The sequence below is a fragment of the Mus caroli genome, unplaced genomic scaffold (genome assembly GCF_978045245.1).
Source record: "Mus caroli unplaced genomic scaffold, Mus_caroli_1 scaffold_15, whole genome shotgun sequence".
In the NCBI taxonomy this organism is placed as follows: domain Eukaryota; kingdom Metazoa; phylum Chordata; class Mammalia; order Rodentia; family Muridae; genus Mus; species Mus caroli.
Window position 1 is genome coordinate 94,592,510 of NW_028227270.1, and position 144,179 is coordinate 94,736,688.

The window sequence follows — 144,179 nt, forward strand, 5'->3', positions numbered from 1 at the left end:
TATACAAATATAAAAGTAATCTAAGTGAAATTGCCAAAAAAAAAATGGGGAAGATAGAACCCCAGCTGGACATTTCTCATCAGCAAATGAAGTTTACAGGATTGTGATTTGATTAGGTCTAATCAGGCTAAAAGGATCCTATGGAGAACATAAACACTTCAATGAATGTTGGTCTATTGCTGAAGTTATTGTTTGCTCTCCCCAAACTGATGATAATGTCTTAGTGCTGAAGACAACATGTATACAACTCATTGAACATTTGAGCTGCTTCCTACCAATAGACTGCATCCATGTGGATTAATGTTCAGGGTGCTGGTAGATGCTCAGCAGGTTCTACTAAAGGAGAAAAGTAGACACAAACCAGCTACAAAACCATTGATCTACAATGGTTACCTGGATACATGATAGCTGGTACAAAAGGAAAATTTTCTAAAGATAGCTGAGCAAGGCAAATGATACAAAGCTTAAGGGAATAAACAACTAAAGCTAATTTGATTAAAGGCCCAATTCATAAGGTAGAACCCATACCCAAAGCTAATTCTGTGGCCCAGAACATAAGAGCAGATTGGCCAGGAACTTAAGAGAAAGCTAAATACTATTGTTCTGCTAAGAAATACAGTAAAAAAATGACTCTTAACAACATTCTGCTATACTCATAGATCAGTGATTTGCTTAGCTATCTTTAGAAAAATTTCCCACTGCAGTAGATAGGTACAAGAATAGAGACCCACAGCCTATCAATGGGTATACAAGAGAAATATTGAAAGAATCAGCCCTACATAGGCAGGCTGTATAAAATTCTCTACACAGGATTCAGTGAGACCTGTAAAAAGAGTTTAAGTCCTCTATCTGATTTAGGATAGGTAAAGATCCTTTCCCAATCTGTTGGTGGTATTTTTGTCTTATTGACAGGGTCTTTTGCCTTGCAGAAGCTTTGCAGTTTCATGAGGTCCCATTTGTCAATTCTCAATCTTACAGCAAAAGCTATTGCTGTATTTCTATTCAGGAATCTTTTCTCTGTGCCCATATCTTCAAGGCTTTTCCCCACTTTCTCCTCTATAAGTTTCAGTGTCTCTGGTTTTATGTGAAGTTCCTTGATCCACTTAGATTTGACCTTAGTACAAGGAGATAGGAATGGATCGATTCGCATTCTTCTACATGATAACAACCAGTTGTGCCAGCACCATTTGTTGAAAATGCTGTCTTTCTTCCACTGGATGTTTTTAGCTCCCTTGTCGAAGATCAAGTGACAGTAGCTGTGTGGGTTCATTTCTGGGTCTTCAATTCTATTCCATTAGTCTACTTGTCTGTCACTATACCAGTACCATGCAGTTTTTATCAGAATTGTGCTGTAGTAAAGCTTTAGGTCAGGCATGGTGATTCCACCAGAGGTTCTTTTATCCTTGAGAAGAGTTTTTGCTATCCTAGGATTTTTGTTATTCCAGATGGATTTGCAGATTGCTCTTTCTAATTCGTTGAAGAATTGAGTTGGAATTTTGATGGAGAAGGTGGACTCCAGAAAATCAAATAACCCCATTAAAAATGGGGCTCAGAACTGAACAAAGAATTCTCACCTGAGGAATACCAAATGGCAGGGAAGCACCTGAAAAAATGTTCAACATCCTTAATCATCAGGGAAATGCAAATCAAAACAACCCTGAGATTCCACTTCACACCAGTCAGAATGGCTAAGATCAAAAATTCAGGTGACAGCAGATGCTGGCGAGGATGTGGAGAAAGAGGAACACTCCTCCATTGTTGGTGGGATTGCAAACTTGTACAACCACTCTGGAAATCAGTCTGGCGGTTCCTTAGAACATTGGACATAGTACTACCGGAGGATCCAGCAATACCTCTCCTGGGCATATATCCAGAAGATTTCCCAACCAGTAAGAAGGAAACATGCTCCACTATGTTCATAGCAGCCTTATTTATAATAGCCAGAAGCTGGAAAGAACCCAGATGCCCCTCAACATAGGAATGGATACAGAAAATGTGGTACATTTACACAATGGAGTACTACTCAGCTATTAAAAAGAATGAATTTATGAAATTCCTAGGCAAATGGATGGACCTGGAGGGCATCATCCTGAGTGAGGTAACACAATCACAAACGAACTCACACAATATGTACTCACTGATAAGTGGATATTAGCACAAAACTTAAGATACCCAAGATATAAGATACAGTTTGCTAAACACATGAAACTCAAGAACAATGAAGACTGAAGTGTGGACACTATGCCCCTCCTTATAATTGGGAACAGAACACCCATGGAAGGAGTTACAGAGACAAAGTTTGGAGCAGTGAAGAAAGGATGGACCATCTAGAGACTGCCATATCCAGAGATCCATCCCATGATCAGCATCCAAACGCTGACACCATTGCATTCACTAGCAAGATTTTGCTGAAAGGACCCAGATATAGCTGTCTCTTGTGAGACTATGCCGGGGCCTGGCAAACAAAGAAGTGGATGCTCACAGTCAGCTAGTGAATGGATCACAGGGCCCCCAATGGAGGAGGTGGAGAAAGTACCGAAGGAGCTGAAGGGATCTGCAACCCTATGGGTGGAACAACATTATGAACTAACCAGTACCCTGGAGCTCTTGACTCTAGCTGCATATGTATCAAAAGATGGCCTAGTCAGCCATCACTGGAAAGAGAGGCCCATTGGACATGCAAACTTTATATGGGAAAGGGTGGGTAGGGAAGTAGGGTATGGGGGACTTTTGGGATAGCATTGGAAATGTAATTGTGAAAAAGATGTAATAAAAAAATAGTTTTATATGAAAAAAAAAGAAAATAAAAGAAAAAAAAAAGACTTTAAGTGCCAGGGTGTATACAGGACAACAAAAAAATGTGGTCTTCTGAAAACAGGGCAACTTAAGTATACATGAACATATACAGACTGTGAGAACACGCATGCACTGGGCCTGCTTGTGCTTGAGTCAGATGCAAATCACAGTGCTTAGAAGGGAAGTGAACACCTGCCCTTACTACTGATCCAGATGCTAGGTACCATTGGTAACCACTTCCAAATGAAAGCTAGTTTCTCCAAGGGTGTCACATTGTGGAAAAATAAATCAATCTTAAAGATGGTTGTGTGCCCATCATTTGACCAACAAAATGCAATCTTACTGAAGTTTTGGAGAATTTTTATCTCATAATGTTGTGGTCAGGCATTTGAAACCTTACAGGCCACTTCCATACGCATTATGCCTTCTGGTTTTGTGTTTTCATGAGTTTTCTATGTGTTTGGGAATGTCTGTGTTTCTATGTCTACATGTGTTTCTTCTGCTTTTTTTTTGGTTCCCTCTGTTTAGTCCTATTCAAATTCTTTCTGTTTTATTTTACTTTGTTTTATTATTCTTCCTGTTTTCTAAAGAGATAGAGAACGGGGGTAGGCCCAGAAGGAAGAGTGGGGAAGATTTAGGAAGAGTTGAGGGAGGGAAAACAATAAACAAAATACACTTTATGTTTAAAGTATCTATTTTTTATTTCAAGAAGAGAAAACATTAAACAGCATACTGAGTTTGGGTGTCCTCTTGCTTTGGAATGGTTTCCAGCTGAGTTCTCCTTTTAAGTGACATGGATATGAGGAAATGCTAGATTTCTGGAATATACTCATTTCTGATAGTTTGGAGCTTCTGTCCACCGTGTATAACTTCATTAGAGTGCTATCTTCTCCTGATTCAAAGGAAGAATTTGTATCCTTGTTTTCCACTTACAACTCAGGTGAGAGGCCCTTAGTTCTTATGTTTTGTTTTCTTCAAACAAGAATGTGTCTCTTCCATGTCAATAGTGTACTCTCTCCTCTACAAAATTAGCCCTATGGTGATTCCCTTACAAATTAGAGAACTCTGCCAGATAAAGCACTGACTATAAATTTAAATATTTGTATGATTTATCCTATTTTTATGAGAACTTAGGATACTTTATTAGTTTTTATGTAGTTGCATCAACACTTGATTATGTAACCACCATAATAAAGAATGAGTACAATTGTAAATATCAATGCCTGCATCAGAATCTGATATCTAGCAAATCTTTTCTTTTAATTTCTTCATATGTACCTTTAACCACTGTCATTGATATTTTACAGTTTTCACTGAATAATTTTTAATTTTCCTAAAGTAATATGTTTATTTTATGTTATAACAAATGGAATTTTCCTAATTTAAGTCTCTAATAGTATTTTTTTTAGTTAGATATTTTTTTATTTACATTTCAAGGGTTATTCCCCTTCCTGATTTCCCTTCCAAAAACCCACTATCCTATCTCCTCTCCCCTGCTTCTATGAGGGTGCTCCCCTACCCACACACACACCCACCCACTCTTGCTTCACTGCCCTTGTATTCCCCTATACTGGGGCATCGAGCCTTTAAAGAACCAAGGGTCTCTCCTCTCATTGATGTCCGACAAGGCCATTCTCTGCTACATATGCGACTGGAGCCATGGGTTCCTCCATGTGTATGCTTTGGTTGGTAGTTTAGTCGCCAGGAGCTCTGGGAGGATCTGGTTGGTTGATATTGTTGTTCCTCCTACAAGGATGCTATCCCCTTTATCTCCTTTAGTCCTTTCTCTAACTCCTTTATTGGGAACCTCATGCTCAGTCCAATGGATGGCTGTGAGCATCCTCCTCTGTATTTGTCAGGCTCTGGCAGAACCTCTCACGAGACAGCTATATCAGGCTACTGTCAGCATGCATTTCTTGGCATCCACAATGTTGTCTGGGTTTGGTAACTGTATATAGGATGGGTCCCCAGGTGTGACAATTTCTGGATGGCCTTTGATTCAGCAAATCATGGAGCTCACCATTCATCAGCAAGTTGTAGGCTGTAGTTATATCACCCTTGTTAAATTATGGATGTTTAGCCAGACAGTGATGACACACACCTTTAATCCCAGCACTTGGAAGGCAGAGGCAGTTGGATTTCTGAGTTCTAGGCCAGTCTGGTCTACAGAGTGAGTTCCAGGACAGGAAGGGTTACACAGAGAGACTCTGCCTCAAAAAACCCATATATATTTAATGTTGTTACTGGCTAGAAAGTTTTCTCCCTTAGATTTAAAGCATGATGGCACATCCAGATGCTTTCCAAAGTCCAAATTCACATGACATTTCAGAAACAAACAAGCAAACAAAGAAACCTGACTTCTCACCATTATTGTATTTTTAATTTTTTTTTATTTTTAAATTTTTTGATTGGTGTGTGTGTGTGTGTGTGTTTGTGTGTGTGTGTCTGTGAGTGTGCATGCATGTGCATGTATGTGCCATTGTGTAGATTTAGACTTCAAAAGAAAAATCTGAATTGCTTTAGTCTCATTTTTTCCATGTGGGTTTCAGGGATGGAATTCAGGTTGTCTGTATTGCAACAATTACCTTTCCCACTGAGGCATGATTTAAAATCCCATTTCCATTCTTAAGTCTATAATATGTACTAATATTACATCAAACATAGCTAATCTTTACTATCAACTTGACAGGATTTTGGATAATGTAGGAGACCAACCTTATTAGGCCATTTTCAGAGAGGCTTAATTGAGAAAGGAATATTCACCCCAGATTCACCCCAGTACTATTTGATAGGATGGGATTTTCAACTAAATGAAGTACCAAAACAAAAACAAACAAACAAAAACAAAATAAAATACTTTTAAAAAAGAAGGAGGCCAGGTGAGTGGCAATATTCACCTTCCTATTTTCCCTGACACCATATGAAATGTGACAAGCCACCCTAAGATCCTGAGACTATGTCTTCTCCACCATCATAAACCATGTCCTCTCACACCATGAGCCAACACATGTGGCCTCTGTTAGGCACACTGTCATACAGTTATAAAACTCTCCCTGAATGAATGCACTCTCTCAGTCAAAGGTCACTCTACTAGTGGTGCCTTCCTCAACAAAATGACAAGAAGAGCAGAGCCCTCATGAGTCAGAAGCACTGTTATATGAACATATTTCATTGTTATGCCACATTCCAAACATGAGCCATAAGTTCTACGTGTTTCTGTGATCTCTTGGCGAATTGTAGCTCTGTTATCAGGGCATGAGCTTCTCACATGGCTAGGATAAGTCATCCTGGCTTCTCATGCCATCAATGATGAATGAAAATATGTATGTGAAGGCAACAGGATATCTGCCTGGTGAAATTAGGACTTTGTTAAGTAGGTATAAGATTTACTACACAAGGGGGAAGGTCCATAGAGAAGGAGCGTATGGCACTTTATACAACAGCTTATAACGGGAGCTGCATCTTAACTTGTTACAGCCATTTTAAACTAGCTTCAACAGAAAATTCCAAAACTCAATTATGTCAGGACTAGATGGACAGACCCGAGGTTTCACTCATGGAAACCTAGGTCTTTCATTCTTTGTTAGCTCTAGTCTTCCTTGCTTAGCTACTGCTTTGCCTGGCTAAATAAGTTTTGTTTAGATTTTATCTCCCATTGTACTTTATTATCCTCACAGGACATTTCAGACCATTTGCCATCAGCAAACACTTCCTGTAATTTTCAGTGTTTCTTAGTCTTTGGTTATCAGCACCTTTAAACCCCCTTCTTCAACATCCTAGACATCACTGTTCCTATGGCTTAGGCAGTGTTCTACCATTCATGGATACAGTCTGCACCTATCACTCACCCATATACCTCAATGTGCAAACATAGGGGAGGGGGTGAGTGGCTAAATGTAAGCACAGCTCAACAGATTGTAAATGTCAGCTGATTGGCAATGGCATGTGCATATTATAGGGACTATATACCACATCAGCTGCCTCTCCACTCCTGGTGAGAAATTCGGGACATTATTCTTGAGTTCTTACATAAAATCAATGAAAGTGTTGGGTCATCAGCCTGTCTGTGCACTTTAAATGAAATATTTGGCACTGAGAAAAAAAATCTGCACTGACTCTGACATCTGTGGTTTTGAAAAACACTTAGGTGTACTATTTCATGGAACAGTTTGACCTTCACAAGAGCAAAAGACTCTATTTTTCTTCTACTTTTATGTTTTATTTTGATGGTAACATTCTTTTGATTCATAATGTGTCATTTGGATACAGTCTAATCAGTGAATCAAAGAGGAAGAGTAGAGCTGGAGAATCAAAAACTCTCTCTATTTCTCTCTCTCCCTCTGTGTGTGTGTGTGTGTGTCTGTGTCTATGTGCATGATGGGAGAGGAAAATGTTTCCATGCATTAATTTGTGCATGGTTTAAAAATGAAGCAGAAAGTATTTATTTTTAAGGTGGTTTGGGTTTGACATTTCTACTTCCTTCCACAAGTAATATCACATTTGTAACCATCATGATTTGTTGATTGAAAGGAATATGATCTACTCATGAGCCTCAGGATATTTTGTAGGGCACCATATGCTGTGATATTGAGCATTAACATAGCATGAAAGCTAAGTCTTCAGCAAGTCCTTGAGATTTTTGACATGTGGAGCAGATGAAAATAGGGTGTCTCCAAACAAGTAGAATGGTTATATGTAAATACATATACACATATCTATACACATGTATATATTATATATTATAACAATTGGGAAGGCATGGAAAAGAAAGTAATCAATTTCATTTTCATTCCAATCAAAGAATATAAATATCTTCTTGTTGCCATGACAAAATATTTGACAAAATCATTAAAGGAAGGAAGGATTCAGGCTGGATCTCTTTTTAATATGAGATACTGTCCATTATTTTGGGGATAGCATGTTGATATGACTTTAAGCTGTGGTGACAAACATGGGAAGTAGGTGACTGCATACACTGCCACAAAACAGAGAAACGTAAGTTCCATAGGTGATTATGAATCACATATTGACAATGAACAGTAGCTATTACATAGTCATAGAACAATGAGATTAATGTAGGAAAATATGGGAAAGTAAATTTTGCCATAAGTAAGATCTGGAGCCTCAAATCTGCAGTTTAAACTGCAGAGGCCCCATCTTAGTCCAGTGAGATTCAGAGAAACAAGGATTATCAGTTATGGCGGACAGGCATTAAAGGTCATGGACCAGTGGTCAGAACTCCTTAAGAAATTGAGACAAGAGGGATTATCATCTAAGCTAAAGATAGCAGATGAAACAGAAAGCCTGCAAGAAGTCTTCAATAAGTAGTTCTTTTTTCTTTGTGAAGAAACTCCTGGCACCAAGCAAGTAATAAGAATAATGAAGTTACATTTGGAAGACAATTCAATACATATTTAGTGGCTAGAGCTTAGTGGTATGGATAAAGACCATTGCTTTGGCCATTGCAAGAGGCCCATGATGGTGGCCCTACAGCAGAGGTCAAGACAAGGCATTGGAGTCAGGCCTGCAGATGAATTTTGACTTCTCTACTTTTAGCTAAGACAATTGACTAGCAAAGATATAAACGGTGGCTGATTCTTGATGTTAGTATATAAATGGACAAAATATCCAGAAAGCATTCGGAAATTTTTCTGACATATAATAGTCAGCTCAACAGGTAAGAATTACAGTGATCAAATAAAAGGTACTACTGTAATAAGAAATCAAAGGATTGACAATTTTGAGTGGTTTGTCCAACATATCAAGACACAACAGATTTGATGCTGTTCAACTTACAATGGGGCCACAACTCTCTCATGAACTCAAAATATTACAGACTCATAAATGGTGTTCTGAAAATGTAAAGCAGATAATTTGTTATGGGTGTGCTTTCTTACTGAGGAGTGTCACAAAACTTTCTTGTAAGTGTTAGACACAGTAAGTTAAGGACCTTTGTGCATTGATTCATAATCAGGTTTGTCTAACTCCAAAATTCCTAAACTTTGACACAATCCTCAATTTGGGCATCAGTTCATCCAAAGTGACAGGCTGTGGAAGACAGAAACAGCAAGTATCAGTCATTTCTGCTTTGTGAGGGTGAGTCAACATCCTGTCTCAGTTTACTTTCTGTGGCTGTGATAAAACACACCAACCCAAAACATTAGGGAGGAAAAGGTCTCATTCTTCCATTTGGGAGTTTTATTTGTTTTAAATTGTGTGTATGAGTATTTTGCCTGCAACTATGTTTGTGCCTCTCATGTGTTCCTGGTGCCCTCTGGTGATTGAAACATTCCACCCTGTGGAAAGGTTCCTTAGGCAGGAAAGTACACCATTCAAAATAGTTTCTGGAAGTCCCTGAAACTGACCAGAATCACTGACAGATACCCTTCCTGCCAGTAAGAAATAGAAACAGAGCTGTCAAGAATATTCTCAGACTATCTTCACTACAAAAGAATAATTTCTCAGAGGAGAAAAGCTGTAATCCTGACTTCTTGACTTCCAGAACAAACTGAAAACAGGAGATGCATCCAAACTGCCTGGAAGAAGTTTAGACCAACTGAGGCTCCTGGAAGGAACACTCTCCAACTCGATGAGCTGTTAACAGGCTGTGGTGTGTGCTCCATGCTCTCAGATGTCACCCATGCTGGGGTAGACTTTAGTGGTGTGTCTGTCTTTGAGTCATTGCTACTCCAGCAAGTAGTACTCCAGCACCCGTATTCCTATCGGTAACCCCAATAGAATTCATTGGTTGACCAAGGTGGACTTTGGTAGTATCACTATTTTTTGTCTGTTATGGGCTCTCTATCTGGGGTGAGTAGATGTGTGTGCTGCATTTTCCCAGGAAAAGTTTTGTCACACAGCACCACAGAAGCCATAACACATCACTGAATCTCCTGAAACTGGAATTAAAGATAGTTGTAAGCCATTGTGTGAATTGTAGAAATTGAACCTGGGTTCCATGCAAGAGCAACAAATGCTCCTTAAACATGGAGATATCTCTCCTATCTAGAAAGTGTTTATTTCCTTTTATACTTCCAGGTAACAGTGTCTCACTGAGGTAAGTTAAATCAGGAACTCAAGGCAAGGACTCAGGGGCAGGAAGTAAAGTAGAGATCAGGAAAGACGGTTACTGACAGCCTTATCCTTAGGGTCACCCTTAGCCTTTCTTATACATCCCAGTCCCACATGCACAGGTTTAGTAAAGCTCACAATGGGCCAGGCACTTATACATCACTTGTCAATCAGGAAATTCCCCCCACATACATGCCCACAGACCAATCTGACGGAGACAATTCCTCAGTTAAAGTTCCCTTTCCCTAGGTGTGGTAGTTTGAATGAAAGTGGACCCCATAGGCTCAAATATTTGAATTCTGTCATGTTACTAGATTGTTTGAGAAGGACTAGGGAGTGAGCTTTGTTGGAGTAGGTGTGTCACTCGGAGTGGGCTTTGTAGTTTCAGAAACCCATATCTCAGCCCCCTTCTCCCTACTACCCATGCATCATGATGTAAATATTTCAGCCACTGATCCAGCATGATGCCAGTCTAATTCCGGTTATGATGAACCTCTAAAACTGTAAGCAAGTCTCTAATTGAATGAGTTCTTTTATGGGAGTTTCCTTCATCATGTTGTCTCTTTAAAATAATAGAACAGTAATGAAGACACTAGATGTGTCAAACTGATAACCAAGATTAGTCACCACACTCCCAAACAAGGTCTGCTGGCTATGTCTGCCAAGACTGGTGACAGAAACCTCAGAAACTTTCCAGAGTCATTTGCTTTGTATATTTGAGTAGTGATTTTACTTTGGTTTCTTTATTTTATTTTATTTTATTTTATTTTATTTTACATATTTTGATATAGGGTCTTGTGGGGAATTGCAGGCTAGTCTCCAGTCGAACTGAGGTCTGAACCCTGATGGTCATAATTCACCTACGTTCATGGTTGGCGTTCCCTCATGCTCCTCATGTTTGTTTTGTTTTTATTGTTGTTTTATGAAAATAATATATATAGTTTGGGCCTATGACCATGACAAAAGATATAAATATTGAAATAAGTTGGCCGAATGATTTCATCTCTTTAAACCACATGCACAGGAGACAAGCCTAGAGCAATTACTGGAATTCAGAAATATTTTGTATATGCTTTTCCCTTTGTTCTGCCCCTTTCTCTCTCTCTCTCTCTCTCTCTCTCTCTCTCTCTCTTTTGTGCTACTTTCTCTTTTTCAGATACTGAGTTAATATGGATTACAAAGTTACAAAGAGATGGGTTACTGATACATATATCAAAGTCTGCTGGAGACCCTTTGTTTTTCATTTGTCTGGAGGGCACAAGGAATTAACACCTTTCATCTAGTTTAACATTTGCCTCTTACTCATGTACAAGTATCATCCATGGCCACCGAAGGAGTTGGCTGTGTCAAGCAGCAACAGTGCAGCAGGTCCTATCACTCTTAGGAATCTCTCTTTGATTTATGAACAGAAGGAAATAAGACAATACAAAAAGTGCTATGCTAGCCAGAAAGCAGTGAAGTGGAATCAAGAATAACACTTTGTTCTGCTGGGCGGAAGGTCACCACTAACCCCTCTCTCCCCCCTCGTTTAGGGAGCACCAGAGTGCAATTTTGTAGGCAATGATAAATAGGGAGTTGTCTTAGCTTGCAAGGTGCTGGAGATCTCATTTGTTTTATTTTACAAGTAAGTCGTTTGGCATAATGGGCATAACGACAATGGAATTGGATTCTTGTGACTTTAAAAAGGCCATCTACTCTGTGCATAAATACATTGGCCCATGCATTTCACTGTCAGGAGAACCCATTAGCTAGTTACCACCTCCAGTTGTAGTAAATTTAATTTAGTAATTCAGTGCTACAGTCAGACCTCAGCAGCATAGGGCAATGCCTGTCCAACCCTTTCTACAAGTTTAATAATTATCTCTGCCACATAATCTCCTTTACAACATATATGAGAAAGAAGCCCACACATTAAAGAGACATTTCTTTCTTTTTATTAATATCTGTATTTATTCTTGGATAATTTCATGAATATATACAATGTATCTCGATATTTTAACATTCAGTTTCCTAACTGTAAGGTATGATTGCACATACCTATAATTCTGTCACTTTGGGAAACTGAGGCAGGAGGGATGCTATAACTTTGGGGCCTGTCTGGTCAACATAGTTGATACAAAACCTACCAGAGGTACTATGCAGATCAGTTTTTGTCAACTGAAACAAATATAGACATATCTGGGGATAGAGAGTCTTAACTGAGAAAATGTCTCCATAAGATCCCAGGGAGTATACAGCAGCTGATATGAGGTAGCAGAGGACATATACAGTGGAGGACTGCCAGGTCTGGACTCAGTCAGAGAATAAGCACCTAACCCTCGAGAGAACAGGGGACCCAGAGGAGGCCAGGTGGGATGGGGGCATCCTCTTGGAGACAGGGGCAGGGGAGGGGGTATGGGACATGGAAGAGTCAGAGGGTGAACTGGCAGAGAGATTAAAGTCTGGACTGTAAAAAAATATTAGATAATAGATAAAAAATAAAAGCAAAACAAATAAAAGATCCATAAGATCACGTGTAAGTATGTTTGTGGGACACTTTCTTGATTGTAGGTGGGGCATAGTTCACTGTGGGCAGTAGGACTTTTGGGCAGGTGTCCTTAGGCTATATAAGAAACAGGCTGAACAAGCCATGGAGAGCAAGGTAGTGAGTAACACTCTCTGTGGCCTCTGCTTCTGTGCCTACCTTGAGCTGTTACCCCTACTTCTCAGGATGATGGACTACAAGCTATAAAACAAAATGAAACCTTTCCCCCAAGTTGCTATGGGTCATGGTGTTTATCACACCAATAAACCTAACTATGGCAGGTACAGAATGAGTCTGTCTCACTAAACAAACAAACATAAAAACAAATCCTATGTCATATGTACCTTTTACCAGCAAATATTCTACCAACTGAATGAAAGATAAGCAATAAATATATGCTGGGCTTACAGTGAAAAGGACTATCACAAAGAGGGAAACTAAAGAGGGAAGGAAATATGGAACAAAGACAAAAAAAATTCAAGAATAAATTCACAGTTCTGCCTTACACTGATCAAAACAGAAAAGTATATAAAACTATGCCAACAAAGCTTTGCTTCACCATCATATCCAATTTGGTAGTTTCATAAACTTGCCTTTCACCTCTAACTTCATCCCATGGATTCATCTATTTGGCTTGTTTTTAGAAATGCCCTTCTCTATTTCATGATGGAAATATGCTACACACATTCTCTCCTCCCGAGGTAAATGTGTTTTTTACTGGTCCGTTAAATCATCAGGTTTTAAGCAGAGTTCAACTGCACCCTAATGAATACCTTAGACATAAGCATCATTAAACCTATTGTTCCTCTTGAATATTCCACAATTGGAATGTCACATGTGTTTGAAATAACATGTTTGGCTCTATGCGTCTGCTCAGTGACACATAGTAAAAGAGATTCTTAGTCTTGAACTTATTTAACAATATGTGATGTATTTTAGTTTGTTTTTTGAGTTTGTTTCTTTATTTCTTTTTATTTTTCTGTCCTTGTTTTTGGCTTTGTTTTGAGACAGGGTCTCATATGGCCCATGGTAGCCTAGGACTCATTTATGATGTACTTGAACTTGTGATCTTTCTTCCTCACCTTCAAGAGTGCAGTGAATAGAGGCATGCACAGTGACCATGATGGCTGTTTGGTTTTATGCAGTGTATGGGCTTTAATCCAGGGCTTTGAGCATATGATGTAAGCTCTAGCAGCTGAGCTACATCCCATCCATTTGAAATGTGTTAAAATGTAACTTTTAATTCACACACACACACACACACACACACACACACACACGCACATGTACACATGCACTTCAGCACACAAGCACACCCTGGACAAACAGAATTTAAAATTCTCAAATACCACATATGTCCACTAAAGACTGAACATGCTCAAAATGACTATTTTTACTCTCCTTGGCCATTCAAAAAGTAAGATATTTTCCTTGAAAGAGTTGCAATCCTGATAGCTGCAGAATTGTGGTATTTCAACCTCCTGCTCAGTAGCCTGAACTAGCTGAAAAGATTCCTAAAAACCTTCAGATACATGCAAATCACATGAGGCCATGGCACTGCAAAGCAGGCACTTCATTTGAGTATTTTGGAAAGAGTATGTCTTCAGGTAAAGATGTTTTTAGTGGTCAGAAGCAGCAGATGCAACCTATATACCTATAGAATTTAAACTTTATTTTCTTTCCTTCAAGAATGAACTCACCATACATATATAGTAGGGTGTGTGTATGTGTGTGTGTGTGTGTGTGTGTGTGAGAGAGAGAGAGAGAGAGAGAGAGAGAGAGAGAGAGAGAGAAGGAAAGAGAGTATTTGTGTGTGTACCTTCATTTATACATTCAAGCATATATGTATTAGATATGTATGTTCTATGTTGCAGTATTCTTGATGGTGAAACACTTACAAAGTCTTCATGCCATGAGACCTTACATTCTCCTACAAGAAAGTAGACAGCCATGAATTGGGCCAATCCATCCATAACATGATTTTAAAGTGTAATGTTGCCAGAAAAAAATATGTAGGCATGCCAAGATAGACAGCTGGTGGAAATGGTAAGAAAAGGTAGCATTTGAGTGGCACCATAACTAGGGGAAGAAAAAAGCTTTTAATATCTCAGAGAATAAAGTGGCCATGGAAGTAACAAGCTGCCACTGTCAAGGAATGCAGAAGACCAATATGACAGGAGTGAAGTGGAAAGAAAAGGAAATAGACAGGCAAAAATAGATAGATGAGAGACAGGCATGGGGAAAACTGTGGGATCATGCTCGCAAGAGTTTGGATTTATTCTAGTGATATCATTAGATTTTCAAATCAGCGTGCTCATTGCCATTGGAGAATGACTTAAAGAGACCCAAGAATAAAAATGGGTAATACTGGTTGACATGCTAAATTTTACAGTCTGAAGAATTGCTTCTGGATTCTTCTTTCAGACATGAGCTCATTATTGTACACATGAAAGATCTCTTGTTGTTTTATACTCTATGTAAGGAAAGGTACCCATGTTTCCAGTTGTTACCAGTTTTATAACAGGAAGGTAGGGAAGAGGAAAAGGATCAATTCCTAGGTCCTTTTTACACCAGCTTTGTCTATGGCTTACAGACACTATCACAGGGTTTTCTTTTTTTTTTTTTTTTTTTTATTTCTCTTTCCCTAAATGCAGAGATAATATAAAACTACAATTCAATTCAAGTCTGATCATCACTGTTTTCTACTTGTACTGTTTTGAGAAAGCCATACAACTTATCTGACTGTTGGTTTCCACCTCCATGAAGTAAAGAGACTAGTCCTGGTGTGGAAGAGCAAATGAACCAATGTACTTAACAACACTTTATTCTGAGTGAGGTAACATATTCACAAAGGAACTCACACAATATGTACTCACTGATAAGTGGATATTAGCCCAAAAACTTAGGATACCCAAGATATAAGATACAATTTGTTAAACGCATGAAACTCAAGAAGAACGAAGACCAAAGTGTGGACACTGTGCCCCTTCTTGGAATTGGGAACAAAACACCCATGGAAAGAGTTACAGAGATAAAGTTTGGAGCTGTGAAGAAAGGATGGACCATCTAAAGACTGCCATATCCAGGGATCCATCCCATAATCAGCTTCCAAACGCTGACACCATTGCATACACTAGCAAGATTTTGCTGAAAGGACCCAGATATAGCTGTCTCTTGTGAGACAATGCCGGGGCCTAGCAAACACAGAAGTGGATGCTCACAGTCAGCTATTGGATGGATCACAGGGCCCTCAATGGAGGAGCTAGAGAAAGTACCCAAGGAGCTAAAGGGAACTGCAACCCCATAGGTGGATCATTATTATGAACTAACCAGTACCCCAGAGCTCTTGTCTCTAGCTGCATTTGTATCAAAAGATGGCCTAGTAGGCCATCACTGGAAAGAGAGGCCCATTGGACTTGCCAACTTTATATGCCCCAGTACAGGGGAATGCCAGGGCCAAGGGGTGGGGGTGGGTGGGTGGGGGACTGGGGGGGAGTGTATTGGGGACTTTTTGGATAGCATTGGAAATGTAATTGAGGAAATTACCTAATTAAAAAAAAACAAAAAAACAAAACAACAACAACAAAAAAAACCCAATACTTTATATACCTTTAACCATTGTATAACTGTTGGCATTCTGCATAAGGATTACTGTCCAGATTCAGCATTTTATAATATAGGGATAAAAATCCAGAGAGTGCATTGTCAGACATTCAGTTGAAGTCTCAACACTATCCTGGAATACCTCCCAAACCTTAATGACTTCGTGAGGAGTGATCAGGAGGCATGTGGAGAGTAAGAAAAATAGTCCCATTAAAATAAAATTGGAAAGGGAATTTGGTGAAGAGTTGGCTAGAAACCTTTTCTACAATGAAGTAGAGAGTAGGACCAGTCTTTGCTGATCTTACCACCTGCTTGCAAATGTTCTGCTCTACTATTTTGGCAGAAGGCAGAGCTAGAACATACATTATTCTGTTTCTCAATACAATTATTTTTGGACCTTGAGAATTTAAATTCTCCGAGTCGCATGATTGTTTTGTATTTTGCAGGGCCTATTCATTTTAATCTCAATGGCACACAGAAATGTCACTGAGGTCTATTTATTCAAGAATGTGCCTCCATTTTAGTCCTTTCTTCGCTTTCCTGTGTTAATGAGAAATGAAACCCCAAACTACTACGGGATAATTGCCCAGTATACTTAAGAAAATGGGGTTATTAGAATTCTGCAGTAAGATGATATCTTTCAAAAAATCCAAAGTAAAAACTGTTTATATAGAGATATTTTAAGGGACTTTATGTAAATAAAGATAGTGATTTATAGTTTACCATATAAAATGAATGCATACATGCAACTCTCCCAATGAGAGTACCCAGCCAGAGGAAGAAGTTTGCCAGTTGACACTTGTAAAATTATAAATCATGACTATAGTTCCATCTGTGGAACACATAGGCTCTGTTGTTACGTTCTGACAGACCGAGTTCACTGCTGCTAAGAGCCCTGTCAGATTAAATCAACCTGTGAATGCAGAACTGTGACATCTTGTTCTCTTTGGTACAGTTTGTACCACTGTAGTCATTATCTCAAAGTCCTTTCACTCCAAGGAGCACCAGTGTTTAATTATCTTCTTTTATGAGGCCTCATTTGTAGACATCATCCTCTTTCAGAATTGGCTTTGCTGAGAGAAAGTAGGTCATTATTTTCAAGTCTGTCCCTCGTTGTGCTGAACATTAAGACTCTCTGCAGTGCCCTATTAAATAGAGCATCTTGTGGAACCAAAACTCTGTGTTTTTGCTTCAAATTATTTAGCTATCAGTTGACAGATGAACTAATTTTCCAATTCCTACAGGTCCTGGGTGCCCACAACAAAGCTCAGGAGGACATGGCAGTAACAGTGTCCAGTAGGTGAGAGCTGCCCTTCATAACAAAGGTCTTATTATTTCATATTCATATTTTGGGCAGAGATGCAATTCTGAATCCATTGAAAGTAGATTCTCAGAATCCTAGTGATGAGAGCTGCTATCTTCCAGGATTTATCAAGCTGGGAGCCATGGACCAAATCCAACCTGACACTTGTGTTAGTGTGTGTCAGGAGCTTTCTGGAACACCCTATGCTCCTTCACTTAAGCATTCACCCCAGCTCTTTTCCAGCAACAGAGAAAGATTTAAGAAACATAATGAAGAATGGCAGCTTGCAGTGCTGTAGAAAACCTTTGTCTACCCTGCTAGAGACTGTCCAAGTTACAAAGTAAAAAAAAAAAAAATTGCCCTTGAGCTAAGATTTTCAGACAGAACTAGAATTATTCAGTTAAATCCTAACATGCTATTTTCCAGCTAAAATGAGACATATCCCTGTACAGTGTTTGTGCTTCCTTGTTCATTTAAACAAGCACTCTCAAACATAGCAGCCAAACCCTGTTCTTCCTGTGTGGTTGCACATATACATATGAAGGTGTGTAGTTATGTATGTTTCAGAGAAACAAGATTTCTTAGCTTTTTTGTAAATGGAAATGGGACATTGACACTTGTGCAAGGAACACAGCACTCCAGCCTATGCTCACCTCACAATTTATTAATGAGGATCAAAGTTTCAAGGTGATCACGTTTCAAATGTGAGAAACTTCTTAGATGTTTAATAAAGAAGGAACCAGTTGTTCTTAGCTGAGATCTCAAAGCTCCTGAGTCACATGGTATATAAAAAAGCAATGTTGATTCAGAAAAGAGATGCTATGAACACTACTAAAGCTAACAGGTGAGTGGTCCTGCTTTGTTCTATTTCAGAGAAGGTCAACATATGCAAACCTCCATTGAGAGAAAATAATGCACTAGCTAAATAGCACTCTGCATTGAGCAAGGACACAGCTGATTGTCTTTATCTTAATGGAGAAGTAATTGTTTTCTTTCATCTTCTTGAAACCATGTTTATATCCAGACGTTTAAGAAAATGTACCACCTGGCCTTGAGAGATTGTTCAGTGGCTAAAATGCTTGCTCTGAAAGTAGAGGACAGGACTTAAAGCCCAAAGCACCTTTACAAACCAGGTAGGCATGATAGCATACATATACTTTGTACTTCACACATGCTGATCTCTATACAAACAAGCACATCACACACATGCATGTACAAAAATAATAAAAATAAATCAATAAATTATACCCCTCCTTTCTCTTCTGGTCAAAAACAGGTAGGAGTGGTACTTTCATCTAGTCATACTAAAGGCTTAGTTTTGAGCCTACATATATGTGAATTCTGTATGCTATGTGAGTGGCTGTATTTCTAAAAAGGCACTTTTCCTACCTAGAATCAATTTACCAATTTACCACTGTAGCCATTTATAATGAAAAGAAATAACATGATACACAAGTGTCTCTTCTAGGAATTCTCATGTTTTCATGACTCTTTCACTCAAAAATTCAGAAGTGAGCTAAATGCCCACTGCTCCACACCAGGGAACTTATCCATGACCATAATTTGTTCATAAAGGTCTTCTGTTAAATGAAAAAGCAGGCAGTAAGAGGAATGGCAGCTTGAGGTTTCTTCTTTTGACATCTGTTAAAAATAAGGAATATCATGATCCATCGCTTTAACCCTGTGGTTGCTCCACTGTTCCTTGCTCCTTGATGTGATCAGATGAAGTTTGATAATGCCTTCTGTGATTTAAACTATAAAAGACTGTGGTGAGAGGTACATTTATAAGTCTAGGGCACCGGGCTTGACCATAAATATGTATTTTTTGTATTCTTTATTTCTGTTGTAAACAAATGAATTCTTCACCATAATTTTCTGCAAATGTAAACAAGCAGAACCACAAGCTAAGTATTTTAACAAATATAAAGTAATCAATTATCCAGGACAATTTGGTGAATATTTAGAATGTATTTAACATTATGAAACAGAAATGTAGCCAAAAGATGAGAACAAAATGCCTGGAGATTCGATCATTTTATTTTCAACAATGAGATGTTTTAATGAAATTTACCAATTTATTAAACTAATATAAAACTCAATTTTCAGAAGCATCAAATTTATACCAATAATAACCATGAATAAGCTAGTTTTGTTTAAAATATGATCTTTGGTTAGAAAATTGTAGGGTGTTTCATCAGACCATTTTTTTCTTTCCTTCCATTGGTGCTTCATTATTTGTTTTTTTTTTTTCTTTTTCCATTTTTTGCTAGATATTTTCTTTATTTACATTTCAAATGCTATCTCCAAAATCCCCTATACCCTCCCCCTCCCTGCTCCCCTATCCACCCACTCCCACTTCTTGGCCCTGGTGTTCCCCTGTACTGAGGCATATAAAGTTTGAAAGACCAAGGGGCATCTCTTCCCAATGATGGCCGACTAGGCCATCTTCTGCTACATATGCACCAGGTTGGGCTATGTAGCCCTGGCTGGAATGGAACTACCTAAGTTGTCCAGCTTGGCATGAAATTTGCCATAATATTACTGCCTAATGTTTCTGAGTGCTAGCATAATAGCCATAGAGCCTAGCTCCTCAAGTCATTTCTATTGCTCGCTCTCTCTCTCTCTCTCTCTCTCTCTCTCTCTCTCTTTCCCCGTGTGTGTGTATCTCATCTCATAAATCTCCAAACAACCTCAAAAATTAGAAAAGAATTCTCACATGACTATTCAACATGTGTTTGTGTGTGTGTGTGTATTAAGAATTTTAGAATACTTAATGCTTAATGTAATATAAATAATAAAATAGCATTTATACAAGGGATTTACCAAGTGCTTTTTAAAAGTGCATTTATAAAATAAATACACAATTTATTGTTATTGTTATCAACTGGTATACTGAGCTAATGGATTCTTACTTTCCATTTGTCATCCCCAAGTGCTACCACTTGATTGCAGTTCTATGAATGCCATCTATCATCCCATTGAATGTGTGTGGTTGAAAGTGATTTACACTAACTCCTGTTCTGATCTACTTCCCTACACGTAATTCTCTGTGCTATCCTCCCTCTTATATGTGAACCCTAGAAAGTTCATGTGGAACTTGATTAACATCCTCAGCACTGTCAGAACTTTCAGAGAGTAGAGTATCCTCCATTCAGAAATACCCAGGTAACATTTTAATGATCAAGCAACATACAGACAACTCAGAGATGGGGATTTATTGGAGTTTCTTAAATACAAGTTTGGGCTGTGTGTGTGTGTGTGTGTGTGTGTGTGTGTGTGTGTATCTCAAAACTGCTCCTCATAAATTTTGTAATTCAAGCTAATCAAACACAAGGTTTTCCATAACTTTCGAGTTTAAGAGTGAAAATAGTGAAAAATCATCATATGACTCAACATTCTACCCCACAGATATTTGCTCAGGTATCTTCATTGCTGCAGAATTCACAGTAGCTAGGAAATGGAAACAAGCTAAATGTGCTTAGACTACTGCATGGATAATGGAATATGGTACATAGACACTATGAAATCATATTCAAATGTAAAGAGAAATGAATTGCAGAATTACGAGAAAATGGGTACACCTAGAAAAGAACAGACTGATTGAAATAATCCAGACTAAGAAAGACAAATGCAACATGTTCTTTCTCATTTGAGATTGCTAGATCTATCTTTTCAGAAGTGACTATACAACATAGATTAATTACAGAAGACTAGTTAAGAATAGCTACCACTGATCATCAAATACTCCTCTTTACAGCAAATAGAGACTGTCACAGAAAACTACAACTGGACTCAATACTGACATCAATTGATGGTGGGGAGCTCAGATCCAGTGGATGCATCTACATCTCACCATCCACATCTATGCCTCAGAACATCATAAAAGAGGATACAGAAAGACAGTAAGAGCTGGGATAGCAGACAGTGTCCTATGAAACAGTCATTCCTCGAAATGGCTATGTAAACAAATCTAAGAAGATGGTAATGTCAACGGAAAAGTTAATATTACAAAGGGGGAAATTTTGCAGAGTTCCACTGCTATACAAAGATCTATAGACAACTAATGATTTTGTAGAGAAATAAAAATTTCCCTCTCCTAGGGTTGACCCCTGCTACTGATTATTGAAATCTGATTGGTCAGATCAGAAACCATGTACACAGAAACTACAAAAACAACACTCAGAATTCATATATATATATATATATATATATATATATATATATATATGTGTGTGTGTGTGTGTGTGTGTGTGTGTGTATGTAATACACATGTGTATATATATATATGTGTGTGGAACAATAATAAGAAGGAGTCTATGAACTTAAGTGTGGAGGGATATGGAAGGGACTGGATGGGAAAGGAATAAGTAAAGTAATAGAATTCAATTTTAATTAAAAACAGGTTTTAAAAATTGGTGAAAATATTGATGATGTGGAATAGTATTCAGTATTGCATAGCACTAGACTATCACCTTTCTAGAAATGTGTCTGGATAAACCACCAGTACTTACAGGTCCTTCAAATCTGCATCACTTATGAATCTCTAGTCTCAGGGAAGGTTCCTGAACTGATCATGAGAAGACATGGACTTCCAGAATAATGGATTCCATTATCATGCACATATTTGACGTGATGACATTTTCATACCTATTTGTAGTCAGTGACTTTGGAGGGACTAAACCAAAAGCCAGATACTCACACTGAATTATCTTCTACATCCCAGCTCTTGTTCTCTGTTTGAGGAGAAATGCATCTTTCTGGAAACCTGGACAAAAAAAAATTCTACATAAATACCCAAATGAATAATTATAAACAAACAAACAAACAAAACAAACAAATGGAAAAACCTCATCCAAGTTAGTTTGGAATTGTGCAAAAGCTGACAGTGCCATGCTAGTTCCTGCAGTTCTTTCCCATGCATCAGCATGGGATTATTATATACAGCTGGAAACTTTTGAAACAAAACAGAAGCCATAGCTTATGTAGCCTGAGAATGCCCTTTCCCAGAATTTGAGGTTTATTTTCAGGATTCAATTCCACTTCTGACTTCATTTCAGACAGCGCATGAAATCAGGTGGGCAAATGGGAATTTCCCTCTAGGGTACTGGGATTCAGATAGCGCCATCTGAGTAAGTCCAAGTCTGGGGTGTTGTCGACAATGGTGGCTTATAAACAGTAGTTTAAGTGGAAAGTGATTCTTCTCCTGAGAACTCTAGCCATCAGAATGCAGAGCAAAAGAGGGAGATAGAGTCAGAGAGACAGAGACAGAGAATGAATGGATGAGTGAGTGTGACAAAGAATGTAGTACTTTTCTTCTTCCTGCTTATAAGTCTTCTCCCATGTGTATTAGCATTGGGATTGGACCAGAAGAAAAGTTCAAATGGATTGTACATTCTAGTCTCTGGAGCACAGGCCAGAGCTGGCAGACATTAAACACCACCTTTAAAGGAAACTTTTCTTTCAACCTTACCTTCCTAACCTTCAAAATAACTTGAGACAGACCTGGTGGTGCATGCCAGAGGCACTAGGACTGGAAGTTCATGGTCATTCTCATCAGTAGAGTGAGTTTGAGACCATTCTGAGCTACATAAGATTCTATCTCAAAAACAAATAAATAAGTAAACTTTAAATATCATCTCTAGATCAGGGCTAACACTGAGACATAGCCAGCTTTACTGACTGTATTAACCAGATATATCTCCCACATAGGAAGCAGCATACTGAGTTGAAGAGAAGTGTGAGCATGAGGCTTTTCAGATGAACCGAGGCTTATAATAACAACTGGGTATTGAGGAACTTATATATCCTACATGGTAATGCTAGCTCCTTGTCACACTGAGATCTAGACTTCCAGTCTATCTGCTCTGAATGGAGAGGGAAGATATCCCAGTGTAGTGTGTACAAGTGCAAAGCTGCAAACCACTTTTGTTTTCAAGGAAGTAATGAGCTCTTGTTAACATACCACTCTTTAAAAATTATCTACAGAAAAATACAGAAAGTGACAAAGGGAGAGAACAGAAGCATTATTCTTTTATGCATCTCCCCCCCACCCGCCCCCCCGTCTTCCACATCTGTAAAATTAGGGCATGTTATGGCATGCATGGATATACCAACAAAAACATGTGTGCTTGTGGAACACATTCATGCATATACCAATATACCAAGCCTGAGGTACTTCTCTGATGTCTGTCCTCCAATTTCTCCTAAGGTGAAGTTTCATCAAAACACAACACACCTAATGACTTTCCAGGATTCTGACATTACAGGTCTGACTCATAGTCTGGGAATTTTAAACAGGAGAGTTAATACTTAAACAACACACACACACACACACACACACACACACACACACACACGAGGTTGGGGGCAGGGGCAGAGGTGTTGCAGTGGAAAAAGCACACCAATGAAAGTTCTGCTTGGGATTAACGGGAGGTCACCCTCTTGCCAGTCAATATTTTATACTTCATTCCCAGGTAGAACCACCTTCAGGGTAAAGGTGGTGGCTTCTGTCTGAAGGTAGGGCAATAAATCTAGGGTTTAAATTGCTAAATCAGCTGGTTGGATTAAGGATTTAAACGGCCTGGCCTTCAAGTTGTTGACCCATGGTTCCCCTCTATGATTGGAAGTTTTCCTCAAGACCAAAGGGTATGTGTGCCCACTAGTGGTCAGTTGGCTGAGTGGGCAACAGGACTTGGAGGGCTTAATGCCCAGCTCTAGCTGGCCATTGAGGATATGACAGGTGTTCTCATTTCTAAGCCCTCATGATTGATCCATGCACTGCCCTTTATCAGAGGAGTGAGAAAAAACAACAGACTTGGTTACTTCAGGAAAATGTTTCTGCTTGTAAAGTTTAGCTCAAATTTACCAAAAAGCTTGGAAGATTTAGTTTCATATTAAAAAATGGATATTCTTAATCTGCCAACACACTCCAGTAACACCAATAAACTGAACAATTAAATTTGTTTGTCTTCCATAAAATTCTCTAACATAAGTATTTTTCTATTTTCGAGCCTGGACAGTGTTCCATTACTAACTGTGGTGACTGCAAACCTTTGAGATTGGATTTAAATATCTCTCTAGTTGTTCTCAGAAGATCGTTTAGGTACATGCTTCAAACTTTACTCATGACTGTCTACTTGAACTTCCTATAATATTTTAATATCTACCTCTGTGAATCTACCCTTGTTCAAAGCAGAACCTTCCATCAACATTTCTTGCACATTCAATGCCGGCAGTGTAATTTTATGGTTGTTCCTTAGTCTCATTGCTCTGTCATATTTGTATGTTAAGCAATTGCTTAAATAAATGCCTTTTTAGTTTACTCTATCTTGAGACCTGAAAAACTATGTAGTGTTGGCTGCCTTGGAACCAACTATATAAAACTGGCCTAGAACTTAGAGAGATCTGCCTGCTTTTGCCTCCCATGTGCTGGGATTTTATTGTACCACAATACGCAGAGCTATATAATTTTTCTATAAGAGTTATGTTATGTTATACATTTCTTCTTACCCTCATAAAATTCAGGAAGTTGTTTTGTTTGAAATTGCAGGTATATGACTATTTTGTAAAAGTAAAATCCTGAAACAGATCATGTTTAATTTCTAAATGTAGCTTGAAATAAAGCACCATTTTCTTGTGTCCTAAGGTAGTACAAAGCTGCCTTTCCATTGAGTTAGTTCTAACTTCTAAGAGACTTCATGTTGCAAAATGAGAAGGCCCCAGGATGATGAATTGTCCACCTTGTAAAGTGTAATTTTTCTTTGACCTTCATTTGAGTATTAGAGTTTATGATATGCAAATTGTGTCAAATTTAATACATTTTTCTAATGAAAATTTGACCTCATGAATACCATTGGAAAACATAAACATGGTCTGAGGGAATTAAAATCCCCGGGCTCATCTTTTTCTTTTACCAATTTATCTAGTGATGTTATGAGCATCCAGCTGACCTTTTTATAATTGGTTTTTCAAAAATATTCTGAAGCATACAAATCCACTGATCTCTGTGATTCCTGTAAATGATAAAGAATATCCACATCTGACGTTTTCCTATCACTATTACCAGTTCACATTATGGATAGACCATGCTACGCTAGTTAGAATTTAAGTCATTAGCATCCATGAGCATAATTATATTGAGGAAGAGGAAGAGGCAGAAGGAGAAGGAGAAGGAGGAGGAGGAGGAGGAGGAGGAGGAGGAGGAGGAGGAGAAAGAGAAGGAGAAGGAGAAGGAGAAGGAGAAGGAGAAGGAGAAGGAGAAGGAGAAGGAGAAGGAGAAGGAGAAGGAGAAGGAGAAGGAGAAGGAGAAGGAGAAGGAGAAGGAGAAGGAGAAGGAGAAGGAGAAGGAGAAGGAGAAGGAGAAGGAGAAGAAGAAGAAGAAGAAGAAGAAGAAGAAGAAGAAGAAGAAGAAGAAGAAGAAGAAGAAGAAGGAAGAAGAAGAAGAAGAAGAAGAAGAAGAAGAAGAAGAAGAAGAAGAAGAAGAAGAAGAAGAAGAAGAAGAAGAAGAAAAGTCCAGAAACAGAGGTTTGAAGAGTGGTGTGTGGGAAAAATGGAGGAAGGGAGGAATAGTAGAAGGGAGGGAGGGAGAAGAGAAAAGAATAGCAATTATCTCCCTGGATTACATAGTCTAAGAAAGCCAATGGACTTGAGGGTAAGGATTCAGGAAACCCATTGTTTCAGTCTCAGGCTGAAGTCCTGAAATCCTGAGAAATGTCTCGAAATTTGAATCTTAGGTCAAGGTGAAAAAAAAACAGATGAAGCTGTTTAAGCAGAGTGGCAGAGACAAGATCCGCCTTCTAACCCTTTGTTGTATTAGGCTGGATTAGGATCATCCGCATGGAGTCCTTTCAGGCATAACTCATAAATATAGGGATTCAAATGCTAGATTCACCCAGAAAAGCCCTTTTAGATGTACCCAAAAATCAAATTAAGCCAAATAGCTAGATATTAAGTGATTCAGTGTATTAGTTATTTTCCAAATGTTTAATTAAATTAACTGATTACATAGCTAATTAATTTATGTGTGGCCAATTTCTTAGCCCACATGAGGGAGGATTTACTTTGCTTTATTGTTGGTGGAGTTCTTCCTAGCAAGAGGTCCTCTGGTAGTCAGGGCATGAGGATACTGTTTACATTGTGTTGGTGCTCAGGAACTATAGAGAGAATGCGGTTAGAAGTGGAAATAGGTTTTTGTAGTAGGATCTAATGTTTTTAAGGATTTCCTCAATTTCTATTGTTATGTCTTCCTTTTCATTTCTGATTTTCTTAATTAGGATACTGTCTCTGTGCCCTCTAGTTAGTCTGACTAAGGGTTTATCTATCTTGTTGATTTTCTCAAAGAACAGGCTCCTGGTTTAGTTGATTCTTCAAAGTTCTTTTTGTTTCCACTTGGTTGATTTCATCCTCAAGTTTGTTTATTTCCTGCCATCTACTCTTCTTGGGTGAATTTGCTTCCTTTTATTCTAGAGCTTTCAGGTGTGCTGTCAAGCTGGTAGTTTATGCTCTCTCCAGTTTCTTTTTGATGGAACTCTAGAGCTATAAATTTTCCTCTTAGGACTGCTTTCATTGTGGCCCATAAGGTTGGGTGTGTTGTGATTTCATTTTCATTAAACTCTAAAAAGTCTTTAATTTCTTTCTTTATTTCTTCCTTTATTGAGTAGAGTGTTGCTCAGCTTCCACATGTATGTGGATTTATGTGGGCTTTCTATTGTTTATGTTGTTATTGAAGATCAGCCTTGGTCTGTGGTGATCTGATAGGATGCATGGGATTATGTCAATCTTCTTGCATCTGTTGAGGCATGTTTTGTTACTGATTATATAGTCTATTTTATAGAAGGTACCATGAGGTGTTAAGAAGAAGGTATATACTTTTATTTTAGGCAAAAATGTACTATAGATATCTGTTAAATCCATTTGTTTCATAACTTCTGTTAGTTTCACTGTGTCTCTGTTTAGTTTCTGTTTCCATGATCTGTCCATTGCTGAGAGTGGGATGTTGAAGTCTCCCACTATAATAATTTTATAGTAATTATAATAACAATATGTGTATGGTAAAATGTGTACTTTGAGCTTTAGTAAAGATTTTTTTTTGTTTGTTTGTTTCTTTTTTAATGAATGTGGATGCCCTTGCATTTGGAGCATAGATGTTCAGAATTGAGAGTTCATCTTGGTAGATTTTACCTTTGATAAGTATGAACTGTCCCTCCTTATCTTTTTGATAACTTTAGGTTGAAAGTTGATTTTATTTGATATTAGAATGGCTATTTCCAGCTTGTTTCTTTAGACCAATTTTTTGGAAAATTGTTTTCCAGCTTTTACTCTGAAGTAGTGTCTGTCTTTGTCACTGAAGTGAATTTCCTGTATGCAGCAAAATGTTGGGTCCTGTTTACATTGCCAGTCTGTTAGTCTATGTCTATTTATTGGGGAATTGAGTTCACTGATATTAAAAGACATTAGGGAAAAGTAATTGTTGTTTTTTTATTTTTGTTGTTAGAGTTGGAATTCTGTTCATGTGGCTATCTTCTTTTAGGTTTGTTGAAGGATTACTTTCTTGCTTTTTCTAGGGCACAATTTCCCTCCTTGTGTTAGAGTTTTCCCTTTATTATCCTTTGAAGGGCTGGATTTGTGGAAAGATATTGTGTAAAATTGGTTTTGTCATGGAATACCTTGGTTTTTCCATTTATGGTAATTGAGAGTTTTGCCTGGGCTGGCATTTGTGTTCTCTTAAGGTCTGTATGACACCTGCCTAGGATCTTCTGGCTTTCATAGTCCCTGGTGAGAAGTCTGGTGTAATTCTTATAGGTCTGCCTTTATATGTTACTTGACCTTTTCTCCTTACTGCTATTAATATTCATTCTTTGTTTTGGGCATTTGGTATTTGATTATAATGGCTAAGATCAAAAACTCAGGTGACAGAAGATGCTGGCGAGGATGAGTAAAAAGAGGAACACTCCTCCAGTACTGGTGGGATTGCAAGCTGGTACAACCACTCTGGAAATCTGTTTGGTAATTCCTCAGAAAATTAGACATAGTACTACCTGAGGACTCAGCAATACCACTCCTGGACATATATCCAGAAGATGCTCCAACATGTAATAAGGACACATGCTCCACTATGTTCATAGCAGCCTTATTTATAATAGCCAGAAGCTGTAAAAAGCCCAGAAGTTCATCAACAGAGAAATGGATACAGAAAATGTGGTACATATACATAATGGAGTACTACTCAGCTATTAAAAACAATGAATTTATAAAATTCATTGGTTTAGGCAAATGGATGGAGCTGGAGGATATCGTCATGAGTGAGGTAACCCAATCACAAAAAAAAAAAAAAATGCACATGATATGCACTCACTGATATTAGCCCAGATGCTCAGAATACCCAAAATACAATTCATAAACCACATGAAACTCAAGAAGAAAGAAGACCAAAGTGTGGATACTTCAATCTTTTTTAGAAGGAGGAGCAAACACCCATGGAAGGAGTTATAGTGACAAAGTGTGGAGCAGAGACTGAAGGAATGACTGACCATCCAGAGACTGCCCACCTAGGGATCCAGCCCATATACCATCACGAAACCCAGACACTATTGTGGATACCAACAAGTGCTTGCTGACAGGAGCCAGATATAGCTGTCTCCTGAGAGGCTCTGCCAGCGCCTGACAAACACAGAAGTAGATGCTCACAGCCAACCATTGGACTGAGCACAGGGTCCCCAATGAAGGAGCTAGAGAAAGGATCCCAAAAGTTGAAGGGTTTTGCAGCCCCATAGGAGGAACAACAATATGAACTAGCTAGTACCCCTAGAGCTCCCATGGACTCATGGGAACCAGGGACTCGTGGTTCTAGCTGAATATGTAGCAGAGGGTGCCTTAGTCTGTCATCATTGGTAGGAGAGACCTTTGGTCCTGTAAAGGCTCTCTGCCCCCATGTAGGGGAATACCAGGGCCAGGAAGTGGGAGTGAGTGGGTTGGTGAGCAGGGGAAGGGGAGAAGGGATAGGGGGAGGGGGATTCCAGGTGGAAAACCAGAAAAGGGGGTAACATTTGAAATGTAAATAAAGAAGTAATCTAATAATAATAAAAAAATAAGTATGAGTAGGTTGTGACCCTTAGGCCTGTCCTTACTGGCCTCCTTCCTCCAGCTGTGCTACACTTCCTGAAAGCCCCACAACCTCTCTAAGCAGCAACACCAAGTTCCAGTAAGTGTTCAAAACATAAGCAGGTGAGCATGTGGAAGGGCTTTCCCATTTTAGCATTCAGCAAAACCAATCAATAAAAATGGCATGTCTGTTATGTTGATGAATTTCATTCTTTCCTTCTAGTTCACAACACTTGATATTTTTAGTTTCATTCATTTGCCTGCAAAATTCATGATCTCCTTGTTTTTAAAGGTGAGTAGTATTCCATTGTGTAAATGAACCATTTATGTACCCATTCTTTGGTTGAGGGACATCAGAGTTGCTTCAGTTTCTGGCTATCATTAATACGGCTGCTATAAACATATTGGAGCAAGTGCCATTGTTGTATGGTGGGACATCTTTTGTGCATATACCCAGGAGCAGAGTAGCTGGGTCTTCAGGTATTTTTATTTCCAATTTCCTAAGGAACCACCAGATTGATTTCCAGAGTGCTGTAAAACATTGCAATTACACCAGCAACTGAGAAGTATTTCCCTTTCTCCAGATCTTTGCCCACATGTGCTCTTGCTTGAGGAGGGTTTTGTCTTAGCAATTCTGACTGATACAAGGTGGAATCTCGGGGTTGATTTTGCATTTGCCTGAAGACTAAGGATGCTGAACTGTTCTTTAAGTGCTTCAAGATTCCTCTGTTCAGAATTCTCTATTTAGCTCTGTATCTCATTTTAAAATTAGATTATTTGGTTTTGTGGAATCTAACTTCCTGAAGTCTTTATATATTTTGGATATTCTTTTGAATGTAGGGTTAGTCTTTTCATAACCTGTAGCCTGCTATTTTGTCCTATAGACAGTATCCGTGACTTACAGAAGGCTTTTCCGTTTCATGAGGTTATATTTGTCAATTGTTGATCTTAGAACCTGAGCCAGTGGTATTGTGTTCAGGAAAATTTCCCCTTTACCAATGTGTTTGAGGCTATTTCCCACTTTCTCTTCTACTAGATTCAGTGTATTAGTTTTATGTGAAGACCCTTTGATCCACTTGGACTTGAGATTTGTACAAGTTGATAAATTGATCAATTTTTATTCTTCGACATGTAGACTGCCAGGTAGACCACTACCATTTATTGAATACGCTTGCTTTTTTCTCTTTGTGTACTTTTGGCTTCTTTGTCCAAGATCTAGTATCCATAGGTGTGTGGGCTTATTTCTAAATCTTTAATTCTATTCCATTAATCAACCTGTCTGACTATTGCTCTGTAGTACAGCTTAAGGTCAGGGATGGTGATTCCCCCAGAAGTTTCATTTTTTTGTGTGTGGATGGGTCAGGATGGTGGGTATGGCATTTGGTGTGAAAAATTTTAGGTACTATTTACTGACAACAAGCTGTTTACAAGTCACACTAAAACATATTCATGGCATGTATTTTCAGAAATATAAGTTAGTGATGTGGGATAAAGGAATGGGATACAGGATAGTACCTGTATTAGTCAACATGTTCAGGTATAGAACTTAAGCATAGACAGGACCAGGCAGATGGGTCAGCAGATAAAGTTGCTTTCCATCAAATATCACAATATGAATTTGATCTCTGGAATCAAATTGTTTTCTCACCTTCACACAGCAGAGGTACATGCTCTACCCACCATCCTGACCCATCCACACACAAAATAAATGTAAAACTCATCACCATAGGCTGTGTGGCTTAGACAACAAATACTTACTCTCTACAGCTCTAGAGGGGAGTTCAAGTCTGCTCACTTGGGTTTAGGACCCACATTCTTGCCCATAGACATTGCATTCTTGCAAAAAAAATTTTTTGAGACAAAGCTTAATCATGTAGCCACAACAATCCACCTGCTCCAGCTTCCTACGTGTTAAGATTATGGGCATTCATCCCACAACATGTTAAATATGGCAAAAATAATGTACACCTCCAAATGCTCTCAGGATTAGGATTTTAGTGTACCAACTATTTTAAGAGTGGAAAATGGGATCCAAGTGGACCATATTTTGCCCACAGAAGACATCTTTGGCATATTTCAAACTATGTTGCAGAGTAGATATAGAAATAATATATCACTCATAAAATGTTAGAAGTACTTCTTCCCCAATACTGAGCACAGATGTCCATAGACTCAGAAAGGAAATATATCTCTTTTTCCACTGGTTAAATATTTGAACTAAAAATTCTATAAGGAGTTTCTCTTGTTATTGTCATAAATAATTAATAAAAATAACAATAATAAAAATTACTGTTTACCTTTTTTTCTGAGTATGTGGTTAAGAAGTAATCTGTGAAAATGAGCTGAGTGGGGAGAGGGTGAAGCGAGGGGAGGGAGAAAAGAAGAAAGAGAAGAAAGAGGAAAAGATAAGAGTGGGACAGAAGGACAGAAGGAGAGATGGTGAAGGAAGAGAAATTGGAGGAGTAGAGAGGAAAGAAGAAGAAGAGGAGAGGGGGAAAGAAAGACAACAAGAGAAGAAAAGAGAAATGAAGAAAATGAGAGAGGGTAATTGCTATGGATGCAGTGCACAGAAGACCTGTACTTTTAGAGAAGCACAAAGAGAACCAAAAATGTTAATCACCCAGGGGTCTCTCCTCAGTGGAGGGGATAAAACCATTTTAATCCAAAAAGTTGAGAGTGAGTTTTTTAACAACTTGGTGATTCTCTTGCTATCTGTGGAGACAGACTTCACCCTAATTCCCCAGAATGATTATTCCAGACTCTTTCCTCTCTAGATCAATTGTTACAGTAGATGTCATATGTACTTTATGGAGTGCTGACCTCTATGCTGTTGGTCAGAGACCACATTAGATTCTAGACCTTTTCTCTACAGAACCAACCCTCTTGATCACATGTGCTTTGTAAAAGAGTCTCTACATAGTCACACCTTAACCTTTATAGTACACCTAGAATTGGACTGATTGTTGCCTGGAAACATTTCCCAAATTCTACTGTGTTTGAATAAGCTAAGAATGAACTATCAGACTCCCTTGAGTATCATCCAAGTTGATGACATCACTCTGCACTGGGTTTTCATTCTCATCTCTTTGTTGTCTAATTCCCTATATGAGACTTGCAAAGACCGGCCTCAGAAGATGACACAGATATGGATAGATGGATAGATAGATAGATGGATAGATAGATAGATAGATAGATAGATAGATAGATAGATAGATGATAGATAGAAAGACAGATAGAAAGAAGATAGCTATATAGATTTTATACTCGGCAAAATATTATCTTTTCAGAATATAATGTGCTGTAGATGTACAAATATGACATCTTGGAAAAGAATACAACCCAACTGAAGTGGTCTTGAATGACTTTATTCTTGGCAACCTTCATTAAAATATCTATTTTTTCACACACCTGGTTTTATCCATTTTCAAGTTAGCTAAAGATTTCAAGTCTGAAGTAAATTACATCATTCATTTTTCAATACTCTGGATAATTTGGATGGTCAATTTAGCTTTAAAAATTCATAGTTAAAATGTAAAAATGAAGTAAAAATTGTTAAATAATATATTTGAACTGACAATAAGGGAGAATGAAGGCTAGAATGAGTAGTTCTAAATATTAAGACACGCAGAATTTTTTAAACATGAAAAGAATGTTTTTCTTCTAAAGATGGCTTCTTCTACATATAAATTTAAAAGCTATTAATGTAGGATGTTTATATATTTCTTTACACAGTGAGGAAGTGTGAAACTAATACAAGCTATTAATGTTTATTCTTTGTACTCCAGTACCATGAGAATGTAGATCACAGTAGTGCATTATGTATCTCCCAACCAGGGCCCATTAGCAATCTTCATAACTTGCAGAGTTCTTTTTATTTTTCTAAATATTTTCAACTTGACATCATCGATTCACATCATTTCTCAGTTATTCTTCAGAGAGGCAATCCTTTCTGTCTTACAAGCTCACTTCTTACAGCCCATTTCCTTAAAAGGTTTAATCATTCTCTATATTGATCTTATGCTACACAAGTAACACATGAATAAATCATCACTCTGAAACTTTAAATCACAGGAAGCCATACTGAGTTAACTCTAAAAGACTATCTTGCACTATCCAGTCAGTTGTCTTAGCAGAGTCAACTCCTTGTTAGATATTCAGGGTGAAACTTTTCTTATTAAACATTTATTCATGAACACATACTATTCTACCCCAAAGGAAACAAATGTGTTTTCTGATATACTGGTTTGTTGAAGTATCAGTTCAAAACTTTCCTCAGATTCCATGTTGTCTGATGTCAACTTCTCAAATACCATTTTGTGAGATTGAATACTTGACAGTTTAAAAACTTCCTTCTTGAGTGAGTATATTTAGTTCTTTTCTGAATTTGAATATTGCACTGTGAACACCTGTGCACATAAATTTTCTTTACATTTATTTCTTTGAGATTAATTAGGGAGAATAAAATTCTGAATCAAAGGAAGCATTTAAATTCTGGTAAGAGTTAACATGTTGCTGTCAATTATTACACCATATATTTTGTAGGCAATTAACCAGTTTTAAATGTCATTTCCACTGCTGAAGATTGACACTTGATCAGTGCATTGGTTAGTTGTTGTTTGGTTGGTTGGTTGGTTGGTTGGTTGGTTCGGTTTTGGTTTTTGCCAGTCCACAGTCATCTGAGAAGGGAGAACTTCAACTGAAGAAATAATACCATCATATTGACCTGTAGGCAAGCCCAAGGAATCATTTTCTTGATTATTTGTTGATGTGGGAAAGCATAGCCAATTATGCATGATGCCACACCTGGGTCGTAAGATCTAGTAGTTTAATCAAATGTGAGAAGAAAAATGATAATAAGGGGCAAAGATGACCAAGATCAGAGATGGCCCAACAGGATAGGTGCTCCCACAGGCTTTGCCAACCAGCCAGTATCTGTTAATCTTCACAACTACGTGATTGCTACATGAAAAATTCCAAGGAAAGAGATCCACAACATGCTCTGGCTGCATTTCAAGGAGATATTTACACAAAAAATTGTTTGGCAAATAAGATTGTCTCTATCTGCTTAATGTGTTCAGAGAGACAGTTCTCTGAAGTGTAAAGATAGGAATTTGCTTCATTTCAAAGCATAAAAGCAAATTTTATATACTGAAGCTAAATTTCTTTTGGCATATTACTGCCACCCAAAAGTCTCAGAAAGTAATTTATTTTTATGTAGAAAGAAAGGGTATGGTGAGATGGCATAATGGTTAAGAGTTCTTTCTGCTCTTTCAGAGGATCTAGGTATAGTTCCTCCCACCTACATGACCAATAATTTAATAGTGTTCTTTAACTCCAGATCCAGGAAATTCAAACCTAAAGGACAGTATTTTATATATATATATATATATATATATATATATATATATATATATATTTGTGTGTGTGTGTGTGTGTGTGCGTGTGTGTGTTAGAACATTTCATAGGAGATATTGAACAGATTTACCACTTGTGTCCAAGACCTCAGGACAAAAGAAAGATGACTTTCTTTGCTCTGTAATATTGCTGTTATCTCCAAGCCTTGAGTAAGAACAGATAATCACTATCCATACTACTGATGATGGACCTTGTTCACTCAGTCTGGAAACTCATAGACATACCCCAAGGTAGTGTTTTACCTGCTATGCCAATTTCATAGAATCCTAGTCTGACTTTCTATAGGCATGTCATGGAGACATCAATCAAGACACCAGTGGTCCTTCAAAACCTATCTGACTTTAGAGTAGCCCATAGAAAAACAGAAGGCTTAGAACCAACAAACAAAGTATAAAACTGATGTTTTAATTATTTTATTTGTTTTTAACTTCAGGCACTGGCACTTCCTTCATAAAGATTAGAGTTGTGAGTGTAAGGAATGGATATGAGAAGACTCTAAAGAGATGTTTGGGTGACACAAGTGAACACTACCCTAAAATGGTTTAAAGAGAACTTGAAGGGTCCCTAAAATAAATTGAAGAAATCCTCAAATCTTCTGGTGACTTGGATGGACAGCAAAGGAATCAAATCCCTCAAATAATTTATTTGACTTAATTTTTAAAAATAAATAATTATATACAGTAAAAAGAAAAAAAACAGAGCATTTTAAAAATAAGATATAACTAGAATAATCGTTGAATTTTTGCCAGCAACAGGAGATACCCATAATCATAGATTACCTTCTACAGATGAATAATAATAAGCAGTCAACTAAGAACATCTTAGTGTTTCCATAATATATTGTATCATAGTGAATATTTAATAACATCTTTATAACTGTTTGGGAGATGGGAATGTGGTTCAGTTCATAGAGCAAGCATCCAGCATGCAGGAAACAAGTTCAAACCCCAACCCACATCAAACCAGTGTGGTGGTGCAAACCGGTAATTCTAGTCCTCAGGAGGTGCAAGCAGGAGGACTAAAATCTTAAGATTACCCTTGGCTACATAGCCAGTTCAAGGCCAGTCTGAGATACATGAGACCCTGTCTCAAAGAAAGTGAAAATTAAAAAAAAATATTTCATGTGTTGTCTAATTCATAAAGGTAAGTTTTAAAAACTGAAGCTTCCAAGTTCTTAGTGATGGGTTCAACCTCCCCACAAGCTTGCAGTAGTATTGTCAGAGATACATTTTTCTTTATTAGTCTGGTGAATTATTAGTAGTTATAAGCTTTTAAAAAACTTACAAGACCCTCCCGCAAAGATCTTGACGTGTCCTATATTGTTGAAGATATGTGGAGGAAGAAAACAATTCTCTTTTGCTTTGAAAGTTAAACCTTCATTTAAACCAAAATCCAAACGATGGAATCTTGGCTGCTTTGCTTTCATGATATGCCTCATCTCCCTCTTTTCTACAAAAATGGGCTGGCATTCTTTTGTATCCCACAGTATTAGAGGCTCTGTCACAATGGTGCTTTCAGAGCACATTTTCATGGTTCCTAAAGTGAGAAAATACAGAAGTCTTAGCTTGTGATAGGCTAAGTCAGCCCATAGCATGAGGTGGGGAGAGCGGACAATGCGAGGGGGAGTTCAGAAGCTCTGAATGTAAATGAACGTTAATCATGAAAAACACTGATTAAAGTGTAATGATGTAAAAGTTAATCTAGCTACTGTGCAATTAACTCAAAATTACAACCATACATTGTATGTATAATCACATCCTAAGAAACATATTACATTTTAAAAAAATGAAACTGCTTTAACAGGGTGCTTGTGTGAGGCTCCTGACAGATAGCTCTACCAATTTGATAATTAACTTTTTAAGGCTACTTCACATTTTGTGTTCCTAATTAATGCCTACTTAATTTTTGATACATTCTATATTAGGTTAAGTGCCAATTAAGTGCTGTGCAAGCTCTAGGAGTGGAAAAAAATCTCTAAACCTCAAAAGCCATGTGATTTTATCATTCGATGGTTCAGTAGAGACTGACTCAGGATAGTGTAATTCCTACAAACAACCTAATACATTCACCCTTAAAAAGATTGCTCAGCAATGCAAAGCTATAGGCTGGAGTCCTATCCAAGAGGTCATGATGTCCGCTGGGGTGATACCTTCTTTCTCTTTACATTGCCAGGAGCACAAGTCTCTTCCCAGAGATCTCTGCAAGGCTCCTTCAGATATACTTAGCATTCTTTAGTGCAAAGGGTAGAGCTTAGATCTGAAACCATATCTTAGATATAATGCCAATCCACAGCAAGAGACTTGGTGGAAACAATTAGGAAATAATTTCCTAATCCACACACTCAGTGTCCATTTTAATATAATAGGGATTTGGGTTACAGAGATGGCTCAGTGGTTGCAAAGACTTGCTGTGTTTGCAGAGGACAAAAGCTGAGTTCCCTGTCCAGCAGCTCACAAGCATCTTTAACTCCAGAACTGAGTAATCTAATGGGAATGGCAATGGTTCTTTCCAAGACTAGGTAGTAGGATTAACTACATATAGCAGATACAGCAGACAATACCACAAATAATAGCTGAAATATACAAGGAACACACCAACTCATGTAATTCTCACAGTCTTGCTTTCATTAACCATTTAAAAATTCATATTTATCAAATATAAATCTGTGACACAGAGAGATAAACACCACACAGTTAGTAACTGGTACTCAGAAAGTACCCAGGTATCCTGACTCTGAAACATGGGCAGTTTTCCAAGGCATCATGTCCTTTAGTGAATGTTAATCAGATATGCATCAAACATCATAGTGTTCTCTGCTTGTGCTTCTTGAAACAGTATACATTATCCCACAGGACAATAGATATTGTATTTTCTGTGCTTTTATTCAACTCACAAAGAATGCCACAAATTTTCATAGGTATGAAATTAGAAGTACTTTACAGGAAAGATGTGAGCATTATTGACATAAATAAATTTTGATTTCTGTAAATCATATGTGCTGTAATGTTTCCTTATCTAGAAAGATACATTCTCAGTTCTTATCTACTCCATATCCATGAGTACCTGTAGGAGAATGTAGTTTAAAATGCTATACATATATTTTTCCTATACACATGTACCATGATAAAAACAATTCATTTTTAGGCATAGGAAGATAGTAACAATAGTTTTTTAAAAAGGTAGCAGATCAATTATAACAACATGTTGAAATAAAAATTAGGTAAATGTAGTGTCTTTCTCTAGATTCTTCATTATATTACACTTACCATTTTTCATATGATGTAGAATAATGAAATTACTATGTGCTAAGATGAAAAATATGGAATAATCTAGACTTTGTGGCATAGCATTATACCCATAAGTAACATTTATTATTGAACACTGACAGAGCATTGGGAATCCACAAAAGGGATATTTGAAGTCAAGTTATATCATCTTATGATAGTTGATCAGATAACCAAGGTGAATATTTTGAAATTTGAATAGTCTACTCAACACGGGTAAACTGACCCAGGGATGACTGGCATCCAAAGAATGAACAGCGTGGAGCAGCTTGAGGTTTCATTGTTCTACTAGGAACTGTGTGCCACTTAGAGATCATGGGTTACTTATCTCTATTTTTTAAAAGTATTACCAGTCTGAGAATGGCCTTATCTGGTTGTCCTCATGGAAAGTAAAACTGCTGACTAAAGGATGAAAAGACATTGGTAGTTTCTAGGACATCTTTACTTGAAGCATCAAATATATTAAAATGGAACATCAAGAAGAGGGATAGAAAGGCTTTAAAAGCCAGAGAACAAGGATGTCTACTAGAAGAAAATGTCTTCCAGACATGAAAATGCTGTACCCAAGAAATCAACAATACAGTCTATGCAATAAAATAGCAGTCAACATGCCAAAGTAAACAAAGAAATGCTTCTCAAAGCCACACCTGTGGATAAAAAGTCACAGACAGTCAATAGCTACTAAGAGAGAGAATTGATTTTCTCTAATTGGTAATACCAAGATAAACCTCCGTTAAGTTACCCAGTACTAAATAGTCAGCCGTAAACACACATATGTATGAGTAACACTAATTGGATGCAGTGGGATATATATTACATATATACATTATATATACCAAATATATGTGTGTACATATAATATATACAGACATATAATATAAAATTATATACTGTATATACTATATAATATATAATTCTGTCATTATAATATATATGGACTAAAACACGCATAAATTATATAAATATGCATAGTACTATATATTATATATAAAATATAGACATTATGCATAGTATATATTATAGAGAATTATATATATTTAGCAAATTATAGTTCTATTATATATAATAGAATATATATATTATATATAATTACATAATATATATGTGTGTGTATATATATATACACACACACACACACACATATATATATATATATATGAAGAAATAAGGAATTCAAGAATACGCTATGAAAAAATGTGGAAAAGGAGACAGAGGAGAAAAAATATGTAAATACAATATACTTAGGTTAAAAATGTCAAAAAATCTTTAATAATGAAGAAATTAAGAGTGTATGTTTGATGAATTTTAAGAATGTCTTAGGGTTCACATGGAAGGTAGATTATCATTCACATCTGAAGCCACTGGATCCTGGCAACCCATTAATTCCTCCTAAGGTTAATCATTGTTCTAATTGGTAATACCAGGTATTATTTTTTACTTATGACCTGTACAATTGGAATTTTACTTAATGTATTATTCGGACCCTTTCCATCTATTCACTTCATGTGTTTAATGATACCATCCCTTTTTTGGTATCCCATTTCAGCTCCTTTATATTCTTGTTGCTGTATAACATTGTATTTTAGGAACATCTTAGAAATTACTAATGCATGTGATTGACAGTGAAGGTGTTCACTGCTGTGCCTCAAAGTTGTTACATATGGTAACATGCTAAGCATTCATTGTTTGTAAATATGGATGCAAATCTTTGAGTGCATCCTGAGAATGGAATTGTGAGGTGGCAGACTGGGTAAGGTGACTGGTTGTCCTACTATGTTCAAGAATGTCCCAGCTCCCTAACAGGAAGAACAGTTTATATTCCCAATTTTGTATATTTCCACTACCATTCCACTACTAATTGAAATTAAATTTTAGTTGTATTTTCTTTTTAAATGTGTAAAGACATTTTCCTATGGCTCAAAGAGCAATCTGAGTATTTTCTATATCTTTGTGGGTAGTTTTCCTTTCTTGATGAAGTTTCCATTTAAAAATTTCAAGACTCAATACTCCACTGTAGGGGAATGCCAGGACAAGGAGGTGGGAGTAAGTAGGTGGGAGGAAGAGCACCCTCATAGAAGCAGGGAAAGGGGGGGGATAGAGTAGGGAGTTCCCCGGAGGGCTGGGAAAGGAGATAACACTTGAAATGTAAATAAAAAATATATCCAATAAAAAAGTTCAACAGTCTTGTGTATAGTTTATTATTTTTACATAGAAACTCATTGTGAAATCTGGGGAAAACAGAGTTGTTCCTTTTTAATATGTTGATGTATGTTCTTGACAGTGTGGTCTTCTTTGATCCTGGTGACAACAGACAGCCATTTAAGTGGAGGTACAAAATGATTGACCCAAGAATGCCTTGATCCAACCCCATCTTTCCTAATTGAGGCACTGCTCAACATATTTCAGTTTAAATGTAGCAACTTCTCTTTTCTCTCTGTTTCAAATACAGTCAGTTTTTGACATTTAAATATTCTTTATGATTTCTGCATTTTTGAAATTGGGTATCTTTTCTTCAACAGGCAATGTTGGTTGATTCCTTCAAAGACAGCTCAATTTACCCTTCTGAAATCCTTCTAGGTATTTCATATAACTTTGTTACTATATTTCCACAAGCAGCATTGTGGGAAGCTTGGTAACAGTTTCCAGAGCACATTAAATTTGGTCTTTAAGGGTCAAAGAGAAAGCAAGCAGGTGAAAGAACTCACCATAAAAGTCCAGTAACCTGAGTTTTATACCTTGAACCCAAGGTAGTACAAGAAAACCTTCTGACCTCACGTAAACAATCTGTGAGTTCGGGTTTCTGTTGCTATGAAGTGACACCATGGCCATGGTAATTCCTGAAATTAGCTGCTCAAACTTCAATCTCTGCATCTCCTGTCTGACACCAAAACAGTCTTTAGACCTCCGACTCCTTTCAGCTTTATTGAGCAAAACATGTGCTCTCTCCACTCCCTGTTAGCAGCCGTTCTCTGCAGGCATCTCATGGTTCTGGCATCTTCAGCATTTTCATTCAAACCACCACAAGAACCAGGGTCCATATATGAGCCTACATCTTCCCACCACAGTGATATCAATCAATAAACTTTTAAAACAGTTCTAAATTGCTCAAAGGTGTCCTGTTATTTGTTATCTTTGTACGGCTCAGAAAAGTGAAAGACTCATACGAGACAGCTATAACAGGGTCCCTTCAACAAAATCTTTCTGACACATGCAATAGTGTCTGGGTTTGGTGGCTGATTATGGGATGGATCGCCGGATTGTGTAGTCTCTGGATAGTCCTGCCTGGCAAATACAGAAGTGGGTGCTCACAGTCATCTATAAGATGGAACACAGGGCCCCCAATGGAAAAGCTAAAGAAAGCACCCATGGAGCTGAAGGAGTCTGCAACCCTATAGGTGGAACAACAATATGAACTAACCAGTACCCCCAGAGCTCGTGTCTCTAACTGCATATGTATCAGAAGATGGCCTAGTTGGCCATCACTGGGAAGTATGCAAACTTTATATGCCCCAGTACAGGGGAATGCCAAGGCCAAGAAGAGAGAGTGGGTGAGTAGGGGGGCAGGGTGGGGGGGTATAGGGAACTTTAGGGATAGCATTTGAAATGTATATAAAGAAAATATCTAATAAAAAAGAAAGAAAGAAAAAAAGAGAAAAAAGTGAAAGGCTTGTGGTATATTTATGGTCAAAGAGTACTTCAAAAGGGGTGACTTCTATGGCTGGGTAGCTTGGAGCCTGATTTCAAAAGCCACTTTCAAAAAAGCAAGTGCTTTGTAAAAACCTCACAGATTATTCGTTTGAAGGGATTTTAGCTTAACTTAACCAAATGGTTCTCTGTGTTTCCTAAAATAAGACCATAACTAATGATAACCAAACATCACACAAACAAGCACATCAGCGGTAGAAATGGATTATTTTACTGCATCATTTCAAACTCAGACTAAATTATGCCTTAGAAATAGAATTTACCATGACTTGGAAAATCATTAAACAGTCATTTAATACAGAATTCTGAAAGGATGGGTGTTTGTTTCTGTTTTGGCTCAAGTTGAATCACTTTCCACTTACTGTTCCTTTAAATTTTCTTTATGTACCAATGTGCTGAAATCATCCATGATATAAATTGATATCTCTATGTTAATAATTTAAATTAATTAATTTTATCATGGTAAGTTCTATAGAATGTCAGTTTTAGAAAGTTCTGTTTTTCTTCCTCAGTCACCTTTGTGTGTACAATAAAAGGCATTAATAAAGTGCTCAGGACTTCAACTTCAACTCTGTAGCCCTGTATCATGCCAACCAAGGTATGTCAGTTTAATATGTATACATTCACTCATAGTTTCACTAGTAATTTTGTTTAAATTTCTTAGGACATTCACTCTTGAATGTATAATGGGCTGGGATGGAGATAGTTTTGTGTTTGTTTGTTTGTTTGTTTGTTTGTTTGACTTAGCTGTCTCTTGTGAGACTATGCTGGGGCCTAGCAAACACAGAAGTGGATGCTCACAGTCAGCTATTGGATGGATCACAGGGCCCCCAATAGAGGAGCTAGAGAAAGTATCCAAGGAGCTAAAGGGATCTGCAACCCTATAGGTGCAACAACATTATGAACTAACCAGTACCCCGGAGCTCTTAACTCTAGCTGCATATGTATCAAAAGATGGCCTAGTCGGCCATCACTGGAAAGAGAGGCCCATTGGACTTGAAAACTTTATAGGCCCCAGTACAGGGGAACGCCAGGGCCAAAAAGTGGGAGTGGGTGGGTAGGGGAGTGGGGAGGGGGGGCTTTTGGGATAGCATTGGAAATGTAAATGAGGAAAATACCTAATTAAAAAAAAAGATAGGGCCTCATGAGGCTCTAATTCACTGTTAGGGAAATGACCTTGAACTTCTGGTCCTCATTTTCTACTTCTGGAGTGTGGGGTTACAGACATATGGCAAGACTTAGTGTATGCACTGAAAGAGCCTGAATCCAGGCCTTTGTGTATGCTAGGGCATCAGTCTTCAAACTGACCTACATGTTCAGGTTTTTGAACATATTTATAGTCATCCTGTGGTTTTTGGGAGCTTATTTTCTTTGTTAGATTTCCTGGTATAAATAGCATCTGATAATGTCTACATTTACCATTCTACCTAAGTCTATCTAGCTTTGAGTCTTCTTGGAGTTCAGGCCTTCTGATACCTTTTTTTTTTTTTTTCATTTTTTTTTAATTAGGTATTTTCCTAATTTACATTTCCAATGCTATCCCAAAAGTCCCTCATACCCACCCCCCTACTCCCCTACCCACCCACACCCCCTTTTTGGTCCTGGCCTTCCACTGTACTGGGGCATATAAAGTTTGCAAGTCCAATGGGCCTCTATTTTCAGTGATGGCCTACTAGGCCATCTTTTGATACATATGCAGCTAGAGACAAGAGCTCCGGGGTACTGGTTAGTTCATATTGTTGTTCCACCTATAGGGTTGCAGTTCCCTTTAGTTCCTTGGGTGCTTTCTCTAGCTCCTCCATTGAGGGCCCTGTGATCCATTCAATAGCAGACTGTGAGCATCCACTTCTCTGTTTGCTAGGCCCTGGCATAGTCTCAAAAGAGACAGGTCTATCTGGGTCCTTACAACAAAGTTTTGCTAGTGTATGCAATGGTGTCAACGTTTGGAAGCTGATTATGGGATGGATCCCTGGATATGGCAATCACTAGATGGTCCATCCTTTTGACACAGCTCCAAATTTTGTCTCTGTATCTCCTTCCATGGGTGTTTTTTCCCAATTCTAAGAAGGGGCAAAGTGTCCACACTTTGGTCTTTGTTCTTCTTGAGTTTCATGCGTTTAGCAAATTGTATCTTATATCTTGGGTATCCTAAGTTTCTGGGCTAATATCCACTTATCAGTGAGTACATATTGTGTGAATTCCTTTGTGATTGGGTTACCTCACTCAGGATGATGCCCTCCAGGTGCATCCATTTGCCTAGGAATTTCATAAATTTATTCTTTTTAATAGTTGAGTAGTACTCCATTGTGTAAATGTACCACATTTTCTGTATCCGTTCCTCTGTTGAGGGGCATCTGGGTTCTTTCCAGTTCTGTCTATTATAAATATGGCTGCTATGAACATAGTGGAGCATGTGTCCTTCTTACCGGTTGGGACATCTTCTGGATATATGCCCAGGAGAGGTCAATCGGCAGATTCATCTGGAATATCAAAAAACCTAGGATAGCAAAAACTCTTCTCAAGGATAAAAGAACCTCTGGTGGAATCACCATGCTGGACCTAAAGCTGTACTACAGAGCAATTGTGATAAAAACTGCATGGTACTGGTATAGTGACAGACAAGTAGACCAAAGGAACAGAATTGAAGACCCAGAGATGAACCCACACACCTATGGTCACTTGATCTTTGACAAGGGAGCTAAAACCATCCAGTGGAAAAAAGACAGCATTTTCAACAAACGGTGCTGGCACAACTGGCTGTTATCATGTAGAAGATTGCAAATTAATCCATTTCTATCTCCTTGTAGTAAGGTCAAATCTAAGTGGATTAAGGAACTCCACATAAAACCAGAGACACTGAAACTAATAGAGGAGAAAGTAGGGAAAAGCCTTGAAGATATGGGTACAGGGGAAAAATTCCTGAATAGAACAGCAATGGCTTGTGCTGTAAGATCGAGAATTAACAAGTGGGACCTCATGAAACTGCAAAGCTTCTGCAAGGCAAAAGACACCCCGTCAATAAGACAAAAAGATCACCAACAGATTGGGAAAGGATCTTTACCTATCCCAAATCGGATAGGGGACTAATATCCAATATATATAAAGAACTCAAGAAGGTGGACTCCATAAAATCAAATAACCCCTTAAAATTGGGGCTCAGAACTGAACAAAGAATTCTCACCTGAGGAATACCGAATGGCAGAGAGGCACCTGAAAAAATGTTCGACATCTTTAATCATCAGGGAAATGCAAATCAAAACAACCCTGAGATTCCACCTCACACCAGTCAGAATAGCTAAGATTAAAATTTCAGGTGACAGCAGATGCCGGCGAGGATGTGGAGAAAGAGGAACACTCCTCCATTGTTGGTGGGATTGCAAGCTTGTACAACCACTCTGGAAATCAGTCTGGCGGTTTTCAGAAAATTGGACATAGTACTTCTGATACCTTTTTATCTGGGCTTTGCAAACTAATATTTTTATCCTATAACATTTTTTTCAGTGTGCCTAAATGTCTTTGCTTTGGTGTATTCTACTCCTCTCAAGTTGTCATGTCATCTATAGATTAAGAGTACATATATCTGATAGCCCCAGGGGTGTCAGTTTTACATACAGAATCATTGTTTACTTTATTGGATTGTATGTGGGTCTATAGAGCAAATACATGTAAGTGTAACTTCATTTCAAGGAAAATACATTTTCTCATTTTAAACCTTGACATGATATTTCAGAGAGTGAAAATTTTTATGTAACTTTTGTTCCACAATCATTTGGAATAAAATTGTCTTACCAGAGCTGTGATGGGTGCTGTGGGAAATATTAAAAATGGAACTGGCTTGTTCCTGCACTACATGCAGCTACTCTCTCTCCTGGCAGTCTTGTCAGCCATGCACTGGCAGGCAAAGGCGAACCTGTTTTTATCTCATTGACCCAGACTCCTGAAACATCTCCACCCAGCTCATTAAGTTCCCACTGATGGGTTGCTACCACACACGATCCGCCTTTGTAGTGCACATCTGGCAAACCCATGCTTTGCCTCCAGTACCTTTCTCTCTTGAACCCAAACGAGCCACAGGGTGAAGGAAATTGCAACACAAACTTAGTTCAGAAACAATGGTAACTCAATTGCTCAGAGAAACAACTAAAGTCCTACATTGTAAACCTTATTAAATCTAAATCCTTCTGTGGTGAATCCTGACAGATCCACCATTGAAACCAGGAAACTTGTTCTCCCAATATTCCTGTCCAAAAAGATCTCTCTCTTCCTCCTTCTTTTCCTCTGTTCAACCCTGAAGTCCTATCTATTCAGTCAATGATTGACTAGTTCATTCATTAGGGGATTGGTTCACATGAAGCCACCTGAGTATAACTCAGATCTTGTCCGCAGTCCCTCCCAGGAAAGTAGAATTAGCATCAACATACAAACAGCACCAAGTCCATCCACAACAGATAGGACATTAGCTTAAATGAAAATTGTGTTTTCTGTTGCATTGGAAAACCTGATTGGCTTTTAATCCAAAAATCCTATACTCCAGGCGTATTTTTATTCATATAAATTAGCTATATGGGACTTTTGTTTGATACATATTTTCAACTAGAAATATGGAAATCCTCATATTAATAATATGCCTTATAGCATATTCACAGTGATAACGAAAATGTCACCATCATACTCGCACATAAACATAGGCTACCATCCCTTTTGCATCCCTTATAACTTGAGTGAGATTAGCAAATTTTCAAAACCTTTCAACATATCTGCTAAAAAGCATTTGGATAAACACAACTATCCTCAGATGATCTGAAACTGATAGAACAAAAGTATGAGGATATGTCAACTTATCTCAGTGTTGTGCATTTTGTTTAATAGATGTTTGCAGTCATATTTGTAATTGGAAATTCTCTTCTTGAACTTCACTGCAGTATTCCCCAAGGCACAGTCATTATGGATATGTATAAGTTCCATGCCAGAGCATGACACCAGGAGTTGTCTACGTCTACATATTACACAGATACTCACACAGAACAGTCTTTAACTTTCTGCCTTTCATATAAAACAAGCTAGTCCTACCTAATTCTTCTACTAAATTTGGGTCACATATTTTTGTTTTTTGTTAGTGGAAGACAAAAAAAAAATATTTAATTTGCCCATTAAGAGAATTTATAATAATGAAGCTTCTATAGAATTATTATTCAAGAAAATTATTCCAAATTAATTTTTAGAAAAACCTGAAATGAGTACCCGTGAGAAAATGAGATGAGAGACTGTATTGTCCAAAAATCATCTCGTGTTTTCCCAGTGCTAGTGTGAAGTAGCCACTGTATAACTCAGCTTTCTTTTTTTGCACAAAGAGTCAAAAACATTATCAACCCTATTCTATTGTTTTACGGGTCACTCTATATACTGATCTAGTGGACCATGTACTAGTGGGCACTATTCCCATCAGAAATGTCGAAATAACATCATTGATTATGTTAAAACTGTGCTTTGAAACATTAGCCTTTGTCTTAGAAAAATTATGGGCCATGGTGGGAAAAAAATCGCTAAGAAGCAAAGTGAGCCCTTCTTATTAACACATAGGACTTTAATCTCTAGGACCCATCTACCCTGCAGTCAATTCACTTAGAAAAATAAAATGTCACTTAATTGGCAGGAAAATTGCTTAAATTCTGTGTGACAAACTCAAAGAAATACATTCCATAGATGAAAAGAAAAAAAAGGAAGAAATAAAAAGGATACAAATTAAATGTTAATTATAAAGATGATTAAAATGTAATAATACACAAGATTCATCCAGCTCCTGAGTAATTGACACAAAATTATATAAATTTGGGGTATATAATCACAATCAAACTAATATTATAAACTTAAAAAATAAATTGCTTAAAATTGATGCTTAGGTTCCACTGTGGTGACAGCTATCTACTAAATCTGTAGAGAATGCTAATTTGATAGCAATGACTTGCATTTCAAAGTCAGTTCAGATTTTTAGGTTAATTGGCATCCACTTAACTTGTGAAGTCTACCTTGTTAAATATAAAAATTTTAAGACTTAATGCCAATTGATGTGAGAAAACCATCTGACACACCGTAGCAATTAGCTACATAAAACTCAAATTTAAAAGCTCCTAGAAGTTGATGATAGATGCCAACTCCTGAGCTTGCTCTTGCCTTTACAGATCAATCATGTGTCACAATGAAGGGCAGACAAACAACCTGCCATATCATATAGGAGTAAATACAAAAACGATAATGCAAACATTGTAATAGTGGAGAACAAAATGCATGATGGAAAAATAATAGATACTTTCAAAATTGTCTCATACCCTCTTCTCATTTTACCACATATTTGAATTTGGTTTTGTTTTACATTCTGTAAGACTTCTTCACTTTTTGTGCAATATCCTCTCTTTAGTATTAAGTTATTCACATAGAAATATTTTGAGTTGGAGGATGATATATATGAAAAGTTTCAGTTCTAATTACCACTACCACCAACACCACCAACAACAACACCACCACCAGCAGCAGCAGCAGCAACAGCAGCAGCATTAGCAGCCACAACAAACAACAATCTTTTTTTTTTTTCCTGAGAAATGGTTTTAGGTAAGTCCAGCTGATTTTGAATTTGCTAGCTTATAATGATCCTTTCTGTAGAGGGCTAGGATTATAGAAAGGTATAAGTGACCCTGGTTTATGTGGTTCTGAGGATGGAGTTCAGGCCACCATACACATTAGGCAGTATAAGCAGGCATTTGATTAATAAGTGATATCCTATATCACTTGTTGATGTATTTTCATGAATAAATAAAGGCAATTACAAGTAAGACATTCAACATATGAATTTTTATAAATCTAATTTTATGTGTATGTGTATGTGAGTGTATGTTTGTTTTTGAAATACACATGTATGTGAAAGCCAACCTTAAGTATTATTCCCAGAAATGTCATTTACTTCATTTGAGAAGGAATCTCTTACAGGGCTAGAACTCATTGGTTAGGCTCTAAAGGCTGGGCATCAAATCTAAAGGATGCTGTTGTTTCTACCTCTTCAGCATTGAGAATGCAGGTATGTGCCAGCACACCCACTATTTTTGTGTGGGTCCCCAAGTGGGAATTCAGGATATTGAACTCATAAGACAAGTATGAGGCCAACTGAGCCATTCTCTTAGCTTATATGAATTAAGTGACTTACGGGCATACATTCTAAATTTACTAACTAAAGTGCAATGAGATTGAAAACTGATAAACCACTTAAATATTAACTTTCTCTGGAGAAGTTAAACATTCTCCTTTAGACAACTCTTAAATAAAAAAACAAAATTTTACCTAATGAAGAATATTAACAAAATACGACTAATGAAAATAGTAACTCATTATGGCTCATGTTATATAAACTTTTGTTATATAATGTACTTATTTATGAATATACAAGTCAGAGGGTCACCTCTGAGAGTTGGTTCTTTCCTTCCACTGTATGGTTCCTAGAGATTGAACTCAAATTATGAAGCTTGGTGTCAGGTGCCTTTACCTACTAAACCATCCTGAAGGTCCTGCAATGATTCATCTTTATTGTCAACTTGACAACCTTTAACTATCTATGCAACCACCCTTAATGTGTCTGTTAGAAAGTGTGCATAGTCTGAAACTGGGAGGAAACCCCTGCCTATGGAGTGGGTATCATCTTCTAAGAGGTCTAAAGAGAAATCTGACTGCCTCACTTCTTTTTCAGTGAATGTGACTTTTGTTGCTGCTGTGATCCCCTGCAGCTGTCAGACTCTGACATCTTTACATTTCAATGTGGACATCAGTAGTTGTCCAGGAACTTCCAGGCCTTCAGTGCTGTGTTGGAAATCATAAAGCGTCCAACTTTATCATTTGTGGCTCCTGGCTCTGTCATCATGTTAACCATTGTTAGACAACCCTGAGGACCAGATAGTTGTAAGCTTGTGCAATACATTTTCTTTTCACAGTGTGTACATAGTGTATCTTCCATTCTCCAGTTGAAGACCACACATCCAAGAATATTTAGGAAGCACACATTGGTCTTTAAGGACTATTAAAAATTCGACCCAAATTTGGGTAGGCAGTGGGTAAATTCGTGAAGAGTTATGGAAGGTGAATATGATCAAAATATGGTGAATTAAACTCTCAAAGAACTAATAAAAATAAAACATAATAGCAAATAGAAACAAGTACATAAAATTCCTTCATCAAAAATATATAAAGAAGTTACGATCTATATATGTCATTTCGGGTCTGAGTTACATCATGCATGATGATATTTTCTAGTTTCATCCATTTGCCTGCAAAATGTATAACATCCTCATTTTTAATAGCTGAGTAGTATTCCATTGTGTAAATGTATCACATTTTCTGTTTCCATTTTGCCGTTGAAGGACATGTGGGTTCTTTCCAGCTTCTGACTATTATAAATAAGGCTACTATGAACATAGTACATCATGTGTCCTGGTAGTAGGGTAAAGTGTCTTTTGGGTATATGCCCACAAGTGGTATAGCTGGATCTTCAGGAAGGACAATTTTCATATTCCCAAGGAATTGTCAGATTGATTTTCAGAGTGGTTGTACCAGATTTCAATCCCACAAACAGTGGAGGAGTGTTTCTCTTTCTCCACATCCTTGTCAGCATCTGCTGTTACCTGAGTTTTTTTATCTTAGCCATTATGATTGGTGCAAGGTGGAATCTCAGGGTTGTTTTGACTTGCATTTCCCTGATCACTAAGGATGCTGAACCTTTCCTTAGGTACTTCTTGGTCATTCATGACTCTTCTGGTTAGAATTCTCTGGAATTCTCTGTTTAGCTTTGTACCCTATATTTAATTGGGTTATTTGGTTCTGGAGTCTAACTTCTTGAGTTCTTGGCATACTTTGGATTTTAGTTCTTTATAAGATGTAGAGTTAGTAAAGATTTTTTCCCCAATCTATCGGTTGCCTTTTTTTCTCCTATTGACAGTGTTCTTTGCCTTAAAGAAGCTTTTAAGTTTTATGAGGTCCCATTTGTCAATTGTTTATCTTAGAGCCTAAGCCACTGTTATTCTACTCAGGAAATAGAATACTTCTTTCTGTGAAAGTCACAGAAAAGAAAAAAACAATAGAATACCTATTCTATTTCCTGAAAATTTTCCACTGCTTATGTGTTCAAGGCTATTTGCCACTTTCTCTTCTATTAATTCATCATATCTGGTTTTATGTTGAGGTCCTTGATTCACTTAGTCTTGAGCTTTGTACAAGGAGATAAATATGGATCAGTTTGCATTCTTCTACATGCAGAATGCAGTTAGACCAGCACCATTTTTTTGAAGATGCTTTCATTTTTCAACTGTATGGTTTTGGCTTCTTCATCAAAGATCAAGTCTATAGGCATGTGGGTTTATTTCTGACTATTCAGTTCTATTCCATTGATGGACCTGTCTATGGAATGTACTCACTGATAAGTGGATATTAGTCAAAAAGTTCAGAATACCCATGATACAACTCATAGACCATATAAAGCTTAACAAGGAAGGGGAACCAAGTGTAGATTCTTCAATCCCACTTAGGAAGGAGAGCAAAATAATCATGGAGGCAGAGGAAGGGATGGACCTTGATGGAAATGAGGAAGAGGAGGGAAAAAAGGTAACATAATCAGGTATGGGGGAGACAGGATAGAAGCCCAGATGGCCAGGAATCTGGGTAGAAATATGCAACAATATGGTGTGGGGAACTGGGAGAGTGAACCACTAGAAAGTTCCAGACAACAGAGATTTGAGAGGCTCCAAAGGCCCAGTGGGGATGGGATTAGCCAAAATGACAAACAGTGGAGAGATGGAACCTGAAGAGACCACCTCCAGGAGATAGACATGGTCCCCAGTTGATGGATGAGGCCAAAGATCCATCTCAAATATTTTGACCCAGAATTGTTCCTGTCTAAAGGAAATGCAGAGACAAAATGGAGCAGAGACTGAAGGAAAGCAGATCAAGAGACTGTCCCTATTTGGGATCCATTCCATGCACAGTCACCAAATCCCAGACACTATTGCTGATGGCAAGATGAGCTTGCAGACAGGAGCCTGGCATGGCTGTCCTCTAAGCGGCTCTACCACCTCCTGACTGAGACAAATGCAGATACTTATAGCCAACCATTGGACCGAACCCCTATGGAAAAAGAAGAACTGAAGGAGATGAAGAGAATTGCAACCCCATAGCAAGAACAGCAATTTCAATAACAGGACCCCTCAGAGCTCCCAGGGACTAAGCCACCAACCAAAAATCATACATGTTTTAGTCTGTGGCCCCTGCTACACATGTAGCAGAGGACTGTCTTATCTGGCCTCAGTGGCAGGGGATGTGTTTGGTCTTGGGGAGGTTTGATGCCCCAGAAAAATGGAATGCTAGAGGGTTGAGGTAGAAGTGGGTGGGTGGGTAGTCAGGCACTCTTTTAGAGGTGAAGGAGGGAAGAGATGAGGTGCTCATGGAAGAGGGACCAGGAAGGGGGACAACATTTGAAATGTAAATAAATAAAATAATGATTAAGAAAGTAGTTATAATCCAAATGCAAAAGTGAAAGTCACAGAAAAGAAAAAAACAATGAATTCATCTACATTAAAAAACAGAAAATTAATATAATAAAAAAGTTAATGATGCTGTTTTATTAAGTAGAGCATCAGCTAATCTAATTAAAAGATTAGCAGATGGTGATGGAGAGAGGGTGAGAAAGAAGTGGAAAAACTGCCAATCAAGTAAGTATAAATTTTTATGGAATGACAACCATGGGATTTAAAGACACTTTAGGAAACAAGCAAGAGCCAATTTTTTGAATTGTTTACAAATATGTGAAAACTATGTTAAGATGGACACATGTCCCTGGAATTATAACCAGAGAATTTCTGCTGAACATCTCTGTGGAGGGAAAGAAATTTGTCAAAAGTTAGCTTCTTAGTCATCTGAGCCAAAATGACTTCATTCTAAAGTCAATCTCCAAAACTATTAGGCATAAATAACTCTGGCTCATTTAAGCTCTTTCAGAAATCAAGAAGTAAAACTGTATAACGTTTTTATTGAAGCTGAATGTGTGAGCTCTGGCTTCACATGAAGACATTGTTTCTAAGTATAAGGTGAGTAGTGGTTGGAAAAGACATCTAATATCAATTTCTGGCCACCTCACATATATGGGTGTATACCCCCACATACCCACACATTAAGTTCAATGTTTATTTCCACCAAATTTATTTTCTTATTGTGTGACTATGAGAAGTGTGTGTGTGTCTGTGAATTTGACTATATGAACTCCTTATTAGAAAATGTGCTTCTCCTCCTAAGTCTATGGTACATTTAAACTGAACAATCTTTTGCTGCAGGTCCCCTTATGGGTGAGGGTCAAAGCTTTGATGAACCATGAAGTCTGGTCTAAGTCATAGAATCATCTTTAAATTCTTCACTGCCTTCAACTCATACATGAAGCACACCAAAGTTGTCGTTGTTGTTAATTAGATATTTTCTTTATTTAGATTTCAAATGTTATCCCCTTTCCTAGCTTCCCCTCCAAAAACTCCCTATCCCATCCCCCCTCCCTCTGCTCACTGACCCACCCACTCCCACTTACCTGCCCTGGCATTCTCCTACACTAGTGCATCAAGCCTTCACAGGACCAAGAGCATCTCCTCTCATTGATCTCCCACAAGGCTATTCTCTGATACATATGCAGCTGGAGCCATGGGTCCCTTCATGTGTACAATTTGGTTGGTGGTTTAGTCCCTGGGAACTCTGGGGATACTGGTTAGTTCATATTGTGTTTTCTCCTATGGGGCTGCAAACCCCACAGCTCCTTGGGTCCTTTCTATAGATCCTCCATTGGGGATCCTGTGCTCAGTCCAATGGATGGCTGAGAGGATCCACTTCTGTATTTGTCAGGCACTGGCAGAGCCTCTCAGGAAACAGCTATATCAGATTCCTGTCAGCAGGCACTTGTTGGTATCCACAATTATGTCTGGGTTTGGTAACTGATTATGGGATGGATCCCCAGGTGGGGCCATCTCTGGATGGCCTTTCCTTCAGTCTCCTTTCCACACTTTTTCTCTGTATCTCCTTCCATGGGTATTTTGTTCCCCCTTCTAAGGAGGACAAAAGTATCCACACTTTGGTCTTCCTTCTTCTTGAGCTTCATGTGGTCTATGAATTGTATCTTGGGTGTTCTGAATTTCTGAGCTAATATCCACTCAGTGAGTATATGCCATGTGTGGACCAAAGCCTTTTGTGATGCCTCTCTGCTCTGCCCCACCGTCTGCACTGCGGAATGATTCCCCCTTCCCTCTATGATGCCAATAGCTCCCATCCAGAAGTTCCACTATTCTCCTCCAGATTCATAATTTCCTGATACATGTCCTTAATTGACTTTTTCCACCTTCCTATGCGATGCTACCATGGGAAATTAAGAGTGATTACCCCCTAAGCTGCAAAATTTTCTGAGACATCCAGTCACTTACCGAAACATCTTCAAAAGCCTTTCCTCCCTGTATGAGACTGCTAAATAATAATGCCTATTATTATATCTTACATGCAAGCCCATTGGTTCAAAACACTACAATTCAAGAAAGAATAAACCTCTATTAAATACTACTCATAAAGAATACTTTTCCAAACAAATTAATAGTATCATCCAAACTGCCTGGGTAATTTCTGAGCTGTTTAGGAGAACAAATTGTTTTCAAGCCTTGGTAGACCGTGCAGAAGAATCTATTTACATTTAAATTATTTGCTAATTACAAATCATTATTAGCTATTAACTAAGAAAGGGCACTTGAAGACAACCACTGAGCAACAGTTTGTTTGACTGGTTCCAATTATTAGTACCGGAAAATAAAGCTGAGGTTAAAAATAGTTCAGAATTCATATTTTGTTTCAGTTTAATGTACCTCTCATTATTTGCACAGGGTCAAATACTTGTGGTTTCCTTGGACCTGCAAAATATCTCAGCATAAATATTGTGATAAATCATTTAATTTAAGAAACCAGGTGGTAAATGGAGTTTTTATGTTATTAGCCTGGCTTCAGCAGCCTTACCAGGCTAGACTCTGTCACCCTTACCAAGGAACCAGTTAATGAGATGAGTAATGGTGAAAATTAGAGACAGAATTTACTCAGTGTGGTCACATTGGGAAGAGGAACAATGAAAATGTCGTGACCTCAGGACTGATTTTGGAACACTGACTTGTGTCTTAGTTTTCAATACAGGAAGGATGGGGACATAATGAAGCTTTCCTGGTCTATTTGTGGACAGTCTCATTGGTGTCTCAGCTCCTCCGAAGATGCTTCACTGCTAGACAGGACAAGATGGTTCTAAAGTGGCAACATTTACTCCATAGTTCAGCTTCCTCAGCTTATGACTAGGTTCCCACCTACTGGAGAAGCCTTGGTATGCCTTGCAAAATTCTCCTATTTCTGGAATCCAAAGTAGCTACAGGTTTAAGGCAATGACTTGCCTTACTAATGCCTTCAGCCTTGAAGACAAATGAGGCAGGTCAGCCAGGCACTCCTTTGCTGATTAATATGCCAACTCATAGAGGTAAGTACTTGAGCCAAAGTAAATGAGACAAAATGCCATTTAGGTATGGATGCCAGATTTTTACCTTGTGGTCCCAAGTAAGAACTCAATGCTTTCTTTTAAAAGTGGCATCTGAGTACCGGTTTCCTGAATCCTAAAAATGACTCTATAGCTGAACTCTTTCCTTGGAATTTATTGAAGCCCCAGATCAAGGGAAACAAAACTCTAGAAAAGGCAGCTGTCAGGTAGCCAAGGAAATTTTGGTTTTCACTTTGATCACATGAGTCCTCTGCCAACATGTTTTGGGCTCCCATACAAGTCTTTCCAGCATGACATAATAACTTCAAAATAGATGAAAATCCATGGCCACTGTGGTGTTTCCTTTAGCATATAGTGTCTCAAATCTGGCTATTATGGCGTTAGGGCCAAAGCCTTGGCCATGACCATGCCTCAAAAAGCCAGGATGGATCATCATAAAGTCTAACCAGAGACTCAGTTACTAATGGATAGCGGAAAAGGGAAACAGTCAACCATTCAGTGTGGCTATATTGCAAGGAGGAACAAAGAGGACCAATGCCCGCCCTCATTCCCAACACTGTTCAGAGTCTTCACAGGAGCCCTAGACCTTAGTATATGATCAGAGGGATGAACATGGTCTCATCAACGTGTCATCCCATAGATCCCCTTGTCTCAGTTCCAGGATCTCCTGGAAAGTGGTCTCAGGACTTGCAAATTGTTTTGTTTTTTGTTTGTTTGGGTTGGTGTGTTTCATTTTTGTTTTTGCTTTTGCTTTTGTTTTTGTTTTCAGAGTTTTCTTTTCTTTTCTTTTCTTTTCTTTCTTTCTTTCTTTCATTCTTTCTTTCTCTCTCTCTTTCTCGCTCTCTTTCTTTCTCTCTCTCTCTCTCTCTCTCTCTCTCTCTCTCTCTCTCTCTCTCTCTCTCTTTCTTTCTTTCTTTCTTTCTTCCTTTTAGGCAATGTCCTCTTCTGATTTGCAACTAGCTCACAGCTTTTCTCTTCTTCCAGAATGATATGTTCAGAAAGATTCTAATTTAGGATTCTCATTATGTCAATAGCTCTTGAAAGTCTCTTTAGGTTAACTTGGTTCCTTATAGGCTGCTTATATAGACCAACAAAAATCATAGTAGATCACCTACTACATGAAGATCAAGTTCATGTGAGAGTTGATTTAAAAAAAAAATTGAATGACCACATTAAAACCAGGCAAACCTAGTCAATAAATTGTTATTTAGCCCACTGAAATTATTGGCCAAGTTCCAATGATCCCAGGAATCCAGCATTTCTATAATGGGAACTATAGGTTCATTGGTAAAAGGAGAGATGAAGAAAGTCTTTTCTACTCCCTGCATTTTCCTGATCTTTTTGCATATATCCTCCTTTGCCCTCTCTTAAGGAAACATCTTCAGAACCTGCTTGTGAATCTACATCCTCCTCTTTGAAACACTTGGACTATCATCAAGATCATGATCTCAAGATAGGTAGGAATCTAGCCCTTATCAGGAGTCAAAGATGCCATTCTAGTCCATTCTGTGAACTATGATTTCACTTTCTCAGACTAGTACAATGTGTATTGTTATTCTCCTGTCATTATAGGACATGGCTCTAAGGAAATGTCATGATATAGTCATCAGGAGTAAGAAGATAAAGTGGAACACTACAAATCACACAAACATGCTTATTGGGTTCTTTGCTATCATCAGCAAGAAGGAAATGAATCCATCCAGGCCTAGAGGCAAGGCTGCTGGTAGGTTATGTAACTGAAATTCAAGGTCCATGACAAGTTGGCCTCAGATGAAGATATGCTCTGCCAAAGGCTTTCTGAAGAAATTTATAAAAGAATATTTTATGATAACTCTTTCTTCAAGTTCTCTAATTACAAAGCTGGCAAAAGAAAACAAAACAAAACAAAACAAAACAAAATAAAACAAAACTCACTAAGAAATCCTACCTTAAGAAACCTACTATTAATTGGAAAAAGCCACACCAGTATTAGTGATTCCCCAAGGCTGACTGAGTAATGAAAACAGTGTTAGTGGAAAGCTGGAATTCTGAAGGCCCAAAGCCAAAAGCTCTTGTGTTATTTTTAAGTCCCTTAGTAAGTCACTCACTCATTGTCCACCTGTTTGAGACCATTGGTCCTCTTGCCTGTCTGGTTAAACATCAAAATATATGAACTTATCAGACTACTATCCCCATCAACCTAAACATTATGAATGTCATCAGACAGCATTTGAGACCTAAAGCAAAGATTTCCCCACTGTGCTGAAACCTGCCAGCCAGATGTTGCCACCTCTATACTTGACAAGTGCCTTGATTTCAGGATTTCATTCAATCTATAACTAGAAATTTTCATGAAACCATTCGCACATTGGAGTATGCTATTTGGGTCAGCCTGGACTTTTGTTCACTGGCAAAGGTCACTCATATCTAGCTGAATAAGAAACTCTCTCTTATTCCCTTTGAGGCAAGGGCTATGTGTTGCATTGATACAGTAAATTCTATTTAATCTGGAATGTATCAAAAATACTTTTACAACAGAATGCCAGTTTTAGAACACTGATGGAATTTCCATGGAAAAATGTTTTTTTGGAAAGTGCTTTGGTAAATGTTTGTTTACATACAAAATTTTATTCTTGTTAGTAACGGTGATAACAAAGTGTGAGGAAAAATGCACAACATGGGAGGGTGTAGAAAGACAAACTAATTTTTAAGTGTGACTGGTAAGAGAAACAATAAGTGAGCTAGGATGAAAGAGAACATAATTGTTTAAGTTCCCAGGAATTGGTGTATGACTAAATGCATATGACAATTTCATACGTGTTTAAGAAATGGATTAGTCTAGAAATAATGCTGATGTTTTGAAAATATGAAACACTGGGCTTGTGAGAGGGGCTTGTGTCAAGGGCCTTGAGGCCATGTCTAAAGACGTGCATTTGATCAGTAAGAATGACTCCTGAAAGTTGTCCTCTGACTGCCCTACTCACATACTCTTACACAAAAGACATGCTTACAAAAATGAAAGGCTCATCTTTATTTTTACAGAAAGTGTTATCTAAGAATTATTTTGGAAGAGTAATTCAGAAAGACACTCCTGTCTTATAATTCTCCTTCTTTCTATAGGAGCTGGGGAGATGGCTCAGTCCCTAAGCTATTTGCCACATATACATTGGTCTTATAGTTAATACCCTGCCAGCACTCATGAAAGGTCTGGGGAAGAAGATTTGCCTATAAACATAGTGCAGAGGAGGCAAAACTGGAAGAGCTCACTGGACAGCCAATCTAGGGGAATGTTCATGTCAGTTCAGTAAGAGAGTCTGAAAAACTAATGCTGAACAAAACACCTGGTATCAACCCCTGACTTCACATACATGTCTATAGATAACTACCAGTACTCACATGTTCAAACACACACACACACACACACACACACACACACACACACACAATCACATATATCTGCACACTTATACACATTATTTCTTGAACCATATTATGCCCCCATATTTACATTTCTGCTACGAGACCCATCAAAGCCACGTCAATAGCATCAAGGGCAGCAAAAGGCATCCCTCAGCATTATCTTCTGCATGCTACCACAGGTCACAATAACAGCAGTATGAAGCCAGAGTGCCTTAGAAGCTTAGGTCTGGCCTCAGAATGACTGCTGGAAATCCTGGGAGCCAAATGCTAAGACCCTCATTGCATCCTCTCACTGTGGGCCTTGCAAATTTATTTAAAGATACCAAATAAAATAAAGTTAAGAGGGTTGATTATTACCATAATTTTTGAATGTCTGTGTGCCTCCAAAGCAGAAACTTAAAAGGCAATGTTCTTTATGTCTGGGAAGAAAGTAAATAAACAACCAAAATGAATGCAGAACTTGTCATGTGAAGTCTATGTGTATTTGACATTATAAGTATATTTTATTGCTTATTTTTAAATCTTTTGCCAAAGATTTATTTTTCTGAGGTGTGATAAAAAGTAGAGGGATGTGGGGGGGGGGGCAGAGTGAACAGGCACATTTTTGTCTGTACAGTAACACTTTCCATGATAAAAGCTTTCAAGTCAGAACAGGGAGAACTGGGCAGCCTACCCTTCCTGGAAGCCAGACTTTGATGGACTTAATCACAAAGCTTCTTCACCTGCTACGAAGCTCAAAAAGAACTGCAATCCTTGGAGTGCAGTCTAGGTGATCTTTGTGACACTGAACTTCCTTCAATCTGAATGACAAATTTAAAATGAGCAGAAAATTAAATTTGTCACATATGTGTGCTATAGGCTTTCATAAAATAATGTAATGATGACTAAGGATGTTGAACATTCCTTTAGGTGATTTTCAGCCATTCATTATTCCTCAGTTGAAAACAACCCTGAGATTCTACCTCACACCAGTCAGAATGACTAAAATCGAAAACTCAGGTGACATCAGATGCTGTCAAGGATGTGGAGAAAGAGGAACACTCCTCCATTGCTGGTAGGATTGCAAGCTGATACAACCACTCTGGAAATCTTCCTCAGAAAATTGGACATAGTACTACCTGATGACCCAGCTATACCACTCCTGAACATATATGCAGAAGATGCTCCAACATGTAATAAATACACATGCTCCACTAATTCATAGCTGTCTTATTTATAATAGCCAGAAGCTGGAAAGAACCCAGATGTCCCTCTACAGAGGAATGGATACAGAAAATGTGGTACATTTATACGATGGAGTGCTACTCAGCTATTAAAAACAATGAATTTTTGAAATTCCTAGGCAAATGAATGGACCTGGAGGGCATCATCCTGAGTGAGGTGACCCAATCACAAAAGAACACACAGGATATGCACTCACTGATAAGTGGATATTAGCCCAGAAACTTAGAATACCCAATATACAATTTGCAAAACACATGAAACTCAAGAAGAAGGAAGACCAAAGTGTGGATACTTCATTCCTTTTTAGAATGGGGAACAAAATAACCATGGAAGAAGTTACAGAGACAAAGTTTGGAGCTGAGAAGGGAGGAAGGACCATCCAGAGACTACCCCACCTGGGGATCCATCCCATATACAACCACCAAACCCAGACACTATTGCATATGCCAGAAATATTTTGCTGACAGGACCCTGATATAGCTATCTCTTATGAGGCTATGTCAGTGCCTGGCAAATACAGAAGTGGATGCTCACAGTCACCTATTGGATGGAACACAGGACCCCTAATGAAGGACCTAGAGAAAGTACCCAAGGAGCTAAATGAATCTGCAACCCTATAGGAAGAACAACAATATGAACTAACCAGTATCCCACAGAGCTGTGTCTCTACTTGCATATGTAGCAAAGGTTGGCCTAGTAGGCCATCAATGGGAGGTGAGGCCCTTAGTCTTGCAAAGATCATATGCCCCAGTACTGGGAATGCCAGGGCCAGGAAGCAGGAGTGGGTGGGTTGGGGAGCAGGGTGTGGGGAGGGTATAGGGGACTTTCAGGATAGCATTTGAAATGTAAATGAAGAAAATATCTAAGAAAAAAAAGAAAGAAAAAAAATGAAAAAAGAAAGTCAGTTGAGTCAAAAGTAGGTGAGGTTTCAATTTCCTCTCTCTCTCTCTCTCTCTCTCTCTCTCTCTCTCTCTCTCTTGTCTTTTCGAAACAGGATTTCTCTATGTTGCCCTGGCTGTCCTGGAACTCACTCTGTAGACCAGGCTGGCCTCGAACTCAGAAATCCACCTGCCTCTGCCTCCCAAGTGCTGGAATTGCAGGCATGTGCAACCACTGCCCAGCTCAATTTCCTGTCTTTATGCAATGTGTTTGCTTGCTGAGCTGGGTAAGACTATTTTAAATTTACACTGGAAAGCTTTGCTCTATGAAGTACATTGATTTTACACAATCATAGAATGTACTAGGGTCATCAATAGGACTTACACAATGAACCAGACATGTCCATATAGAATCCATTCCATAGTCTGACATCAGTCCCTGATTAAGAGCCCAAGAGTGGAGAAGAGAATCTATGGAGCCATGTAAGTACTGATAAGTAGTTGAAAGCTGAGAGTGGTGGCTACTAAGTTGCAGTCTGTCTATACCTATCACGTATTTGGCAATATTTGATTTTTTTTAATCTCAGTGCTAGACTTCCAGTTAGCAACTAGTCACATTGCCACACAAATCCTTCCTCCATGAAATATCTAGAATAATACCTTTGAAATAGGACTTTTACTCTGTTCTTTCAATAAGGAGACTAATCTTATTCCAAATAAGAAGACTTTCTTCCTTTTTAATTTTATATTTTTATATCTTTTAATTTTATATTTTTATATTTTTATAACTTGATCTCGACCATCTGCCAACCCAGGGAATCCAAGAGCTGCTGTGCTATGCACTCCACCCTTTGGCTAGCTTTGCCAAGCCTCCAACAACCACCCAGGCTGTGCCCTTTCTCTGCCCACCCTTGCTCCACAGATGGAAAACACTAGACAGTTGTAATATTTTAAAACTTGCCAGAAAACTCAATTGTTGGGCCCTGAATCTTCTGGTTTAATCTTCTCAGCTAGCTCCCATCAACCTCCTGTGCCCTGCCTGTGGCAGAGGCTACAGGCTTTGGTGCCCCAAGGCCTCACATGACTGTGCATCTTTCTCATTCCAAAGAGTGACCCAATAGCTCATGTCTTTTAAAATTACATGCAACAGTTATTCTATAATGGCAGGCATGTGGACCTAAGAGGACAGTTCCACCTTGAGAGGTTTGGTTCTCTCCTTTCCTCATGTGGGTATGGGAATTGAATGTATTCATCAGATTTGTGAAAAGTACCACTACTCTGGGAGGTCTTACTGATGTCTAATAAGAACCTTCTTTAACTATATATGCAACCCTTAATTAATGGTTATCATCATACCCTAAATAATACAGGGGATAGAACCAGTATAACACTTTAATCTCTACACTTCACTGGGGATGCTGAGACAGAAGGATCAGTAATTTAAGTACAGCTCGTGCTACATAGCAAACTGGGGTCTCAAGGCATGAATTCTTTATAGAAATGATGAATGATTTGTAAAATTTCTGTCCTCTCTAAGCTTATTGTTCCATGTATAAATTATGGGTGGTTTTTAATTGAGTGATAATCAATTGGATTGGAAGTTTTGAGCACATCTTTTATGTAAAACAATGGTTTAGAACATGAGCAGCAACAGCAATTGCAATCAGAAACAGAAACAATGACATGTTACAACATTGCTTTTTCAAAAGCTACCTGGTGATATGCCTTCAAGATGAGTTGGGGATAGTTTTATAACCATTAACAAAACAGAATATCCTGCAAAAAATGTATCAAGTAGAGATAATCTTCAGTGCTATCCATCCAAAGAGCACTAACACTCTTCATTTCTCTATTATTGATATGTTGCAATGATTAACTATAGGATGTTGAATATTAATTGTACGTATGAATCAGGAACAATGTTTTTTGTAAAGATTCATTTTATTTTTAAGTATGTGTGTGTGTGCATGTGTATGTGTTTGCATGCACACACATTCTAAAGTACAATACCCATGAAATACAGAAGAGAGTATCATATCCTTGGAGCTAGGGTTACCAAAGATTGTGAACTATTCAAGATTGTGCTGGGTCCTTTATAGAAGCAGTATATACTCTTAACCACCAAGCCATCTCTCCAGCCTTCATAATTCAAGTTTTATGCTCACATTTAAAAACACATGAGTATTCCTCAACTATTCTTGAAATAAATGAACTGAAAATTAAGACTGTTAAAGACCAGGGTTGTTTTCTCAAACATCAACATTAGATTGCATGTCAGAAACATGAAACTGTTCTATTTTTCTAGTTCTTTGATGGACATGAATAAAGACAATATAACCTAAAGTATTTGTGCTATTTATTACTTTGAATTTTGTTTGTGAAAGTACTTTCACAACATTTAAAGGAAAATAATGAGTTTAAGATTAAACTCCAGGATACACGTATTATAGCTTTTAGTTTGAAAGAAATGACTAGTTTTGTGAAAACATAAATTAAAAACATAAAAATTAAAAGCCCTAAAGAAGCTTAATTTTTTTCCTTCTAATTCTTGAATATGTCAAAAGTAGACGTTGATTCCTTCTGATAAGTTGCTCAGTTGTGGACATACAACTGGCCATGACTGGCTATGAAAGAAGGATTGAAAACACTGTGCTTAAGCCAGGTATGTTCCATGAAATTTAATTCAGTTCTAAAACTCACACCCTGCATAGGAGCTTTGACATTTATGGATGCCTTCACTTCTGATCAGAGCTCTCTTAAACAATGCTTCCAAAGAAAAGCATTCCAGACCTGAAAAGACCTTTCTCCCAGCTCCACCCTGTATGCTGCTTGGCTGTGTACAATATCATTTTGACAATGGGCCCAGGGAAGGTCAGGTCTGTAGGGAATGTCCTAAAATTCCTGAAGTTACGGTTTAAACAGACTGCGTTTAAAGTATGGTTAAAGAGACCCTAGGAAATATAAGATCTACTGATATTCTGCTCTAGGGGGAAAACATGTCATCCCCATTCCCTTCTCTCTTACTGAATCCATGGGAAAAAATTCCATTTGACAAGTTGCTGAGTTGAAGGTCAAATTAAAATTCTTTCCCCACCTCTCTTCATTTTTTTTTTCCCAAGGCAAACATTTCTCTGGCTCTTATACAAAAGCATTGATGTTTATCCTCCCTTGCACTAGGAACTTTGCTATTTTCATCTTAAATAACCATTATTTGGGCTCAGAGCCTTTCATTCTTTGAGTGATGCTTTGTTTGGGTCTATATTCTACATTGTCTCATTTTATTCCATCTTAATTTAAAGAAGGACAAAACACGGGCCCCTTTGCTTACCCACAACCTCCATGTGTAAGGTCTTTCCAGCTGCTGACTCAATTTCCACTTTTCATTGGTAGACCAAGTGTTATAAGTATTGACTGCAAAGATTTTCAGGTACTTTATTTTCCATTTTTTAGTTTAATATGTCCTGACTAGGTCTTTGTACAAATCAGTACTTATAAAAAGTGATCTGTGGATCCTTGATTCTAAAAATTCCAATATCTATTAAACAAAAAAACAAAGAAAAAATCTACAAAGTTTTCAGGAAAAAAAAAAGAGAGAGAGAGAGACATTTAGTGAACTTTGAATGCCTAGGCAAGAATGTCTTAGACATTATCAAAAAGGATAGTTCATGATAGAAAAGATGATATTTTAGATTTAATCAAACTCAAATGTTAAAAAAACACTGCTAAAGAAAAGAAAATATGGAGGACATAATTGTAAGGCATGTCTGATAACTCAGGTATGTGGAATAACAAAAAGTTCACATCTGAATACTCAAATGTGCATGCAATTAAAATGAACAGAATTATCGAATAGGCATTCTTTAATATCTGATTAGAGAAAGAATAGATTGGGGGTATGGAAATTAACATCAAATATGTTACCACCTCTTAGAAGGGGGGGGGGTAAATTAAAATGGATTTAAAGAAAGAACTGTAATACATGTGCATTATCAGAATGGCAATTGTTTAATGGCTTTGGAAGAGAGTATTCATCCCTTTTTTCATGAAGCTGAGCATTCAGTAACCATACAGCTTGACAGTTCTAGAAACTTACACAAGTGAAATAAAAAACAAAAAACTATCACACTCACACACATACACACACAAACCTTTTGCTCATTGCAAATATTTAGATGAATAGTTTTGTGGATTAATTTGTAATTTTCCCAAACTTGAACCAATCTTGCACAAAGGGATGGATGAAGAGTTTGTGGTCTATTTACACAATGGAATTTGATTCTTGTGCTAATAAATTCCTAATGCTCTACATCAAATAAAAGGTCAGATTTAAGTAGTGTCAGATTTGATAGTTTCATCTATTAAAGAAATCACATCTGTGCATTGGTTGGAGGAAGACATGGACAAGATTTTGGATTTTGATAAAAAATTATATGCCATGATTCAGGTGGTCAACACACAACTCTGTGTATGTGAGTTTGTGGGCATGTGCATGCAAAAATATGTAAAAGCATAAGAAACTTCACATCAAAACAAGTAAATTTCATAATGTGTAAATTATACCTTTGTTATTAAATTATGGGGAGGATAACCACAGACATTTACATCATAAATATTTGCTAAAACCAAGCATTGTTTAGAAATCATCAGTAGTCATCTGTCCGACTCCTTACCTATTAACTAATTTGTTTATTTGTCGATTTTCTTCCTTTCTTTCTCCCTTTCTTCCTCTACTATTTTTCTATCCAAGGTCCTCTATACTCAGTGTTCACTGTGATTCCGTAACGGAGGATGAGTGACTTTAAATTTCTGATCTTCCAGCTTCAACTTCCCTAGTGCAGGGGTTACAGACGTGTGCTTTAACTCTTGGTTTATATGATGAGGAGGAGTAAATCCAGATGGATTCGGTCATGAATATAGAAGTTGGTGTAAACAGGCAAAACTTTACCAGCTGAGCTACATCCGGTCCCTATAGCTGTGCTTGTTTCTTCTTTTTACATCATAGTCAGAAATCCCTCACATAGAAGCTAGAGTCATCCCATCCAAATAAAATGTCAAATCATTTGCTTCTCTGCTCAAAACTTTTTAGTAGTTTTCCATCACTCTTCAAATAAAGTCCCTAAGCTAACCAAGGTCAAAACCACACCCCATATGGCCTGATGTTTCCTGACCTCAACTGTTGCCACTGTCCCCTTCCTTCTTTGGCTCTAGCTGTAGTGGCCTCCATTTTTCTTTTCAGAGGAAACAATGCCTACCCTCCCCAGGAACTTTGTACTTGCTAACTCGTTGGCATGTAGCAGAATTGTCCCAGTGCTTCACAAGATTTATGACCTGTCTCATTTTTCTTGTTTTGTTCAGCTTTTAGAACCTGAATGAGATCTTCCCTGGCTACCACATTAACAACAACTGCCTGCTTTCATAGCTAATAAACTCTCCAGTGCTCTTTATAATCAGTTTAAGTTCATGAGATGTTTTTCACAGCAACTATCATCTTATGGTTTATGGTTGTGGGTCTTTCATGAGACTGAGGGCTTTATTTGCTTTCCTGACATACATAGAGTTAGAATACAGTGTCTAGCACATACTACATTTGATAATCCACAGTCACTGCATTCTGCATTCACATACATACATAAATTTCCAAACCCATAGCCATGCACACATACACACATGCACAAAACACACACACATATCTATATCTATATCTGTATCTGTATCTGTATCTGTATCTGTATCTGTATCTGTATCTGTATCTGTATCTGTATCTAATCTCTATATCTATCTAATGCATACAGGCATAGTCAGAACACAGACATGCATTTATACACATTTGCATCCCCACATAGACACTCATACATACATAAACATACAGACAGACAGACATACATACACATACAAACACGTAAATCTGTAACACTGCCTTTTTGTTACTTACTCTAAAACTCATCTGATTTCTTTACACAGCTATAATTAAATTAACAGTAGACTTAGCCATCTTAAATTGTGAAATCATCAATGTCTGATCTATTTCTACTAAAAGTCCAAAGTTCAATTAGTTCAAATAATTGTATTTTATAAAAGCAGAATATACAAACACACATGTGTATCAATGTTAAGAGATAAAACATCATTATGTAAATATTATTAACTATAAATAAAGCTAAGCAGGGGACATGGCAGGTTATGCCTTCCTGTGAAACTTTGGGAGCTAGTGGACAGTAACAGGATATGTGTTTCCTGAGAGATAAGGACCTATGGAACCCCATCTGGAAGCTTGTTAGTTCAACACACAGACCATAGCACTGAACATTGAACCCCATTTGCCAAAGCCCATGCTGTCTTTTGAAGTCTTACTTAGGTAAGATCTACGTAGGCTGCAAAAGAAGCTCAAACAGAGACGTGTGTAAAAGCCAAAGCTGCACTCCCTAACATTCGTACTCTCTATTAACCCAGAGGCATGAGAGATTTATCTTTCCTCCTCCTTCTCTCTAGCATATCCACTATTATTAAGTGGAAGAAATATCAACAACTAATGACCTCTATGTATTCCTAACAACTGAAATATCCAATCCCATGGCATGTGACATATGCTGCTTAATTACAGAAGTTATAAGCTATACAAGTCTTACCTTATACTCTAGCTTCCATGAGGTGGGTTGTACTTTAACGCTGCAGGTGGAGAGCACAGCATTTTCATGAACATAAGTTAGGAATTAATAAAATTTCATATTGCATTTCTTCTCAAGAGTTTTGGGAATATCCTCACAAAACTAATGGATTTCTTAAGAGTCTCTGGAATGATAAAGTTCTCATAAAGGTTTACAAGTCAGAAAGCATAATTTCAAATAATTCTAATTGATCCATTTTGGTGTAAATAATTGTTCTTGGAAATTTGAATACTTTTTGGCTTTTTTGAATAATATTGCTGGAAAACATACATATTTATCACAAGTGAGTCCTATGCAATAGAATTATAGTAGTGCAAATAGAACTTTCTTTTTTCTAAGGTATCACAATGTCCATGTGTCTGAAAAGACATGGGAAATAATAGCACTTTTCTATGAACAACAATACACTGTCAACAATACAGGGTAAATGTTACGTTTTCTCCTGTGTAGAAAATGTAACATCCCTTAGAACTGCAAGTTCAAAAATATTCGATTCTATTTGCAAATATATGTGCTTGGAAGTACTAGATGTTTCCCTTCTGTTATTCTCCAGCTCCATTCTTCCTTATCCCACCCACTCTGTTTTTTGTTTTTTGTTTTATTTTGTTTTTGTTTTTCTTACTTGCTTCCTTTCTTCATTCTCTACAATTTCCTCTTTTCTCTTTTCCAACCACCTTACTTTTCTTTCCTTTTCCTTCTGTACCCTCTTCTCCCATTCCCTCCCTTTACAGTCTTTCTTTCCTCCTCCTCTCTCCTTCCATACCCTGCCATCCCATCTCTTTCCCATACATTCTTCCTTATTTTGCTGTGGTTTTTAGGAGACAGAGTCTTACAATATAGCAACAGGCTGATAGGAGTTTGCTATTTTGCCCAGGTTGAATTCACACTTGAGTTTCTCCTTCCTCTGCCTCATGAATTCTGGGTTTGCAGGCGTATACTATCATGAATTGTCCAAGAGTTTATAATTTTAATTCATGAATTATCAAATTTATTTTGCTAAGGTTTTCAAAATGCATTCTTTTATTATGAATAAATATATCAAAAATAGGACAGTTCATTCAAATAAATATTAAAGAAATAGCTAAACAATAAGGGACTGTGGTAGATTATCCATAAATATATCACATATAATGACCCTTTCCATTTTGGGGTTTGGAATAAGTCTTAGATGATGTGAAGATACTGTTTCATAATCTCTTAACCTAATTATTTTACACTTCCTCAAACATTTGAATTTTGCAGGTGTTATACCTTAATTTTACTGTTAACTCAATTGAATTATGCATTGCATAGAGCTTTAATGATGAGCACTTTTTGCATATGTGTAGGATGTCTCCAAGTCTAGTCAAGTTGATAATGAAGGTCCCTACCACAGATTCTTATGCCAAGTTTCTGAGGATTTGTATCTTGGAATTTCTGTTTTTACCATGCTTTCATTTGCAGGTGGATACGTATTGGGTAGCTACTGCCAAGGTACAGCTTAAGGAATTCCCAAAGTCAATACACCTGAACACTTCTATAACCTCTATTTCCTGAATGCTAGCGCCTCGGCCTCACCCGAGAAACACCAAACTCCTCTTTCTAGAACTTCTTCTGGAGATTCCAATGATTTTGCAGGATGAAGACTACTAAATTAAGCACTAAGTGTCTTTGATACCAATTTTGCAGTATTAGCAAAATTGTGAGGAATGAGAAATGAACAGTTATTAAACAATACTCTAAATTGGTAATACATTGAGCATTGTCTAATCTTGATAATAACCATTTAATGAGATAACATGAATGAAATGCCATACTTAGAGCTAATATTATTAAAATGAGATCAACAGAAGGTAATCCCAGAGGTGTGAAGTATTCAGACAGGGAGATCTGAATATCAAATGCCACACTGCCTAACTTGAGTAAGCTCCAGTCAGGTGGTTCAGTATCCCGAGCTATAGTTCTCGCCTGCAAGAACACACTCAGACAACCGGAATCTTCTGCAGCAAAAAGCTTTATTGCTTCTTCAGGAGGGAAGACCCAGACCCCGGAAAATGGCGTTGCTTATATAGCCCTCAGCCATGGCGTTTCAGCACCTGATGTGGCATGTCAGCTCCTGATTCGTTGCTCACTCATCACCCCATTACTACTCCCCTAGATAGGCAGTGACTAGGTGTGAGTTCACTCTCGCACCTGCGTACAAGGCTTGTTTACTAGTTAGGCACAGCGGAGGCCAGCACCATCTTATAATGGCGATTGCTCGCGGCATGGCTCTCCACAGTTCAGGTATTTCATCAATAAGGTGCAAATGGTGATGCCATCTCACTTTATTGTGATAATCACATTAAGTAACTGGGCACACTGACTAGTTATTGGCCTCATGGCTAGTATTAGTCTGACTTATTTCAGTTTCAACTTTATCCAGCACCATCCTTAGTAAGACTAACATGCAACTTCTTGCCACATCATTACTCTGGTGATTGTTTAAATTAATGTTTATGCCGAGCACCAGACTGTTGAGTCAAAAAGAATGGTAGTCAGAGAGAAAGATGATCATGCATCAGACAGCAATATCCATACACATGGAACTTTAAACAGTGTACTTATGCCTTTTAAAAATTAAATTAGATCCATTCGGGTCATTGTAGAAGAGTTCATGTAAAACAACATCCAGACATTAAAGAACCACATCCAATATCACTTACAAATCAACCTCGTATGCTTCTTTATTATATATGTCTTACTTGTAATGCAGTGAAGACAGGTAAGAAAATAGAGCTGTGGGTATATGCAAAAACACATGCACACACACATGCACACACATGCTCACACATACTTGTATATACAAATACACACATGCATATACACATACACTTTATATGTGTAATCTTTATTGATGTTTACAGAAACTGGGTTAATTAGAATATCATGCGCATTCCTCTCCTGCTCCTCTGAGATTCAGCCTATGCACCTACAAGGGAAAAAAAAAATCAAACAATACTCTAGGTTTGAGAAATACCATGATGTCACTGTTGTTTTTTTGGATTAGCAAAAAAAGCTGGATCTAGAATACTCAAACTCTGAGCCAGACAACTTTCCAGTACTGGATGACAGACAATGTCAGGGACTTTCCATTGCATCGCAGGGACACTCATTCTGAAAACAGGAATTCCCAATGAGACCTGTGTCACCTCATTTAACCCACTCTTTTTGAATTGAATGTACTAGTAAGGGAAAAACAAAAAAGATGAAGAAAGAAATGAAAGTGTTTAAGGCTCCTTTTTGGTAGGCATTTCCTTCTCTGGGTTCTAATGTTGAGAAAGAAGAACATTCCTTAATAGATCCCTAGGTTTTAGGAATTCTACAGGAAGGCAGTATATTTGTCAAAAGATCTGCTCTGCCTCTTGACTTTGTCACTTATTTCTTTCAATTCTTTAGTATTTTTATATCTCCAGTGTAAAATATTTCTGTTCTCAAAACTTTTCTGTGAGATTTGACTTCAGAGGCAAGGGCAAGGTTAAAAGCTGAGGCTGGCACAAGCAATTGGCTGTCCCACATGGCTATCTGCTTTCAGAACTCTGAGGTTATATGTGTGTGAAAGCAGGAACTTCCTACTGAAGTCAGTCAGAGAACTGATAAATAAATACAGGCAGCAATATCCATACACATGAAGCCTAAATAAATTGTCAATTCATATTTCATCCCTCTGAATTTACTAAACTTTTTGGTTCTTAGTTTTTATTATATACCTGCAGGAGACTAAATCCTAAGAAATTTTATCTTAATATCAAATATTTATTTTTCAATGATCTTTGATGGATAATATTTATCGTTAAATATAGAATGCCACTCAGAATCATTGAAAAACATTTGAATAGGTCTTTGTAAGATTAATAGAATTTCCCACCTAAATTATTCAATCAGGATTTCAGCACAGAATGAATTATACTAATCCATTAAAAAATTCTACTTTAAAATCTTCTACTAACTTTGCCTTGAGAAATTGATGAGAATAGATGATATCAGAACAGAGTTGTAAAAGTTGTGCAGACAAATAAAGAAGCTTTTCAGATGTCAGGTGTTAGGATGGAGTTGGTGCTACCTGAAGAGTCTAGCATGACAGATTCCATATAGAAATGTGAGGTTATGGATTGAATTTTCAGTGTAATAAAGTTTTCAGTTTTAGTAAATATAACTTACTCCCAGAGCCCTGTTAGGTGTTTTTATGACACAGATAAAGAATGTACTTTGTTCCCTTTTTGGAACATTTTATTTATTTACTAATTTGTAGATCCTCATGGGGTGTTGAGGGACAGTCAAGTTAATTGTGAGACATCTGAAACTAAGAATGTATACTACCCTTTAGAGACAGAATATGCATTATTAACCATAAAACTCAGTCTTCTGGCTGTGAGATGGATCAGTGGGTAAAATTTCTGGCTTTGCATGTGCAAAGGCCTGAAATTAGATCTTCAAAGCCTGTATAAAGGTAGGTAAAGCAGCACATGCCTGTAATCCCAGCATTTCTGTGATGAGATGAGAGAGAAGGCACAGCAATCAATCAATCAATCAATCAATGTAAGTATTCAGGCATTGTAGTTAGCTAGCTTGGGCTCACTTAGGTGAGTATGTCTCAGAGAATATTAAGAAAACACTGATGCATGTTTTCTTTGCCTGCCTCAATTATAAGAATGATGAGTGTAGGCCATAGCATTTCTGTTGAGGAGGAAAACCATCACTCCTTCCTGTCATGGTGCTCTTTGTGTATTTTAGAGATACACTAGCACTTCATTCTTTGGAAGACATCATTAAGTAGATAACAGTGGTAAAGACCATCACTCAAGTCTGTTCTCTGACTTCCATACCTCCACATCTGCATCCATTCATGAATACACACACCTGCACACACACACACACACACACTCACATGAATGTGTGCATACCAGAGGTAGGTTTTCTTAACTAGATGTCTTCTAATCAAAGTAATTCTTTGTAGAGGAAGAATGTATTAGTATTACAGGATATTTAGTAGGCACCAACTCATCTACCCACATTTAGAAATTTAATGCCCAGGCAAATGTCTCCGGGGATTGTGTTTTGTGGAAAATACATACTTTCAAAAGTTGAGAATTGATACTTTTTAAATTTGTTCTCTTCAGTGATTTTGTTATGAATAAAAATGAACTATAAAGATTCACAATTAGTTTTAGCCTGTTAAAGAATCTGAAATGTCTTATAGCAAAAAATTCAACCCAATCTTCCTTGTTTAATTTAATATTTCTTAAATATTTTGATTACAAAATCATCTGTGTCTTAGTGATAGCTATTTAAAAATTTTGTACTTTGTTTTAAAACACATTGAAACATCCTGTAAAACTGACTGTTTATATAAACATTTGCTTCAGTCATGACACACACTTCAAACTTCACAGTTTCATTAACTGTCTGGTGTGTTCCTTTTTCTTTATGTTACATTTAAGTAATGTTAAGAGTTACAGCATTAGAGCAAGCTGATAAAATGGGTTTCTCTTTATTGTTCATTTATTTTAAACTTAGAATAGTCTATAGAATTTCTTAGCAGGCATTCGTCATTTATTTTTGAAGAACAGATAGTAGAATTATATCTGTTTTGTGGATCCTCCCATAAAATCCTTGAGATGTGGGTTATCATCTCTAAAGAATTGCTATGTAGAACCTTAAACCTCATTCTCAGAGTTCACATGACTGCTTGTTTCCTCACATGTCAATTGTGGAAGAAACTACCTTCTTCCTAAGAAATGTCTATACACTTAGGATGAAAGTCTCCGCCTCCCTCACCTGGGGTAGGGGAGAGATTAATGACATATACTCGACTTTAATCCATCTTATTAATATCTGATCCAATAAATAACTCAGTGACCAGTAACAACTTGGGTCTGTATTGCAGGTGCTGACTCTTTTGTAAGTATATTAAGATGTCATCTAATTCAATCCACTAAGTGAGAGAGAGACAAAGTACTTCAAAACAATACTCAGGGCTGTGTGCAGTCTTCAGTGCCACCCAAGAATGGGTCCATTAATCGCCATGTGCAGATGCCATGTAGTGCCAGAGCTACTGCAGTCTTATTGGCATGTGGATAACTCACCTGCATAGGAAGTTAACTCATGGAAAAATACAGAGACAGAAATCTCCAGAGTTATAGAAGAGAGTCCCAGTCCAACTGCCTAAAGCCTGGTCTACCACTTGATATTTTCAGCCTCCATATAATAGTTCCTTTATTGTTTTGCCAACTTTGTGTTTAGGTTTCTGTTCACTGCAACAGAAACTACTCTTAGTAATATACTGAAAGAGGGATTTCAAACAAGTGCCATATTATTTCACGCCTTTGCTAGCTTGGTAAAAAACAAGACAGTTCACTTAAGTTTGTTCTATAAAAATTTAAACCATAATGGATTTACATGTTAGCCCCTAATGTAACAAAGCCCAAGTCAAAATGAGAGAAAATTTAAATGATATGTCAGGTGCCAAAGCATCATCATTTAAAAGGAAGGCACCAGCAGATTAGTTGAGTTCAAAATGTGGAAACTATATGAAGTAAATGGTAGCTTTCTAAAGGATAAAAGACAACCTAAACAAACAATTGACTAGCAGGCTGTTTAAGGAATCAATCAGCAATACTAAGGAAAATGAGGTATCCACAGCTGTGTTTGTAAGTAGAGTAAAGGTGCTATTTAGTCATATATTTTACTCAGGAGAAACTAGAAATAAGAGTATGATAAAAATCTGTCAAAGAAATTGAAACTTTTTAAAAATTTTTCCACAAATGGATACTTGCAAGAATTACTTCTCTTTTAATCCAACTTTAAAGCTCTATTTCAGGGAAGAGACAAATTTCTTGGTATCCACAGTTAACAACTTCTATCATGTGGCCAGCTTGGATTCTCATAAGCCTATACTTTAAACAACACTTTAAACAACAAAGAGTGATTCTTTCAAGAATTTTTCCAGTCATGATCCTTATAAGAAGTACCTAAATTATCACTAACCAACTTCCAGGGTGAAGGACTAACCCTTGCATCAGCTTACTTTTTAATACAACTTCTAGACGTCTTCCCTTGACAATAAAAGATCATTATGGTAGCTGCCGATATGTTGTTATTAAAAGTAGGTTTTGTTTGTAAAAGAATGCTAAGGGTCTCAAATGAGCTTCATGAAGATTGGTCAACATGGATGGATGCCTTTGAATCAGAGTTCCAAAAGAAAGACATTCTCAAATTTCATGGTTATATACTTCCAGAAACTTCCACAGCAATAGTGAATGATTTTAATGTACCCCTTACTGGGACAGCATGACTCAAATATTCTCCACATGCTTGCTTTCAATATATTTTAGAAAAACTATTCTTTCAATTTATGTCTTTTCTCTCTTGAACTGCCTGCTTACTCACGGTTTCTGTTTCCTCATAACTTTCACAAAGATTATCTCTTTCTCTCCAGCTGATGTCTGTAGCAGGAACCAAAGTTCCTGCTGCTTTAATGACTCATACCCTTACAATTTCTTTTGTCTGATTCTCAAGGGAGCTAAGTTCCTAATCGGATCTTTTTTTGCCAACAATATTCTCACCAGGTTTGGGACTGGCTGCTTTAGATTCCAGTGTCCACACTTTGGTGCAGAGATGGCTACATGGGATGAAATCTGCTTGAGTAATGTTTTTATGAAGTAATTTATCCTAATAAGAAAAGTATGCATGTGTAAGAAAAGACACAGTGTATGATGTCTCGTATAGCTGAGCCTGCACCAAGCTGTCTATATTCACCCACATATCTAAACTGCCCCCGGTGACATATTTGATATGCATTGGAGATGTGCTGACACTTTAGTAGGATGCTGATAACCTTGAGACAGCTCTATATATTGTCTCTAGAGAAAGGTCATATCAACTGTTGCCTGAGGTCTTCAAATGTACTCATCCATAGATTTCAAGACCATTGGTCTAAAGTTAGCCTGTCATCTGACTATAAAACTTGACAAGATTGTCTTAATTTCTTTATTCTTTACCCTTCTAAGTGTGTTTCATCTGCCTTTAACAGTTTTAGGGACAATTCATTGATACCATATATCTAAAATATACAAAAATTAGTATAGTCTGGAAGAATGACTTTCTATCTCATTATGAGTGGCAGTTTTACATGACCATGCGCCTTATGCCGAAAATTTCATAGTAGATAAAAACCTATCTATTATATTTCTGATCAGTGGAGTTCGAGTAGGGGTTAAACTTATGAAACAACAAAAAGGTAAGTGACTACCCTAGTGATAACCTTGGGAGTGGTGGACCAGCAAGGCCTATTTGTATAGATCCTCTTCACTTGTCTGTGATTGTATTTGTTTATTCTAGTGATGGGCATGACAGATTTTGGTATGTGGAGAATAGGACAGAGGCTTATATTCTTCTAGCAAGCAAAGTCAGAGAATTTCTCTGACCAGGAAGGTAGGGAACAGTAGTTGGAGTGACATAAATCTTTTCAGTCAGGTTTAGGGAAAAGTAATTGAATTAACTATGTTATTCCTTGAGGACAGGACAAGAGAAGGTCAGAGAGAGACATGGACTTGGAGGCTGTATATGATCCTCCTGATCTGCTATGAACATAGTGGAGCATGTGTCCTTCTTACCTGTTGGGACATCTTCTGGATATATGCCCAGGAGAGGTATTGCTGGATCCTCCGGTAGTACTATGTCCAATTTTCTAAGGAAACACCAGACTGATTTCCAGAGTGGTTGTACAAGCTTGCAATCCCACCAACAATGGAGGAGTGTTCCTCTTTCTCCACATCCTCGCCAGCATCTGCTGTCACCTGAATTTTTGATCTTAGCCATTCTGACTGGTGTAAGGTGGAATCTTTTGATTTGCATTTCCCTGATGATTAAGGATGTTGAACATTTTTTCAGGTGTTTCTCTGCCATTCGGTATTCCTCAGGTGAGAATTCTTTGTTCAGTTCTGAGCCCCATTTTTTAATGGGGTTATTTGATTTTCTGGAGTCCACCTTCTTGAGTTCTTTACATATATTGGATATTAGTTCCCTATCTGATTTAGGATAGGTAAAGCTCCTTTCCCAATCTGTTGGTGGTCTTTTTGTCTTATTAATGGTGTCTTTTGCCTTGCAGAAGCTTTGCAGTTTCATGAGGTCCCATTTGTCAATTCTCGATCTTACAGCACAAGCCATTGCTGTTCTATTCAGGAATTTTTCCCCTGTGCCCATATCTTCAAGGCTTTTCCCCACTTTCTCCTCTATAAGTTTCAGTGTCTCTGGTTTTATGTGAAGTTTCTTGATCCACTTAGATTTGACCTTAGTACAAGGAGATAGGAATGGATCGATTCTCATTCTTCTACATGATAATAACTAGTTGTGCCAGCACCATTTGTTGAAAATACTGTCTTTCTTCCACTGGGTGGTTTTAGCTCCCTTGTGGAAGATCAAATGACCATAGGTGTGTGGATTCATTTCTGGGTCTTCAATTCTATTCCATTGGTCTACTTGTCTGTCACTATACCAGTACCATGCAGTTTTTATCACAATTGCTCTGTAGTAAAGCTTTAGGTCAGGCATGGTGATTCACTGATAATTGGATATTAGCCCCAAAACTTAGGATACCCAAGATATAAGATACAATTTGCTAAATGCATGAAGCTCAAGAAGAATGAAGACCAAAGTGTGGACACTGTGCCCCTTCTTAGAATTGGGGACAAAACACCCATGGAAGGAGTTAGAGAGACAAAGTTTGGAGCTGTGACGAAAGAATGGACCATCTAGAGACTGCCATATGCAGGGATCCATCCCATAATCAGCTTCCAAATGCTGACACCATTGCATGCACTGGCAAGTTTTGCTGAAAGGACCCAGATATAGCTGTCTCTTGTGAGACTATGCCGGGGCCTAACACAGAAGTGGATGATCACAGTCAGCTATTGGATGGATCACAGGGCTCCCAATGGAGGAGCTAGAGAAAGGACCCAAGGAGCTAAAGGGATCTGCAACCCTATAGGTGGAACAACATTATGAACTAACCAGTACCCCGGAGCTCTTGACTCTAGCTGCATATGTATCAAAAGATGGCCTAGTCTGCCATCACTGGAAAGAGAGGCCCATTGGACATGCAAACTTTATATTCCCCAGTACAGGGGAACGCCAGGGCCAAAAAAATGGGAATGGGTGGGTAGGGAAGTGGGGGGGAGGGCATGGGGGACTTTTGGGATAGCATTGGAAATGTAATTGAGGATAATACGTAATAAAAATGTTAAAAATTAAAAAAAAATGATCCTCCTGGTCTTTAGGTTGAAGGTCTCATTGTAATAAAATGCCATCTCCAGAGGTATGTTCAATGCTTCAGCACATATCTGGCACATACAGTGGGAATTATTTTAAATATTGACATTGGAAGCTATTTTTGCTTTTGTTTTGTCTTCTCTCTAAAAACTTAAAACTATACAATTGGCCAGCACTAGACGGCTGACGTATAATGATAGGAATCATGTACATCTGTCTCACAGATGCCATTTATAAAAGAGAGAAATGCCCAGGGAATGAGCCATTTATTTGTTCTGGATAGATTTTTCTGGGATAGTTCACTGCATGCCCCTGACTGATACTCTAAGACCATTTGATTGAGAATAATAACTGAGGTTTATAGTTTTCTATGATATGATTTGGCAACAAAGAGAGTTCTGATATTTTGATTCCCCAGAAATCACTGCTCATGATATTATGGGCTACACTGTAGAGCATAAATTTTCAGGATGTCATTAGAGGCTCAAAGCCACTGTAATGATCCAATTAATTCTAACTACCCCACCATTTTTACTTGTTTGAAACTCGCTTTGACACTAGGCTGTGCTTTTCTAAAAGTTTTTTTGTTTACTTAATGCTGCCCTGTCTTCTTCTAAAGGTAGAAAGGAGCGTCTAACCTGGTTTTCTTTGCTTGCTTTCTTGTTTGTCTGAATTTCCATTCTCCCATAGTGCCAGTGTGTGACAATCTCTAGAATCCTAACATTGTCCTGTGACTTCTGATTTAGTGCCTCCCACTCTCACTTCCATAAGGCCTACCTAATAACTGCTACAGCCTCTTGGTATTTTTCAATTAAAATTCCATAGAAAGTGAATTGCATTGACCTAGCTTACTATTCTTGAGGTTTCTGGTCAGCTATTCATTTGACTACAGCTGGAGAAAAATACAGAATTAAATCTTATAATTACTTAGCTATCCCACCAAATGGTCCCAAATCAGACTGTGTTTGGACATGTGTGTGTTTGCATGTTTATATGCAAATTCCAATAAAGATAAAATATGAAAGGGTATAATAGTTAAGCTCACTTGTACCCATGTAATAAGCCCCTGTTTGTATGACTTAAATAATATGAGCTTCCTTTACCACAGTTATTGTTAGAGGAGGAACAGTGGAGAAAGACGATAGGTTATAGGTCTACAGTTAAGAATGCAAATGTCAGGACAGACTAACCACAGACATCATCTGCTTATGGTAGTGGAGAATTAAAACATGAGTGATACAGAACTTTGGCATCTTTTGTTTAATTGTTGCCAAGGTCCCAGGGTTCTGATGTGACTGGATCCATCTACCCAATGTCTACATAAAGCCTGAAAACAAGTGTATTTTGTCAGAAATTTGTTGTCCCTCATCTTTTGAAAGACGTAGTTTTGTATCTAGTCACATACTATATCTTTAGATTCTCTTTAACCATGTAAAATGAAGCTGGTTTTACTGTGAATGGGGACCAGCTTCTGTCCAGTGGTTACCTAGAACCAAGATAGAAGTGGGCATTTCTGCTGTCGTTTTGCATCTATCACCTTTGCCTAGAATATTGGCTCAGAGCTCTGTGTCAATTCTGTTTCTAGACATGTTAATCATTTATGAGATGTGTAAATACTGAGAAAATACAATTGTATAGACCATATTTGAAAACACACCTAGAGAGATGTCATATTCTTTCACTGGGCTCTGCTTTTAAGATGTTCTTTGCTCCCTAATAACTTTACAGGCTAGTAACCAAATGAACTAACCAGCGCCAGCTATGGGATGGTTCTGTCCACATTTCCAGTAGGCCTTCCCTCTTTGGTATACTACCAGGGCATGGTCTTCTAGGTGAATCTAAATCCAATAAGTGGAAAATGACCATTAGCCACAATAGGACTGAGTCTTTAAAGAGTATGGATGTACAATTACAGCTTCTCCATCGAAAGTAAATGTACTTTCTAGCATCAAGGAGGTGAGCATCTCTCGATGCAAAACCTGTCCTGATGCTCTGCCCCATTATAAGCTTAAAAGCAACAGAATTAGTTTGTGATGAATTGAAAGCTCTGAAACGTTGAGCTAAAATGATCATTTAATTCTTTCAAGCTGATTTTTCTTACTTTGCTAAAGGATCATCAATATGCCCTACACATCATGCTTAGAAAATTCAATTTGACCCTGTGAAAATCAGGTACAGGTTCTTGAAAATGCAGTCGTATAAATTATCCTATGCTCATATAAAGATGCTTTGATAGCTCAGATGTTAAAAGCATCCATCTTCTTCCAGAGTACCCATGTTTGCTTCACAACACCCATACTGGGCATCTCATAGCTGCATGTAACTCCAGCTCCAGGGGAGTTGACAGTTCTGGATTCTTGAAAAACCAGCTCTCACATGCTTACATTCACATACAGAAACAAACACACACATATAATTTAAAGTTAATAAAAATAAATCTTTCAAACAAAACAAAAAAAACGAAAAACAAACCAAACTTTAATACTCTTGTCAGGAAAGACTATTGTCCTATGTGTTTGTTTTTAAACAATTGTATATTTAGTTTACAGCTGTGCTTTGGAAAATTGAAAACCACATTATTTCACATTATTGATATGCAACCTTTACCTTCAAAACTAGCATTGTAGTTCTAATCACTGACAAGGGTGGGGCAAAACAAAATAGTTAAAGATGTATATTTATGGTACAACTTATGGGGCAGTTCCAATGCTGCTGTATTTATAAAATTTCAGGCTGAAAAGTGTGAAGGTTATGGGTGTAACTGACCACTGTCAGATTAGACCTGAGGCCTGATACACAGTAGGAAATTCACACTGTGTAGCAGGCCCTTGATTGAACACCCACGCTTCAGAAGGTAGCAGCCCTACAGTGAATCTGCTAATATTATTCTGCCATTGCCCGGGTACATTGCCCAATTGCCTTCTTAAAATTTATGTTATGCCCATAGATTGCTTACCCTAAACCTTGGCTAGGGGCCTCCTTTCACAATGGGTAGTAGTAGCAAATTTCAGAGCTACTTAGCAGGTCAAAGTACTGAGAAGTGACGGTCATATGTCCAGTCCTGCATGGGACATATACATCGATCACCCTATGCCCTTCCTGAACAACAGGGACAATCAAGAAAGAGGTGGCAGAGAGAAGCTTCAAGCTGAAGATTGAAGAAGCATGGAGAAATGTTGTCTTCTGGGCATCATCATACTGAACACCAGTACAGGTGGAGTTATCTGAATAACATGAAACCATTTGCTCTGTCGACATTACTGTAGGCAGTATTGATTAGTCAAAGTGTGCTGTTCAAAACAAACAAGGACATAACGATATGAAGTTTGCAGAGAGTGGTGTTAGGAAGCACCTAGTCTAGAGAGCCTGGGAGAGGAGTTTAGTGGGTATTATCAGGATATCTATGTATGAGACTGTCAAAGAATAAATAAATTTAGGAAATAACTACTTAAAATATGATCAAAATAAATGAATAAGAAATGAAGGGTATTACGCAAAATCGATTAATAATTAATTCAGGAAAGCATTTTCCCCCCAAAATGGTGTGTGGAATACACAAAATATACATGATAAACATCATATAGGGATGTATTCTGGCTTTTTTCATCTGAAATGTTTAGACCGAAAAAATGTTTTGAATGATTTTTTTTCAAATTTTATATATTTGCATGTATAAATGAGATACCATGTGGAGGAGAGCAAAGATAAGCATTCATTTATCTGTCACCATACCTTATCAATGTAGGCTAAAGACAACTTTACACAGGAGATCAAGAGTGAAATTTTCCAGTTAAGCATGGCTTTATGGTGCTTACCGAAGAGTGTCAGATTCGGGAGAAGTGTTGAGTTTGGATTAGGGAGTCCCACCTTATTGTAAACTGTCCCTTTTCACCTTTGTTCCCTGCATATCAAACCTCACTTATCCACATGGATTCATCCCTGAGCAACTTATTCCTGCATCAAAGGCCATTAAATGAAATCCTATTTCTATTATCTTGATTGGGTAAATTTTACATGAAATTCCAAACCAAATTTTTTTGACAGAAAGTATTTTATTTGCAAAAGTATGTAAAAGTAATAGATAGCAACATGGAAGATAGTATATACCCTGTGCACTAAATATCATGCAGGAGGGTTTATTTGAAGCCCCAAGGAGCAAATAGCCTACTGCTAGTGAGTAGGTGGTAATAGAGGGCTGCTATACAACAGGATTTCTATCAACATCACCACATTCTTTGTAGGATTGTAGACCTGTCTGATCTCATGATTGTCTTCTATTTGAACTTTCCTTAGAAAGGAAGTTACTTATGTACATAGAAGCACCTTGAAGATGAGTTATTGAAGACACAAAATAGTACAGAGGCTAATGAAACCTAGAAGAAATGCTGTCTCTCAATCTTGCATCCTAGCAAAGCTGTTTCCAGATGAATATCATGATTTCTCCGTCAAAAGCTTTAAGGATTCAAATTCACTTCATGAGTTCTCAAGCAAAACATATTTTTAAAGGAAGACTCCCTTTTTTTTTTTTTTTTTTTTTTTTTACATTTATCAGTGTGGGTACATGTACAGGTATGTATGGACCTGTGCAATTGTGCAGGTAAGAAGACAGTTTGAAGGAACTGGTAACATATTCTCTCTGTTCATATTGGCATCAGAACTCAAGTACTCAGGCTTGCTAGTCAGTACCTCTTCCAGTGGAGAGATTTCCAGTGGAGATACTTCCTTGACCTCTAAAATATAGTTCATGTTTTTCCCTGTTTTCTAGTTTGCCATTTTTGTGTTTGTTTGACTGGATTTGGTTTGATATAGTAACATTTATTTGGGATCTGTTCCCACTTCCAAGTCCAGGTTATCCTTTTACTATATAATCCAGGCTAGCCTCAAATTCATGGCAATACTTCTGCCTTATGTTTTGAAATGCCATGATTACAGGCATGAGTCACCATAAATGGAAAAGGCTAGTTCCTGCTTAAAAAGTTGAATAAATATAAGTTGTCTCTATTTAAAGTTTACATTCCAAAATGTTATTGTGTATAGGTGTGTGTGTGTGTGTGTGTGTGTGTGTGTGTGTGTGATAATAAGTTAGAGTCAAGAAAATTAACTTTTCTCTTCACCTATTTGAAAGTTATTTTTCATTAATAAGATGAAGTCAGGTGTTATTTATTCAACTGTCAGTTGCCTCTGACTGGACACACTCATCAGGTTATGTAATAAAAAGTAGAATTCTTTTGCCTACATTACCTAAGGTTCTATCCTAGGCCTCATGACTTTCTTTAAATAGAGGAATTATGTTCAAGGTTTCTGTTTGTAGTATTTGTGCATAGAAAACTCCTTTCGTTACTAAAAGAAAGTATGGGAAATTGTTTTTTCTCCAATTTTTATTAGGTATTTACTTCATTTACATTTCAAATGCTGTCCCAAAAGTCCCCTATACCCTCCCCTGCCCCGCTCCCCTACCTACCCACTCCCACTTCTTGGCCCTGGTGTTTCCCCTGTACTGGGGCATATAAAATTTGCAAGACCAAGGGCCTCTCTTCCCTATGATGGCTGACTAGGCCATCTTCTGCTACAAATGCAGCTAGAGATATGAGCTCTGGGGGTACTGGTTAGTTCATATTGTTGTTCCACCTATAGGGTTGCAGACCCCTTCAGCTCCTTGGGTACTTTCTCTAGCTCCTCCATTGGGGGTCCTGTGTTCCATCCAATAGATGACTGTGAGCATCCACTTCTGTATTTGCCAGGCACTGGCATAGCCTCACATGAGTCAGCTATATCACGGTTCTTTCAGCAAACTCTTGCTGGCGTATGCAATGGTGTCTGCATTTGGGAAATGGGTTTTTTAAGAGTAGTGGAGCTAACTACTGAATTGCTCTTTGGAGTTAAAGGTTCCAATTTAATGATTTGTGTACAGGGACTTTAGTGTGATTGTTAGTTAAATATGTTCACAGAATTAGATAACCTGTTGTTCCCTGCCCTCCCAACAGTCCTCCTGGGGAAACAAACCAGTGCTTATTTAAGCTCAACAGCAGCTATGAGAAAAATAGCCACAGGCAGACCCTGAGGACTTTTGGTGGGGTACTGTAGAAATTAAGTAAATATTTTTGAAAGGTTCATGGCCTCAGGTTTTGAGCATCTGAAGGAAGCTGGAGCCAACAACTTAGAAACTGATTCAAGTGGGAATACTTAGAAGTGTTACAGGCTTCATATAATGGAGCACTGATCAGGGGGATGGGAGCACAGGAAGAGCATTTCTGGAAAGTTTCCAAGTGAAAGTTTTATCAAGTTAATCAGTGAAGACCTTGCTGAGTGCTCACACAATGTACAGAGTACTCACACAGTATGAAGAGTGCTCACACAGAGTGCAGAGTACTCATGCAGTGTTCTGAGTGCTTACATCATGTGCTGAGTTCTCACATATTGTGAAGAGTACTCCCACAGTGTGCTGAGTTTACACAATGTGAAGTCCTCACAACGTATCCTGAGAGCTCACACAGTGTGCAGAGTCCTTGCACAGTATGCTGAGTGCTCATACAGAGTATAGAGTACTCACAGTGTGCAGAGTACTCACACAGAGAGGTGAGTACTCAGAGTGCAGAGTGCTCATGCACTGTGCTGAGTGCTCACATACTATGCAGAATATTCATACAGAGTGCTGAGAGCTCACACAGGGTGCAGAGTCCTCACACAATGTACATAGTACTCACACAGTGTGCTGAGTTCTCATACTGTGTGTCGAGTGCTCATGCAGTGTACGGAGCACTCACACAGTGCAGTAAGTACTCACACAATGTGGTGAGTACTCACACAGTGTGCTGGGTGCTCAGAGTGAAGCATCCTCACACAGTGTGCTGACTGCACACATAATGTGTAGAATATTCATTCAGTGTTCTGGGTGCTCACACAGTGTACAGAGTACTCACACAGTGTGTTAAGTGCTCACACACTATGCTGAGTTATCACACAGTGTACAGGCTAACTCACACACTGTGCTGAGTGCTCACACACTATGCTGAGTGATCAGAGTGTGCAGAGTAACTCACACAGTGTGCTGACTGTTCACACAGTATGCAGAGTACTCACACAATGTGCTGAGTGCTTACACACTATGCTGAGTGATCACAGAGTGTGCAGAGTAACACACACAGTGTGCTGACTGTTCACACAGTGTGCAGAGTACTCGTGCAGAGCCAGACACTTTGTCAACACAGGAGGAAAGAGTTAATATTTGTTTGCACTCACCTCTAACACAGTGTAATTACAGCATTAACTAAGTCTGTACTTTCTAGGTATCTAGTAGTCTAGAACTAAATATTTTGAATGCCACATGCTCTGATGTAGGCATCCAGTAGTTTCTCTCTGTAGGTTTTCCTCCTACCCAGGCCTGCTGAAAGATTTCTTCCCTGTGCACATAACTAGGGTGTTTGATACTAACCAAGAATATAACTTAAAATTAGATGGCAGGTTTTGGATTCAATACATCTTTTATCTTCCTGTCTTTTATTTCCCTAAATTTGGTGAAAATAGGAAAATTAGTGTTGATTACACATTTGCAAAAGTCTTCTGATAGTTAAAAACATGTATTAAACAGATACTGTTTCGAATTCCAACCTTTTGATTTTTACAGAGCTTTAATGAGAAAGTGAATCAGTGTCTAATTGAGAGCTTTGGTAGTTCAATACTATGATGCATATTAGGTTAACCAGGTATATTTTATGATCTAGCTTGACATGTTCAAAAACAATCAAAACAAAACAACAACAACCCAAAACCCTAAAATCCAGGTTGATGGCTCAACAACTAAAGGCACTTACTCCTAAGCCTGATGACCTGATTTTGGTCCCTAGAACCCACACAGGTTAGGAAGGAATCTACTTCCTTAAGCTGTTCTCTGTTCTCCATATATGTGCCCTGGCATGTGTACCCCACCAACAAATATAAAATTAATAAATGAAATTTAAAACTTGAAGTATTTGATAGTGTATTTATATTCAGTGTTATATTAGTTGGCTTTTTCTTCCATGAAACACCTCATAGAACATGGGAAGGAAGGAAGGATTTATTTTGGTCACTGTTTACTCGTGACAGGGGCTATGTGGTGGCAAGTAAATGAGGCAGCTGGATACATCTCAGTGCACCATAATGGAGACAGCCATGGGATCAGACTGTAAAACCCATTGCTCCTCCCAGATGCCTCACTTCCTCCAGTGAAGCCCCACCTCCTAGATAGAGCTTCCCAAACCTTCTAAAGCAGCTAAAGACATAAAGACCAAGTATTCAAAGCTAACAGGAGTTCATAGAATTTGTTTTACTGTATGTCATCTCCCTGTTTTGTTACCTTTCACCTTTAGAATGCACTAATTGTCATTGCTGCTGGTGTACCTGTGTGCTCATACAGAACACCCTCTCCTTTCCTTAGACATCTATTTGTCTGCTTCACAGAACTCAATACCCTGTTCTTCTGCTAATACTGATGTAAGGGTGAATGACACTCCTCTGCACTGTAGCTGGTACCTCTTATCTAAAATGGAGTTGCTCACCCTTTCAGAGACTTACTCTCAGCACTAGCTATGCAAATGTCATCATGTAAGCTTTTAGTATTTTTGCAGGGGAATCAGAAGTCACCAGAGATGTAAACATAACATTTTAGCTGGGTAGACTAGGTTTGAGTGTAAAATGAGAACTCTCCTGCTGGTTGGTATAGCTAAAGAGCCCTGGTAGGTTTCCACACAAGAGACATGGGGACAATAACCAGAATTTCATGGGAAATGACACTCCTCTAAGTAATTCAACTGCTGTAACATTGTCGTATAAAACTGAGCTCCAGCGTCCCAAGCCTTCAAAGCCGTAAGATTAATTTTCCTCCAGTTGGCCTCCGTTCTGGCCTTTTTGCTTTGGCTGCAGCAGTGAAAGCAGATGCATCCCACAGGATCAACATATAATCACACCCCGGTTAGATCACAGCTTTAAATATGTTTTGGTTTTCCCTTCTTTTCTTATATTTTCTTTCTATGTGTGTGTGGGTTTTTTTTTTTTTTTTTGGCTTATTTATAGAATGAATGTGGTTGAGAGTAAAAAGAAAAACATGAGGCCATCTAAGGTTGTTTTTGACGAATCAATGCAATCATATGACAATGATTTTCACTGTGAAGGCAAGCATGACAGGAGTGCTGACAAAGGTTCTCTGTAAGTTTCCTTTACAGTGATGACTTCTGTCCCTAGTGGAAATGCTGAGAACGCTGAACTGCATTTACGTTTTACCCTATTGTTCTTACTTTCCTTTTAATTTCTGGTTCGCTTCATCTTGTAAGTCAGATTGTACCCATGAAATATTGACCACAGTAACTTGTGAAATATCTGCAATAAAAAAAATTCCAAAATTTAAGAGTTTGGCTAAAGATGTATGGAAATCTTGAGGCTGAGTTATAGGGAAACAATGGGAGTATGGGGCAAAGGGAATTGCCTGCAGGCTGGGTCTAGAACAGTTTTTCCAGTCATATTATTGGGGGGTGAGTTAACACATGAGATTAAAAACAAAGGTATTTTTAAAGTCTCAAAATAGATAATTAGAGTTAAGTTAAACTTAACTGATGATAAGTAATCACAGGCAAGCTGCCAGTAGATTAAAACATGACGAGTCTTTGAAAGTCATGATGTTTTATATCACTATCTGAAGGGACAGATCCCTGTACCTCTGGATGCCAAGATGTGTCAGTGGTATTGAAAATGCCCATGTCTTAGAGAAATGAAGGACTTCTACCTGATAGAAAAGTTCAGCTCCATCCTTATCCAAGTTCAACCAAACCATGAATACAAGCATAAGGAACATGTTTCTATCCACCTACAGAAATAAGAATATATATTTTAAATCTATGACAGCTTCAGTGATGCACAATTGTAATTCCAGTGCTAGGGAGGTTGAAACGGGAGGATTGCATATTTGAGGTAACACAGTGATATACTAAATACATAAATTCATTCTACAGCTTTTGTATATATGTTAAGCTTCTTAAAGTTATTAGAAATACATGTGTGTGATTGACATTCAGTTCTTCCAAGTAATTTATATAATTAATTTTTTTCTTTTCTCTTCTTTTCTTTCAACTAGGTCTCACTATATAGCCTATCTTGAAGCTCATTCTGTCCTCATACTCACAGAGATCTATTTGCCTCTGCTTTCTGAGCCTTAACTTCTAAGATTTCCTTGTCATTATGTTGATTAAAGACAGTTTCTCTAAAATACAATCAAGAGAATTAAATTTCGAGAATAGAGTAACAGGAAATTTAGCAAGTAGAATATCCTCTTACACCCCCACATAAATGCTTCAAATTCCCTCATAATTAAAACAGTGGAGAGTGTGTGTGTGTATTTCTGTCTGTCTGTGTCTCTGTCTCTCTCCCTCTCTCTCCCCACCTCTGTGTATGTGTGTGTGTGTATGTAATTATTAGTCATTATTTTTAGAACTACAATGTTATAAATTGATAAACATGTATTTGTTCCTAAAGTTTCACCCACTTATCTAGAGAAATGGTATTATTTATATCCTTGGAAAGGTTCATGCCCAAATACAGAGTAAATTCTAGAACTCCTTTTCCTCTATTGCTTATAGTCTTAGTGGCAGAACAACTCACAATTGGCTAGCATACAAGGGACCAAAGAAAGCAATATAAAGGAAACAGCAGGTCTGAAAATTAACAATAAATCTACTTCTATAAAACTTTCCATGCAGTGCTTTGTTCTATGTGCATACAGGATATTGAAATCTTGAGGGTGATGGAGCATTCTGTGCACATTGGGACAGAACATACACGATAACAGAGGCTGAGTTGGAGCTCTGCCTCTACCATGGAATGTGAATTCTGAAGCACCATTTAACCATGTCCATGGCCTTCAGTCAGGCAGATATGAGGGTTTAAGTCAGGATAATTCCTCTTTGCCCCTTTCTGTCTGAAACCCTGCAGTATACTTGGTGATCATCTGTCCCATATGCTAAAGGTCACTGTGTCCTTCTATTGATATTGAAATCAGCCTTTGTCTTAGTTAGGATTTTACTGCTGTGAACAGACACCATGACCAAGGCAAGTCTTATAAAAAACATTTAATTGGGTCTGGCTTACAGGTTCAGAGGTGTAGTCCAGTATCATCAAGGTGGGAGCATGGCAGAAGCCAGGCAGGCATGGTGCAGGAAGAGCTGAGAGTTCTACATCTTCATCCAAAGGCTGCTAGTGGAAGACTGACTTCCAGGAAACTAGGATGAGGATCTTATGCAAACACCCATAGTGACACACCTATTCCAACCAGGTCACACCTATTCCAACAAGGCCACACCTCTAAATGATGCCACTCCCTGGTCCAAGAGTATGCAAACCATCACAGCCTTCTATATCTGAACTCTCTCATTTTACAATGGATTGGTTAGGATGTTGGAACTGTCATACCAGTTGAGACTTTTGTTTCATTGTCTACTTCTTACTTATCCATTTGTAAGTGTGGGTTTGCCTTACAAATTAAATTACCTAGCTTTTAATTTCTCACATTTCCTACAACTTAACCTGAAGTGAATAAAAAACCAGAGAACCCTTTTAAAGTTCCATGTCTTTCTTGCTGTTGACATTTTATTCTTTGTTTTCCTTGTCCTACAACTATGGGCTCTGTGTGTGTGTGTGTGTGTGTGTGTGATAGAGACACACACACATTTTAGTGTGTAGTGCTGAGCAGTCAGAAGCAAAGTTCAAAGTGATTAGATAATCATAGAACCTTCTCTGCCAAATTCAATTATCAAAAGTTATTTTTAACATCCAAAGTTTACACCAATGCAGTCTGCATATTTTGCCTAACTCACTTCCTTCTCTCCCCCTATCTGTGTACCTGGAAGAACTCATGCCCCCAAATGCATTGCATTCCAAGGTAACAGCCTCAGTAAAACAAGACTCATTCTAATTAGAAAGAACACCAAGTTTTACTATACAGCTTTAAAAATAGCTCTTTACAGAAACATACATTCCTGGCAGCATTTTTAATATGACTTTTGGAAAGGTGCCCAAACTCCAGGAGCCTAAAGAGAACTCACTGTGGCCACATGGGCACGTCTGTGACAATGGAAGCCAGCAAAGTTTTCCTTATCTTCAGGGGAATGGGATTCTTTACTCCAAGGTCACTAAGATTTTCTGTCCTGTAGCTCCTTTCTCTGTCTAAACTTCCTCATATCCCAATAGTCACAGAAAATGCAGGGTGTAATGAAAAGAAGCCAATCTGTAATAAGCCACCGTTGATTTCCACCCCTTTCTCTCCACTCTACATTTGTTTCCCGTATACATCATTTCTTTGATACAATTTATTTCAGGTATATTTGAAGACATTCCTCTTCATCTTGCAACTGACAAAGGAGGCTGCCTTGAATACGTAGGGAGATGGCCTTCCCCAGTGATGAGATGGTGAGAGATTTATGATCTTGAAAGGAGTTCTGTCCACACAGATGGTGGATCCCTGCTTCTCCAGCAGCTCTCTCTGCTTCATTTCCTCCTGCCAAATTCCTTTGGTAGCGCGTTCTGTCATGCTTTTCTTCTGTCCCCTTCAATTGGCAGGTACATTTACAAATGAAATCCTTACTAAGGTGAAGCTAAGAGATTTTTTTTCTCCTTCAAGGTCTGAATCTAGACAACTGTCTTTCCTCATAGCAACTGATGACATCTCCTGTGTCTGAGAACAGAAGGGAAAATCCATCTGTTTGTAGGAAGAGTAAAATGGGTTTTACACGAGGTACTCTATTGTTGACTTTTATTTCAAACACTAGAAGCATTTGAATTTGAAGTGGAAATACTATGTGTCTAAGAGAAGGGTCTTTATTATTGCATGCAAAAGTCACATTCACAGAGAACATAAGAAATGGCACTTTGAATAGTCACTTTTCTTCCCACGATGTCATTTCTTCCAAAAAGTATAATTTGTAACTTTAAAGCTAGTGACAACTTGGAAAAATACCAATAGACATGTGATGTGCCTTAGAACGGTCATTGGCATTGAGGCTGTCCCCAGATTTGTCCTCATTTTGGTGTCCCTCAATGTGGAGAGAAATGACTAATTGAAATGTGTCTGATAACTTATAGTCTTTGAATATTTTTCTTTAGAGTTTTGGTGCACTTAACAAATATTAATTTCATCTGGTGAGGAAATGATGTACATCCAGGCCTCAGCAAATGGCTGAATCAACAGAACAAGCTGCGTGGCTACTGTGTATCACGAGTTCATCATTACCTAAAAGTAGCTCCTGGGAGCTGCCTGGTTTGGATCATTTTAAGGATATGTTGCAGAATATATCTAAGATAGTATAAACAGTCTCCCCTTTGTTTAAGAGGAAGGACAAGAAAGAGAAAATCAGGAAAATTATTCATGTTGCAAAGTGAGCAGTCTCAAAAACAATTCATGCACCATGTATAAAAACAAGCTCCATTTACTAGCTATGACATCCCCACTCATACCTAGGTGTGTATGAGTGTGAGTGCACGTGTGTTTGTGTCCCAAAATGTTTATTACAATTATCTCTTATATGTTCCTATGTTCTTGAAAGACTCTATTCATGTTCAAAATGGAACTCATGCCTATTTTAATATGGGAACATACATATTCTGGAAGTATAAGAAATAAAAGATCTTTGCCTTGTTGGTTTTGACATATTGAAAAGTACAATGGATTCCTTGTTTGCTTGTTTTTTATTTACTACTCAGAAAATAAGTAGACTTAAGGGTCATAGATAAAATTTTTCACTTTTTAAAAATTTTTTAGATATTTTCTTTATTTACATTTCAAATGTTTTCCAGAAATTGACCAGCTTCATTTCTGCGGTTTACTTCCTCAACATTTCTTGCAAGGCTGTTGAGCCCTGAATTATTCTAATTATTTCTTACATGTAACCCCAAATAAATCTCTGTAGATGAAATCTAACATCCTTTTGATGGTACATGGGAGATTTATGGTCTTATGTCCACTAATTTAGCTTTATTTCTCACCATATTTTTTCCCCTTATCAGAATTTCTCCAAACTCAAACCTTGTGTTTTAAAGCTTGCAAATTATATCCTGTTTTTTGAACTTTTCATTCTCCTTTCTAATAATTGAATACCACTTTTGCATGAAATAGCTCAACTTGCCTTTCTCAAAAATTTCCAACCTTCTTAGTATCATAACTGCCATTTTTCCAATTTTTTTATGAATTTGTGTTGATCATCTGCTTACTTTCGTGACTATTTAGTTACTATCCAAACCTTCATTGCAAATATGTAATATTCTATTCCTTCTGTGTGTAATATGACTATTGTGGAATATAGATTGTTGTGTTAAGTTAACAGAGTTCATATTCCTGTATTCATGGCAACAGAATAAACAATAAGACAGCTATAGCTAAGAGAATGGGTCCCCGAGAAGCAGGAGAAATCTAACCATATTCTAGTAAGCAACCTTTCATGCATGGACCTATATTTAAGCTCAATAAACACATTGTTTCTTCAAGTTGATCTTGGGGAGAATAATTTCTTTCATCCTTCATTAGTGAACTATTCTATTCAAGAGATGTGTTTCTACTTCTCAGGAAAAGTAATATAACAACAGGGATCATATCCAATTCCATTTGATGTCTCTTTACATTTATTTTTTTTTAAAAAGTGCTAGGAGTTGCATATTATCTCCCAAAATATAACAACCAATGTGTCATGATGTAATCAAGACTTTAGAGTCACATGTTTGTAACACAAGACCTTGTGTCACAAACCAACAGAAAAGGAAGACAAACAAAGGATGACGGGAATGAAGGAGAGAAAAAGTAAAGAGGGGAAAGGGAAAAGAAAAATAGAGAAAAAACAACAGCTTGGAAACAGATGCATGGTGGAAAGACAATAGGTAAATTAAAAAAAAAAAAGCACGAAATATAAGGATGAAGACAAGCAATGATGCCAAATGCCAGCACACAAGGAATGCCAGAAGTGTCTTTCCAACCACCAACAGCTAGAAGAGGAGTGAAAGAATTGTTTTCCAGTTTTGAGAGGAGGGTGATTCTCTTAGCACCTTGATTTTCCATCAAGTTACTGAAATATAATATTTCTCTTACTTTAAACAACATCACTTGTGGTACATTGTGTTGGCAACACTGAAAATTTACCACATGAAAGGACAGCAATATCTCAGATAAGAAATCGCAGAGACCATTGGATAGACCTTTCACAGGTGAACCACGTACTCAGGAGTACTGAAGGTTTACATACTCTTTGTTGGTGAAATTCAGGTGATGATGATGATGACAAAGACAACAACGATATATTTCTTCCTTTGCTGTTGTGATTACCTGAGCATATATAGATAAAACTCCTTTAAGAAACAGATTATTAAGAGTCAAAATGTCATTCACCATCACTATTTTTATCCTGGATCTCTTAGGTGACCATGTATCTGAATATTTCAGAATTAGTTACAGAATCCCAGCTAGAAGTAGAGGTAGAGATAAAGTAAGGAAATAGTGGAGGCAGAGTTGTTCTGCTTAAGGCTTCTTTGATCACTCAGAAAGGATAGCCTCTCTAATGCTCAGGATTATGAGATGAAACCTGCCACTCTGATTTTGCACGTTGGTGGACAAAGTATAATTTGCTTAATACTGTAACACAGAGAACAGTATTTTCTAGCTTAGTCACAGGAAAAACATAGCTGTAGGAATTAGTGTCCATTAAAACAGACCAAGGCATGTGCACTTTCCTGATGGATACTGCTATTTTATTTTTGGAATGTTGCCTGCAGCTATCATGGCTCTGGTTTTTTGACAAGTGTCATATACTGCCATTGCAGGAGAAAATTTAACTTTAAAAATCAAGTAGCCTGAGGGTTTGGAATCATACTTAAAGTTTTAATAAGCTGTCAAAAATAATACTTTGCACAATTTATTAGTAGCTGGATTAAGCTCTCTGAATTTATATGTATATTATCCAATGGCCAGTACCATTAATAATTTATTATACCAAAATAGTTAATAAACTTGTTATCACATCTATGCTATGAGAAGATGTGAGACCTGACTCCTCTCTCTATTATATGGGCTAAAAAGACATATAATATTCTGAATACTTATTTTATAGAACTATATTGAAATATTTCCATTTGCAGCTTTCAATTGGACCATGCAAACACGTTTCTCAACATTAGCATCTAAATCATCCCATGAATGGAAAAACTCTATAAAATCTTTTGAAAATGGTGTTTGAGATATCTTGAAAATGCTGATGTCAGTCTGGCACAATCTACAATCCTCTTGGAAAAGAGTCTCAATGAGAAATTATCTAGAGTTCTCTAGGTGAGCTTGTGGGCAGGTCTGTGAGGATTTTCCTGCTTTTTTTTTTTTTTTAATTGACATGGAAAGACCCAGCCCATTGAGGATAAAATCATGCCCTAAGTTTAGATCTTGGACTATGTATGCATGGAGAAAACAAGCTGAGTCAAACGCATGCTGGCATTCACTGATATCTGCTGCTGACTGTGGATATGACTAGCTCGTTTATCTTGAACCCTGACCTCCACACAGTAACTGTGAGCTAATATAATCTCGATCTGCCTTAAATCGTTTTTGTCAGGGTACTTTATCATGGCAAAAGAAATAAAACTAGTCTAGTACTGTGTTCTCCTCGGAACATGTCGCTGAATGAACAGTGTGAGGACAGAGGGACTTTTATTTTCATTGTAGAAGATTCAACAATGGAACAATGGTAGGAAGAATGGAAGAACTGGAAAGGAAACCAAGGACATCACAATCACATTAGATAATTAGCATTGATATAGAAGTTTAAATGGTTCTTATTACAGAAATATGATATATGTAAGTGGTAAGGAATGATAACAAAATATGTAATATATTGATACATTCTTAACCAATTGATATGTACATGGAATTTTTAATATTGTATCCATTTGTGGGTTTAACTTTTATGTGTTAAAAATATTAAAATGTATAAATATACATTAAAAATATTAAAATGGGGCCGGGCAGTGGTGATGCATGCCTTTAATCCCAGCACTTGGGAGGCAGAGGCAGGAGGATTTCTGAGTTCAAGGCCTGGTCTACAGAGTGAGTTTCAGGACAGCCAGGACTACATAGAGAACCCCCGTCTCGAAAAACCTAAAAAAAAATTTTTTTTTAATTTAAAATGATTGGAATTCCACTTTTTATCTCCCACATTAGACCACTTTAATAACTACTGTAGGTAGTGATTTCTCTGTCAGAAAATGTGTACACATTTGAAAATGTATGTATACATTTGCAAGCATTCTTACCTTGGTTTACTACCAGTCTCTAACCCTGCCGTCTCCCTATGTGTCTGCTGAGGTCAGTAGATTCTTTGTGTATGCATAAAGAAGATCTCTAAGTAAAGGATCCTGGAAAGCTTAAACTAGGACTTGCCGTGTTCCAATGCAATGAGTGGCTCTCATTCCTCAAGACTCAACTTTGATACACATCACATCTGCTTTCTACTTGTGAAAGAGCCTCCTGCTTTATGCTACACTAAATGCTGACAGTGTCTCCTTAATCCATAGTCTGTTTTATCAAGAGTAGAGTGGCAAGCCTAGTTCAAAGAGAAGTGGATTATGATACTTGACTTCATGGACCCAAGATTATGACAGCAATATAAATTAATTTTTGTTGTTGCTGTTTTTCAAGACAGGGTTTCTCTATGTAGTTTTGGCTGTCCTGGAACTCACTCAGTAGACCAGGATGGCCTCAAACTCAGAAATCTGCCTGCCTCTGTGTCCCAAGTGCTGGGATTAAAGGCATGTGCCACCCCTGCCAGGCACAATGTCAGTTTCTAAACATTGCTGAACAGTGTTTAATAGTAAACTCCACAGCCAATTGGCTTTACACCCAACCAAACTGATTTCCAATCATGAAAGCAAAACGTTTATAAAACTAGAAAAGGAAATTTTTAAAATTTAAAAATGTGAAGTTTCAAAGACTCAAAAGCTCTCAAATGTATTGCTTTCAGGATTTTAAGATTTATTTCCTTGGCATGATGATTTGAACGAGCCATATTCCCTATAGGTTTATGTTTTGGAGTTATGGCTCCCTCCCAACAGAAAAGCTGACACTAATTTGGGATGTGGATGTAAGTAGAGGGAGGAGATCACTGGGGATGTAGCTATAAAGTACCTAGTTCCCTTGCCCCTCTCTCTTCTTGTATCCATGCTTTTCTGCCTACCACTCTGGCCAAAAATCAGAAGATGTAAGAACAGTGGATTGAAAACTCAAAGAGAGTCAAAATAAGTAATTGTTCCTTTATAGTATTCTGGAGATGATCTGGTGACATGGAAGTATAACACATGGTGCTTCAGCTCTTTTTATCTTTGTTTTTCTGATTGTTATCCAGTTCTGAATTGTTGAAAGATAAAGGTGAGGAAAGGCATGCATTTTTTCCTACTAACAGTGACATGATCTTTTTTTCAAGCTGCAAATTTACCAGAGTGTTGTACTACACTAGAAACCTCAACATTTCACCTGAATAAACAAGACAAGCACATAGGAAATGGGATATTGTGAATATTTAATATGTTTATGGAACAGCATTGTCTGCACAGCTCTTGTTTCTCTGAGGATCCTTCTTGTCTCTACACATTGGGCTAATTTTTCATGTCTTTAACATATGTAGTGATTTGAATGAAAATAATCCCAAATGCTTATATATTTGAAGACTTATTCACAAGAAAGTGAGTGACACTATTTGAAAGAATTATGAGGACTAGGAGCTGTGGCCTTGTTGTAGTAGGTGAGATCTTGTTGGGTAAAGTGTATTACTGAGGGTTGACTTTGAGGTTTCAAAAGCTCAAGTCAGACCTAATGTTTTTCTCTCTCAGCCTCCTGTGGATTAGAATGTGGCTTACAGCTACTGCCCCAGTGCCATTTTTCCCACAATAGTCCCTGCCATTACAATAATGGACTAAGCTTCTGAAATGGTAAGCAAACCCGAGTTAAATGCTTTCTTTCATGAGAATGACCTTGTTCATGTTGTACCTTCACAGAAATACAAAATTAGCCAACTTATCTCCTCGTCATCCTCCAGGCTACTTCCAATCTTGGAACACTATAAATGGTGCCTCAGTTTCCAGTCTAATTTTATGATGTTAATACTACCCATTCACTAATAACTGCCTCCCCATTTTCATAATTCATTACTACATTGTCATCTACTCTTCAGATTTTTAAATGAAGATGATAGAGATATATCTGTTTCCAGACTAGAACTTTTGTTCCTTGCTAATCTGAAGTCTGGTGTTACCACTTGATTATCCATTTGTGCCAAGGTCATTTCTATCCAATGATGTAGCTCTTCCCTCACCATCGAAATGAAATAAAATGGTGTCTGAGGAATTGTTTTCCTGGTAATTGCAGTATCCTGTTTTCTCCGTTCTTCTCTTTCACTGCTGCCACCTTCTCATTTCAGAATAGCACAATCTTTTCACTCAATTCCTTGAATAACTTGCTAACTGTTTTCTCTAAGTCAATTCTACTGTTCACCTATTGGCACCATCTCTAAACAAGGGTCTGACTTAGGTTCATCTGCTTTGCAAAAAAGTATGATTCGCAGTGAGCCTCAGAATCCTCAGTTCACCACCTGTCCTTGTTTTGCCCATAGGTTATGCTTGAGAAAAACTAAAAACAGAATGAATTCTTCTGTCTCTGTGCCTTTGATCTTGATAGCCTGAGTATGAGCAATATTCCCCTTGACTTACTTTTCCCACAGAGCACCTCATCTTCAGCCCAGGAGATTTTTACTGAATGCTTCAGCAAGCATTTCTTTCATTGGTTGGAATGTTTCATGGTTCTTTCCCACCATGGCTCAGCATTTCTGGGTCATAAGGATTGAATTATTTCCCCATTTCCAGTTGGACATGGAATCCTTTGGAGAGAATATTTCATCTCATTTGCATTCTGCGTTCTGGTTATGTGGCACATGTGGTGAATCCACTAAGTGTTTATTGTAGAGAATTAAACTAAACATGACCTCTATAATCACACTGTAAGTGAAACATAATCCTTGTAATTATGGAATATTTAAAAATACAAGAGCAGGTCAGAATTTTAGGAAAAATATGAAGAGTAAGGTGTTTTCTAAATCTAGTATATATACAGCCCTTATTTTCTGTGAAGTCAATGATTTTTCCCTCTGAAATAATATTGTTTTATCAACACCAAGCAGCTACATTTATAGTTAAAATGGCAGGAGTCAGGTGTTAAAGGCCTTTTGGTACAAAAATATTTTCCTTAGATGATCCTGAATGTAATACTTCTACACAATTTTGAAGTTTTACTTATAAAGAATTATCTTTAGTAAATTCAGGGATGGCAAACATTATTCATTCAGCATTAGATGGGAGGCAGATTATTTCCCTCATGTTAAAGTCTTGTGGTAACATTAGTTAAAGAGATAATTTTACATGCAGATAGTCAGGACTGTGGCCCAATATTTTCTATCCAGAGAATGAAAAAGAGCAGGGTGACAGTGCATGGTGCCAGTGGGTGAGGGATGGGACTGTACTGCGGTGACAATTGCACTCTCTTTGTCACAGCTGTTTCTCCACTGGCCTTTCAGGATGATTCATGTCACAGGCTGTGCAGATTGTGTTAGCACTGTGATTATAGTCAAGGGCTGTGTCCAGGCTCGTAAGGTAGGCACACGAGATGGGAGGGCAGTTACATGCTACATAAGCACAACAGAGCAGCAGTGAATGGACAGAAGCACCAGCTCACGGATTGGTACTCAATCGAGCACTGGTGTGCTGGCTCCTAAGACACTAAATGTACAAATCAAAAACATAAATGATAAAATCTCTTAAACTCAATGTCTAGACACAGAAATTATAAAAAATAATCTCTCACAAGATCTGAATTGAATTTACCACATAGATCTTATTTCCACGTGGAAAACAGATAAACTGAAAATGAAATGTTTTCATGTTGAAAGATTTTTGATTGTTTAATGTATAAGACAGGGCAAGTTTTACTGACTACTCACTGAAAAGGTTGAGAAAAAGAAGAAATTAAATGCATATTTGATTTTGAAGTTATTCTATTTTGTTTCTTTCCTTCCTTCTTTCCTCTTTATACATTGAGTCCTTTACTTGCAACACACATACACACATATACACACAGACCCCACACACAGACACATAGACACACGCATATAGATACTCATACATACACATACAAATACAGACATACACATACATATACACAAACACACATACAGAGTCACACATATATTCATTCACACACATGAACATACACAAATACATACAAATATACACATTCATCCATACACACACGCACACTCATAAACACATAAACAAAAACAAATATATATATAGATTCATACACACTCACACACAGAAACATATACATACATGTATAGACTTGTACATAAATACACACACATACACATGCATGCACACACTCATACAGACATACATATATGCACACCTACACACATGTCTGCACACATACAACAAAATACAAACATGCACACATACACACATATATGCACTTACATATATATATATACACATACACTCATGCATCAACATATCCATCTATATGTGCATGCACACATGTACACATTTATATACACACATAAATGCATACTTACTCACACACATACATACATACATACATACTTATATACACTTCTACACTCATATAAACAAATAAGCACACATTCAAATACATGCACATGAACACACACATATGAGCATGCATAAACATGCACACAAACACATACATATACATATATACATATACACATACACACATTCACACACACATATGTAGATATATATATATACATACATGCAGACACATATAAACATGCACACAAAAACCACATACACACCTACACACACATACACAGTCACACACACCTAAACACACTTACATGTATGCACACACATAGACATATAGAAACACATACATTCACCCACATACACAAGCACATACACATACATACACATACAGGAGCACATACACCAGCACATACACAGCTACACAGATATGCACATACATACACACTTGCACACACAAGCACATATACATACATACACATACACGAGCACATATACAGCTGTTGTATGCTGGCCCGCAGCCTACTTGAACTGGGTACACCTGGGAGGCATGCTGGGGCTGAAAGAGACTTAGACGGCGAGAGAGATAATGGAGCCAAGATGATTCCCTGTTCAAGGCTCTCAAGTTTATTAAGAGACTGGGCCTATAAAGGGGAAGGCCCATCCCTCCACCAGTCTTCTCTTGGTGCCTGGAGCCATTCCATCAGCACTCAGTCTCCAGGCTTCTTGATGTATTGTTGCCAAGTTGTTAGCACTAGTCTGCCAGAGCTGTTAGCAGTAAGTTGCCAGTTCCACAGGTAGTCAGCTATCTCAGGAACATCTCTGGAAGACAGGTTCAGACCTGAAGTTGTCACTTCAAAAGAAGCCAGCCAAGTAGAAAGCTGCACCGCAGGTGGCCCCACCTCAGTGGCGACTAGGTCTGTACCAGCCTGCTTCAGGCTGTGGGAGGCTACACACAGCTACACATATATACACATACCTACACAGTTGCATACACAGTTGTACACATACAACATATCCACAGACAGACAGACAGATACACATATGTACATACACACAAACAGAGGCATAAACACAAAAATGATGAGAGAATGGAGGCAGATTACTAGTCAATATAGTACCAGTCTTGTTAATTAATCAAGACAGCCAGTGTCTATAAATGGGCAAACTTCATGACCTGGAGTAATGTAAAATATTCTTACATGAATAGCAGCAGCCAACTCTCACAACCTTATGGATATGGACCAAACAAAAAAATTAAACGTTAAAAATATCTCAGGAGAGGCCCTTGGTCCTGAGAAGGCTTGATGCCCCAGTGTAGGGGAATACCAGGGTGGGAAGGTGGGAGTGTTGGGTGGATGGGGGAGCACCCTCATAGAAGCAGGGGGAGGGGGATGGAATAGGGGCTTTCCCAAGGAGAAACCAGGAAAGGTGATAACATTTGAAATGTAAATAAATAAAATATCCAATAAAAAACAATATTACATTCATTTCTTTTTGAGGGCATTTCAACTACTGAGTATTAAGAAAACCAGAAAAAATGAGCTCTGATATCTTTGTTGTTCTTCTTTATTTTGCACAATTTTAATGTGTGTCTATGTATATGTGTGTATACATATATGCATATATATGTATATGTGTGTATGCATATTATATATGTGTAGATGGATGGACAGACAGATAGATGGATAGAGAGATTGAAATTCCTCTGGATTAGAGACAGAGTCAAGTTGGTGAAATAATGCTGAGAAAATCATATGACGGAGATAGAAAGTCAGTGTGACTGAAAGGAACAAGTCAAAGATAACAAGTAGCAAGAACTGATTTTACATCTAGCACCATGAAAACAGGAAAGCCATTTAAACTCTTAGTCTATTTTTTTTTACTCTTCTTAGTTCAATTTAATTAAAAAAATATTACATTCAATAATATTTATAATGTGTGAGCTGGAAAAATAAGTTTTAAGGGTCATTTGAGTTTTTAAATTCTTCAACTAGCTATTAAATAAAACCTACTATGTCTGGGCAAATCATTTACATTTAAAGAGATTTTTTCCTCTTTACCTGTGGTTCAGAGCCTAATTTACATTTGTCAGAGTATTTCTCCTGACTGAGGCAGAATTCAGATAGATATACAGGGCTGTTCTCATTTCCCATATACTTCCATAACAATTTTAGACCACAGGTTTATGATGTGAAATCAGACAGATCATATTATATGATACTAGATTAATGAATTAGAAAGAAGGTAACCATGTTGTAATTATTGAGTAGTAATACTAATTATTATTATCATTATTATAAATAAGAATTAAAATAATGAATTATTTTAATTAAGGATCTCAATTATTGAAAATATCCTCAAATATCACTAGGTATAAAGAAGGAAAATAATTTCCATCACTTAAAGTCTTAATTTAACTTTACAATATTAAATTAATGTGGAAGAGGGACTTGGATTTCCTTTAATGTCTCCCTTTTCTAACAAAATAACAAGCATTGAGTCACAAAACACACCTGTCTATCTACCTATTTAGCTGTTGCAGTGGTAAAAATTTAAGTTAGGCCATGATTCCAGTGACAATTTTAATAGTAATGATGAAAACATCTCCAGCTAATACTACTGATTTTTTTTTGTTTATTATGGGAGTATGAAAAAGAAAAAACTCCACTATTTTATTACATAACCTGAATTGATTTCTTTATACTTCAGAGCCACAACATGCATAACTATTATTATTTTCACCAAAAGAATTGGGTGAGTGCAGAGCTACATGCTAGCTCTTATCAAGGTGTTCTACCCAGCTACCCCTTAGACCCTCGGATTGATGTGGAATTGTTGTTTGAGCATCCTTTAGCAACATTTACCAATCCCTTATATATGATGTAGCTCTGTACTCACCCAATTCCTTGGGATAGGAAAATTGTGATTGACAGTTAAATAGGGTACCTTCAGGTAACATCTTTGAAGTTCCCTTCTAGACATGGATAGACAATTTTTTGTCTTCTTTGTTTTGGGAGAAATTTGGGATACTGTTCTCTCTCCCAAAAAAAGGTCTTCAAACATATGCTTTGCTCTGAGTTTCTTAGTCTGATTTGGCCATGTACAGGATGAGTCAGGCAGGGCACTGCTGCGGATAGCAGGATTTTCAGATAGCAGGATTGGTAGATACTTTTCTCCTCTGGTAGTTTACAGAGAACTTTTCTGTACCATGAACACTGACTACTAGAAGTAAAGTCTCTAGTTAGACACCAGATCATCTTCTCTGTGTTGACTGAGATATATAAGTGCTGTCTTCAACTATGGGAACTTGCCATTAATTTGTCTAAGAAACCAATAGTCCTGTTAGAAGCATAAGTTGTTTTGGGGCTTTCACTGGGCCCTTCGTCCAAAGACTCAACTATATGTTGAATTCCTTGTAGTGCAGGTTTTACTTGGTGACAAAAGATGTCTAGTTGGGGGCAACACCTCCCTGTTATTTGATGACTCTATTTAGATTTCTCCAGTATGTGTTTATAGTTTAAGAAGCTGCTATAGAAATAGAGTTCAACATGACCTCTCAAATGGTCTGTAGTGTTGGTTATCCTTCCCCACTTTCCCTCCTTTATCCTTTCTTCTCCCTTCTTCAATGTTTACTCCTCCCATTCCTGTCTTCATGTATCTCCAAAACAATATATTCTATTTCTTCATGCCAGAGATCTCCTCTCCTCCCCTCTGTTCCTTACACAATATCTAACCTCTTTGGTCATATGTATTTTAGCATGTTTATTAATGCTTAAATACACTAATTAGTAGCATTGCAAGAGTTCAGTTAATTCTAAAGACTACCATGGTGAATAAATAATTCACATTCATGTGAAAATGTTTACAGGACAGCCCTGATTTGGGTAAGATGCCACAATTAAATTTGTCTGCATGAGAACAGGAGGAAGCAGGATGCTTCAGAGCTTTCTAGAAAGGGCTTCTGACGTGAGGTTCAGAGTGTGATCCATTATAAAGGGACAAATGCTTTCTTGGTAACTATTCAAATATTTTTGGTCCTTGACAGGAAGTATGTCGCAGAACTGCCTTTTATGAATGAGAATGAAATTTTATAGTCACATGACTAGAAATAAAAGCTAAAAGGAAAGCATGTGAATATTTCATGGGCTGCAAATTGCAATTCTTGTGGAAAATTTACTTTAGTCTCTGAAGGAAATCCAGTGAATTTAAAATTGCAAGGAATTTCCAGTGTTTCCCTTTATTTCATTAAAGCACTAGTGAATTTGATGGCTTATCAATCATTTGTTACCATAAAGAAATCTGTAACCAATCATGTCAAATATTATTTGGAAAATTATAATTCCATTTTTTACAGAATGTATTTGCTCTTTACTTTTTAAAAAAATGGGCTTCTTTTGTTTCAAAGAACAGGAGAGGTTGATATAAAATCTGGTAATATATATTTACACATACACACATATTTATATTTATATAAATGTATACACATATACATATATTTGTATTTTATATACATACATAAATGATTTCTATTTGCTTTCCATAGTAAAGCTAAAGATTGGTGCTACCATTTTTTTCTTCATAGTTACGCAAATAACTCTGTGGTCATCCATAACAGAGCAATGCTATTTTGAATGGCTTGATGCAATGTTTACATCCCTCAAGGAAACAAAGGGGAGAGTCACAGGAAAGGAAAAAGGTAGTCACAACAAGCCACACCAGTGTGTGGTACCTGCAGCAGCAAAGCATCCTGTTTCTGTCACATGGCTGCAAAACAGTACAGGACAAAAGAAACCCATGAACCTTGCCCTCCCCGACAACTCCTTTGTTGTTTTACAGTCACCTACTATGATTCTCTAAATAGTCAAACTGAATTTGGGATTTTTTTTTTTTTTTAGTGACAACCCTAAAACAATGGGCTAATCTCGGTAAAGGTCACTAGGAATATTACATATTAAGCCAGGAAAATGTGGAAGGTTCTCAGTCACCCATAGAAATATATTCATTATGTTATGACCTCCCTATCAATGACATCAATTCACACTTCCAATTATTCCAAAAGTCAGAGGGCCATTCTCTACAAAAAGAAATAGAAAATCTAATGCTTATAAAAATGAAACAACAACAACAACAAATGTCCTTTGCGGTATGTAGGATGGCTGTATGCCATAATCATTCAATCACATAGAAGGACAAAATGTCTGCAGGAATTTTAGTCACACTCACTCAGTGTTCTTATCTTTGTGTTTCCGTGTGCATTCCTAGGGAATTTATCAGCTTAGCATCTATGGGATGTCACTCCACACAAGCCTGTGGTCAGTGATTAGAGAAGATGGGCCTCTTCGTCCTCCACACCAGGCAATATTCCCAGTCTAAAATCCATGCTGAGACAAAAGGAAGAACACCTTCTCCAAGTTTTAGTATTTTTCCAAATAATAATCAAGGCATAATCCTAAATTCTTCTCTTTATAAGAATGTTTTTAATTTAACACAACATTATACTATATAATAACTAAGCCACATCCCTGATGTCTTTGCTAGGAGTTCAAAAAAAGTACAAAACCATCCATCAGTTGCCTAGATATTTGTTTAATCTGCTTTTAAATATCTGTGTATTTATATATGTTGATAATATGATATTCTTATATAAGTTGTGAAGAATCAACATTAGGCAAGGTGCTTTTAAAAATCTTCTCAATTTTTTATATAGTTTATAGTTTCCCTTCTGCCAGACACAACAATAGTTAAGACTTTACCAATGATAAAAAAAATATTTGAACTTCTGTTGATTAAAAAGAAAAAAAGCTGATCACTGTAATTACAACTGGTTTGCTAGTTTAGAAATTTCTTTATACTCCCCCTTCTCCTGCAGCTCAAGTCTCCCAGAGAACTGAAAATATCCACATACTCAGTGTCCCTGTGGATTCACTGGAATGAACAGAAGGACCTGTTTCCTTCCCAGCTTTCCTGTTTTCAAGTTCCAGGGCCAGTTATGCGGGTGTGAGAAAACACAGAAGCAGTGTCAAGAAAACCATTTCCTCAAGGGACTTCACAGGCTTGCTCTCTCCAAATGCTTTGGAAAGAAAAAATAAATATGCATTAAACACCAATTTTAAACAAATCCAAAGATTTGTGGAGCCCTTATCCACCTCTTGGTATTGCAGTAGATGTGAACAAATATTGATGAGATAATGGATTAAGGAAAGCCAATGTTTAAATCCCTGGAGTTTTCTAAAAGTAGAACTTGAATGTGTTAGACCAGATCGAGTTTCTCAGAGATTATTAACTCTGAGCTGTGTTTCAGCACATGTTGTCTATTTTATACCACACAGAAGGGAATGGAGGAGAAGCAGACAGAATTAATAAAAACTATAATAAATCAAATTTAAGAATATTTATTGAGCAACTTTGTGTCTTCAATGTTGAACTATTAGGTGTGTGACAAATAAAAAATGCAAAGGAAAAGGACTGTGTGCCTAAATAAATTTTAGGGTATATGTTACTGTCACAAGAAATAAATGATAACAGGAAGTCTAAATATTTCAGAATTGAAATCTGAATAAGTCCACAGAAGACGAAAATAGTCACAACCAGGTACATAAAAAGTGAGTCACAATTTTTTTCTCTTGCTTTCTTGAGACAAGATTTTACAATGTTGCTTGGGATAGACTTATTAAAAATTCTTCTTCCTCAGCCTCAGTATTAGGATTGAAGGTTTGTAAACACACACAGATACACAAACCTACACACACACACACACACACATATATGTATATATATATATATATATATATATATATATATATATACACACATACATATACACATATACACATACATATACATACACATACATATACACTTATACATATATATATATATATATATATATATATATATATATATATACATACATATATATATACACATGTTGATTCCTTTGTGTATGTATATATATGTATATACATATATATATATATGTATATATATACACATATCTACATATATGTGTGTGTGTGTGTGTGTGCAAAGGAACTGCTATGAAAAATTTGTTGTTAAAATATTATGTTGAATGTACAGGTACAGATATTAATGGATATTTTGATTTGTTTTTTATTTTGTTTTTTCAGATATCCAGCTTTGACTAAGTATTCTAAATTCTTCTCAGCTAGGTGCTATGTTTCTACTGGAGACAAAGGAAAATCATGGCTGATGATTGTCATGTGATATATTTGTCAGTAAACTATGGAATAAAAATTAATAATAGTCTGTTTGCTAAGCAGTAGCATAGGATGGCTCCTAACTCATAGAAATGGAGCAATAAGACATGATATTTCTTTCTTTCTTACTAGTTTTTCATAACCTAAAGTAACTTGCAGATCTGTCCTCTCAAAAGCTCCAGTCTCTGAATTGGTATTGTGGGACTGACATTTCATGATGTGGTATAAACCAGTCCTTGATAACTGCTATATTGGAACTTTGACTATTTCTCTTATTTTGTTGTGAGTTACAGCAAAGAGTTTAAAGAAATAGCAATAATTATGGCAAAAAAAACAGAACTAAAAATGAAGAATGTTTAACCAAAGCAAAAACCCAGGTCCAATAAACTAAAAAAGGATGTAGGAAAGGCAGAGCCAAAGTAGATTGTAAGTAAAGAATTGATTGTAAAGGACAAAAAGGTATTAAGAAATTTACTGAAGAACATGTTAGAACAGGTTCATTATCAGAAAAATCTGCTGAGACAGACTGGCAGAGACGTTATAGCAATACAGACAGTTGGTTATGTGTAAAGTTAACAACTGAAAACAAGTGATATGACAAGAAAAACAAGAGCAAATAAGATGAAGACTGGCAAAAGGGGCAATTTACTGGAAGCATTTCTTACCATGTTTGTACAAGTTTAAGAACATGACCAGTCATTTCTTGAGGTTACTATGAATAAACAAACATAAAGGGTTAAAAAAAAAAAGGAACAGTTACCAGACCACAAAAGTTGACTCAAGACATCCTTCAGGCAGGGCTATGTCATTGGCTGACATCAAGGAATTATCCCTGAGGCACAGCAGGAAGCAATGTCACTCACACTCTTCCCATGAGTGCTGTGTCCCTTTTGTAGGGCAGTTGTTAAGAGCCATGAAACTCAGCTCCTGAGGTGCAGGGCAGTCTCCTGGTTGAAAGCTGATTTAAATGAGTGAAAGTGGAGATAGCTAATACAGAACAGCATGATTGTGGAGAGAATCACAATCCAGCAAAACAAATGTTCTTTTTTTTTTAGTTTTTTTTTTTTATTACATCTTTTCCTCAATTACATTTCCAATGCTATCCCAAAAGTCCCCCATACCCTTCCCCCTACTTCCCTACCCACCCATTCCCTTTTTTTTTTTTTTTTTTTTTTTTTTTTTTGGCCCTGGTGTTCCCCTGTACTGGGGCATATAAAGTTTGCAAGTCCAATGGGCCTATCTTTCCAGTGATGGCCGACTAGGCCATCTTTTGATACATATACAGCTAGAGTCAAGAGCTCTGGGGTACTGTTTTAGTTCATAATGTTGTTCCACCCATAGGGTTGCGGATCCCTTCAGCTCCTTCAGTACTTTCTCCAGCTCCTCCATTGCGGGCCCTGTGATCCATTCACTAGCTGACTGTGAGCATCCACTTCTGTGTTTGCCGGGCCCCGGCATAGTCTCACAAGAGTCAGCTATATTTGGGTCCTTTCAGCAAAATCTTGCTAGTGAATGCAATGGTGTCAGCGTTTGGATGCTTAAAAATAACGTGTGTAAATGTTTTAAATATTAGCTCAATTTAGATATAATTCATAAACACCTACTTAGGGATTGTGGAGACAGCTCAGTGGATAAAGTTTATGTTGTTCAACTGGTGAGAACCTGAGTTCAACAGACCACACATACACATTATTAAACAGTAGGAGTCGATACATTCAATACACAAACTTAGAAATGTGTCATCAGTCAAGTCAAATCCATGTTCGTATCCCATAATTCTCATGGACCTCTTCCTTTGTCTTAAAAATGTTGAGGCACCTCCCCGTGCTGCTATGAATTTGCTTATTCCAGAAGCAATACTCTTACAAAATCAGACAATGCATGCAAATTTGTGTCTGTGTGTTTATCTTAGCATGTTATTTTTTTTCTTTTTTCTTTTTTTTATTAGGTATTTTCCTCATTTACATTTCCAATGCTATCCAAAAAGTCCCCAATACACTCCCCCCCCCCCCCGCTCCCCTACCCACCCTCTCCCACTTTTTGGCCCTGGCGTTCCCCTGTACTGGGGCATATAAAGTTTGCAAGTCCAATGGGCCTCTCTTTCCAGTGATGGCTGACTAGGCCATCTTTTGATACATATGCAGCTAGAGACAAGAGCTCTGGGGTACTGGTTAGTTCATAATGTTGTTCCACCTATAGGGTTGCAGATCCCTTTAGCTCCTTGGGTACTTTCTCTAGCTTCTCCATTGGGGACCCTGTGATCCATCCAATAGCTGACTGTGAGCATCCACTTCTGTGTTTGCTAGGCCCCGGCATTGTCTCTCAAGAGACAGCTATATCTGGGTCCTTTCAGCAAAATATTGCTAGTGTGTGCAATGGTGTCAGCGTTTGGAAGCTGATTATGGGATGGATCCCTTTATATGGAAGTCTTTAGATGGTCCATCCTTTCATCACAGCTCCAAACTTTATCTCTGTAACTCTTTCCATGGGTGTTTTGTTCCCAATTCTAAGAAGGGGCACAGTGTCCACACTTTGTTCTTCGTTCTTCTTGAGTTTCATGCATTTAACAAATTGTATCTTATATCTTGGGTATCCTAAGTTTCTGGGCTAATATCCACTTATCAGTGAGTACATATTGTGTGAGTTCCTTTGTGATTGTGTTACCTCACTCAGGATGATGTCCTCCAGGTCCATCCATTTGCCTAGGAATTTCATAAATTCATTCCTTTTAATAGCTGAGTAGTACTCCATTGTGTAAATGTACCACATTTTCTGTATCCATTCCTCTGTTGAGGGGCATCTGGGTTCTTTCCAGCTTCTGGCTATTATAAATAAGGCTGCTATGAACATAGTGGAGCATGTGTCCTTCTTACCGGTTGGGACATCTTCTGGATATATGCCCAGGAGAGGTATTGCTGGATCCTCTGGTAGTATTATGTCCAATTTTCTGAGGAACCGCCAAACTGATTTCCAGAGTGGCTGTACAAGCTTGCAATCCCACCAACAGTGAAGGAGTGTTCCTCTTTCTCCACATCCTTGCCAGCATCTGCTGTTATTTAAAGGTTGATATTTGTTATAACAGACATTAACTCACACTTCTAAGACTGAATCATTTTCCACTGACATTGTCAGTATGTGGGACTCCTGATTTCCTTTCATCCTTGGTAAACTTGCTCCTATGTGACTATAAACTTTAGTTATACTAGTGAGAGAGTTCCACTTACAAGCTCTCTCTATTTCTTCGGAGAGTTTTTCTATAATTAATCTAGATACAAATTTCTTTGGGTTTATCTTGTTTGGAATTTATTTAACTTTTCAATATCTTCATTTACAGGAGAAGATTTAGTTGTTTGTTGTTGTTTGTTTGTTTTGTTTTGTTTGTTTGTGTGTTTGCCATATTTAAGATTTCTTTCTTTTATGTGTCATTGAATATTCTCTTCTCCTTCATATCTTTCTCCATTAGAAAGTCAATTATGCACCTATTAGTGTTCTGGATGGTGTTTTATAAACCTCTACATTCTTCTCATTGTACTTATTTTTCCTTCACAAACAGAAAAATCATGATTAACAGATTTAGCTGTATTTTTCATGTTTCCTCTGTTGGTTGTTAATTTCTGCTAATCCCCACCATCATTCTATCATTTAAGAATATTTTTTATAATTTATGTTTCCTTATTAATATTCACACCTGATGAGAAATTGTTTTTTACATTTCTTTTAATTTAGAATTTTTAAATTTGTTGATTACTCATAATAGCTAATTTATATTGGGTCTTTCATGTGTACTTTTAAAAATATTTTATTGGTTATTTTATTTGTTTACATTTCAAATGTTATCCCATATGTATTTTATGAATAAGTTTTCTTAAAAATGTTTTCTACTGAAATTATCTTTTCCATTTGGAGTCCCTCATTTCCTTCCTTCCTTCCTTCCTTCCTTCCTTCCTTCCTTCCTTCCTTCCTTCTTTCTTTCTTTGCTCTTTCTTTTTTCCTCCTTTCTTCCTTCTCTTCCTCTTTCTTTCCCTCCTTTCCTTTTTACCCTTTTCCTCCTTTTCTCACTTTCTTTGGTCTCATGTGACTTATAATGCTTCATTGAATCTTAGTTGCTTTACTAAAATACAGAGTGATGGCTATGAAAATTAGGATTTCTTCTTCTCAAACTGTTTAAATATTAAGAACTAAAAGAATAAAATTATAAAATTCACTAAAATATGATCAAATGCCTGTTACAACCCCTAGAGAATGTGGACGTGACATTGTTTGGCTGAGAAGTAGCAAAAGTATTTAGAAACAAACTAATAAATGAGACAGCAGTGTTGATCACACATCTGTAAAAATTCTTGATCATCTACACATAATAGTTGTGAACCTTTGTGTTGGAAACCTCACTATCACTCTCTGGTGCAAAAAGAAACAAGAGTAACTTATGCCTATTGTTAACACCCAGCCATTTAGAAAGAAATAATATTAAAGATTCCAAAAGCAATTTTTTAGAAATATGATAAACATTTTAAATTAATAACCTAAGCCCCCCAAAATACATTTCCTTTTAACTTTACAGTAAATATGTCAAATAGTTAGCAGTTGCTTTCTCAACTTCTGTGCATTTCTTATAGCAAACTTACAAGTGGGAGCTCTGCTCATAATGTATACTCTTAGAAGTTAACATAATTCAACTACTTTAATACTGTAAATTTAAAACATCATACTATGATATAATTATGGTAAGCAATTGAAAAATAATTTCTGACTATTAGGAAAATAAGACTGAAGTCTGTACATAGCATTGACATCAGAGCTCAGCCCCATGTGTCATGCAGGTTAACAGAAACTAGTATCCATATGCCCCATTTCTGCTGGTCGTCATAAAAAGATTCTCCTTCTATGTACTGTTACTGTTAGTATACAGTGAATAAAAGAAAAATTTAAGTCAAGGAGAGCCATCTATAATCATGAAATCCTGAAAAGACAGAGAGTGAATAAGCAATGACTTATTCTGGTTATGGGTGACTGGTTGTTTCATCGGGAGTTCATGTGTATCTTAGAATTTCTGAGTTTGGGGAAAACTTGGAGGGGATGGAGTGATTGTTTTAGTGTCTGTGGCAAAATGGTGACATTAACCACCCAAGGAAGGAAAGATTGACTCTTACTCGTTATTTCAATCCATCACAGTGGGTCATAAAGCAGTTGAAGGTAGTGGGGATGCTGTTCACATATCAGCAGACAGGAAACAGACGCTAGCCACTGGACAAACATGGTTTTATGTCTTTGGACATGCCCTTGATGGTCCATATCCACCAACTCAGTTCCTTGTATTGATCTTCCAAAACACTGCCATCCAATGGGGAAAAGGCATGTAAATGCAGTAGCCTATGGAAGCGTTTTACACTCAGTAACACAGATGCTAATCTATGTTAGTACTACACTGAGATCACATCTTCATACTATAATTTTCTCAATTCAGAATGAAAATGAAATAATTTCTGTTACGTTTTCGTTTGTATGCCTAAAGCGGTCTTTTACAGTGACAACAATCCACAAACCACTAGCCATGAATGGATAGATGATGATTATCCTCGGCTAAAAAGTGAACTTCAAGATTTCTGTTTTCCCTCTAATTGGTATTATTACATGAGACATAAACGCTAAGAGTTTGTTTTTATCTGACTTTCAGTTTTGCTTGGAAAGAAAAACAATAAATAAAATAGTGTTGTTTGCAAACTTTTTGAGCAGTCAGAGTCCCTGGAACACAAAATCAAAATACATGTGAACCCATATATAACATGCACCAAGGCTTTAAGAAAGAAAGGAAAGGGTAATGAATTTTGCCCTGGGGTCAAATTTAATGTACAAGGTAGACAGTGTTCTTTGGGACTATGTGTTCCCAAGAAAGAACAAATCCTTCAAAGCTGCTTATGTGCTTATCAGATAAAAGTTTTAAAAATCATCCTGGCTGCCTTGCTTGGGAGTGTTTAACCCAGTGTCCATGGCGTGGGCTTTTTTTATTTTAAACCTACATTTTACAAGGATCTCAAATGCTTCAATCACCGTTCTAGTCCACTCTTAAAATGTACAGGAGGAAAGATGGTAAATAAGACAAGGGGATATGGACTGGCTTAGAAGTAGTTCTCTGGGGAAAATTACAATCTCCATTTGTCAGGACACCACACACGAATTAGGAGAGGTGGCACAATTCAACAGAAACCACTAGGCCTGAATTAGCATGAGTCAGTGGGAGTGATCAGGACCAGCTGGGAGGCTAGGAGAAGTTCTCTACCCTGCTTCTCTCAGTGAAACAAAGATCAGCAAAGACCTAAGATGAATGAAGTATTACAAAACTCGCCATGCAAGCTTGCTGTCAGTGGCCATTGAGTTCCATTTATACTCTCTCCACACATCATATGGCCTCCCATGGGTCTTGCCTCAGGAAAATACCATGTGAGTCTGCATCACAGGACATTAGCAGAAACTTCCACTTCACCATGTAACTACTGTTTCTAAGAAAGCTAGAGTCACTACTGGGACCATGGAAAAGAGTGATGGTAAGTAAGCTTGGGTGAATCGAAAGATGCTGGTTCCACCAGTGAATCTAGACCTGTAGGGAATGTGAATTTGCTGTAGGAATTTTAAATGAACAGAACTGAGAAGCATAGATTCATCCTGATTAGTAACTGATACATACTTGAGAGACAATCAAGAAATATCACACTCATTACTGAAAATCATTTGTGTATGTGGCATACCTTTGTGTGTGTGTGTGTGTGTGTGTGTGAATGTCTGTGTGTTTGTGTGTGTGTACATGTTTGTTTCTGTGTGTCTGTGAAGCATCCTGTGTGGGGTGTGCATGTACATGCACATAAGTGCATGTGAAGGCCTGAAGTTGACTTAGAACATTTCTTTGAATGTGTTTCAGTCTTGCTGTGCCTAAAATAGCCTTATTTTTCTTCTGTGTCTTCCATCCCCATAGCTCTTAAGATCTATCTTTTTTATGTTTTTTTTGGTTATTTTGTTAATTTATATTTCAAATGTTATCCCCCTTCCATGTTTCCTCTCTGAGAACTCACCATAATCCCCCTTCCTTCTCAAGGGTGCTCCCCAACCCCTATTCCCACTCCTGCCCTACAGCCCATCGTTCTCCAATGCTGGGGCATCAAGCCTTCACAGAAACAAGGGCCTCCCATCCCTTTGATGCCAGACAAGGCCATTCTCTCCTACATATGCAGTGGAAGTCATGGGTCCCTCCATGTGTATTCTTTGGTTGGTGGTTTAGTCCCTGGGATCTCAGCAGGATCTGGTTGGTTGATATTGTTGTTCTTCCTATGGGGTTGCAAACCCTTTCAGCTCCTTCAGTCCTTCCCCTAAGTGCTCTATTGTGGTGCCCATGTTCAATCTAATGGTTGGCTGCAAGCGTCCACTTCTGTATCAGTAATGTTCTGGTTGAGCCTCTCTGGAGACCTCCATAGCAGGCTCCTGTCAGTAAGCATTTCTTGGCATCAGTGTCTAGGTTTAGTGGCTGCATATGGGATGGGACAGTCTCTGGATTTACTTTTCTTCAGTCTCTGCTCCACTCTTTGTCCATGTATTTCCTTTAGAGAGAAGAAATTCTCAGTTAAAATTTTTAGAAGGATGGGTGGTCCTATCCTAAAACCAGGGGCCATGTCTAAAATCTGGATATGATTTCTACAGCTTCTCTCTTCCCTTTGTTGGGTATTTCAGGTAATGTCATGTTGTGTCTGGCAAATAGATCATAACCTGGGTTCTAGCCTGGAAAGGCATTTTGGAAACCTGGAAGAGAAGAGGGGCTGGGCTGCCCAAGATAAGGAAGGAACCAAGACAAAGGTCTCTGCTCAAGGTTCAATTTTTACTATTCTGGCACTCTGTTATGAAGGAAGGGGGAGGGGCCCAATTCCTGCCAAATAATCTTGGGGTCCAGTAGCAGGGTGACCATGTGATGGCTTCGGAACAGCAAAGAGGCAGGTTCCAGCAGTGGGCATGGCAGGAAGATTGAGTGGGAAGCTCCACCCCTGAGCAAGCAGGTTTCAGGCTGGGGGAGGGGAGACTACATCGTCATCCCTGTTGGGTCTTGGGAACCTCTTGCTTTCCTGGTGTCTGGGACTTTCTATTGATTTCCCCCAATTACCCATCCCCCATTGAGACACACCTATGTTCAATTTCCCAACCCTTCACACATCTCTCCTGACTCCTCCCAGACCTGATCCTGTGCGCCTATTTTTCTTTCTTCCTCCTCTCTTCCTCCTAAATCCATCACACCCTTTACCTCCATTAATCATTTTATTCCCCTTCTAAATAGGAAGGAGGCACCCACACTTTGGTCTTTTTCCTGACCTTCATATGATCTGTAAATTCTATCATAGATATCCAAGCCTTTTTCCTTTTTTAAAAAAAATATTTTTATTAGGTATTTTCCTCATTTACATTTCCAATGCTATCCTAAAAGTTCCCCATACCCTTCCCCCACTCACCTACCCACCCACTCCTACTTTTTGGCCCTGGCATTCCCCTGTACTGGGGCATATAAAGTTTACAAGTCCAATGGGCCTCTCTTTCCAGTGATGGCCGACTAGGCCATCTTTTGATACATATGCAGCTAGAGTCAAGAGCTCAGGGGTACTGGTTAGTTCATAATGTTGTTCCACCTATGGGGTTGCAGATCACTTTAGCTCCTTGGGTATTTTCTCTAGCTCCTCCATTTGGGGCCCTGTGATCCATCCATGTGACTGTGAGCATCCACTTCTGTGTTTGCTAGGCCCCGGCATTGTCTCACAAGAGACAGCTATATCTGGGTCCTTTCAGCAAAATATTGCTAGTGTGTGCAATGGTGTCAGCGTTTGGAAGCTGATTATGGGATGGATCCCCGGATATGGCAGTCTCTAGATGGTCCATCTTTTCGTCACAGCTCCAAACTTTGTCTCTGTAACTCCTTCCATGGGTGTTTTGTTCCCAATTCTAAGAAGGGGCAAAGTGTCCACACTTTGGTCTTCATTCTTTTTCCTAACATACACTTATCAGTGAGTACATAGCATGTGTGTTCTTTCGTGACTGTGTTATCTTATTAAGATGATATTTCCTAGTCCAATCCATTTGCCTGAAAATTTCATGAAGTCATTGTTTTTAATGGCTGAGTAGTATTCTATTGTGTAAATCTACCACAATTTCTGTATCAATTCCTCTGTTGAGGGACATCTGGTTTGTTTCCAGCTCATAGCTATTATAAATAAGACTGCTATGAACATGGTAGAGCATGTGTCCTTGCTATATGTTGGAGCATCGTTTGGGTATATGCCCAGGAGTGGTATAGTTGGGTTCCTAGGTAGCACTATGTCAAATTTTCTGAGGAATAGACAGACTGGTTTACAAAGTGGTTAAACCATCTTGCAATCCAACCAGCAATGGAGGTTGGTTCCTTCTTTCTCCACATCCTCACCAGCATCTCCTGTCACTGGAGTATTTGATCTTAGCTATTCTGTCTGATGTGAGGTGGAATCTCAGGGTTGTTTTGATTTGCATTTCCCTGATGACTAAAGATGTTGAACATTTCTTTAAGTGCTTTCTCAGTCATGTGAGATTTCTAAGTTGAGAATTCTCTACTTAGCTCTGTACGCCATATTTTCATAGGTTTATTTGGTTTTGGGAGTCTAATTTCTTGAGTTCTTTGTATATTTTGGATATTAGCCCTGTATCAGACATAGGATTGATAAAGATCTTTTCCCAAACAGTGGGTTGCTGTTTTGTCCTATTGACAGTGTCCTTAGCTTTACAGAAGCTTTTCAATTTTATGAGGTCTCATGTGTGAATTGTTGATCTTAGGGAAATAAGCCATTGCTGTTCTGTTCAGGAAAATTTCCCCTGTGCCCATGTGTTCAAGGCTCTTCCCCACTTTCTCTTCTATTAGATTCAGTGTATCTGGTCTTCTCTGGAGGTCCTTGAACTTGAGCTTTGTGCAAGATGAGAAATATAGGTTTATTTTCATTTTTCTACATGCAGACAACCTGTTAGATCAGCACCATTTATTGAAAATGTTTTCTTTTTTCCATTGTATACTTTTGGCTTCTTTGTCAAAGATCAAGTGTGTGTGTGTGTGTGTGTGTTTGTGTGTGTGTGGCTTTATTTCTGAGTCTTCAATTCTATTCCATTAATCTACCTTTCTGTCTCTGTACCAATGCCATACCGTTTTTGTTACTATTGCTCTGTAGTAGAGCTTGAGGTCAGGGATGGTAGTTCCCCCAGAAGTTCTCTTATTGTTAAGAATGCTTTTTGCTATTCTGGGTTTTTTATTTTTCAAATAAGTTTGAGAATTGATCTTTCTATCTCTGTGAAGAATTAAGTTGGGATTTTCATGGCTGCATTGAATCTGTAGATTTTTTTTTTTTTTGATAAGAGGTTAGTTTTTATTGTTACCCAGGATCCATGAGCATGGGAGATCTTTCGATCATCTGAGTTCTTGTTCAATTTCTAACTTCAGAGACTTGAAGTTCTTACCATACAAATCTTTCAATTTCTTGGTTGGAATCATACCAAGATATTTTATATTATTTATGACTATTGTGAAGGGTTTCATTTCTCTAATTTCTTTTTCAGCCTGTTTATTTTTGAGTGGAGAAAGGCTACTGATTTGTTTGAGTTAATTTTATATCCAGCCACTTTGCTGAAGTTATTTTTCAGCTGAAGGAGTTCTCTGTTGGAAATCTGGGGGCAACTTAAGTATACTATCATATCATCTGTACATAGTGATATTTGACTTCTTTCTTTCCAATTTGTGTCCTTTTGATCTCCTTTTGTTCTCTAATTGCTCTGGCTAGAACTTCAAATACTACATTGAATAGATAGGGAGACAGTAGGCAGCCTTGTCTAGTCCCTTATTTTAGTGGGATGGCTTCAAATTTCTCTCCATTTAGTTTGATGTTGGCTACTGGTTTGATGTATATTGCTTGTACTATGTTTAGGTATGGGCCTTGAATTCCTGATCTTTCCAATACTTTTACCAGGAGGAGTGTTGAATTTTATCAAATGCCTTTTTAACATCTGAGATAGTCATGTGATGTTTTTCGTTGAATTTCTTTATATCATGGATTCCTTTGATGGATTTCCATTCATTGAACCATCCCTGCATCCATGGGATGAAGCCTACTAGATCATGGTGAGTGATTGTTTTGATGTATTCTTTGATTTAGTTGGTGAGAATCTTATTGAGTAATTTTGCATCAATATTCATAAGGGAAATTGGTCAGAAGTTCTCTTTCTTTGTTGGGTCTTTGTGTGGTTTTGGTAACAGCATAATTGTTGCTTCATAGAATAAATTAGGTAGTGTTCCTTCTAATTCTATTTTGTGGAATAGTTTGAGGAGTATTGGAATTACATCTTCTTGGAAGGTCTGAAAGAATTCTTTACTAAGCCCATCTGGTCCTGGGCTTTGTTTTTGGTTGAGAGAGTTAATGATTGCTCTTATTTTTTTATGAGTTGTGAGACTGTTTAGATGATTTATCTGATTCTGATTTAACTTTGGTACCTGGTATCTGTCTAGAAAACTATTCATTTCATCCAGATTTTTCAGTTTGTTGAAAATATGCTTTTATGTAGGATCTATTTTTTTAATTTCTTCATTATTTTTGTGGTTATATCTTGCTTTTCATTTCTGATTTTGTTAATTTGAATACTGTCTCTGTGCCCTCTGGTTAGTCTGGCTAATGATTTATCTAACTTGTTGATTTTCTCAAAGGACCAGCTCCTGGTTTTATTGCTTCTTTATATAGTGCTCTTTTTTTTCCACTTGGTTAATTTTAACTCCAAGTTTGATTATTTCCTGCTTGCTACTCCTCTTGGGTGTATTTTCTTCTTTTTGTTCTAGAGCTTTCAGATGTGATGTTAACCTGCTAGTGTATGCTGTCTGCAATTTCTTTATGGAGGCACTCAAGGCTATGATTTCTCCTCCTAGCACTGCTGTCATTGTGTCCTATAGGGTTGAGTATGCCGTGCCTTCATTTTCATTAAATTCTAAAAAGTCTATTATTTCTTCCTTGACTTAATTATCACTGAGTATAGAGATGTTTTGCTTCCATGTGTATCTGGGCTTTCTGTTGTTTTTCTGTTATTGAAGACAAGCTTTAGTCAGAGGTGATCTGATAGGATGCATGGGATTATATCAATCTTCTTGTATCTGTTGAGGCCTGTTTTGTGACCAATTATAATGTCAGGTTTGGAGAAGGTGCCATGAGGTGCCAAGAAGAAGATGCATTCTTTTATTTCAGGATGAAATGTTCTAAAGATATGCTAAATCCATTTTTTTCATAACTTCTGTTAATTTCACCGAATCTCTGGTTAGTTTCTGTTTCTATGATCTGTACCTTGGTAAGAGTGGGGTATTAATCTCCTACTATTACTGTGTGAGGTTCAATGTGTGCTTTGAGCTTTCACAAAGTTTCTATTATGAATGTGGGCGCACAAGCATTGGGGCATAGATGTACAGTATTGAGAGTTCATCTTGGTAGATTGTTTTTCTTTGATGAGTATTAAATGTCCTTCCTCTTTTTTTGGATAACTTCTGCTTGAAAGTCTATTTTATTTGATATTAAAAGGACTACTCCATTTTGTTTCCTGCGACCATTTGCTTGAAAGATTTATTTCCAGCCTTTTACTGTGAGGTAGTGTATGTCTTTGTTACTGAGGTGCCTATCCTGTATGCAGCAAAATATGAGTCTTGTTTATTTATCCAATCTGTTAGTCTATGTCTTTTTATTGGGGAATCGAGTCCATTGATATTAAGAGATATTAAGAACCAATGATTGTTGCTTTCTGTTACTTTTGTTGTTAGAAGTGGAATTAAGTTAGTGTGGTTATCTTCTTTTGGGTTTTTATGAAAGAAAATTAATTTCTTGCTTTTTCTTTGGAGTAGTCCTTGTGTTGGAGTTTTCCATCTACTATCTTTTGTAGGGCTGAATTTGTAGAAAGATGTTTAATTTTTTTTTTTTTGGTCATGGAATACCTTGGTTTCCCCATTTATGGTGATTGTGAGTTTTGGTGGGTATAGTAGGAGCCTGTACTGGCATTTGTGTTCTTTTAGGGTCTGTATGATATCTGCCCAGAATCTTCTGGCTTTTGGAGTCTCTGTTGAGAAGTCTAGTATAATTCTTATAGGTCAGCCTTTATATGTTACTTGACCTTCTTCTCTTTCTGCTTTTAATATTCTTTCTCTATTTTGTGCACTTGGTGTTGTACTGGCTAATTTTGTGTCAACTTGACACAGCTGGAGTTATCACAGAGAAAGAAGGAAATGCCTCCATGAGATACAATTGTAAGGCATTTTTTCAGTTAGTGATCAAGGGGGAAAGGCCCCTTGTGGGTGGGAACATCTCTGGGCTCGTAGTCTTGGGTTCTATAAGAGAGCAGGCTGAGCAAGCCAGGGGAAGCAAGCCAGTAAAGAACATCCCTCCATGGCTTCTGCATCAGCTCCTGCTTCCTGACCTGCTTGAGTTCCAGTCCTGACTTCCTTGGTGCTGAACAGCAGAATGGAAGTGTAAGCCAAATAAACCATTTCCTCCCCAACTTGCTTCTTGGTCATGATGTTTGTGCAGGAATAGAAACCCTGACTAAGACAGGTGTTTTCATTATTATGTGATGGAAGGAATTTCTCTTCTGGTCCAATCTATTTGGAGTTCTGTAGGCTTCTCTCTCTCTCTCTCTCTCTCTCTCTCTCTCTCTCTCTCTCTCTCTCTCTCTCTCTCTGCCTTTCTCTCTATCTTCTTCTTGTTGTTGTTTTTGGTTTTTGGTTTTTTGAGACATGGTTTCTCTGTGCAGTCCTTGCTGTCCTGAAACTCCTCTGTAGGCCAGGATGGCCTTGAACTCAGGAATACACCTACCTCTGCCTCCCAAGTGTTCAGATTATAAGCATGCACAGCCATTGCCTGGCTTCAGTAAGCTTCTTTTATGTTTATGGTCATTTCTTTCTTTGGGTCAGAGAAGTTTTCTTCTATAAATTTGTTGAAGATGCTTAGTGGCCCTTTGAATTGGGAATCGTCACTTTCTTCTATTCCTTTTATCTTCAGGTTTGGTCTTTCCACTCTGTCCCTGTTTTCCCGGATGTTTTGGCTTAGGAGTTTTTTAGTTTTGCATTTTCTTTGACTTTGTGTCAATGTTTTTTAAGTATCTTCTACACTTGAGATTCTCTTTTTTTATCTCTTGTATTCTGTTGTTGACTCTTGCAACTATGACTCCTGATCTCTTTCCTAGTTTTTTTTTCTTTTAATCTCCATGGTTGTCTCCCTTTCTGATTTTTTAATTGTTTCTATTTCCATTTTTAGATCCTGGATAGTTTTGTTCAATTCCTTTACCTGTTTGCTTGTGTTTCCCTGTATTTCTTTAAGAGACTTATGTGATTGCTCTTTAAGGACTTCCTCTTTAACACCTTTGTACCTGTGTTCTCCTATATTTCTTTAAAGGAGTTATTTATGTCCTTCTTAAAGTCCTCTATCATCATCATGAGATGTGATTTTAAGACAGAATCTTGCTTTTTTGGTGTGTTGGGGTATCCAGGACTTGCTGTGGTGGAAGAACTGGATCCTGATGATGCCAAGTAGTCTTGGTTTCTCTTGCTTATGTTCTTGCACTTGCCTCTTGCTGTCTGACTATCTCTGGTATTACCTGGTTTTGCTGTCTCTGACTAGACCTTGTTCCTCCTGTGAGCCTGTGGTCTTAGGTGTGTCTGCCATCCTGTGATCATTGGTGTGTTAGCACTCCTTTGAGACCTATTCTCTCTGGGTGGGACTGGAGTATGGGTTGGACTGGGATTTGGATAGCTGTGACACAGGTTCAGCTCTGGCACAGATGGAAACTGGAAGGATCTTCTACCTTGCTGCTTCTTGGTTCCTGTGGGCTCTAGGCAGCTCCCACTTGATCCTGTTATTTGGGAATCAGTGGTGATCTCACCTATGATCTTTGGTGTGTTAGCACTCGGGAGACCCACTCTCTCTCTGGGCAGGACTTGGGTTAAGGATGGGACTTATTAAGATCTTTCTATCCACCAACTTTCTTGAGCACAAAAGGGAAGTTTTTGATGGATACATCTCATTGAGGACTGACTGTTCCGAAGTCTATTACTCTCTGTCCCTTTTTTCTGGTTGTGGGTCACTGGATTTGATCCCATCTACTACAGGAGGCACCTTCTCTGATGTTGCCTAAGCAAGGTTGATATTTAAGTATAGCAGAATGAATAATTTTAACAAATGTTTATAGCCATTCAAATTACTCTTACAAAGTTAATACAAAGAAAAACAGGGAAAATCAGCTATTGCTACTAACAATTGAAATTGGTGTAGGTCTATGATAATGCTAGTAAATTTAAGCTCAACTCCAGCAAACAATGACGATTAATATTGGTCAGTAAAAGTTTTTAAAAATGGGTTTCAGGATGACACCATCATTGAACGACTAATGGAATTCCCCATGCTGCTTAGTTTCCTTTGTTCTTCCCATTCTCTTGCTGTTGCTGCTGCTGCTGCTACTTCTCCTCCTGCATCTTCTTATACATATTGCACTCAGTGTCACTTCAAAAGATTTTCTTAAACTTTATTTAAGTATCATTTGCTCAAGGCACTCCTGAAGATCTCTAGCAAGTAGAATATGGATTTTCCCTTTTTTCTTCTTTTAATTATGTACATGTCACCGATATTAATGATGTAAACCATCCAGATAGTATTCATGGATCCAATTGTTTGTGGCAGCCTGTGGCTAAATCTTCATAATGTAATATATTCATGGGTATCAGTAGACAGAGGTTGTATTTACTCCAAGGAGTACAAGACAGAAAGGCAAAACAGCTCTTTTTTAAGATCAGCAAGCTGAATAGTCGATAAGGAGAGAGGAATTTTTTAGCTGGGTATCCTGCTATACACTAAGAATGCTAAGACCTGAGACACAGGGAGATTGAAAATTCAATGCCACCCTGGACTGATCAGTGACATTTTGTCACTATTAAAAAAATATATGTTTCTGATTCATATATTATATGTAAAGGCATTTTTTTCCTACTGTAGTATTTGTACATTATTTTTTCTTTATCTCTTTTTACAGCTCTACAATATTTGGTGTGATCTGGATTGCTGAAAAAGCAATTCTAAACATGACTACTTTTTTTTTAATGTTTACTCAGTATGGTGCTGTATTCTTCATAGAAACCATAAAAGTATAAAACTTATTCTCTTAAGGAAGTAGGTCTTTCATAGACATCAGTCCTAGTACTGAACTATCAGTAGTTCACACAGTATATTGTGCTTTCTGTCTTGTGTTTTGGGTAGATAAATATGATTTACAGAAAAATGTTACTTACAGTAAAATGTTAGGATTGAAGAATGCACTTATGAAATTGGAAATAATAAATCAAAACTAAACTCACCAGCACACTGTATTTCCTCCTCATCTGATGCTGAGTGGCACTTCTTCCTCATAGATAGAACTGAAGAACTGCGATAGAGACTGAGATACAAGAGTCTCCAATGGTGATTAATGTAATATATTCATGGTCTAAGTATGTACTTAATGAAGGCAAAGCCTTTTATATGAGATTCTTTAAGAGGTTTTTAAAAAAGCTTCATGTAAACTTGAGATAAGCTTTCTGTGAAAAAACATGAATTTGTTCCTTTAAAAATGACATCATCCAAGATGCATTTTTAATCAATTATCATTGCAGATAATCCAAAGGGTAGTTAGTGTGCATTGGATGACAATGGTGACTAACTAAGTGCTGACCTCACATCATGGCACACATCCAGGGAGAGCTTATTAGCTAGTAGTAAATATAAAACCCAGGGCATCATAAATCACCAAAGTAGGATTAGTCTAAATATGAACCAGTAATATGGGTAATGCTGAGCCATTCCCAGCTCTTTAAAAAAAACATAAATAAATAAGGGATGATTAAGGAAACAAGAACACCTTATTATCCATAAGTCTAGGGATAATCTTTTCCATTTTAGCCAGAATTTTCAAGTAAAGAAAGTTGCTCCTATACTTAAATAAGAGTGTGTCTCTTAATCAAACAAATGATAAACTAGATCAGTTAAAATTGTCTTTGACTCTAGTCAGAACTACTCAGAGCTCTTTCCATAGCTTTTCTATCAACATCAGCAGATAGAGAATCATACTGTGAACCTGTATTTTAGCAACCTGAATAGACTCATCCTCCTTGGCTTTTGTATGTGCTCATTACTGAAACTTTATTTAATTATATATATATATATATATGTATATATATATATATATATATATATATATAAAATTATCCTCATCTGATGCCGAGTGGCACTTCTTCCTCATATGTAGAACTGAAGAACTGTGATAGAGACTGAGATACAAGACTCTCCCATGGTGATTAATGTAATATATTCATGGTCTAAGTGTGTACTCAATGAAGGCAAAACCTTTTATATTCTTTTATTCTTTAAGAGGTTTTAAAAAAGCTTCATGCAAATTACACACATACACACACACACACACACACACACACACACACACACATATATATATGAGAATGAAGAGTGACAAGAGGTACCATGTACGTCAGCAGAGATAGATCACCAGAACCTGTAGTTAAGAGGTAGTTAGCAGTTATCTCTTCTAAGAGATGATAACTGAATTTGGGTCCTCCAAAAGACAGGTAAGAGCTCTTAACTACTGAGCTTCTGTAACCTCTGAGCAATCTCTCCAGCATCTCCTATGTCCTTTAACCCAGGGTACCTCAGAATTCCTTATGGAGCCAAAGCTAATATAAACTTATAGCAATTCTCCTGCCTCAGTCTCCCATATGGAGGATTACAAGTGTGAGCTAACTTTGTTCAGCTTGAATCTTTCAATCTTACGAAATCACAGTGATCCATGACTTCTTATGCCTCCCAAATAAATGAATGGACCAAACTAGAAAGCAGGTGAAAGAGTTTTGACCCTTATGTCATTCATTTCTCATACACAGGTACAAACTTTGCTACATTGTTTGAAGTCTTGTGCAGTAATATTTCCTTCTTTCCTTTTTGTATATTTTGAAAGAGAATTATAGATGTTTGCTATACTTGGAGTTGTCATGTCAATGTGTTTCTGACATTTCTATTAATCTGCTATTTTAGTTTACAAACTCAATATGCTTGAGTTTTCATTACATTGTGCTCTCTACACATAATTATTTGGAGATATGGCCATCAGGAAGAGAAGAAGGAAAATATCACTGAAATTGTTATTTGGTAACATGACAAACAGCAACATTAAAATGATTTAAATAGATTTAATTAGGATGGGCAAATTTCATTGTCATCTTGGCTGGCTTCAGCATCTTCCTCAGTCAGCCTTTAAGTGTATTTATTAGGGTGTTTCCAGAGAGATATAGTACAAGATGATGGCAATCCCTCTGCTATAATGTTGCACCTCTGAACAGACTGGGTATTGGACTAAGTGACTGGGTAAAAAAATCAGTCTGAGCACAAGCATTTCTGCCTCTCTGCTCCCCTCTCTTCTCTCCTACTGTCCACCTCTCCTTCCCCGCTTTCCTTCCTGAATACAGGGCCTTCATATCAAGCAGCACAGCAAACATTGAGTCAAAGCAAAGCCTTTTTTCCTTTAAGTTAATGTTGTCAGATTTTTTTCCAAAATGTTGAAAATAGTGACTAATATGTATTTCTACTTTTAATTTTAAGAGAGGTGTGGGCATAGAGTTGAGGGAACACCATGCTGTCAGTAATGTGGACTAAGAGGTGAACATATTTACTCTGCTTTGTTATTTCTATCTGAGTATATATTCTTCTGTTACATATATATTTGTTTTTATGCCTTAATTACAGAAATGTACATTTAATAGCATCAGTATTTATAATCCAGACCACAGGCCTCTTTAAACCCTTGCAGGACTTAGGAATTCACAGTGATGATGAATCATGCCTAGAAGTACTGACATGAAATTATATTGACACAGGATTACAATCTTAGTATGTTGATATAAATTTTCTTCAACCTGTGGGAGAATGTTATATTAATTGAGTAAATTAAAAATCATATCAACAGAAGTTAAAAAAAGAAAGGAAAAATCTAATTTTATGATTGAAGAAAATACAAAATTATATGGAGTTGGTGAACTTTTATGTCATTAAATTTCGTTAAGAGTATGGAAAGCCAATTAGCTAAAATTAAATTTTAAGCCTGATTGCTTTTTTTAAATATTCATTTAAGCACTGCATTCCATGTTAAACAGAAAGTATCAAAGAACATTTGTTCCAACCAGGAATGGAATGAAAGCTATCCTGTCAATAGCCTAGCTGCTGCTTTTGATGAAGTATTATGACAGTTCTATATTATGCAGCACTATAAAACACTAAACATACACAGAACACAGGACTATAAGTTTAAAACACGCATGCTGGAAGCAGGAGTGTTTTGGCATTTATAGCCAGCTAGCAAGGGGAGATAATGAGGCACTTGAAGTCCTGGAAACAGTAACTATGAAATATGCTGCAACAGCTCCTGATCAAGATGAGTCATGTGTCACACAGCACTGGAGGATAACACAAGCCTGCAATGTAATCTGCTCTTCATTTCAAGTGGCAGGCTGATGTGTGCATCTGTCACCCAGGTAGACACATGCAGAAGACAATGACCAGCATAGAGCAACTAATGACACAAAGTTCACACAGAAGGAGAATAGAAGGAGCCACATCTCCATTTCTCACATTTCCTCATAAAGCGAGAATCTCATGTAAAGAAACTAATAGAAATCTCTAAAACTATCTGTCTTTCTTGTGTGTGTATGTGCGTGTATTTGTGTGTGCATGTATGTTGTCATAAGACAATTTTCTGAGGTTGAGTCTTATCTTCCACCAGATGTTGAGGCAGCATTTGTCTTCTTTCTGCTGCTGTGCCAGTTCTGTACTCTAAGGTTGCTGGGCAGGGAACATCCAGTTTATCCAGTTTGTCCTGTTTCTACTTCCTATTTTGTTGTAGAACTGCTGGGACAATAGGTGTGTGTCACTACATCTTCCTTTCTATGTAGACAACAAAGACTGAACTCGAAGCACAAGGCTTCTGTGGATTTTCCCCACTAAGCATTCTCTTTAATCCCTGACATAGTTTTTTAAAAATATAAATTGGTATATATGATTTTCATGTTATAGTTCTTAAATAGTAGATGGGGATAAAGAAAGACCAGTCCTGTACATGAAGAGATACGATTGGCAACCTCAGATTCTGAAAAGTTTCCCTACTTGTCACTCAGATAAAACCCCATAGTAAGATGGGAAAGGAGGTGACTGTTCAACATCAATTATTACCTGGAATCAAGGTGGTTTTCAGAACTAATGTTCTTGATTTTGGAAATAGTTACATGTCTGATATTGTTTATTTTTACCTGCATATTTATGAAATATTAAAATACTGTGGGAGAGAGGAGACAGAATAGGTCCTTGTCTTCTGACAAAGCAGTGGGGACACTTTGGAATTTCCCATTGTCTTTGTTATGTTTGGCCATCAGCCATCCATCTCCTTACCACATGATACTCCAGGAGAGTATGCCAAAGTAAAGAGGTTCCAGGAAGTTCGGCAAAGTGGGCTATGCTTTAGCTAAAGCAGTGTGTTTGTTCAAATTTTTCTATAACACAGAATCCTCTGTTCACTTGAAAACCTCAGTTCTTCAAGAAACAGGACTTGCAGAATTTTGGTTTCAATTTTTCTAATATAATTCCTGAATGTGAGGCTGGTCCAAACCTTTACAGAGGAAGAGAAGGCAGAATCCTGATGGTGGCACTGACAAGCTGAGTGATCTTGTTAATGAGTCACTCTTCAACAATGTATGCAAGGCTTTGGTTTCCTTATATTTTGGGTGTCTTCTGGCATTGCTATGAGTGATAAATGGAGAATACTTTTTAAGTTAATAACAGTAAACAAGAGAGTATTTGATGGCTATTATTTTTGTAATATTAGGTATGGAAGAAATAAGTACTTCTCATTATCTTTCTATTTATATTTATTCCAATCAAGTATATACTTCTGTATGCTGACATCAGACAGGGAACACAGAGTTTAAATTATCAGTATTGATTTCAAATAATAAACAGAAGAATATTAAGTCAAGAAAAATAGCTCTTACAGAGAAAACTAATAAACAAATATTATTTTTATACCAAACCAATGCAATACATTTAAAAATAAATTTAATGGGATTGTATGAATGTTTGTATGTAGTTTCCAAAGGTATATAATACCCTCCACCTTTCCAAATATGTCCACATGCTAACAATTTATCCTGAAATTTATGTTTATATGTAATGACTATTTTATTCTTATATATCAATAGAGAAATTTAATTCTTCTTCATGTGGGAATAAGGATTTCATATTCTGTAGACGTATTAAATAGTCAAAGATTTCCCTGAGTCCAAAAAAAACATAAAAATAAAAATAAATATATAAATAAATAAAAACAAGTTGTCCTAGTGAAGTCTGAGAGATAATGTTAGTGGACCACAGTTATTACTTGTGCTTTCTATAGTCCAGTCTGCTCTTGTACACAATAGCCTTCCTATTTTCCTGGAGGCAGTTGTGGCTTCTCACTTCACAAAGTAACCTGTGATCACAACTAAGCCCAATGAAGACTGTGTGAAAATTTGTCAAAGTGTCCCATTTAGCATTTCTTAAATTCTCTTCTTTGATATGATAAAACCAAATAAAGAGAACAAAACCTGAAGAAAACAAACATAAATCAAGAATAAATAACAGTTTTCTAATGTTTTGTTAATAATATTTGTAGTCCTATAATGAGTGTTATATAAAAAAGAAAACAATGTGCATTGTGTTATTTCCCCTTTGGTGGGAAAAATCGATTTAATCATTTAAAATAGTTGAAATTTTGTTGAGGTAAATTACAAACAATGTAGAATTAATATTATTTTAAATTGTATACTTTAAATTTAACAGATAATTTTTAAAGTATACAACTTGGTAACATTTAATAAATTCTGTTGTATCATTACTATAACAATTTAATTCCTAATTATGTTGGCCATCCCAAAGAAAACTTATAGATACCGAGTATTCATTTCTCATCTTCCTTTTCCTGCTACCATAGCAATGACAATCTCCCTCCTGTGTCTATAGATTCCCCAATTTTAAATGTCTACTGTAAATAACATTACTTATTCTACTTTGTATGTCTCTATGGTGCCACTCATAAATATTATATTCTGAGATGTATCATGTTATAGCAATTATTAGTATCTCAGTCTTTATTATGGCGTAGTATTTTTATATCTATGTTATGCTTTCTTTACTAATTTAATCATCAGTGAATAAAGTGAATCCTTACACATACATATTGAATCTATTTCAGTGTCACCAGCCTAGAAATCAATAAATCCCTATCAATATAGTCTCTATTTTCTCCAGTTCATTGTCCTTACCTGCATAGAGTAAAACCATCATGTGGAGGTTTATTCTTGTTGTTTGTTTCTTTTACTTTTTGTTGTTCCTATTTTTCTTTTTGTGTCTGAAAATACTCAGGGACTCAGGGATGCCTCAAGAACTGGTGTTAACTCCTACATGGCCATGGAAGGGATGTTGTGACATGATTTCCTGCCCCTGGACAGAGCCAGAAGGGAATGCATGGGTCTCTGTGAATGTTGAGGATAGCTGTGGGCCTGGGGCTTCTTTGTATAATAATATACATAATTTACTCTGGGTTCCTCCTTCAGGAAATGTTCTCCCTGCAAATGCTATCAATGAATGCTCTCCCCACCAAGGTTAATGACTCCATGATAACTAGAAAGAGCATGAGTCTGGGAGGTGACAGTATATTTCAACAAAAGGGTAAATACTGTGACATTCAGGATATCCCTTAAGACTGTGGGAAAGAACTCTGAAAACATGAGTTAAAATATATATAATTTCTCAACTATGCAAAATATAACAATACAATATACATTGTATGAGCAGCTTCACAGACCCCAAAAGAACAAAAGCAGCTGCACTAATAAATCAAATTGTCAGAAAGACATAAAAGCAGGTAAATTACTGAATCCAAGGTGGCAACTGAGCTTGTTTAGGCTAGGGCATGGTGAAAATTGTGATCTCAGAGATAGATCCCAGCCAGTTAGCTTATTGTCTATACTTACAAAGTAGACAGATTCCTGAGTTCAAGGTCAAGCAAGGATGAATGTTAATCTCAGGTTTGGATTCCACCCAGCTAAACCTAATGTCTGTGCTTACCAAGGCTGTTTTTTTTTTTTTTTTAGTTTGTTGCTATGTTAAAAATGTACTAGTTGTCTTTTTCTAAAAATCAAGGCTAATAAAATGCTTATTCATAACATAATCAAAAGGAAACCTGTGTAAACCATTGAATTGATATGTAAATAAGATACTGGACTTTGGTCTCAAAAAGCTGAGCTATCTATACAGTAGCCTTTACAGCAAGCTGGAGCAGAACACAGATCTGTCAGCTTGTATTCAAGAGTGACTTCAAGTCATTTTTTTTCCACTGCTGACAAACACCCCTTCCTCAGAACTCCTCTCGAAGTTGATGCTTATCTTCTGCAAACTTGCTCTCTAATCTAACTCCTGGGTGGAAGAGAGTAGGGAAGCTACTGAGGACATCAAAGTGTAGGCTTGACGACATCATCAAAAATATTGAAGACAGACTATGGTTTAATTAAAGGGTGCTGAACACCTCATGGTGATGTAGCTGTGAGATAAAGAAAGATAATTTATGAGAACTGGTATTTCTGACAAATCCTAGAGGATCCACTGTACTCAGAGCAGTTGGTAAGAACCACCACTCCCACCCCAAAGTTCCAGGGCTTCCCTCTGTGAAGTCAGTGGCCTCTGGATCCATCACCCACCAAAATCTCCACTCCCTTTTTGCCTCTTCCACCTGGTTCTGTCTGCTGGGGCAGACTCTTAGCTGGTCTTTTCCCATGAAGACACTATATCCTGAGCCATGCTAGAGAATCTGCTGCACTCAGAGCAGTTGACACCATATCATCAGCCATTCCAGGAGATCCTCTGCACTCAGGCAATTGGTCAACTGACATCAGAGCCTGAGGCATCTCAGAAGATCTGCTGCACACAGCAGCTTATCTGCTTCCCTTAAGACACTACAGCTTGAAGGCATACCAGAAACTCCTCTGTACATAGGGCAACTGGGCACCAGTTACCACAAAGATACCTACAAAAACATATCTGGAGATGGGCAGTGATGGCACAAGCCTTTAATCCCAGCACTTGGGAGGCAGAGGCAAGTGGATGTCTGAGTTCGAGGCCAGCCTGGTCTGGTTACAGAGTGTGTTCCAGGACAGCCAGGGCTACACAGAGAAACACTGTCTCAAAAAAAAACATATATATATATATATATGTTTTATATATATATATAAAACAGGAATCAACAGTCATCTCTGTCATCATTCTTTAATATCTCTCAATATTAATCGATTCAACTCACCTATAAAAAGACATAAGCTATAAGACTGGCTACTCAAACAAGATCCATCATTTTGCTGCACACAAGAAACATACTTTAATAAAAAAAGACAGATACTATGTCAGAATAAAATGATGGAAAAGAAAGTCTTCCAAACAAATGGTACCAGGAAACAAGCAGGAGGTGCAATCCTAATATCCAATAAAATAGACTTCCAGTCAAAAGTTAACAAGCATGATGAGGATGGCACTTCATATTCATCAAAGGGAACAATCTACCAAGAAAAAGTCTCAATTCTGAACATCTATGCCCCAAATGCAAGGGAAGCTGCATTCATAAAAGAAACTTTACTAAAGCTCAAAACACACATTGAACCCCTCAGTGTAATTGAGGGAGACTTCAACAGCTCACTCCCACCAATAAACAGGTCATTGAAACTGAAACTAAACAGAGATTCAGTGAAACTAATAGAGGTTAGTAACCAAATGAATTTAACAGATATCTCAGGAAATGTCTCTCTAAAACAAAAGAATACACATGCTTCTCAGCACCTTGTGGTACCTTCTCTGAAACTAACCATATAATTGGTCAGAAAACAACCATCAACTAATAAAAGAAAGTTGAGATAATCCCTTGCATCCTATCAGACCACCATGGCCTAAGGTTGGTCTTCAATAACAGCAAAAACAACAGAAAGCCCACATACATCTGGAAATTGAACAACTCTCTACTCAATGATCTCTACTTGATCAGTGAAAGCATAAAGAAAGAAATTAAAGACTTCCTGGAATTTAATGAAAATGCTGACACATCCTCCCCAAATTGATGGGAAGCAATGAAAGCAGTGCTAAAAGGAACATTCATGGCACTGAATGCCCTGTTAAAAAAACTGGGGAGATTACACTAACACTTTAACAGCTTACCTGAGAGTACTAGAACAAAAAGAAGCAAATGGATGCACACAGTCATCTATAGGATGGAACACAGGGCCCCCAATGGAGAAGGTAGAGAAATATCATAGGAGCTGAAGGGGTCTGCAACCCTATAGGTGGAACAACAATATGAACTAATCGGTACCCCCAGAGATCATGTCTCTAGCTGCATATGTAGCAGAAGATGGCCTAGTCGGCCATCACTGGGAAGAGAAGCTCTTTAGTCTTGCAAACTTTATATGCTTTAGTACAGGGGAATGCCAGGGCCAAGAAGTGTGAGTGAGTGGGTAGGGGAGCAAGGCAGAAAGAGGGTATAGGGGACTTTTGGGATAGCATTTGAAATGTACATGAAGAAAATATCTATTAAAAAATGTAAAAAGAGAAATAACAATTTTAAAAAAGGAAGAAGAAGAAGAAGCAGCAGCAGCAAACTCACTCAGAGGAGTAGACAGCAGAAAACAGTCAAACTCACAGCCAAAATCAACCAAATAGAAACAAAGAGAAAAACACAAAGAATCAACAAAACCAAAAGCTGGTTCTTTGAGAAAATCATCAAGATAGATAAACCCCTAGCCAACCTAACTAAAGGGATCAAAGTCTGTATCCAAATTAACAAAGTCATAAATGAAATGGGAGACATGACAACAGAAAAGGAAGAAATACAAAAAATCAAAATATCTTACTATAAAAGCCTATACTCAACAAAACTGGAAAATCTAGATGAAATGGATGGTTTTTTAGACAGGTACCTCATACCAAAGTTAAATCAGGAGTAGGTAAACTATCTAAACAGGCCCAAATCTCACAGGGAAGTAGAAGTCATTAAAAACCTCCCAACCAGCCAGGCAGTGGTTGTGCATGCCTTTAATCCCAGCACTTGGGAGGCAAAGGCAGAAGCAGGCAGATTTCTGAGTTCGTGGCCAGTCTAGTCTACAGAGTGAGTTCCAGGATAGCCATAGCTATACAGAGAAACCCTGTATTGAAAAACAAACAAACAAACAACAAACAAACAAACAAAACCCCAAAACAGAAAATAACAACAACAACAACAACAAAAACCTACCAACCAAAAATGCCCAGGGCCCAATGGATTTAGTGCAGAATTTTATCATACATTCAAAAGAAGACCTGATACCAATTTTCCTCTAACTATTCCATAAAATAGAAATGGAAGGAATACTACCTAACTTGTTCTATGAAGCCGCAATTACTCTAATACTTAAAACACACAAGGATCCAACCACAAAAGAGAACTTCAGACCAATTTCACTTATGAATATCAATGCAAAAATACTCAATAAAATTCTTACAAACTGAATCCAAAAACACATCAAAACCATCATTCACCACAATCAAGTAGGCTTCATCCCATGGATGCAAGGTTGGTTCAATATAGGAAAATCCATTAATATAATCCACTATATAAACAAACTCAAAGAAAAAAATCACATGATCATCTCTTTAGATGCTGAAAAAGCATTTGACAAAATACAACACCCCTTCATGTTAAAAATATTAGAGAGATCAGAAATTCAAGACCATATCTAAACATAATAAAAGCAATTTACAGCAAACCAACATCCAATATCAAATTAAAAGGTGACATACTTGAAGCAATCCCACTAAAATCGGCAACAAGACAAGGATGTCCACTCTCTACATATCTATTCAATATAGTACTTGAAGTGCTAGCTAGAACAGTAAGACAACAAATAGAGATCAAGGGGATACAAATTGGCAAAAAGGAAATAAAGGTACCACTATTTGCAGATGACATTATAGTATACATAAGCGACCCCCAAAACTACCAGAGAACTTCTCCAGTTGATAAACAACTTCAGCAAAGTGGTCAGATATAAAATTAACTCTAATAAATCAGTAACCTTCCTTTATACAAATAATAAACATGCTGAAAAAAAACCTCCCTTCACAAGAGCCACAAATAATATCCAATATTTTGGGGTAACTCTAACCACACAAGTGAAAGTCCTATATGACAATAACTTCAAGTCTCTTAACAAAGAAATAGAAGAAGAGCTCAGAAAATGGAGAGATCTCTCATGCTGATGGATTAGCAGAATTAATAAGGTAAAACTGGCCATCTTACTAAAGGCAATCTACAGATTCAATGCAATTCCCATCAAAATCCCAACATAGTTCTTTAAACATGTAAAGAGCAATTCTCAAATTCATCTGGAAAGGCAAAATGCCCAGAATCAAAAACAAACAAACAAACAAACAAAAAAACAAACAAACAAAAAAACAATTCTTAACAATAAAAGAATGGCTGGGGGAATCACCATCCCTGACCTAAAGTTTTACTTCACAGCAATAGTGATAAAAACTGTATGGTGTTGTTTCAGAGATAGACATGTTGATCAATGGAATAGAATTGAAAACCCAGAAATAAAACCAGACACTTACAGACACTTGATTTTTGACAAAGATGCCAAAAGTATATAATGGAAAAAAAACAAAAAAACAAAAACACAGCATCTTCAATAAATGGTGTTGGTCTTAATGACTGTCTTTATGTAGAAAAATTAAAATAGACTCTTAATTGTCACCTTGTACAAAGCTCAAGTCCAAGTGGATCAAGGACCTCCACATAAACTAGATACACTCAATCTAATAGAAGAGAAAGTTACAAAGTATGGGGCAGTGAACTGTGCACAGGCAGTCTGGTCCCTGGTTGAGCACAGGCTTTGAACCCAGAGACCCAGCAGGTGACTTACTGTCCTGTGCTATTGTTCTCGCTGGCAAGAACACACTCAGACGACCGATTCTTCTGCAGCAAAAGCTTTATTGCTTCTTCAGGAGGGATGACCCAGAACCCGGAAAATGGTGCTGCTTATATAGCCCTCAGCGTGGTGTGTCAGCACCTGATTTGTTGCTCGCTCATCACCTCATTACTACGCCCCAGATGGGCAGTGACTTGGCGTGAATTCACTCTCACACCTGCGCACAAGGCTTGTTTACTAGTTAGGCACAGCGGGAGCCAGCGCCATCTTATAATGGCAATTGCTCAAGGCTCTCCACAACTTATTGCCTATAAGGAATGGCAGGTGTTTGGCCAAGCCCCTTGGGCCCCTGGCTCCTGTTGGCTATAGACTCCAACAGCTCCCTGTAGAGGTTAATGGGACCTCATGAAACTGGAAAACTTCTGTAAGGCAAAGAACATAGTAAATAAGACAAAGGGGCAACCTACAGATTGGGAAAAAATCTTCACTAACCCCACATCCAACAAAGGGTTAATATGCAAAATATATAAAGAATTCAAGAAGCTAACCATCAGAAAACCAAACAACCCAATCAAAATGTGGTATGGAAGTAAACAGAGAATTCACAACAGAGAAATCTCGAATGGCTGAGAAGCACCTAAAGAAATGTTCAAAGACCTTAATGATCAGAAAGTGAAAAAAAATGACCCTGAGATTCCACCTTACCCCAATCAGAATGGCTAAGATCAAAACATCAGGTTACAACACATCTTGGCAAGGATGTGGAGAAAGAGGAATACTCCTCCATTGCTGATGGGATTGCAAACTGTTACAACCACTCTGGACATCAATCTGGAGGTTACTCAGGAAATTTGAAATAGAACTACCTGAAGACCCAGCTATACTCTTGGGAATACACCCAAAAGATGCCCCCCCCCCATTGACATGGGGGTATATGCTCCATTATGTGCATAGCAGCCTTATTTGTGATAGCCAGAAGCTGGAAATAATCCAGAAGAATGAATCATTTACACAATGGAATACTACTCAGCTATTGAAAATGAGGACAGCCTGAGCTTTGCAGGCAAATGGATTGAACTAGGAATTATGCTGAGTGAGGTAACTCAGACCCAAAAGGGCAGGTATGGTGCGTATTCACTAATAAGTGGTTACTAGCCAGCCAAAAGAAAAGAAAGAAAGAAAAAAAGAAAAGAAAAAAGAAAGAAAAAGGAAAAGAAAAAGTATAGAATACCCATGATACAGTCCACAGAACTCAAAAAGATCAACAAGCTGAAGGGCTCTTCAGTCCCAGTTGGGAGGGAGAGGAAAACAACACAAGTAGGGAAGAAGGGACGAACCTGGGAGTCGGGAGTGGACTGGGGTAGGGAGAAGAAGGGAACCTGATCTGGTATTGGGTGAGGGAAAAGGACTGAAGCCCCGAGGACGAGCAGAAAGAATGGAAACAGCCAAGAAGGGAGGTTGAGGGGACCCTCCTGAATGCATCAGAGACTTGGGAGGTGAGAGACTCTCAAGACTCAAAGGGAGTGCCTGAGAAGAAATACCTAACAATAAGGAGAGGGAACTTATAGAGCCTACCTCCAACAGGAACACGGGGCATTAATTGAGGGAAGAGGTTGCCATCCCACAGTCAAAACGCTGGCCCACATTTGTTCCTGTATGAAAAAACTGCAGGGAAGGAAATGGAGAGGAGCCTGAGAAAAAGAAGGTCCAGTGACAGGCCCAAAGTGGTATCCAGCTCAAGGGGAGGTCCCAAGGCCTGACACTATTACTGAGGCTATAGAGTGCTCACGAAAAGGGACCAATCATTACTGTATTCCAGAAGACCCAACAAGCAGCTGAAAGAGTCAAATGCAGATATTTGCACCCAACCAATGGACAGAAGTTATTAACCCCTATGGTTGAATTAGGGAAAAGCTGGAAGAAGCTGAGGAGGAGGGTGACCCTACAGGAGGATCAGCTGTCTCAGTTAACCTAGAAACCTGAGATCTCTCAAGCACTGGACCACCAACCAGGCAGCATACACAAGCTTATATCAAGCCCCCAAAACATTTACAGCAGAGGACTGAGGGGTCTGGGTTCAGCCAGAGAAGAGACTGGAGGTCCCAGGGAGTTTAGAAGTCTGGTTGGGTGGAAAGTATGGGATGTGGAACAGTTGGAGGGTGGACCGGGGTGGGGAATAAAATCTGGAGTGTGTATAAATAAATAAATAAATAAATAAATAAATAAATAACAATAAAAAATGGTATTTCCAATAACAGAAAAGAGAAACTGACTTAGTATATGTGTATAATATCTTTGACATTGGCCATAGTTATTACTAGACTATGGATTTACAACCTGTTTTATATATTCTCATCATTTAAAAGACTCTAATATTTGTGTGTGTGTGTGTGTGTGTGTGTGTGTGTGTGTGTGTGTGTCTGTGCATCTGAATGTCACAGTGGAGATACAGAGCTCAGAGGACAACTTGAAGGAGTCCATTCTTTTCTTGCATCAATTAGTGTCACACTCAGGTTGTTAGGCTTGGCAGTAAGCTCCTTTGCCATCTCACAGATTCCATTTTGAAGACTAAGTTATCCCATGTCCAATGTAGAATAGGCTGATCCCATTTATCTTTAAAATGACATGGATGCTCACAGTCAGCTATTGGATGAAACACAGGGGCCCCAATGGAGGAGCTAGAGAAAGTATCCAAGAAGCTGAAGGGGTCTGCAACTCTATAGTTGGAGCAACAATATGAACTAACCAGTACTCCCAGAGCTCATGTCTCTAGCTGCATATGTAGCAGAAGATGGCCTAGTTGGCCATCATTGGGAAGAGAGGCCCCTTGGTCTTGCAAACTTTATATGCCCCAGTACAGGGGAACACCAGGGCCAAGAAGGGAGTGGGTGGGTAGGGGAGCAGGGTGGGGGGAAGGTATAGGGTACTTTCAGGATAGCATTTGAAATGTAAATGAAGAAAATACCTAATAAAAATTGGGAAAAAATGACACGGGAATTAATACTGGAAGTAATGGACCAGAATTTTAAAAGTGTGATTGCTTTTAATTTTCCCCTTCCTTTTTCATTTGGTCAAACGTTTAGATCCCCTATCTTTATCTTTTTGGAAAAACAATGAGAAAAAAATAAATAAATTTGACTTAGTTTGTGAGACTCAGTATTATCTGAAATGTGTGTTCTTGAGCAAGCTGTTCCTTAGGTACCTCACCTTGCTTCCTGTGTTCAGATTTCATACTCAAATACAATTCCCTTGATTTTTACTCAGGTATCATTTCAAAGCTGAATAAAAGAGCTGAACCTATACTAATAATGGCTCACAGCTTAATGTGAATGCTGACTTAATTTGCATCATAATTACTTGTCTCCTTAAAGTCAAGTAATTTCAAATTCTTTCATGTGTATATTTCATCTTTGTCAATTTTGTAATTACCCAGTTATTTTCTTTGAGATTCTCCACATGTATTCAAAATCATCTTTTTTTCCCATTTAAAAATCTTCAAGATAAAATGAAATGTATGATATTAAATGATAGAAAACTTGAATGTATTCCCAGGCATGGTTCCAATCAAGAACCATAGGAAAACTTTGGATTGCCATGCTTAACTTGGGATTATTTGTTTACTTAGAAATTGCTTATATTTTTATACAGAATTATGGAAGCTTTTTTGAAGAAATATAAAGACTGAAATAAAGAAAATAAAGGAAGATAAATGAGGGAGTCATGAAGAACAGAGCAAAGTCTTCAGTATTTAGAAACCTATGTACCTGTAATGAGCATGATGGACATACTATGGATGTGTACCAAGCATTTACTTGTCTCATTAAGCAAAATCAGGATTAAAAAAAGGTAAGAAAAGAAGAAAGGAACCAAGGAAAAAAATGAACAAAGGGAGAGAGAGAGAGAAAGAGAGAAATGGACATAGAAAGTGACAGAGACAGAGAGACAGGGAGAGAGAGAAGAGAAAGAACTGACACTAAAGCCTGGAGTCACAGAAATGTTTGGTGTCTGGTGTCGTAATAGGAAAATCACTTTAGTGGGTATTATGGGATTTATGGCACAGTTTTTTTTTTACAGGGATTCTCAATATAGATAGCTGTCATGAAGTTGTATATGTTAGCTAAGGCCAATTGTAATGATGCCAAAAATCTGGGACAATACTCAGCCCTCTTTGTGCTTGTGTTTGATCCAAAAATACAGTAATACATACACACAAACATATACGCACACATGCACACACACACACATGCACATACACACACACACGCAACTCACATGTTTGTATGTATATAGAACACACATATAAAATGTACAATGTAATTGTAAATTATACAATGTAATACACGCATACACACACACACACAAACACACACACACATATGTATCTATATGAAATGAATTTTAGCATGCCTATCAAGCTTGCATCCACAAACAACTCCCAACATACTTCTTTTTGATAGATTAAATTACAGAAACTTAAAACATTTTGTCTGCCTGAATGACCGTAGAGTGCAACTACTTGGCATTGCTGATTAAAAGCTGGATCATCTCTCTCAACACTCAATTAAAAACACAGTCTCCATCTCCCTTCCCAATCTGAGACACAGTAGGACTTAATTTTCAGATGTAATCTTAAGAAATGGTATTGAGAAAAGATATTATGTCAGACAAAGGAACAGCTGGTTACGCTTGCTCTACAGACCATTGGTCTAAAACAATAGTTTCCCTGTATTCATGAGGATGTGTTGCTTTGTATGTTGAAGGAGATGAACACACAATTGGTGAAATAATTGGTGTTAATATATACGAAACGATATGTGAAGGACACAAGATGGCAATAGGGGGCAAGATACTTGTTTCAGTAAAGGTTTGCCTTATGCATATTGGAAGCACAGCACCAATTTATTAACTCTGAAAATGGATTCAAATGCCTACAATGGGCTGTTTGTGTAGTTTTTAATTTGTTTGCTTTCTTACCAAATCAGAAATGGCATGACATGTTACTTGTGGGCCAAGCAAATCAACAGTTTCTGTAAAATGTTCCACTGTTTTAAAATTTGTGTTTTCAGAGGTTAAGTGGAGGCTTTTTCTCCACCAGTCTCCTGTTCTCCCAAGGAAGAAAAGAGGGAGAATTTTGGGTGGGGAAATCCATGCACCTATTCCCATGAGAAGGGACTTCTTTACTTCACTCTTTTCATGACCACACCGAAGCTCTGTGCCACTGTTTTTAATTTCCCTTCACCTGCCCCTGCAAGATACTCACCCTCCCAGTAACAGTATAGCAGGAGTTTCAGCAAAAAAATAATTTTCTTTGGCTCATTAGAATTAACGCACAGTCAGGCTTGTTGCTAACGGAATGCAGATGTTTCCTTAGCTGAGAAAAGCCTCAAATTTGTGTGCATAATTCTTCTGCTGTCCTTGTGGAGACAACTGAGTCCCAAATTAGCAGCATTTCCAAGCCAATTCTAGCTAGGTACCATATATTAATTATTTCTCTCTCTCTCTCTCTCTCTCTCTCTCTCTCTCTCTCTCTCTCTCTCTCTCTCTCAAATATTCAAAGGAAATTAAAATAATGTTGTTGATCAGTACAGCAATGCTTGTCTTTCTTCTTTACTGTTCACTGTCCTTTAGCAGGGAACTTGAGAAGAATATTTCCATCTCTACAATGCTGGTAAGCACAATTCTTGTCTTGGGTGATGTTACTTCCAGGGTTTCCCTCCTGGCTATCTAAAGCCTGAGTAGATTCTCTCACCACATGAAAAGAAGGGGAAGATGTGACTTGTTCTTTAGATCCCTTCAACCAACAACTTTCCATGAACAATTTAAAGATGCCATTGGTCCCCCTGAGAGCACATGTTTGCTCAGTCAGACAGAATCTTAAGCTCTAGGGTTTGTTATTTTGTGCTAGTTTTTTTTTTCTTCCTTTGTTCCAAAACTCACTTTGTAGCTAGGAAGATGGCTCAGTGGAAAAATCACTTGAAATGCAAATACCATTACCCAAGTAAGATTCTGAGAAGCCACAAGGAAAAGCAAGTGTAATAGTGCATGCTTGTAATCACAATACTGGAAGGTGGGTCACTGGAATTACTGGCTGGTCACCCTAGCCTTCTTCCTAAGCATTGAGCCAACGGCAGTCTGTTTACCTACTTCCCATGAAGACAGAGAAAAGAAAGAGAGAGGAGGAAGGGAGAGGGGGAAAGAGAGGAGAGACATTATGAAGCCTGAAGAAAAGCATCACATTAACCTATATATAAACTCATTTTGATTATGAAGCCCTCATCATTATTTTGTTCCAGAAGTCTTAAAGGCATGTCCTCTAATCAGAGTGACACACAACCCTGCCATGGGGTGTATATGTCTTATTTTCCTTCATTTTTCCATAGGTGAATGTGTTAAGTAACTTCTTTATTTGAAGTAGTGGTGTGTGTGTGTGTGTGTGTGTGTGTGTGTGTGTGTGTGTGTGCGTGACTTGTTTTTAATTTAAAATTTTTATATAGTATATAAGCTGGTTGGTAGTAACACATAGCTGTAATCCTAGCACTTGTGATTTGAGGCCAGCCCAATCTACAGAGTGGGTTCCAGGACATCCAGGACTATGAAGAAAAATTCTCTCTCAAAAACAAAACAAACAAACATAACAAAATGAACGAAAGAACCAACAAAAAAACCCAATATATTTGTAACATATTCTTTTGCCTTTCCTAGCTCCTCTCCCTAACCCATCCAATGTCATGTTTTCTCTCTCCTCTCTTTATCTTCCTCCCTCCTCACTTTCTCAAAATAATCAAGACAAGCAAACAAAAATGCATTAAGACTAAAAACTACAACAAGGGAAAAGAAAAGAAAAGAGAAGAGAAGAGAAGAGAAGAGAAGAGAAGAGAAGAGAAGAGAAGAGAAGAGAAGAGAAGAGAAGAGAAGAGAAGAGAAGAGAAGAAAGTGAAAGCATATGCACACATAATCAAATGAACAAACAAAAAATCATGGATTCCATTTTGTGTTGGCCAAAAATTCCTGGGCATGGACTTGGCTCTGGAGTGTGACTAATAAATCCAGTGACACTCTATTGGGGAAAATTGATTTTCTCATTTCAACAGGTAGCAATTGCAAACAGCTTTTTGGTTTGAGGTGGGGCTTTGGGTCCACTTTGAAGTAGTACTATTGTGTGTGGTTTGAACCTCTCTGAGTCTGTGCATGTGGTCACAGTTTCAAGTTTTATGTGCATAACTGAAAGTGAAAATTAAGTGACTCCTTGGATTTACCTAACCATTGATGGACAATAAACTTACTCATATTTTTAGGGTTAGGTTTAGAAATATTAAGTAAGAAAGGCAATTCCTGACTTTCACTGTTTAATGCCGCAACCAATCCATTGATCCTAAAATGATTTAATTTACAGCTTTTCGCTGTAAAATGGCTTTGCTTGCCATTGTGTTTTCACTGAGGGCCACATCCTTGGATTTGATTGATGGATCCATGTGCTTCACATGGAGCCAAAGTATTGCACTAGGTTTTAGTGATCTGAAATATATTGGCCGGTTGTGGGTTTTACATTACTGTACCTATTTACAAAAATTTGATTACACAACAGTATGTCCTTGTTTTTATGCGGAGAAGGCATCTTTTGGCTCATTGCAAATTATAAACTCAAGGATAAAGAAAAAAAGGTATTATCATTTATTTTTTTGAAATATACAACAATTTTTCCAATGAATGGTGAAATGAACCAAAGAAGATTGCATATTTAAACAACTGGAGGTGGAATATAACTTTTAGAGACTTGTTTCTCCCCTTGTTTCAGTGGCATTTATGAAAATGAACCCTCTCCTGCAGAAATACATACTCAGAAAGCAAGTCACACATGTGGAAATCAATTCAAGACTGCAGAATAACACTAGGTGAGACATCAAAGAGAAGAAAAAGGTTCCTAATAGCTCTGTGCATTTTGTGATCCTGATTTAGTGCTAACATCTTGTCTTGGAATAAGATATCCTAAAGAAACACTTGTGCCCCTCATTTTCACTATTAGGGTGTTAGAACATCAGTCACTTAACCATCAGCATTTCCCCAGGAATCTCATGCTGGAGAAACGAAAAGGAACCAGTAGAGAGGGGAAATTATCAGACCACCGACAGGAAAAGACTGAATCCCAGAAAATGGTGAAGCAGTGGTGATTTGGGATATTACCTATTTGACACCCATCTCCTTGTCTTCCTTTGTTAACTTTTAGCATCAGTCCAGTATCTTAAAGTATGTAGGCTGCCGGGCGTGGTGGAGCACACCTTTAATCCCAGCAATCGGGAGGCAGAGGCAGGCAGATTTCTGAGTTCGAGGCCAGCCTGGTCTACAGAATGAGTTCCAGGACAGCCAGGGCTATACAGATACAGAGAAACCCTGTCTCGGAAAACCAAAACATCAACAACAACAACAACAACAACAAAAGTATGTAGGCTGGTGTCACTGAATCCTCCTGCCCTCTTTATATTGTGGCCACATTTAGTAAATCTATTTTTCAGTTTTTCACTATTAATTTAACTGGTTTAATTGGTTTCTCAATTATTGGTAGGTAAACTTGAATTCTTAGGATCTAGATTGTGACCCTAAGTTCAGTAACACTGATGATAGGAAAAGCCATAACTCTGTGTCTTATGGCTTCTCCTACCATGTGTAGAGGAATCTTCTTAATAAAACACATTGAATAAAATATTAACAATCCAAAAATCTAAAAGAAGGCCTTAATAGTCTAATATCTTTACTCAGAAACTTTTAATGTGTTCACCTCCATTTTAGATCTACCTGGCAATCTTGGGATTTGCTGATGATGAGTATGTTATGGAAAAGCAAAATCACAACAAAGAGCCCGAAATAACAAATTGTGGAGACATGAGGAAGGGAGAAATGACTTGGCTAATCATTATAAACAGGGTCCACTTACTCTTCTTATATAAAAAGGATTATTACATTTCTATATCTGAAACATTTCTAGCTCCCTAATATGTTATTTAAACCAATCAATCCCTAGATTAGTGGAATTATTGATATAGAAAAGATTTTAAATGCATTAGTGTTAAAAGGGCAATAAAATGCCCACCTTAAAACTAGCAACCAACACTTACTCCCTTCCAAAACTGCAGGAGGAATGAGAGTTAATTTTGAACTACTCTCACATTAAAACAGTAGGGAAAGAACTGGCTTAAATAAACTAAAATCAATAAAAAAAAATAGAGGTCAGTTGATACTGTAAATAATACATGGAATTTTGACTATTGTGCACACTGATTTTTTTATCCAGTGCAATCCCACAAATCATGTATGAGTGTGGGATTTGGGATCTGGGGAACTGAACACTGCCTCTCAGAAGTTAGCCTGAAACCATC